We start from the raw sequence: 144179 nt of genomic DNA on the forward strand, positions 1-144179 counted from the left end.
TTTCATTTTTTATATAATTTTTCCCAAGTATTTGTAAAGATAGTTTTCAACATTCATTTTTTTTTTTTAGGTTTTTGTAAGGCAAATGGGGTTAAGTGGCTTGCCTAAGGCCACACAGCTAGGTAATTATTAAGTGTCTGAGACCGGATTTGAACCCAGGTACTCCTGACTCCAAGGCCGGTGCTTTATCCACTGTGCCACCTAGCTTCCCCCCAACATTCATTTTTTGGGAAGATTTTGAGTTCCAAATTTTTCTCCTTCCCTCTCTTCCCTTTCCCTTCAATCAATCTGATATAGGTTATCCAGGTACAATCATGTTCAACATATTTCTGTTTTCATCATGTTGTGAAGGAAGACCACAAGAAAGAAAAAAAATTTAAAAAGTGAAAATAGTATTTCTTCAATCTGCACTCAGAACTCCATAGTTTTTCCTCTGGATATGGATGGCATTTTCCAATACAAAGAATTGTCTTTGAGCACTGTATATAATTCTAATTTCAAGTGAGATTTGGTACTTAGTTTAACAGTGTCTGGTGTTAGAAGACACTTATCAAATATTTATTAACTGACTAAACCCCTACCCTGAGCAGATAATACAGGCATATACATAAAGACAAAGATTGCTAAATTGGAAGGGACTGAAGAGGTGGTCTGGCTAGTTCCCTCATTTCACACATGACCCAAGGTCTAGAAAGTGAGCAGCCCAGAGTCACCCAGCAGTGAGCATCAGAGGAGGTTGCTGACCAAGAGCCTCTAACTCCCAAATCAGCATCCTTTCTACCATATTATATTACTTCCAGATTCAAGACCTAAAGCTTGTGTTGTTATCGTCTACATTAGGATGCAGCTCTCTAGGGAGAGCGTCTCCATTTATATGCACAAATATAAATATACATATACAAAAATATATTTTACACATATATCTAAGATAAAGGAAATCCCTTTTTTAATTTTAAAAGAGTAACAAAAATGGAGATTCCAACAGATGAATTTTAAACAACAAAAGTAGGTTCTACTTAATTAAAATGCCTGAGAAATATGTCCATCATTCCTTAGTCCAATCCAGGCCTCCTTTATCTTCATTAGCAAATCAAAGATGTGGTTCAGTTCACTAAGGAGAGAAGTCTGGTGTAACCTCTTCAGCTTTCCATGTGAAAAGAAGATAATTTGGACTACAGCCATGGTCTCATTAAAGAAAAATGAGGGCAGCTAATGGCTAGTGTTCATGCCCAATGATGCTATTTTAGTTGCTTAGCAACAAAAGCACAGTCAGTGCTAATAATGAGATGTGTGAGTGGGGTAGTGATGGTGATATGTAAGTCAATGAAAATACTTAGCTCTATCTCAGGTGGGCAATGAGGGATTTAAATAGCTCCCACATTCATGTAACAAGTATATTCATTTGTTTCCTATGGATAGGGACTAGACCTTTGATTTCATTAGTGGAAGGGAGAAATGAGGAAATTGTAAACAATGCAGATCTGTATATTCTCGACAATTTATCTTAAATGGTGCCTATAGCAGAGTCAAATTCAAAGAGAGGTAGGGGGAAGCAAAATAGCACACATCAGCATCCCTGTGGGCTGCATATTGACTTAGAAAATGACATATTAATATGATCCATATTCTACTGAACTTTTATTTATTTTGCTTAATATTTCCCAATTATATTTTAATCTGTTTTGGGTACTCAAGAGTGCTGGGTGCCCTAATGTGTTCGAAACCTCTAGTCTAGAGCATTGTGGGATTTAATTCGCCCAGTCACAAAGTCAGATTTTCTTAGATTCATAACTTGAACCCAGGACTTCTTGGTTTCTGGGTAAGGTTTTTTGTCCACTGGACCATGCTATCTCTCAATTTGTTTTATGATTAGGAAAATATGTGAAATTCAATAATGAATAGATATCCACGTTAATGTTTTCTAATGAAATGGAATTGCAAGTTTCTCATTTGATACATTGATAGCAGTTGAAATTTAGAATTTGCACTATAACAGCAGCGTCGTCAACATGCTGTAGACATTGCTGCCATCGTGTGGCTAATACTGGAACCTTCGACTGGAAGGGTAGGACAGGTGTGGGGAAATGTCATCTGGGGTCTTCTATCATCCACTGAGAAACTTTTAGGGATTGGTCTTTTACTCACAGATGTCTTCTAATGATCATAAAAAATCATTTAAAAGATGAGGAAAATGGAGCCTGGACATATTTAGTCACTGGTAGAGTAAGTAGGCTGAGATAAGCGTTCAGGTCCTGCTTCCAAATCCGATGCTTTCCACTTCAAGGGGTAGGTGATAAAGCGGCTAAGAATATAGGACATGGAATCAGGAATCCTAAGGCAGAGACTTTTTTCTTCTTTTTTGTATGCCCATTGCACACACACACACACACACACATAGTGCTTATTAAATGCTAGGGGACCACGTTGAAATCCTTCCTGGGACATTTCCAAGCTGTTTGGTCTTGGGCAGGTTACTAAACTCCTAGCTTTAACTTCTTTACCTAGAGGTAAAATGGGGATAATATCACAGTCGTGAAGATGAACTAAGAAAATGTGTAAGACTCTCTGTAGACCTCAAAGTGTTCTGTAAATGTTAACTAAAACATTTTGATTTTTGTTGATGTGTTCAAAATCACACATTCAAAATGTCTTTAACACCATTCATCATCAGGACTTGAATCCAGGTCTTACTGGTTTTTGAGTGAGGGATCCTTCTTGAGTCTCTGTCACTGTCCTCTCAATTTGTTTTATGATTCAGAAAATATATGAAATTCAAAAGTGAATAGACATCTATATACAGATCTGCATATAAAATCTCATTTTATAGATGAGAAAGTTGAGGTCAACAGCCCAGGGCACACAGGTAGTATCTGAGGCCAGTTTTGAACTCAGGAAGATTAACCTTCCTGAACCTGGACCCATTGTGAGACTTAGCTGCTCTTTCTGCGTAATGGAAGACTCAAATAGGTCTAACCAATGTGATTCCCTCCACTGTTGTAGATCAAGACTCAACCATGCCAATGCAAGAAAATTTTGCCATGGGGATCCATCCAATGTATGCAAGACTGACTCTCCTCTCATCTTTTGGTCACAGCAGATCATTAAATTTTTTGGAGTGTTGGGTTGGGTGAGGAAGCATTTTGGTTCTCTAATCAGTGGTCCAGGATCCAAATTTCACCTTTATGTTCACCATGTATGACTTTGGGCAAGTCACTTTACAAAGTCTTTCTGGGTCTTAAGTTTTTCTCATACATAAAATGAAAGGATTGGACCAGATAAGCCCTAAGGTTCCTTCTAGCGCCATGTTTGTTGATGGGTCAAACTTGATTGTCTTGAACAATTGTGTTCTAACCACTCTCTTAAGGTGGGATCCTTGCTTGATGTAAAGGCAACAGCTATCTGGGAAGATTTCAAAATGCTTAATTACACTCCTTGGTTGTCTCTCCCTGCTTCTGTTTTTCCTTTTTTCTTTCCCTCTTCTATTTGCTCCCCAATCACTCAAACATTTATTGAGCAACTCTCATGGGCCTTAAATCATGCAAAGGGAAAAAAATAAACCTCCAAGAAATTCCAATATGAAAGTTAAAACTAGTTTGTGTTATTATTTCCTTTTGAGTACTGAATAAACCTTGTTGGTAGAATTCCATTCCTTTGTGGTCTTGCTTCTTTTTCTCTCGAATAGCTATACTTTAGGACAATTAGACTAAGGTGTTTTACGAACAGTTGGAAGCAATTTAATAATCTATTCTTTTTAAAAATAAACAATTTGCATTGGTCAAAAAGGTTTCTGAGTGTCCCACTATAAGGTTCTCAGCCTTTGGTAGGCTTGGGGTTCTTCCAGGACCCTTTTAGCTAACTACTGAGATGTCTTGATTCAAGAAGACTTGAACTCCAGTCTTTGATAGGGGAATCTTCTCATCTAGAGGTCACCATCCAATGAAATTACAGATCCAACCCAAATAAAAAACTCATCAGGACTCATGAGCAACAAAAGTGACTGTCAAAGTGCAGAGAGCTATGAGATCTTTTACAGCACTTAGTAAAAAAAGGTAAAGGGATCATTCAAGCTGAACTTTCCCATCATTCCCTTCTAAACCACTTTAAAATGTGTCAAATTGATTCTAAAACAGCATTCTCACTAAAAGGGTTGGGGTAAGATAGTTTTCCATCCTAGGACAACTTTGGAGATTGGAGGGAGAGGATGGTGACACTGGTCAGGGCTGGCCTGGAGTGCTGTGGGCCTAGGGTGAAGAAATGGTGGTAGCAGTTTTGACTGCTCAGTAAGTGGGGGGGGGGGGGGAAAGACTAGAAAAATGGGCAAACAAAAAAAGAACCTGATCATTAAAAGCTACTATGGTGACAGTCAAGATCAAAACCCAAACTCAGAAGACAACATGAAAATAAATACAAGCAAAATCCTGAAGAAAAATACAGATTGAATACAAGCCTATAAGAATCCCTGAAGGAGCTAAAGAAAGGATTAAAAAAAAATCAAATATGCACACTAAGAGAAAACTAGTAGTATGGCTCTTAAGAAATAACGAAATTGGGTGGCGGCTAGGTGGTGTAGTGGATAAAGCACTGGCCTTGGAGTCAGGAGTACCTGGGTTCAAATCCAGTCTCAGACACTTAATTACCTAGCTGTGTGGCCTTGGGCAAGCCACTTAATCCCATTTGACTTGCAAAAACCTAAAAAAAAAATAATGAAATCATGCAACCTCTCTCATTTTACAGATGCAGAAACAGGCTAATTAGTTGAAGTGAATTATTTAAGGTCACACTGTTTATAAGTAGGAGAGCACGGATTCTAACTTCAGGTCCTATTATTTAAAGTCTGGTTGCTACACTACATCAGGATTTGAATACATGAAAGGGAATGGTAACTAGTTTTCCATTATGTTAAAGAAAACAAAACAAAGTATCTGACAAAAATAAACACCCACTAACAAACCACTTCTTACTTCAAACTTTTTATTGCTATTTCACAAAGTTGAGTATTTTTCTAGAAGAATTAAAAAAATCAATGTGCTTGTAGTAAATAAAATTATATGCAGACAGTTATAGAGAATATAGCTAAGGAGAAAGGAAAGGGAGAAATGTATGAAGAAAGCCACAAGCAGCAATAATATTAATAACTACAGAAAACTAGCAGTGCAATAATATAAACAGCAAGCAGCTTTACATGAAAGAAAAAAATACAGTTCTTTTAAATATAGAAATAGCACCTTTTAAAAAAAGAAAGTGAGAAATGTAAACTTGGTTGGTAGATTCAAGTATATAAGTTAATGTCCCCAACATTTGTACCAGAATGGAAGGGTTTCACAAACCCTGGGCCGTGTGTGCACCTTCCTCAGTGCAAATAAAAAGACTGCATTGTCCTAGCAGCATCACTGACATTTTTCCCCCTTTTATGTTATTCAGTGATAAAGAGTCTAGATTGCCATTGCTTCTTCACTATTATAAAAAAAATCTTCAACAACTGAGTTGAGCAGCTCAGGTACTGAAAAATATTCTGTTGGAGGCACGGTCCCCAAAAGTAATGACCTTTGGTCTCTTCTATCAAGACCACAATATTTAGAAGCAGATGGATAGTTCAGGCATCATATTCTGGTCTTAGGTCACCAAGTATGGCTATCCCATCACCAGTCCTGCAGAAGTGACAGATACGGGGTAGAAGGTTCTTGGAATCCCCCAAGATCCAGTGATATTTCTTACATGTTGTAACCCTTGTAGTTAAAGGAACACCATGCAGGAAAGGGATACAAGGTGAGATAGGAAAGGAAAGGTAAAGTGGGGAGGAATAGAGAGGAGGAAATAGTTTTTAATACAAAGTATAGGCTATCTCAGTGAAAATGTTAGGGAGAAAATCTATTTAGTCTAGAATAAAAAAAATTGTACCTGTACAGATTTATAGCCTGCATATCCATTTTCTACCTAATAAAATCAAATCATTATCTCTATTAGCTCAGGTTCATATCTCCCTTCAATCATTGATAGGATAGGGACTGAATCTGTGATTTCATTGAGAGGGAGTTCCTGAAAAAGGAAATGTCTTTTACCAAGGCAGATTGTACCTCTACCCCTGTAACTTGTCTTTTTAGAGAGCGGTCTAGAGTGTGGCACAATGAAGCAACTTGTCCAGGTGTCAGACATCTGCAGCCAAGATCGCCCTTTGCCCTCTACACCACATTACTCTCTCCTTCATTCACTTGGGTGCTAACTGTTGGCCTTCAATAGTTAATCTAATTTTCCCAAATAGCAACAAAACTGCTGTTTTCTAGTTGTTTAGTTTCTAAGAGATATTCTTAGAATAAAAAAAGAATCATGTAAACTTTAATAGTGTAGTGTCTATAAAATTTTAAATTAAAAAAAACAAGTGGCATTTTTATTTAATGAAGCCGCCTACCTCCAAGGCTTTAAGATTATTATTACTTTCCTGTTTCATTCAGTAGAAGGTAAATTCTTGAAGAGGACTATTGAGGAGACTACTTATCTCTGTATCGCCAGTACCCACCATAGTGCCTGGCACAGGGCAGGCGATTAACTGGATTGGTTAATAATAAGCTTAATCAGACTCCCAGAGTCACTTATATTAATATTTTAATTCCTTTTTTTTTGGATTAACATTTTATTAGGAGCAGTTTAGGGGACTCTAAATATAAGAAAGTAGGGGGAAAAAATTCTATTCTACAGAGGGAATGAGATAAATAGGAATAAGCAACACCATTCTGAGTTTCTTTGTACTTGTTATAACTCAAAGCCATGTGGTTGATCAGAAGGGACAGTAGAAAGGCACTCTTGGCTACTGTTTGTGATGATATATTCAATACCTATAAATTAACCATTCTTACTTCTCCAGATAATCAAACAACCCTTGTTTGAGAACTCTTAGATGCTTAATGGCAACGTACCCCTTGCAAGAGTAAAGAAATAAGTCAAAGAAAAGAGTGCTGGGTTTTCCTAAACCAATTAATCCATCTTAGGTCATTTTCCTAATTCAGATACCTTGAAAAACATTCCAAGTTTCCTCCTCTCAGACCTTATCTACAAGGACAATCTCTACCTTTCTCGGTTGACCTAAGTAGAAAGTGCTAGGAAGAATTTGCACCCAATTGTTTCTTTAAATTTCACATTGTAAAAAAAGGAATGTGGAGGTGGGGATGATGGGGCATGGGAGGGATGGGATTGGGGGGAGGAGGGAAGGATACTGAACATGTGGGATTTGAAAACATAGCACCAAAAGCTAACTTTTCACTACTGCCCTCCTATCATTCATCTCATTTACCTACATAAATAATGTTAGTAGTACAATTCATTTACACTACGTACACCATAGCATGTTGTTCTTCACAGTTATTCTGGTCTTAACATTTTTTTTTTCACATGTATACATTCATCCAGAGGTGATTAGGATTTTAAAGTACAGGGCAAATTACAGAGGAAATAGTATTAACATTCAAGTAGTCATGCCCTGAGAAAATCTGTTTTTTTGTAGTTGTAAACTTTTCTTTTTCTTCCCACTAAGTCCCATTTCAGGAACAAAATAAATAAGAAAATAGAATGTGTAGATGATGCTGTCTTTGACTGACAGAGACTCAGAGAGCAGTTGTGCTTTGAACTGCAGAAAGTAATTGGTTTTACCACAGATTTACTCAGGGTAAGTCGAATCTATGGAAAGCAAGTAACGATTACCCTAGTTAAGTGCTAGACAGCTCATCTTTTCCCAAACCACAAGACTCTGGTTGCCTCTTCAATCGACTTAAGAGCAAGACGACGTGGAAACCACAACTGTGAGTCAATGCTTTCTCTGCTGCATAGTATGTGAAACCTCATGGCTGTTAAATGAGCAATTAATAAGAAATTACTTTCATGAATATAGATGACTTGAAAGGAGGGAGAGTTAACGGGACTAGTGGAGGAGAACAGGAAATGATACTCTTAAGCTCTGTAGTATAAGCAGCCCATTGGCACTAGGATGCCCCTTCTAACAAGTGATAAGATGCCCATTGGGTTTTCCCATTCCACTTGGCCAAGTTACAGTTAATCAGTGCTGCCATTGGATATCTGTAGTCTCCTCTGAGCAGAGCTTAAATTTCTTTGACTCCTTTCAATTTTTCTCCAAGTCATTGGTTCTCCAAGGCTCCCAGGAGTTTTGAAGAAGGTCTCACAGTATGGCGGCCGGATGCTTTTAGGTGTCACTGGGCCTGGTGACTATTGAGAAATGAGAAAATGGAGTTAAGTCAGATCATAACCATAATATGGCCTATGAATTAGAATGCTAAACCAGTCTCTCTCTTCTAAAACTAAGAAATTTTCTTAATATGAAGCAGCCTTCAATGTCTCTGAATGATTTGCTTGAAAGTTTGGGTCCTAATAACTTTTTTGTCTAGAAAAAAAAAGCAACCTCTCACCTGCCATTAAAATTAGAATAGATCAGGATAAAGAGATATTCAGAACATAAGCTCTGTGGCAGCTTTTCCTCTTTAATTACATTAATTTGCTTTTATACATTCCTTTGACCTGCAAGACTGAAGATCAGGGTTGGATCTTTGTTAGCATTAGGAAGAAACAATCTGAAAATACTGTATGCACTGCAAAATTATGTGCACATCAACTGTGTTTACAGTGGGTGTAGTGGGGGGGCCAAATAAGTTTTATACTATAATTCTGACAAAGTATGGCCAATTTATAGAAGCAGGGAATTTGGGGTCCTAAGACCCATGTTCAAATTTTAATCCTGCCTCTTACTAGCTGTGTCATGAGGTTAAGTGACCATAACCTCAGTTTCTCCATCTGTAAAATGAGGATAATATGAATGATCTATCTCATGGTGATTTTGTAGGTTTAGAGAAGAAATACATAAGAATTGTGTGGGTCTATGAGAAAGACTTAGGATATATAGAGGTGAGGTAATGGAAGCATAAAGGGTATATTGGACTTTTGAGTCAGAGATATGGGGTTAAATCCAGGTTTTTGTCATTTACTACTTGTATCACCTTGAACAAATCATTTCATTTCTCTGGACCCCAGTTCCCTCATCTATAAAATGATGGGAGTGGACGAGATGGTCTTTATGGTCCCCTTTGTCTCTAATGTTTTTATCCTATGAATAGCAACATATAAATATAAGCAGCTGTCCTTGGATTCAGGAAGACCTAGATTTGAATCTTATTCTCAAGAGACTCATTTACAGTATGACCACAGACAAATCTTTTAACCTCTCTAGGCCTCAGTTTATTAAAATTTTTATTTATTTATTTAAGGTAATGGGGTTAAGTGACATGCCCAAGGTCACACAGCTAGGTAATTATTAAGTGTCTGAGACTAGATTTGAACTCAGGTCCTCCTGACTCCAGGGCTGGTGCTCTATCTGTCCACTGTGCCACCTAGCTGCCCAGACCTCAGAACTTTGGAATCTGTTTCTAGGAATATTTGCTGGCATGGCTGACCCCAATCCAATTCCTCATCACCTTCCTCCAGAAGATCAACAGGCAGACAACAATGTTTCTCCTTATCTCTGAATCTCAGAAAATAATAACCTCTAGATTGTTAATTAATGAAAAAATGTTATTAGGACTCACCTGGGGTAATTTCATAATTGTTACTGGGTGACCCATGCAAACAGGGGAATCTGGTGTGATTGTATTATGGGACCTGGACACCCCAGGGCTTAGGTGAACTGGAGACTGGTTTAGATGCTGTGGGTCTATGGAAGGCGCTTTTGATGTCTTTGGATGAACCATGTTGGTGCCAATGAGAAGCTGAGCTGATGATCGGAGGCCTGGCAAGCCAAAATTCACTGAGCCAGAAGAAGGCACTGGACTGCTGATTGCCGGAGAATAGAAAAAAGGCACTGGGGTCAGAGCTGTGGATGGCACAACCATACATGGAACATGGAGAGAAGTCAACTGGCTTGGAGATGGTCCAACAGCATTGGCAGCCTGGTGGGCAGGCACCAGGAAATTAAAACCATTTAATCCTAAAACAACACAGAAGAATTAGTGCTACTTAGTATTCAGAGAGGCACAATGAGGCACTTCAAGGAGAACAGAAGGAAGGGATTCCATCAAGGAGAGAGGTCATTGGAAGGGAAGGTGGCTGATTATAGGTGAAGATTAAGGATAGACAGGCAGCCAGGACACTTAGAGAAAATTGAGGCAGGCTTCCAGCCTTTTGGGTAAACCCCTTGTGTTGAGTGGCAGAACACAGATAAGATTTACATAAGGTGGGCAGAAATCTGCATTGTTGTATAACTCCCAAGTTGGCAACATCATAGATCTATCTAGAAGCAGTTAAGTGGCACCATGGTGCATTGACTGCCATATAGGAAGACAAATTCAAATCAAACTCAAACTATTACCAGCTGTGTGGCCCTAGGCAGTCATTTAACCTTGATTTGTCTCAGTTTCCTCAAACATAAAATGTAGATAACAGCATCAGGGTTGTTGTGAATTAGACGAAATAAAACACAGTACTTGATTGGCAAATTCTTCCAATTTCAGTTTCTCTTTTACCAACTAGATCTACATCCCTCCTATTTGAGAATCCCATATCAAAACAGACTTGGATTACAATTCCTTACTAATTGACTCTTTATATTTTAATATTCAGTTTCCTTATTTCTAAACAAATAAACAAAACAAAACCCCCCCCACCAAACCCACAAAAGCTTTATGGTGGGAGGTTATGTGACTAGATGGCCTAGAAGTCCCTTCCCTAGTCTGCATCTATGATCCTAAGCTCATTTCCCCATTAGCCTTTAGAGATGGGAACTAGTGAACAATTTATAAGGAAAAAACAAAATTAGCAAATAATATAGATCTGATAGGTTAGAGAAGCACAGAGATGAGTCTCAATTTTTGGGGGGCTGTGTCAATGAAATAAAAGATCTTATGCTGGAAAGGCTTGGATAATAGGCTCAACAAGGGCCATCTGTTTATGCTTAGCAGACTAGTAAAGATAACTAAAAAAGAAAAATGGACTATTTTTGGAGGGGCTGTCAGACGACAAGCACACTAATGTTCTGTTGGGAGAGCTGGGAAGTGGTACAACCATTGTGGAAAGCAACAAGAAGAAGCATTTAAATGGCCCTTTGTTTACAAAGCAGTGCACAAACAACACTTCATAATAACCCCTGAGCAGTAGGTTTTATTATTATTATCATCATCTCTATTTTTATAGATGAGGAAACTGAATCAGACAGAGGTGAAAGTGATTTCCCCAAGGTTTCACAGCTTGTGAGGTCAAGTTTGAACTTAGGTCCAGTACTTTATCTACAGGGCCACCTAGCTGCCGCTAAGCAGAATTTGGCAAGAATGTATGTGTGATATTCAAAGGAACAGCCCAGATAAATCTGGATAGTCTTTTGCTGGGGTACAACTGGCACCGATGGACAATTCTACTGTTTATATGGGGTTCTAGGCTGCAAGGCAAAGAGAGGAGTTAGAGGTCAGTCACAAGGGACCAGAGGTCCTGCCACAGCTGGTTTTTTTTTAAAGGTTTTTGCAAGGCAAACAGGGTTAAGTGGCTTGCCCAAGGCCACACAGCTAGGTAATTATTAAGTACCTGAGGCCAGATTTGGACTCTGCTAGGACCAGTGCTCTAGCCACTGCACCACCTAGCCGTCCCTACTTGGCCACAGTTCTAAGGTGAAAAGGAGTATGAGTGTTTTCAGGACCCAGGAGCCCTTCCAGCTTGAAGTTCAGAATATGGACCACACTATCTAGGAAGCACAAAAAACTTGCAGACCCCTAGAACTTAGCTCTGAAAACAGCAACATGGAAACACCTAAAGTTTGGGACAGTGCTTGTCCACCTCCAGGTGAGCAGAGCCCCTACTTTATAATAAAGTCCAAAGTTAAGAAAAAGGCTGGACAAATGAGAAATAAAAAAAAACTAGTCCATAAAAGGCTACTACAGCTGGAGGGAAGAGCAAGACATCAACTCAAAAGTAGAGAACAAAGAAGTTTAAAAGAAAAATGCTAATTGGACCCTAATACTAATTCCTGGAAGATTAAATAAAGAACTAAGAGTGGCAGAGGAAAGTTAGGAAAAGAAATGAGAGTGATGCAAGAAAACTAGGAAGAAAGAATGAAGAATTCAGTAAAAGTGGCACCAAAGATAGTGAAGAAAACAACCTTTAATTAAAAAATGGAATTGGCTTAATGGTAAAAGAGCACAATAAGACACTGAAGAAAAGAACTTTAAAAAAACAGAATAGATCAAATGGAAAAGAAAGTACAAAATTTCATTGAAAGAAAAAAATTACTTAAAAATTAGAATTGGGCAAGTGGAAGCTTGCTAGGTGGAACAGTGGATAGAACACTGGCCCTGGAGTCAGGAGGACCTGAATTCAAATCCAGCTTCAGACATATAATACTACCTGTGTAACCTTAGACAAGTCACTTAACCCCATTGTCTTGCAAAAAAAAAAAAAAAAGAATGGGAAAAATCTTATTAAAACACAAGACCTGGAAAAAAGATCGATAAGAGACAATTAAAGAATTATTCGTCTACCAGAAAGTCAAGATAAAAGCAAACAAAAAAGTCTAGACATCATTTTCAAGAAAATATTAGGGAAAACTGCACCAATATATTAGATCCAGAGGGTAAAATAGAAACTGAAAGAACCACCAATCAACTCCTGAAAGACATCTCAAAATGAAAACTCCCAGGAATATTACGGCCAAATTCCGGAGGTATTAGGTCAAAGAGAAAATGTTTTGAGAATCCACAAAGAAATAATTCAAGTATCAAGGAACCACAGTTAGGTTAACACAAGATTGAGCAGTTTCACATTAGAGGAATAGAGGGCTTGGAATAAAATATTCTGGAAGACAAAGGAACTAGGATTACACCTAAGAATCGCACACTCAGTTCAGCAGAACTGAATAAAATTCTGCAAAGGGAAAAAAAGTGCTTTTCAGTATTCTTGATGATCTGAATAGAAAATGTGACATTCAAACCCAAGTCGAGAAGCATAAAAGCTAACAGGAAAGAATAATCATTTGGGACTTAATAAAGTGAAATTGTTTACATTCCTATATGGGAGGGTGAGACATTTAACTCCTAAGAACTTTATTCTTATTGGTATAATTAGAAATAGTATCCATAGACAGAGAACACAGATGAGTCGATTATATTGGAATGATCTCCCCAAAAGGGGAAGGGATAAGAAAAAGGGATGTCCTGGGAGAAAAGGGAAGAGAAAGGTAGAATGAAGAAAATCTGGGGGGTGGGGAAGGTGACAAGCAATACCTGAACTTCACTCTCATCTGAATCAGTTCAAGAGGGAGGAATCCATACACACACACACTCGGTTGTGAACAGCTATGTTAACTGACCGAGCAGGAAAAGAGGAGGGGAAGGGGAAAAGAGCAGAATGATAAAAGAGAGAGAGCAGATTAAGGGGAAAAAGAGATTAGAAGCAAAATGACTTCTGAGGAGGGTCAGCATGAAAATGAGAGAAACATATACAAAATAGAATGAAATGGGATGCAGAGTAAAGCACTAAACATAACTGAATCTGAGCTCATCCATAAAATGGAAGTGCATAGCAGAATGGGCTAGAAACCAAATTACAACAAGATGCCTGAGAGAGACACACAGACAGACAGACACACAGACACACACCAGCTAAAATAAAGAATCTATTATGCTTCAGTGGAAGTAGAAAGGTAGGGGCAAGTAATCATGATCTCAGATAAAACAAAAGCAAGAATGAATAGACCTAATTAAAAGGGATAAGTGAAGAAATTACGTTTTGCTAAAAGATAAACAATGAAGTTATATAAAAAATTTTTACAGCAAGTTTCTTTGATAAAAACCTAATTTCTTAACAATTGCTCAATTGATAAATGGTCAAAAGGATTTGAACAAGCAGTTTTCAGAAGAAGAGATCAAAACTATTTATAGTTATATGAAAAAATGCAATAATTAGTGATAAAGGCAACATTCTGAAGAACAAGCTGGATTTAGACCCAAAACAGTATAAAATCATGAATACTCAGCAATATACTACTAAGTCTGTATCCAAAAGGAAAAGGACCTTTAAGTACAAAAATATTTATAGCAGCAAAGAACTAGAATTGGGCAGCTAGATGCAGAGGTTAATGATCTAGACTTGGAGTCAGGAAGATCTGTTTTCAAGTCCGGCCTCAGTCATTTAATAACTCTGAAATTAAAAAAAAACCAACCAAAAACCCACCAGCTTAAGAGATTTGAACATAAAAGATAAAAAAGTTTCAAGAATGTTTTCCTGTTTCTTACCAGGTGCAGACTGCACATAAAGATATTGTGGCTGAGTTGGATCTTTGGTGTTTTCTTCAGAGAGGTTTTCTCTTTCTTTCGAAGGTTTTTCAATGTCTGCATTTCTCAAAGGATTCTTCCTCTCGGGGGTAACTAGGCACTGGATTGTAGTTTTTCTTGCTGCATCCTCAGCAAGAGACATTTCTGAGCACCCCGGAAAAGCTTCTAAGGGCATTGTATCTACACTACCAACACTCTTGGGAGAGGCAACATCAGGGTCTGTGAGTTTCTAAGTAAAACCAAATTGGAGAATATGAAAGTTAAAAAAACAAAACTAAGCAAAACAAAAAGCAGCCAGTTTAACCTCCCTGCCTAATGCTAGCCTCCCCAAAACACAGCATTAAAAGTTTAAACAATCATCCACACTCTGTGGCAATTCAACTGTGGGTCAACTAAGAAGTTTGCTAACATCATTTATCAAAAATGTAGCAAAAATGTCAGGCAGATACAGAGCTGGCTATAGATCCACAAAGACAAAGGTTCAAGTCTTCATTCCCTCTCTACTTCTAAAAAAACATAATATTCAAATTGGCCATGCCTTTTTTTTTTTAATGGAAGTGTTTTGTTTTGTTTTTTACAATAGGGATAGAAATGAACTGGTTATTTCTTTGGTATAGTGAACTTGAAGGTCAGGAATCTTCCTCTATCAACATGGGTCAGCACTTTCTCTTATGCTTATAGATTTAAGAGTTGCTTAGAAAATAAGAGAGATTGAGTCCAGGGTCACACAGCCAGGATGTTTCAGGGGAGGAATTTGAATTGAGGTCTTTCTAATTCTGAGCTCAATTCTCTATCCACTAGGCCATGGTTACTGCTATAATAAAATAATCCTAATTAGAGAGATATCCCATCTTATGCTGATCTTATGCTGTATATTACTAGCTATGGCTAAACTCCTAAATCTTGAATTTTTTCCCTAAGCAACATCCACTTGTTTATAACACACACATAAATGCATGAATATATGTCCACATAGCATGTGCATGTATCCACTTACATGTATATGTACCAAACACAACTATGTAAATATACACCCATAGGTAGATAACCCTTTAGACTGTGAGCTCCTTGAGAGCAGAGACTATTTTTTGTCTTTTTTGTTATCCCAATAACTTATTAAAACAGTCCTTGAATGCTTGGGAAACCATATATACTTAATAAATTGACTGATTGACATCTAATCCTTGGCTGTCACTTTGTAATTTCCAGAATTTTTCCTTCATTTCTTATTATTGGAAAATTTTTTAAAAAAGGTAAATTAATGTTTTCTTTTCAAACATTCATGATCCAATTTTACAGAATCACCAGACTTAGATGGGATCTCACTGGTCATGTACATTAAAACAAATCTCTCCTACATAATCTGACTGGGTAATGTGCTGCTTTTTTGAAGCCCCTTCCAAGGGGGTGCGCATCCCATATTGGGAATTTTGGAGAATCAACATTGGAAAATTGTCCTCTGATCTCAAGCCTCAATTGCCTCCTTTGCAACTTTTACTCCTTGCTACTAGCTTTGTTTCAGGGACACCCAGCAGGATAAACTGAATCCCTTTTCCAAATATTTAAAGACAACTCTCAAATTCTCCCCAGGTTTATTCTAAAGATATTTCTTAAGAAGAACACTATGGTAATCTCTTACTTAGTGGGTCATTTAAGGATCTAAATAAGTTTTTAGGAAAGGAGTTTTTTAAAAATAAATTTTTGGGAAGTGTTTTAAACTCCAAATATATCAGGGAAATGTAGTGATTTAAAGGTAGAGATTTCTGATGACTTCTTTCCTCCCCTCTATCTCCTCAAGCCCTTTCCAATGTAAGGCTATAGTATATTCTCATTTCTTTGGCTGTTAAAAAAAAACCTTCTGGGTTAATCTGATGTAGTCGGGGCCCCCCCTCTCCTTTACCTTAGGCAACACCAAGGAGAGTGGACCATCCTCCATCTCTGTGCTCTGTCTCTTAGCAGCTGGCTCAGGAGCTTTCTGAGGTCTGCGCTTGTGGGAGCTCACCAGGGACAGAGCTGACAGTTCTTCAGAGGAAGAGGAGGTCTGGACCACCTCAGGGGTATCACACCCCTTTTCTGGTTTGGGGGGGCCTTCCTGGAGGTTTCTATACAGCATGAAGAGAGAAGCAGAGGGAATGTAGACTAAAGGCTGATTGGGGAGCAATGTGGGCCTTATGTTCTCTGCTTTGGAGCCTGTGGGAGTGGCCATGAGAGCTATATGTCCATCGAGACCATTCTGCAGATGAATCGGTGACAGGTCTGCTGGGGCAACAGAAAATACTTGGTGGGACAATGGATGAAAGCAATATTCTGAGTCCTGAGGAAGAACAGGGAAAGGAGCAACAGGGTCGAGCTTGCCTGATGAGTGCATCATCTTTTCACTGCTAGATCCCTGATTCCTGAAGCAGAGAGGAAAATGACTTTTAATGTACATACTGATCAACTTGAGAGTTTTATGTTCTAGAAAAGTGTAGTGATACAGCTATGACATGCACCCAATGCATGGCAAATCCGAAAAGAAATCAGATTTTGGACTGCAAATTTTTTTTTTGGGGGGGTGATAACTGTCATTTTTTTTTTAGGATTTTGAAAGGCAAAATGGGGTTAAGTGGCTTGCCCAAGGCCACACAGCTAGGTAATTATTAATTGTCTGAGGTCTCATTTGAATTCAGGTACTCCTGACTCCAGAGCCAGTGCTCTATCCACTGCCACCTAGCCACTCCAATAATTGTCATTTTTGAAAATTAAATTTTATTTATTTTTTTTGCTTGACATCACCCACAATTCCCATTGTAGTCATCACATTCAACACATTTGAATGTGATTTTTTTTTAAAAACTGATAATTGTAATATCAATAGAATTAGTTTCCTTTGTATTTTATTTCATGCTTTTAAAAAACATGATTCTGGAAATTAAAGGAAGAGGGCCTTAAGTTTCACCAGACTAACAAAAGGGTACAAGACACACAAAAAAATCTAATGATCTCACATCATTGCAAAAAAGAGGTGTCTTCAATGATTTATCTTGAGGTTTTACTCAGGCTAATATTAAAAGTAGGCAGCTAGACAGAGCAGTGGATAGAATATCAGGCGTGGGGTCAGAAGACTCAAACTTTCTGAATTCAAATCTGGCCTCAGACACTTAATGGCTCTGTGACCCTGGTCATGTCCCTTAACCTTGTTTGACTCAATGCCCTCATCTGTAAAATGAGCCAGAGAAGGAAATGGCAACTCTGTGCCAAGAAAACCTCAAATGGGTCACAAAGTGACTGAAAAACCACAACTACATTAAAAGTAGCATAGTAGAGAGTTTGCCTGGGAATCAAGTAGATCCAAGTTGAAGTCCTGCCTGTGTAACTCTGAGAAATGTGTCATCATCTCTCTCTAAGATTATAAATTGCTCAGAATGTGCTTATGCTCATCAGAGGGAGTTCTTCACTAGGACCAGTAAAATTAAAGGTTACTAAGTAAAAAAATTAAAATCAATTTGCATTCTCTCAATAAGGGCAGGGAAAATGGTCCAGATGTGAGCTGGCATGGTGGAACTTATATTAGATTTGGAATCAGGGGATCTGGGTTTGAATTCTGGCTCTGTACTATGGGCAAATTAACTTCTCTAGGTCTGTTTCTTCCTAAGTAAAATGGAGAAATAAGAAGTAGGTAACCTCCAAATCTACATCCTTTAAGCTGGGTTCAGTAGACTCTCTCCATAAGGAAATCCCAGGTCTAGACCAATTTAACAATTGGCAGGGTGATCTGCCCCATTTTTTTTTTACTAGTCCCATTTTACACATCAGGACACCTCTGAAGAGTCAAAAGCATAAATTTTATGACCTGTTAAAGGTCAGAGAGCTATTAAGTGCCAGAGGCAGAATCTGCACTCAGATCTTCCTGAAAAAAAAAAACCAAACAAACCTAGAGTGGAAAATATATTTTCAAGACTACTCACTGTAAATCTTCATTGATTTCCTGCCTGCAGGCAGCTGCCAGATTGACTGCTTTTGAGCAATATTCATCTGAACCTGCAAAGCAAAATGGGAGGCTTATCTCAAGGACTGAAAAAGACCTCTTGTAAAATACTGATGAGACACAACAAAAATCCATATTCACCACTAAAGGATTAATCTCTAATTACATCAAGGAGCATTGTATTGTGGAGGTGGAAGGGCCAGGGGCCTCAGAGGCCATTGGGTCCAGCTCCACCTGGAGGGCAGGGAGCTGCATCTTTGTCCTCCATTGTCATAATTGTTAAGAACTTGCTCTCACTTTCAATCCACAATAAAGCACTGGAGAAAGTGATTATTATTATCTGTCAGATTTATATCATTAACATTATTAAGTGGCTCTTCCCGATGACTACCTTGGTTGCCTCGGTGAGGGCTGCTGGGTTCGGAGCTGACTTTCCTCTTGATCCTGTCTGAGGGGGGTGTGGTATTGAAGGAGCTGTGGCGGGCCAGTCTTTGCCTGACACAAGACTGAAAAGGGGAGAGTGGCTCTGTTTTCACTTCTGGTAGAGCAGATGTTGAAACATCTACAAGCTGTTCACCTACATCAAGGAATGAATTTAGAATGTTATAATGATGAGACTCTCTGCAATTAGAACAACAGGATTTGAGTCAAACAAAACCATGAATCAAACTATAGGACAAGGAGAGGACTTTGCTGAAACAAAACCATATGTGTGGGTGCTTATACATGTGTACATGTCTATATGGATATGTATACGGGTATATTTTATATGTGTGCATATACATAGACAAAAGTATATTAACCCTTATCCTAATCATTAGTCCCTTCTAAATTGTTTTTGACAAATAGTCATCCAGATTCTGCTTAATAACTTGGACTGATGGGGAACTTGCAAGCTTGGCAGTCAGCAGACTTGGTTAAGTCCCACCCCTGAGGCTCACTACCTGTGTGGGGTCAATTAATTTCTCTGGGTCTCCATTTCCTTATATGAAAAAAATGAGAGGATTTCACCTGAGTGGAAACAGAACAAGTCTAAATGTTCTTCCATAGGCGAAATTAAGTACAACTGGCTTTATTAAAATAAGATCTAATACTCTCAATTTAATCACAGTCTCATAATTCTGACTCCTGAATTTAGCTATAGATATGTAGAAAAATACAATTATCTATTGTTAAAACTATGGTGGCCCAAATTACAGTGTTTGAAAAATACTGTGCTTTGTGCAATTATAAAATGAATATAACACTTTAAGACTTCCGGATTCAAAGCATAATGAAAATATGATTTGTGCCCTTGTAAAAGGTGAATTTGTTAAAGAATGCAATTGTTCTCTTTACAGAACTTTAATTTATCCTTTTGTAGAAAACTTAAAAATTAGAGAAGACACAACGATGAGGAATTTACATAATATTGCAATGACTGATTTCCTATAGTTAGACCCTTTTTACATTTAGTTTGCTAATAACTGTCACAGCTTTAACTGAAATATACATCCATACTCCCAATATGTGCGTGCGCGCGCGCACACACACACACACTCTCTCTCTCTCTCTCTCTCGGATTAGGGACACTATTAGAGCATTAATTGGAGCTGAGAAGATCTGAGTTCAAATCCAGCCTCAGACACTGGCTAGCTTTATGATCCTGGTCAAGTAACTTAAGCTCTTAAGTCTTAGATTTCTCATCTGTAAAACGGAAAGAAGAAAAGTTCCGACTTCCTAGAGCTGTGTGGGGATCAAATGAGATATTTGTAAAGTACTTTGCTTTATTTTTATTTATTTATTTATTTTTTAGGTTTTTGTAAGGCAAATGGGGTTAAGAGGCTTACCCAAGGCCACACAGCTAGGTAATTAAGTATCTGAGACCGGATTTGAACTCAGTTACTCCTGACTCTAGGGCTGGTGCTTTATCCACTACGCCACCTAGCCGCCCCAGTACTTTGCTTTAAAGTGTTATATAAATACTATTATTAATAATAATGATAAAGTAATATATTTTTGAAACAATAAAAAAAACAAATGGGTATTCACTAAAAATAAAATCAACTACAAGTCACTCAGGTTTGTACAAACTAGATTTAAGAAAAAAAAACGGGCAGCTTGTAGTTGTATCAATGGTTCTTTCCTCCCCTTCTTTGTTGGTTCAATTCTTTTCCATTCTGTAAAGTTCAACTCAAATATCTCCTCTTCAGATTGCCTTAAAAAACACTCTTTGTGATCTCCTTCAGTTCTTCTTCCAACTTGAAAATTCCATCATTTGGACAAATTGTTCTTAAAAAAACTGGATTTTACATGTAATAATTCTACTGATGAAGCTACTATGGGGTTCCTTACTGTTTTACCACATTTATCTCAAACTCCTTGGTTGCCTTTTCAAGGCCTTCTATAACTTGGATCTATTCTACCCATTTAAAATTATTTTTCCAATTTTTCTTAACATATATAACATTTCTTTTCCCTTTCCCTTTAACTAGAGTTCCTCGAACTTGATTTGTTTTTTTAAAAAAATTAGTTTGATCCCTGTATTTCAATAATTGGCTTCCTTGGTAATCCTATATATTTTAATTTATGAATTTAAAAACATTTTTCAGAAAAAGGGTACGCAGATTTCAACAGTCTGCTAAAAGGACACAGTATACACAAAAAGTTAAGAATTCCTGCTTTAGATAGATGAGTAAATAAGCACAATTTAAAAAAAGTAAAAAAAAACCAAACACTTGATTCAGTTTACATTGTTAGCAATCAAAATTAGTTCATTACTAAAAAAAAAACCTAGCAACAACAACAACAAAAAAATCAAACCTGAAAACACCATGTATTTTTCTGAGTAGACAAGTCACTGTCTACAGTACCAATTGTTGCAATGAGAATCAGGCCCTGATCTCATACACAATATCAGCCTAAGTTCAAGATTGTGGTGTTGTTTTACAATGTGGCAAGATGATACCATGTAGTACCTTTTAAAATTGATTTTCAAAGTTAGTAGTTCCTACTATGTCAATCTTTTCCATTTTCAGTTATGATATAGCAGAGTTAATGGAATTTTTACCTTATCTGGAAGCTTCTATTTTTTTTTTTAACACAAATAAAATGCTCTACTCTGCTACTGTACAATCTGGTATCAGACTTGAAAAAATGTTTCTTTTGCAATTCTATTGGTCCTAACAGCTGACAAGAAGTTAGAACTGAAATCCAGGATTGTAATGACTGACAATGCAATTAATATAAAAATTCTGGAATCTTAAAAGTTTATTTCTTTCTTACTTGATGAGTATATTTGGGGGCAGGGGAAGACAACTGGGGTCAAGTGACTTGCCCTGAGTCACACAGCTAGCAGCTGTCTGAAGCTATTGTTGAGTTTTACTCTGTGTATTTGGAGAGAACAGTAAGACACAAACCTCATAATAATGTAAAGAAAAAACAATGCTAAAAGGCATCAGAATTTAGTTCAATACAATGACCAATTCAGACTTCAGAGGGCAGATAATGAAACAAGTCTTTTCTCTTGGTATAGAGGTGGTGGACTACTGATATAAAAATGAAGCATACACTGTTAGATCTGGTCAGTGTGACTTAATAACTTAACTTCAATGTTATAAAAGAGGGTTCACTGGAGAAGGGGATTAATGATACTGGGAAATGACAGTATGAACCAACATGAAAGACTGTTCTTGACTCCAGAGCATGCATTCTTAATTTTGGGTCTTGGACCTTAATTTTTTTTTTAACTTCACTTCAACATTTTCTTTAAGACTTATGTTTTTCACTTAATGCATATTAAAACACATTATTATAAAAAGGGGTCTGTCAAGCTTCATTTACTACACTGACAGGGGTCTGGACCAAGAAACAAACATGAATAAGAACCCCTTGATCTGAGGGTAGATGATGAAATATATTCCTTCTCCTGAATAAAATATAGACTTTCTCCAGGGATAGAATTAGGCATTTACTGCCAAAATATGGTCAATGAATCAGTTTGTTCCAAAAGAAAAAGCATCAATAAACATCATGCTTTTTAAAGAATCTAGTTCTCAAATTATCCTAAAACTTAACAGTTTTTTTGCACATGATGAGGCATGATGGGAGAAAAATTAACCTTGACAATTATAAAATACAAGAAAATGGTTTGATTTGAAATCACCAATAAAACAAGCCTTTAGCCGTGACCCAACCCTACCATTTTCTGTGCTGAAATCCACAGGACCAATCCACTTGAATGCTGGCTTCCGACCCCGCTCTTCTGTCACATGGACTTTCTTAATTAGCGCCAGGCTGGTCAGAACGTTGGCAATGTCATATAGTCTCCGAACCTTTGCTGAGAGAGAAAACCCACTGATGGTTAGTGGTCCCCAGGACTGCAGGGGTCAGGGCCTAGGGAAGGTGGTTTTTTTTTGTTTTGTTTTGTTTTGAACCATAATATCAACCTGGATGGCAAGAAGCAGGACTGAAATACAATACTTGCTGGCTTTCTTTGCATTAAATTGCATGGAATTCTTTGGACAATATCTGCAATGTCTTTTATTCTAATAGCTCCCCACTTCTTATAAGATGCATCTGGGTAGTGGGAGGGGGAAGGGACAGGAAGCAAAGACAAAACTCCCAAGTAGGAAAATTAATTCTTTAAAGAAACTACTGTATAGTGCAATTCTAATCTATGGCATTGTCAAAAGCAGGTCCTGTGGTCTCTGAACGTCATCTGTAAGATGCTGTGTTAGTTCTAAAAGGAAAGAAGGGAAATTCTGAGCAGCATCTCTGTAGAGATGGCGGGGATCTCAAAGGTCCCTGTATAACTGTGGCCAAAGGGTTCCATCTCTGGGCCTATTTCCTCACCTAATAAAAAGCTCCATCTAAATGGGCAAGTGATTATATACAGGTGGTAATTCCACTCTCCTTATGGTATATGGTCACTGGGGTACTGCTATGATTGTCAATCTAACTTGGATGGTGGCTTTCTTCATCTAAAAAGCCTAGAATCTGGAACAGCAGAGTGAGTTGGATGGAAACTTAAGAGACCATCTAATCTGAATTCCTCACTTGAGGAAGCTAAGACCCAGGTAGGAAGCAATAGAACCAGGGTTAAAACTCAGGTCACAAGATAGATCACAAGTTTGCATGTCATCCTTGAGCAGGGGCCACTGCTAATCTTCTCTGTATCACTCCAATTTTTGTATATGGGCTGCCGAAGCAAGCACCATGTAAGATAGATCCCAATGCTCCAAGTTCAGCAATACTTTTTACTACATTTCTACCTGCTGGCCACTGCCTCAGTGAGAGAAAGCATTCCCTCAAATTGCCCTTGTTTTCAGAAAGAGATTAAAAAACTCAATTGACAGAGAAAATTTCAGGAGTTATATTCAGCTCAGAGTGGAAAACACAAAAATTGGGAGGATAAATAAGGTTGTGAAAATTTCTTCTTAGGCAGTTGATGGTTTTTTAGGAAAAGCTTCAACTAAATGGGAAAGTGATTATACACAGGTAGCAAGGTAGTAATTCTACTCTCCTTCAAGAAAGAAGATAGAGTGAAAGGCATTTTTCTTTGAGTCCCAGAGATTTTCTTTTGCCTAAGGTGGTTGCAAAGAAGCCCCAGAACTAGATTATATACCGAAAGAAAGGAAGTGGATAAACCAAACTCAAGGCTTTAATGATGCTGCTATTGCTTTCACATACAATAAGGTCAAATTAAATCAACAGGATAGTGAAGTGGGAAATAGGCTAATTATAGAGTGAGGGGGACTTGGGTTCCAATGCTGACTGAGCCACTTAATACTTGTGTAACTAGGCAAGAGGTCTTATCTCTGGGCCTGTTTTCTCACCTGTTAAACAATGAGTTTGGAATAAAGGGCCTTTAAGGACCTTTCTGGTTACAAATCTGTAACTTGCAACCAATTGATAAATCAATCAACAGTATTTATTACATGCTTGCCAGGTGATAGGGCACTGGGAAAGAGAAAAAACCAAGGATGGTCCCTGCCTTCAAGGAGCTTACATTCTAACTAATGAGTACTCTGCAAATTTCACTGCCAAGGTACCATGTCCTAACCAGGTAATATGTGGCAGCAAGGTAGAATTATGTATATAAGAAATAAGAGTATTGGTCTCTAAGTTATGAAGACAAGACTTCAAATGTTTATTTAGACAAATCCTGGCAACAAGACTCTGGGCAAGTTCCTTAACCTCTCTCCCAGCCTCAGTTTCTTCATCTATAAAATATAAATTATAACATCACCCACCTTCCAGGGTTTTTGTGAGGATCAAATGAGATAACATATGTAAAGCACTACATAAATGATATTGCTATCATCATTGTCATCATTATGATTATTATAGCATGTAAAGTGTTACATAAATAATGTCATTATTATCATTATATTATTTATAATATCACATGTAAAGTTCTACATAAATGGTATCCCCATCCCCATTATCATAACTATCATATCATAAAATGCTATAAAATGATAGTACTGCCATTGTCATTATTATAACACTATTACAACATAAATTAAAATGTAACATAAATGATACTGTCATTACATTATAAGGTGCTATATAAATGAAATTGTCATCACCATTATATAATTATTATAACACATGTAAAATGCTATAGAAATGATAGTATTACTGTCATCATCCTTATCATTATAAATATGAAGATATGCAAAGAGTTACATAAACGATATCATAATCACCATAATTACAAGATAAATAAAGTGCTATATAAATATTATTGTCACCATCATCTTCACAACAATAATAACAACAGTAACAACTAATATTATCTACATAAATCCTCACCAGCCTAAGCATTATTGCCAGGGTCTTACTTCACAAATCCTCCACAAGACTATGTAGAAGGGGGGGGGGGGAGGAAGACGAGAACCCAGACTTTCCATCTCAGCTGAAATGACAGAAACATAAAGACAGGGGCTCTCCCCACTTACAGTGTGATTGCCATTTGCAGGACTAGTATAGCCTTTCCTTTCCAGTGGAACCTATGAGGAGAAACCCTTTTATCCCCAAGATGTGATTCCTTTGCTGCCTCCTTCCTTGAGAAGTTTACCAGAGGGCAGGAAGAAGTGCCCTAGTGATTAAGGGCTGCCACAGTGGGGTCAGGAAGCTTTGTGGTCCTGAACAAGGTCTCTGCACAGTGCTTTTAAGGTGCTCAGAGCACTCTGCATGCATTATCTCACTGGATTCTCAGGATACTTATGCAAGGTAGGTGGATTATCCCCATTGGATAGAAGAGGATGCTGATTCTCAGGGAAGATAGATGACTCACCCAAGGTCACATAGCTAGGACATATCTGAATTCATCCTTTATCTATGATAACACTTAACTGTCCCAGTAACTTCATCTGAACTGGTTGAGGGCAAGGGGAATGGACCTGATTTCTTTCCCTGGACCCCTTATTTCTTATCACTGTTAACTTCTTACTTTTCTGGATCTCAATTTCCTCATCTGACAAACAAGGGACTAAATGATTTCTCTACTACTATGACCCCCACCCCCAATTCAATTGTCTAAAGTTGTGATCATCTGTCATCACTCAGCAACAGATTTGGAGAAATCTGCATCGAGTTGTTTACCAGCATGACAAGTATTTATGATCAGATTCTTACTTTTAAACTTGCTATGATCAGCTGCATCCTGGCTCTCTTCTATTAGGATCTTGGCGGCAACATCCAGGGTGACTATCTTAGTCTTGGAGACAAGGAACAGCATGACGAACTTCTGGCTCATAATACGCAGAGATTTGTCCTTCCTGCTGTTTGCAGATGCTACAAAGAGAAGAGAACACACGAGTCAAGAAGCTCCCTTCATCAGGGCAACGGTGGCACCAAATTGGGGCCAATGGTCCCTCCAGAATGAGTCCATTCAAAGGTCAGTTCTGGAATTAAGCTTGGGGAACAAGGATCATGCCTTTGGAGAATCTGATTTTGGTTAAGGCCTGTAATTTTATTGGAGTAGGGAATTCTCTCTACAATATGGAAAAGAATCTGATTTGCAACTTAGTTTTAAAAGAGTTATACCCAGGAGTTTGAGAGATTTTCTTCTACCCACTATCTCCTCATGGGGCCAGATCTTTCCTGACAATTAGACAGGAATGTGATTACATTAGAAGCAGGGTCATAGATTTTGACTCCAAGATTTCCTCTCTATCCATCACACTTTGCCACTGGGGGATATAATTTGACTCATGGGATGAGGACTGACCCTAATTATAAAGTAATTATTTACTTGGGTAGCTTAAAACTGGTTTTGGGGATAACTACTTTGTTTTTAATTTTTTTTTGCAAGGCAATGGGGTTCAGTGACTTGTCCAAGTCACACAGCTAGGCAAGCAATGAAGCCTCTGAGGCTGCATTTGAACTCAGGTCCTCCTGACTAGGTGTTTTATCCACTGCACCACCCAGATGCCCCTACTTTGTCTTTTAAATTCAATTTAGGCACCTGCTTAGCACTGTGCTAAGCTCTGAAGATATAAATAAGACAGTCACTGCCCTCAAGAAGCTTATGGTCCAACATGTGTTTTAAAAAAAAACCCCACAAAACTGATATGCATTTAAAACCCCCCCAACAAAATTCACTTCCCAATAATTTTCACTTCCTTCTCTTGAAGGAAATTGTTTTTAATAACAATTAAAAGAGACCACCCCATTTTTATAGATGAGTAGTTGAGCCTCAAGGACTTGTCCAGAGCTACAGTTCTAGGTGGCTCTGCAGAGGTCATTTGAACCTCAGTTTTCATAACTGTCGGTCGGTCTAGCCTAGTCACTCAAGATGGGCTACTGAACTGGTTTTTGTCTTTCCATTTTTGCAGTGCTTGTATAGTTACAGAGTGTCCTCTTGTTTTGGCTGACTTCAGTTGAAGGTATCAAAGAGAATTTCCAAAATGTTTCAAACAATGGAAAACACTGAAGTTAACAGGTAACTTTTCGACAAAGTATTAAATACAACAAAACTCAAATGTAGCAAGGCGGCAGGTTGTTTTTAACAAAAGAATAAACCACAAATGCATGCAAGGATGCATGCAAGAGCTGAGCCCAGGGTCAGGAAGACAAGAGTTCAAATCAGTCATTGGACACACAGCAGCTGTATAACCAAGGCAAATCTCAGACACTTAGGGCCTCAGGCAACTCTCTAAGAAGAGTTACCAATTTGAATTATTTGTCCCCAAAATCATGGTTCTGGATAAACAATAAATTAATTAAATTTAATAAGAAGGGTGTACTGAAATATTGGTTTAACACCAGGAAAAAACCCATTAAATCTGGAGGAGTCACAGTCAAAGTTTAAGAGAAAATCCAATTCAACCAACATTTATCATCTAACAGTAAGGCATTATACTCAGTCACAGAATATTTTCCTTTCTGTCTTTGCATTTCCCAGCATCTAAGTCCATAGCTTGGGTATGATGGACAGAATACTGGACTTACAGTGATGAAGAACCAAGTTCAAATCCTATCTTGGAACTCAATAGATGGGTGCTCTTGGACAAGTCACTTATCCTCTGACTCAATTTCCTCATCTGTAAAAGGGGGAATAATAGCAGGATTTGTCTGCAGGATTAGTACCTGATGCTTAATAATTGTGTATTGAATCAAACTATGAGGATTGTTGTGAAGATCCAATAGGATAATAATTTAAAATTATTATATTACATATAAACCATTAATTGTACATTATTAAATAATACACATTGATTAGGTAACTTATAAAATATAATATATTAAATATTAATGACATATTATTTAAAAGAATTATAAAATTGTCATAGGGTTCACTCTATAAATCTGCCATCTTCTTGGTAAATCTCTCAACCTCTTGGGGCTCTAAGTGACTTTCTAAATTGAAGAGAAATTGCCAACCTGCATTGGTCAGAGGAATTTCCTCATCTTTTAGTCCCCTATATTAGTGAAATTACTACTCAGTCTTTTATCCTCTATTCCTATTTTTAAGTGTGTGATGAATCCTTATTGGATTAGATTGAGTCAGAAAATGGGGAATTGGAGGACATTTCTAAAAACTGAAGATTTAGCACCTTTCACTTTTGGGGGGAGCACAGCAAACTTACCAGAGGGACAATCAGGGTCAGAGAAATCCAGTAACTGTTGGTCTTGGGAATCTAAGAAACCTTCCCTTTTACGGTCTCCAAATTTATATTGCATGAGGTCAAGCTCCTTTTGGTGAAAATAGGCCATCTGTTCTTCATATTTTTGTTCCTCGCCCAATCTCTGGAGATTCTTCAAGGTTTTCTGAAGGCCATGCCGTCCGTGCCAGCCATACTGATTTTTGGCCACTCGGCTAACCATATGCAGAGATTCCAACACGTTTACAATGTCATAGATGCGTCTTCGTTCAACACCTAGTAACCGCCCCCCCCCCCAAAAAAAACAAAGGTCACTACAACATCAAATAGCTACTGGATGGCAGACTCCATTTGAAGTAGGTTTTATACAGGTTTTAATACAGAATCTAATAAACAGTGACTAAATAATTACTTGCTAGAAAGGTAATTATTTCTCTCATTTCTTGGGCTGATCCTTCCTAGGAAGATTTGGAGAAGCTATGGCTAAAATCCAGGCTTAATTCAGGGATGGCTCTAGTTTCCTTTGTTTTGTTTTTGTGGGGCAATGGGGTTAAGTGATTTGTCCAAGGTCACAGAACTAGTAAGCATCCCTGAATCCACGGTTGGTGCTTCTAGTTTTCTTCAAAGACCATGCCACCTTCTCCATGAAATCTTTTTCCTCCTCCCTCAATAATTTTGCATCTATTTTGTATGTATCATACACATGTGTATGTAGAGAAGATATTTCTATACAAACACACACACACATATATATATACACACACATGTGTATGTGTGTAAACATGTGGCATCACCCCTGGCTAGACTGTAAGCTCTTTGAGGGCAGGGTGTTTCATGCTTGTCTTGGTCACCTGACCAAGTCCTTGTTAAAGGGTAGAATGTCCATTAATTTAGGCTGGTTGATTTTCCCTGTGACGTATAAATGGTAGAAAGACTTTTGCTGAATAGGGAAAATTGCTAAAGTAGTTTGTTAAGAATGTAATAAACTGGGGCGGCTAGGTGGCATAGTGGATAAAGCACCGGCCTCGGAGTCAGGAGTACCTGGGTTCAAATCCAGTCTCAGACACTTAATAATTACCTAGCTGTGTGGCCTTGGGCAAGCCACTTAACCCCATTTGCCTTGCAAAAATCTAAAAAAAAAAAAAGAATGTAATACTCTTTGAAGATACGAGCTGTTTCATTATTTGTATCTGTGACCCCAGAACCAAGTACATGGTCAATTGAAATAGTCTCCAGATGTTTTGAAGGGCGTGAAATTTAAAAGCATTTGGTGATTTATTCAGATTTACCCAGTATATTGAATTTAATCACTAAAATGTTTATTTTTTTGAATGCAGGGCAAAAAAAGGGTGGAGAAAAAGCTTTTATTAAGAATCTATTATGTGAAAGACCGAGTTTCACAGATGTCATCTTATTTGATCTAGACATGTGATTTCATCTTTGTGAGGGAATTCCTCTTATGGAAACTCTCTCTCCATCAATGCATAATGACCACTCATTTATGATTATAATCTAATCTTAGGAAGTTGTGTGGGGTTATTGAAGGGTTAAATTATTTGCCCACATCTTTGTAGGCAGTCTTTGGCAGGAGTTGAATCCATATTAATCTTCTATTTATTATGCAACAACACCTTTTATATTAACTATCTTTAATCACATGCAAACCTTATTGTCTCTGTTCAACTATAAACTACTTGAGTAAAGACTACAAAATTTTTGTTTCTTTTTTTTTTTTGGTTACAGTATCCTATGACAATGTTCTATACCTAGAAGGTACCAAAACACCCAACAGATTTTCTAATGTATTGCTAAGAATACCAACTACAGAATAATTTATGTCTAATGATTGAGAGCTAGCTTCAGAATCAGGAGAACAAGGACTTAATTCCTATTGTATATGTCATCTCTCATTATCTCGGGAAGATAGGTCCTAAACCACATTAGAAGAAGGAGATTCCTATACTTATGAAATTAAGAAGTCTGTAATCAAAAAAATTCTAAGAATTAATTTTTCAAATATCTCCCTTTCTTGACACTTGGGTCATACAAAAACATCTCTTAAATTCTTCTGAGATCCCAATAGTTGATAAATATTTTATGTTTTTTTGACTTCTACACTGGAGGGATTCAAATTGAGAATAGAGAATGCTAAGTTTGAGCCAGGGATCTCGGTTTGAATCCTGTTTCAGATGTTTACTTGCTAGGTGACTCTGGGTAATCACTTAACTTCTCTAATCCTCAGTTTCCTCTTCTATAAAACAATTAGGGTTGGATTTGATGACCTCTAAGGTCTCTTACAATTCTAAATCCATGATTCTGTCAGTGTCTGACATGGACAGGTAGATCGTGCTCTTGCCCTTAATGATCTGAATGTAATCTGGGATACTGAGATGGGGCAAATTTGTTACAGTAAGAGATTAGGTAAATTTGGAAATCAGACCTGGGACTGTACTGGAAGGAAAAAAAGTGACTTTTGACTGTCTAATTCTAAAGTAACCCAAATTCTTTTGTCAATTAGCATTCTCAAAACTTCCTCTTCATTTAAACAAAAAAAAATAACTTTTAATCAAATGGATCAGCTGATTGAAAAAAATGCCTCACTTTAAGTACCATCTGATAAAGTCTAGGCCTAGGTCAGGCTGGCCCTGGTAGATTAGGATATTTGAATGAAATGAGATACGTGAAGGTCAGTCAACAGTTGACCTATTATACCGATTCATAACAGAGGAGACCCAACAACATTATAACATTTAGCTAAGGGACAACTGGTCTCCTTGCCTCCCTAAGGAAACAAATCTGGTCAGGAGGACAGGGCCTGGGAATTCTGAAGGCACTGGTACATCTAACAAATTTGAAGAGCCTTGAATCACTATATGGGGGCCTTTTTCTGTTTTAAATGAATAGAAGACATGTCATCATGGCATGGGCCCCTTAGGAAATTTTCCTATCTCCAGCACTTGGGGATAATCAAATCTCAGACATGGTTTCCTTGGCTTGAGAAAAAAAAAATTAACCCAACATACATGGGAGTGTGGGGAAGAAAGAGTAGAGTATTAGGGATAACCTTGCCTTGTCATCCCATCTCATAGCATCCCTTTATACAGAGGAGGTTTCATTTCAGTAAATAGTCACTGCAGCTACCTTCCTCTGACTATCATGAGAGATCAAAATAGAAACAGATCCACAAAGAAATCTTCCCCATCTATGAGTTTTTTGATTTAATAACAGGCATCCTGTCCTGATTCATTTGTCCCATTTGTACTGATAAAGTATCCCCAACAAAGAATTCTGTTATCTCCCAGAAAAATCATATCAATGACAGAGGGTCTCCTTCTGCCTTGTTGGCTTTCTGCCTAATTTGTGCAACTAAGTAAACTAAAATTAATTGAGAACTGTTCTTCAAAAATTTATCATGTGAGAAATGCTTTTAATCAAACAAATCGTGCAACAAAACCATTAGTTGCTTGCAAAGTATAGCTTCATGGTTTTGGTTGATGAACCCGAAGTGAGGTTTTTCTTTCCCAAAGTTGACACAGTCCACAATGCAATATCCCTGGCAAGAAGGTTGATCAGACCATATGTTTAGGGCAAGTCATTTCAATGTTTTCATATATCTGCTTTGAAAATAAGATTTAGATAGCTTCCACCTTAGTCATGTCTATATCTTCTCATTAGTTTAACATATTGTTAACAATTAATTATTAGTTGTATAATTAATATTAATAGGCATTAATTAATATTAACTGTAATAAAAATAGTTTAAATAGTCTCCTTCCCTCTTTGGGGGGCAGAGACTGTGTTTGATCTTTTCTTTAATCCCTAGTTCTTGGGTACACAGTAAGAGCTTAATAAATGCCCACTGATTTGGATTAGATTATATACTGTTCTCAGAGGGAAGCAGAGGACATAAATGATCTCCTCTGGCAAAATCAAAGAAAAGTGTAGTATTCAGGAAATGCAGACATTCCATTGTTACACATTTGCTGTCCAGTCAATGTAAACTCCCAAGCTTGCAGCTAGTGAATAAATATACTAAATGGGAAAATGAAGACAAGATTTTGGATTGTTATAGGTCTAGATAAAAAATTTTGAACCTGGAAGGAATCCTCAAGTTGAACCTCTATCATTTTACAAAGGAAGAAACGGAGGCAGAGAGATTAAGCAATTTGCCCAGAGTCAGAAAACTAGTAAGTGAATGAAGAAAGATCTGTACTCAGGTCTTCCTGACTCCAAATACAGTGACATGTCCATTATAGCTCTAAAGCAGCACTAGATAGTGATTTAAGAGATTTAGCTACTGGGTCCAGCTTTGTCATTAATTAGCTGCAACTTTGTTTAAGCACTTTGCCTCTGTGGGTCTCAGTTTCTTCACCTTGTAGGACAGGGGATTCAGAAATAACTTTCAAGATCACTTTTAGCTCTGACAAAGAGACTCTGGGGTCCTACCTGGAATACTATGAACTTGATTTCATAATAGTCTGATAACTTCATTTCAACAGAATTGGTTTTCTTTGTATTATATATAATTTATTTTAGGCATTTAAAAACATTATTCTGAGAAAGGCTCTCCAAAAGCTTCAGACTGTTTAAGGGTCTATGTCACAAAAAGATAAATAAATATCACAACTTGGAAAAAGTGGTAACTGCTGGATTATTGTGTGGAGGAAAACCCTGAAACATTCTGTCCACATCCAGTGACCTTTACCAAGTACTAATGATTTTAACTCTTTGCTTGCTAGTAAAAGTTCAGTTTCAAAGGTCAAATAGTGACCATTTGCCTTTTGCTTTTATCCAGTCTAGAGGAGTCTGTTGTTAGAGTGCTTTTCTCTTGGTACCGAGCTGGCATTTTCTTTTGGACCCAAGTAATCCTGGTTATGACATTAGTTCTCCCATCAAGGATTTGCACATTGTTGCCATCCTCATGTTCCTGTTAGTCACTGATTAAGCTTTTCAAGAACCTCCCTCATCCCAACAGATTGATTACCTATCTCCTTTGCTCTGGGAATGTGTGATTTTTATCATCCATCACAAAAAATCTTATTCTTGTATTTTCTTTCCCATCATATCCATCTTGAATCTGTTACAGTAAAATCTCAGGAAAGTGCTACAGTATCATGAATTTAGATTTTACAGATGAAGACATTAAATCCTAAAAGATTTGCTCAAGTTCAAACAAGTACTACATAGCCAAGCTAGGATCTGAACCCAAATCTAGTTAACAACTTGGGTTTCCATTTGTACCCTACATTGCTCATGCTTTTACTTCTAATTAATCCTAGAGACCCCCAAATGGAGATGAGCTTAGAGCAAGGAGATATGGGCTCAAAACAGACTGATACTAGCTGTGTTACTGTGGGTGGGTTAAGATATTTCACTCCTTCAATGACTTTGTCTGTAAAATGTGTGATATTTGTACTCGCTGGGTTACTGGGGCTTTTGTAAAGAGGAAAGCAACCACTGAGATGTGACTAATTCTTTGGTCCCTTGGCCAAGGGGTGATGTTGAAGTAGCTCCTAGAAGAGTCATCCTGGGCCTAGCTGGCTTCCCCATCACTAGGCCCTTCTGGAAGCTATGGCATCCTTGTCAATCCATCCTCCAGCACCTGCTTCAATTACAGCAGCAGCAGCATGGGAGTCAGGTCTAAGTGGTAATGAGTTGTTCATTGGCAGTTTTCCCCTTACCTGGAGTTCAGTTATGGCTACACTGGGATGGCAGTGACAGGAATCTGCAATGGATTCCATTGGCCCCATTGCAAGAGTGTTTCCTTGCATTTTAACCTCTGGGCTAGGTGACCTAGATGGCCAGGGTTCCTTTTAGCTTTATAAATCTAAGAATGCTCCTTTCTCAATCCCTGCCCCCAATGGATCATTATGTTTTGACTCTTCATAAACCCAAATCTGGTGCATCTTGCTTTCTCTAGATGGCTAGTTCTAGGAAATATCACCAACAAAACTGAAAATTAACTATCCCATGCAGTCCTTACTCAATAATTTCTGGAATTCACTGGCTTATAGTCATTATTGCTTCTGACCACTGCTATTCTAGTTGAACACGTCTACTATACGGTGTGTGAAGCCCCTATGACATTATGTGTCCACCAGGGGTCTCTATTTTAAAGCAGCAAAACCCATATATATACTGACCTTACATTACACATACAGGTTCCATAGAAGGCACAATGTCCCTGTTTTTCCTTTTTTGAATATGATATGTGCCCTCTCCCCATCTCTTTCTAGCTTGTTATACTTGCTCTGGGAATTATGGGAAGCATTTCAATCATAGCATCTTTACTTCCCAAACATCTGTATGAGAACTTTTTTCCCTTTCCATCCTGTTTTCAGTTCCCTTTCATGTGCCTTAAGAAAATAAACCCACTTTTCTGACCTGGGGGATAAGAAACAACAGATAAGAAAGAGCTGTTGGGCCACTTTCTCTTCAAAGTTTAAAGCAAAAATGTTCTGAAATGTGATGTTTTTTTTAAATGATAGGAAAAGCATAGGTTTCAAATCCTAGAGGCTTTGCTCTTTTACTACTTGGGTAAGTCATTTAGTTGGGGTATAGTAGAAAGGATTCTGATTCTGAAAGTCAGAGGTCCTGAGTTCATATCCTGAATATATCCTACTCTGGACATTAGATGATCTTGGGTAAGTCACTGGGTCTCAGTTTTCATCTATTAAGCAAGAGGATGGATGGACTATATGGCCTGATATTCCTTCCAGCCCTAAATAGTTTTTTTTTTAACCTCTCTGGGCCTCAGGGGGTGTGTGACCTATAAAGTGAGAAGCTTGGACTAACTAGCTGATCTCTAAGGCTCTTTTCTAGCTCTAAACCCAAATGATATTTCTAAAGGTCCTGGTAAGCAGGTAGTCCCTATTTTAAATTTGGGGAAACTAAGTCCCAGAGAGGTAAAACTAACTTTTTCATGGCCAGACATCTACTAGTTGGAGTCAGACTTTAATCTTAGGACTTTGGTTCTTAAAGGCTATCTGGTCTGACTTTAATTTTACAGATGAGGAAACTGAGGGGCATATATAATAAATGACAAGGATGGGCCTCAGCACACTTTCTAAGAAGCTCAGCCTGACCATGCTCACTTCTACCCATCTCAGCTCCCAAGGCTAGGGATTTTTACACCTTGCTCTGACACCTTACTTAGGGACAGTCTTGTCTTCCTTAAGAATCAAGCTTCTTGATGGCAGGCAAGAATTGTCTTTCTATTAAATTCAGATCTTGTGTTTTGTTAGCTGTGATTTTCATTTCTATATTATATATGATTACTATTTCTACTTGTAATACTATGATTACAAATGAAAGCATTGTCATAAAAGTTAAAATGGAAAAAACAGATCTTTGCATATGTACAAAGCACATATGTGAAAAGCATATATGTACAAAGAATTGTAATTAAAAATGGTAGCATGATGTTTGTCTCCTTCCTCAATAGTCAATAAACATTTATTAAACATCTATGGCACTAGAGGCTCTTCCAAGAGAGCATAGCCACAAAGGACTCACTCTTTCCACAATTAAAGAGATGCTACATAAAACTTGGGAGGCAGTCAAGGAAATATTCCTTGTATCTCCATGTATCACCTTCATTATTTAACATCTTTGAAGAGGTCTCTGTTTAAATGGACCCCATTTTTCTGACCAGCTTCCCAGTCCAGAGCATACATACCCAGACTGGCAGCTACTTCATCCAAGGATATCGTTGTTTTCTCAGTGGACAAGGGGTAACTTGGATAACGAGCCAGAAACTTTTGGCACAGGAGTCCTAAACTCTTCTGCTTCCTGCTTGGTCGCTGTTTTTCATATTCATCCACAGGGCCATCCCCAACAGCATCAAGCTACCAAGGTTGTGAGAAGGGTGGTAGAGGATAGAAGAGGGAGAAAAAAACAATCCATATAAGAACCACCTTAATGGGCAACAGGAATCTGCAGGGAACTAAGAAAAAAAGTTTTTCAGTTAAAATCTTTTCCTTCTCTATCTTTTTTTGACTCAAGTTCATCATCTTTTCTGGAATGGACCTATGATTTCAGCAATATGGGGAACTCCTAATGAGAAAAGCATGCCTGAAACTTAAGAGTCTTGGACACTTGAGAATTCAAGGCATTGAAAATTAAATGACTTGCCCAGGGTCACACAGCCAGCAGATTTCAGAGGGAAAGGGAATAAGCATTTATGAGGCACCTACTTTGTTCTTTTAAATTATTATTTAAATACTTATGATATGTATTATTTTGTAGCTTATATATATTTAACGTCTACTCTGAGCCAAGCACTCTGCTAAACACCTTTAAAACTAGTATCTCATTTGACCCTCACAAAAACCTTGCAAGGTAGGCACGTGCATTATCCTCATTTTACAGATGAGGAAAGTCAAGTTCAGTAGGTAAAGTGATTCATCCAGGGTAACAACACAGCCAGCAAGTGTCAGAGAAGAAGACAAGGAAATTAGCATTTATCCAATGCTACAATGCCTTGCTTAACACTTACTCACTATGTGACCTTGGGCAAGTCACTTAATCCTGAGTGCCTTGCTTCTAGGCCCATCACTGGTCGTCTTGAATCATATTTGGTCAATGGACCCAGATGGTTCTGTAGGAGAAAGTGACTTAGCACAGCTCCACTCCCCCCAATCCAATTCACGTGCCTGCTATGACATCACCTCCCTGATGTCATGGTCTTCTTTGAGAATGACAGAAAAACATCACAATGTCTGCTATGGGTCAGGCATTGTTTTAAGTATTTTTCCAAATAATATTTCATTTGATCCTCACAAAAACCCTGTGATGTTGGTGTTGTTATTAGCTCCATTTTACATATGAGGAAACTGAGGCAAACAGCAGATAAGTAGCTTGCTCAGAGTCACACATCCAGTAAATGTCTTGACCTTAAGTCTTCCTGACCAAGCCAGTTATCTATACACTAGGATACAGTACCCCTCAACCCTTATCTTAAGCAAATTAAAATGATGCTATTTTGTAAGACTGAGTGAGAGCTGACATAGCTGGTTTAAAAAAAAAGAAAGAGAACAACTTCAAATAACTAATAGGTGGCTTAACCTATGTTATGTTATGTCTGGACTAGTTTGCCTGATTCCCAAGAGCAAGTCTCTTCCCTCCTTATGACCCAAACAGCCCAACTATAATGCCCATGTCCTGAGGGTGCTCCATCACTTTCATCCTACAAGCCTCGTGGCTGGGAGATGAACTAAAACTAGTAGCTCCGTTAGTTAGTCAGCTAATACACATTTACTGACCACCCACTATGAGCTAGGAACTGTGCTAAGCAGCAAGAGAGCTCACAGAAAGAGGATGCCTGCTCTCTAGAAGCTCCGACTAATGGAAGAGACAACATGTAAACAACTATGTACAAATGAGCTAGAGCCAGGTCAAACTGTAAAAACAGAAGGCAGATTGGGAAAAGGGTAGATGGTGGGAGTTTAGCTGAAACTCAGAAGAAAGTTCTTGGAGGAACAAATCTATAGATATTGATACAATCTTTTGCCTCTACCCAAATGCACTCTGCCTCTCCTATATTTTTCTATCTATCCTAAGAAACACAAAGATGGAAGATGGGGAGAATGACAGTACCTGTCTCTTTGAGTTGTTTTGAGATTCAAATGAAAGAACACACAGGAAGCACTTTGCAAACCCTAAAAGCACTCTATATAAATGATCATTTTTATTCTTGTTCTTAGGAAGCTAATAAATTTAGAGTGCTCATAATTAAATAAGGCATTGAAAGACTCTTGTCAGGGTGGCTAGGTGGTGCAGTGGATATAGCACCATCCTTGGAGTCAGGAGTACCTGGGTTCAAATCCGACCTCAGACACTAAGTAATTACCTAGCCGTGTGGCCTTGGGCAAGCCACTTAACCCCATTGCCTTGGGAAAAAAAACCTTAAAAAAATAAGAAAGATTCTTGTCCCCAAAAGAAGTTATATAACAAGGTTTATTAAAACAAGAGGAGAGACAGTCATAGCCTTGTAGACAGAAAGGTGACCTTGGAATCTGAAAATCATGACTCTGAGATACACACACACGCACACGCGCGCGCGCGCACACACACACACACACACACACACACACACACACACACACTTATATATACTAGTTGTGTGATCCTGGAAGGTCCTTTAAACCTTTCAGAGCTCAGTGTAACTCTTTAAGATAAAGTTTTATGGACTAGACAAGGGAGAGTCAGAAGTAATGGAACTCAAGAGTTCAGTGTTTGATAAAGTGGAAAACATATTACTTATGAAAAAATCCTTTCTTTTGATAAAAACTGCAGAAAATCTGGAAAGCAGTTTGGCAGAAATCAGGCTTTTAAAAAACGTTTTATTTTTACTTATGGCAATGGGGTTAAGAGTGACTTGCCCAAGGTCACACGGCTACGTAATTATTAAATGGCTGAGGTCAGATTTGAACTCAGGTCCTCCTGACTCCAGGGCTGGTGCTTTATTCACAGTACCACCTAGCTGCCCCCAGCAATATATTCAGGCTTAAAACTGATATCTTACCCTGTATCTATAACATTCCAACTAGATATATAACATTAATATTAAAGACCATACTATAAAAATCCACAAGAGATTATATATCTCACAGTTGTAGGTTAGCAATATATTCATTTTCTTTTTTTTTTAAACAGGGCAATGGGGCTAAGTGACTTATCAAAGGTCACACAGCTAGGTCATTTCTCAATGAGTCATTTCTCAATGAATAAAAGGTCAAAGGATATAAACAGTTCCCAAAAGAACCGCAAACTATTAATAATCATATGAAAGAATGCTTCAAGCCACTAATAACTTAAGAAATGAATATCAAAATACCTCACACAGTAAAAACAGGCAAGGATAATAAAACATAATATCAGTATTGGAGAAGATGTAGGAATATAGGCCCTCTGATGTTCTGGTTCTTTTTTTTTAGTTTTTTTGCAAGACAGTGGAGGGTTAAGTGACTTGCCCAAGGTCACACAGCTAGGTAATTATTATGTGTCTGAGACCGGATTTGAAAGCCAGGTCCTCCTGACTCTAGGTCCAGTGTTCTATCCACTGCACCACCTAGCTTCCCCGGTGTTCTGTTGATGTAGCAGTGAATTTTTTGGAAAGCAATTATGCAAATAAAATGACTAAATTGTCCATATGCTTTGACCCAGAGATTCTATTATAAGGAGACCACTAATAAGAAGAAAATGTGCATGTACACCAAAATATTGATAGCAGACTTCTTTGTGATTGCAAAGATTTGGAATCAAAGTAGAGGCCCACTGATTGGGGAATAACTAAACAAATTGAGACATATGAATGTAATGGAATATTAATGTGCTATTCTGTGACTGTGATGACTACAGAAAAGTATGGAAAGATCTATATGAACTGATGTGGAGTGAAATAAGCAGAGCCAAGAAAATAATACACACAATGACTACAACAATGTAAATGGAAACACACACACACACATACAGTGTAAATATTGCCAAATTATAAGAAACCAGCACAGTTTGAAAGAAGAGTAGAAGACACTTTTGCCCCAAGCCTCTGCAGAGATAGAAGATCAACAAGTCTAACACATTGTACATATTTTCAGATTTTTATTTTAATATGTTGATCAGTTATACTTTTTTGTTTTTTATCTTAAAACAATATTTAATATATGAGATGTGCTTTCTGGGAAGGGAAAAGTAGGAATACTAGTGATATAAAACAAAAGAAATCAATAAAAGCTTCTTAAAAAAGTTCTAGAGAAGGTACAAATCTAGACTAATAGAGGGAGTTTCCCCTTCTGAGAGCTCCCTATATTAATGAAATTGCCAGTCCATTCTCCATCTTTCATCAATACTATTATAGAGCATTTTATCCTAAAGGTCGGAAGAATAATGTTTATCTCATTAAGCAGTCTCAGCTAACTTCAGTGTGGAGCAGAGGAAAACTAACTGGATTTGGACTCAGCAGAACTAGGTATGTCTCCCGTATCTCCTCCTCACTACCCCTGTGACTCCAGGCTGGTTATTTCATCTCTCTGGGTCTCAGTTTCCTCTTCTGTAAGATGAGAGGGTGGGACCCAATAGTTTAGCTCTACAACTGTGGTCATAAGAGTGTAGTTTGGTAGGATACAAGGGCTGACTCTGAAGTCAGGATGCCTTGGATTTAGGTCAGACCTTTGACATAATACTGGTTATGTGAGCCTAGGCAAGTCATTTAACTCAGCAATATCAAGTAATTTGCAATGACTATGTATCACAGAATAGCTGCCTATGGTGGAGGGATTTCCCTCATCTGATGTAGTTCTGTACATGGGTGAAGTCATAGCACTGGACCTTCCTCCTCTCCCCCCATCTCCCACTCCCCCACAGAAAGATTACTATTATTTCATTTGCCAGTGTTAGACTATGCAATATATGCAGTATCTTTAGCAATTGTCTGGAAAAATGAAGTTCTTTTGACTATGAATAGTGCTAGATGATCATAATGAGGTTTCATTAATTTTATATGTGGAAAAATGTTTCTCATATCCCTGGAGGCACACCCTTGATTTTATGTTCCATTAACACATGCAAAAACTCTGAAATTCCTTTCTGAGTATAATCTTTTATCTTTTCATTTTTCTCATGCTTCATTCCTCTTTAACCTGTTCTGTCCTCATCATGATCTCCAAATCCCCCCCCCCTCCAGTTCTTTTCCAGGCCATCATCTCTACACTGGTTATACTCTTCCCCCCTTTCCTATCTTGACCCCTTGTTGAACCAGTTCCACTTTCTTATCTTAAATTTCTTGTTTTGTTCTCCTGTGTAACACTGGGTCAAAGCCCAAACCTGGATTACTTCCCACCATTTTCTTCCATGGTTCCTAGTCAAGTGATGCTGAATGGAGAGTTACAAAACAGGGCTCAGGGGATCCCCTATAAATTTCTATGATCTAATTCCAATTGGCTCCTTTTCCTCTCACCCTTGCCCTCTTTGCTAAGGACATGGGTCTCTTATTTTTCTCAACACTGACATAATTCCCCACTATTTCCTCCTCCACTCCAGTCTCTGATGGTATGGTTTGCCAAGGCAACTTCTTGACATCTACCTTCTGATTCTATCTTTTTGAGTAATCTCAGAAAAAGGGTCTTTTTATTTTATTTCCCCCTTCTCCTTTTTCCCACTCCCTCCCCCTTTTCCCCTCTTGCTGATCTTCAATCTCTCACCAGCTGAGTCCTTCTTTGCTGTTTACAAACATATTCATGAATTCCAATTCTAAAAAGTTTCACTTAATTCTACTATCCTTATTAGCCATTTCTGCCCCACCCCGCCTACATTTCTTGGAAAAAAAAATCAATACTGAATGGCTCCACTTTTGTCCCACTCTCTAATGCAACTGGTTGCTGACCTTATTTTCAACCAAAACTATTTTCTTCAAAGTTAGCAGGAAGTTCTTAATGGACAGATTCAATGGCCTTTTCTTAATCCTCATTTTTCTCTAAAGCCTTTAACATTGTTGACTAAGCTCTCCTTGAGGATATTCTTTCTGGATTTTTGTGACAACACTCATTGGATTTTCCTCTTACCTGTCTGATTGTTCATTCTCAAGTCTCCTTTTTTGGATCTTCATCTACGACATGCTCACTAACTATAATTTTTCTCTTTTCTCCCTATACTATGTCACTTGGTAATCTTATCAGCTTCTATGGGTTTCATTATCATCTCTAGGTAAGCTGACTACCAGATCTCTACAGATCCATTCTTTATTGTTCTCCTGAATTCCAATCTTTTATCACCAACTGCCTTTTGGACATTCTGAAATGAATATCCCCTTGGTATCCCAAACTCATCATGTCTAGAAGGGTAGGATTGGGGAAAAGATAAAAAGTTCTTAGACTGAGGCTGGCAGACTTGGCATCACTTGCTCAGTCCATATATATTTGATTTTGTCATTTCTAACTTTTATAACATCTTGTATACTTATAACATATACATATAATTTTCCTTTTCCAGCTGCCACTTGGGTTGAGACCTTTTTCATCTCTGGTCCAGATTTTTGCATTAGCTTTCTAATGGGTCTCAAGTCTTTCTCCATTTCAATGACCAAAGCAATTTTTAACTCCTGTGTATGTAGTCTTTCCCCATTAGCATGGAAGCTCCTTGAGGGTGGAGGTCTTCTTCCTTTTGGTTTGTATTTGTATCCCCCAGTGTTTAGCATTCTATTTGGAATAGAGTAAGTACTTAATAAAAATATCTGTTGACTTGATATTTTGCCATCTGATCTTTCCAGCCTTCTTACACTTTCTTCCCCTCCATTCAATCTACAATTCAGCCAGACTGACTTGACTTATTCCTCACACATTCTATTCCATCTCCTGTTTCTGCTCCTTTAATTGGCTATCCCCAGCCTAGAATATTCCTCCTTCTACTTTCTTCTCTCAGGAATCATGAGTCTTTTATGACTTAGTTTGAATGTCATCTTCTCCAGCAGGCCTTTCTTGGTCCCTTCACATACTGCAGCATCCCGTTTTAAAGATACTTTCTAGTTATTATGTATGTGTGGTGCTGGTATAAACTGATGTACCTTTTGTTTCTCCAATTACGATTTAAGTTCTTTGAGGGCAGAGGTTATTTATTTATTTACTTTTTTGGCCTTTATTTGCATCCACAGCATTTAGCATTTTAATAATCATTAATTGGATAATTAATAATCATCACTTTGGAGACTGGAAATCATTTTTTCAAATTACTGATCTATTCTTTACTACCCAACTAATTTAGGCAGGTCACTTAACCTCTGAGATTATAGTTCCTTGCCTATAAAATGTTGGTAACAGTATCTATATGGAATCATCGAACAGCTGGAGAGCTGGGAGAAAATCAATTTTCCTTGTTCTAGACCTGAGATTTCATTGATTTAGGAAATTCTAATGTTGAGCAAAGGCAAGGCAAGACAGGAAACATCTATTTAGTGCCAACTACATACCAGGCTCTGTGTTAATGATGAGGGTGTAAAGAAAGACAAGACAAATAAAAGAGTACCTCCTCTTAAGGATCTCCATGTTTAATGGAAGAGATAAAATGCAAATAACTATGTATGGACAGAAAGAAGTTTTTCTTTTTTAACTGGGATGTGAAAGAAGTCGAAGGAGTAGAAAGAAATCAGAAAGAAGAGATTTCTGGGCCTGGGGGCCAGCCAGTGAAAATATTGGAAGAGGTAATGTTTTGTGTGAAAAAGAGTATTGAGGTCAATGTCATATGGGTCACAGAGTGTGTGATGGGAATAAAGTGGAAAAAGACTGGAAAGGTAGGAAGGGCCTAGATTACAGAGGATTTTTGAATACCAAAAAGAACACTTGATATTTGATCCTAGTAGTAACTGGCACTCACCTGAGTTAATGAAATAGTTTTTAAAATTTTTTAAAATTTTTATTTAAGGCAATGGAGTTAAGTGACTTGCCCAAGGTCAAGATAGGCAAGTATTAAGTATCTGAGGCCACATTTGCAGGGTCAGTGCTCTATCCACTGCCCCTTCACTCTACCCCCAATTTATGGAATAGTAGAAGGTGTCACGGTCAGACCTATATGAAGGCTGAATGCAGAATGAAGTGCAGTGAGGAGGGGTTTGAGGAAGAGCAATCAGAAAGCTATTACAGTGGTCAGTCATGAGTTGAGGGCCTGAACTAGGTAATGGTTGTATGAGAGAAGAGGAGGAATATTTGAGAGCTCTTGTAAAGGCAGAATCAATAGAATCTGGGCACAGACTGGATATGGAGGGCCGGGGGTGAGAGAGAGAGAGAGAGGAATTGAGACCATTACTCAAGTTGTGAACCTGAGTGACCAGGAGAATGGTGGTCACTTTGACAGTAACTGGAAAGTAGTAAGAAGAGAGGATCTGGAGAGAAAAATGAATTCAATATTTTGGACATGAGATTAAGATGTCTATTGCCCCATCTGAGCAATCCAATGGATAGTTGGAGATGCCAGGAGAGGTTAGAGTTGGATAAGGACATCTGAGATGACAATTGAATCCATGGGAGCCAAGGCAGATCAATACTCTTTTATGGTCTATAGACAGAGAGTTGTCAGGAGTACTGAAAGAATAATGACTCGATCAAGCTAGTATAAGGCAGGACTCAATGCAGTTATTTCCGACTCTAAATTAATACTCTAGCCACTATATCATGCTGCCTTTTGTGAAAATGTGATGCATTCTGAAAGAAGCTAATGTATATTTATAAATACCAAGGTGGAACTGAGGAGTAAACTTTGGTCAGGAATTCAAATCCTGCTTCAGATACATAGAAACTGAACCAGGGGAGATCACTTATCTTTTCTCAGTCTGCAAAATGGGACAACTAACTCTAACATCCCCTTCACAGGGTTGTGGTGAGGATCACCTGAGATTTATATCCAGAAAGGAACTTGAAAGTGCAATGTGTGTGTGTGTGTGTGTGTGTGTGTGTGTGTGTGTGTGTGTGTGTGTATATGCCAATTATTTTAAATATATTATATATGTATGTGCCAATTATTTTAATTTGAGCAAGCCATTCTTCTATCAAGTTCTGGAAGTTTGCCTCCCTGAGGCATGAGCTGATCTTTAGTTCTGAAAGAATGGGGCACAAGAGGCAGTCTGTCTTCTGACCAAAGTTGCCCTAAGTTTGGGAGAACTTTTCAGTCTAAAGTTAGATTGCAAGATGACAAATTTTTCTTTGTCATGTTAATTCTACTAAAGTACAGACAGATGGTATCAGCAGAAAGATGAGGGCAGTACTTTGCAAGGAAGGAATCAAGGATCTTTGAAGTCTGGCTGGCTCTTAGAGGAAGTAGGATGTGGGACAGTGAGAAGAATGATGACTCTTAAGTTTGAGAAACTGAGTTCAACTCTCACCTATGTTATCTGTGTGATCATGGGCATGTCGCTTCACCTCTTCTGAGGCTCAATTTCCTCAACTAGGTGGCTCAGAAGATAGAGTTCCAGGTCTGCAAAACTCATCTTCCAGAGTTCAAATCTGGTCTCAGACATTTATTTACTAGCTTCAAGACCCCGGGCAAGTCATTTGCCTGTTTCCCTCAGTTTCCTCATCTGTAAAAGGAGCTAGAGAAGGATCACCTATGTCATCTGTGTGATCATGGGCATGTCGCTTCACCTCTTCTGAGGCTCAATTTCCTCAACTAGGTGGCTCAGAAGATAGAGTTCCAGGTCTGCAAAGGTCTGCAAAACTCATCTTCCAGAGTTCAAATCTGGTCTCAGACATTTATTTACTAGCTTCAAGACCCTGGGCAAGTCATTTGCCTGTTTCCCTCAGTTTCCTCATTTGTAAAAGGAGCTAGAGAAGGAAATGGCAAACCACTACAGTATCTTTGCAAAAAAATCCCAAATGGTGTCACAAAGAATCAGATGCAACTGAAAACAACTGAAATGGATAATGGACTTTAGATCTAGGCTCTGACTAGATGACCTCTAAGTCACAGAGGCACATAATGGCTATGATCATCTCCTAAACTGATGATAAATGCTGATATCCCAATAATTTCACATACCTTTCCTTTGAATCAGCTACCTTTTGCTCTGAAAATTTCTTTCCAAAGGAAAAATGACAACAGGATAGAGACCAAACATATCAGGGGAGTTGTAAAACTTGTTTTGGCTTTCAGCAAAGAGATAATTGCTTTCAGAATTGTGTAACACTTACTTATTTTTTTATCTTTTTTGGAAATGTATTACCTGTGACACTCCCAAATTGAAAAACCAGTAATCCTAATTTGTTATATATCTATTCAATTTTTGATTATTTAATGGCAGAATAATTCAAAAATAGAACTATTTATTTGAATCTCTTTCAAAGAGCTTGGAGAAAAATGTTTTAGAAGATTATTAGAACAGTATGAAAAAAAGCAATAAAAATAATAATTCATCAGTTTATCAAGGGGACCCAGCTTTGATGCTTATGACCTTCATGACCTTGCAAGGAAATCATTTTGATTTGTAAAAATTATGGAGCTGGAAGAGAACTATCTCCTTTAACTACAAGTCAGTCAATAGCAGGAAATAACAACAAAATCTGGGTAAATTCAAATGGGGATGAAGGGAAAAAACCATATAGGAAATTTTAATTGGATCTTGTTAAAGATAATCTTTATTTTTTGCTAGGACTTTGATTTTGTTCACTAAAGAGTTTCCAGTGAGCTAACTTTTTTCACTGAAAAAGGTCTTCACTTGCCTTTCAACTATCAGTCTTAGCCTGGCCTGAGGGCTCTGATAAGGTTAGGTGATCACTCAGCCAGTATATTACAGAGGTAGAATTTGAAAGCAAGTCTTCCTGACTCTTTTTGTTATGACATTCTATCTCTTGAAATAAGGTCTTGTTCTAATTTGCAGCTCATGAAAGCACTTTGGTGAGAAGGAAAGGGAAACTGGTGACCAAGGAGATTTCTGATCATCTCCTAGTCTATTTCCTTTATCTCTGCTCTTTCTGGTACACTCATGACACAGGGAGACTGGGAGATAGCTATACTTCAAGAAATAATAAAATCAATTAACTGCAAAGCATTTCTCATGACTAAAATAAGATGTTATTAATTTGTAAGAAAGAAAAACATTTTCAGGTCAAGATCAATTGAAAGTAGAGTCTGAGTGCCTTTGTTTTTTCTTTTTAAATTTTATTTATTTAAGGCAATGGGGTTAAGTGACTTGCCCAAGGTCACACAACTAGGCAATTATTAAGTGTCTGAGGTTGGCTTTGAACTCAGATACTCCTGATTCCAGGGTCAGTGTGCCACTTAGCTGCCCCAAGTGCCTTTGTTTTTAAAAAAGCGCAAATGGATTTTACAGGATTAAAAATCTGGTTTTAAGAAGGGGTTATTCAAGGTAGCATCAGACAGTTTTTTTAAAAAAAAGAATTTATAATGAAAAATAATTTTCAGAAAGAAGACCCAATTTTTTTTCCCTCCAGACTCCATTTACCAAGTCTCTTAATGTCTCAAGAGTTGAGGCAAGACCTATGTTTCAGAGAAGGTAGTAGGTGCCTTGATAGAGAGAGGCTTCCTCATTCAAGAGTTTTCTATTCCAGGGAAATTAATGCCTATCTCCAAAAGAATATTATGCAGTTTACCTCTAGTGATGGCCTAAGAATACAGGTAATGAAAAATTCTTCATTTAAATTTCCTTATTTCTCTATTTCTTGTTTTCATTGTTGTACAGAAGCTTCTCCATCAGCTACAGCTCAATGGCGATCATGCAACTTGTAGTAGAGAGAGTAGCTCTTTATTAAGAGCTTATAATTTTTTGCTAAAAGTCTGAGAGTGTTAGCCCAGAGCACTAAAAGGTTAAGGGACTAGCCTAGGTCAAAAAGTCAGTGTACGACTCAGAGATGAGATCTGAATCCAAACCCTCTTGATGGTGAGATCAACTCTATTCATTTAAGTATGATTGCCTTTCATATTCTCTAAATGAGTCAATGTTTAAAAAGAGGATGAAAACCTTTCACTTCCATTCTAAGATGGCACACCTCTGCCTGCTTATGTAAGGCAGACAGTTGGTACAAGGGATCGATTAAGTCCTCCTAAGTTACAGTTCCCAAGCTCAACTCCCATCTATACATCACCTGTGTGACCATGGACAAGTCACTTTATCTCCTCTGGGGTTTTCTCAGCTAGGTGGAGTCAGGGCTTGGAGTCAGGAAGACTCATCTTCCTGAGTTCATATCCGGTCTTAGATGCTTACTAGTTTTGGGTAAGTCACTTAACCCTGTTTGCCTCAGTTTCCTTATTTGTAGAATGAGAAGGAAATGACAAATCACTCCAGTATCTTTACTGAGAAAACCCCAAATAGCATCATGAAAGGATCAGATACAACAGAAAATGACTTAACAACAATAATATAGGCATCAGACTAGCTCTATAAGCTTGTGACCAGGTGTCCTCTTAAATCACAGAAGCACACAGTAGGTGCTTATTGCCTATGGTCACCTTTTAAATTTATGATAAATGCTTTATCCTAATTATTTCCAATCAATTTCAAACACAGCCTTGTTCATCTACTTTCTGTGTGACAGGCCCCTCAATTGATACCTATCTCTACATAAATGGGATAATGAGATATTAATAAAGTTCTCTGCAGACCTTAAAGTACTAAATAAATCCCTGCTATTGTTATTGCTATTACCTGCAGTGAGTCTGAGAATGCATCGTCCTTGTTTTCAATGGGTCTGAACAGCTCCTTCTTCTTTTCCCGGTCTCTCATGTCAGGACTAGCAGCACTAATGAGCATCTTCAGATTAGCTGTAGGGGTCCAGGGTTCTGCCTGAGGTCTGTCGGCTAGCTTAACTGGTGTAATTGGATTTCTTTCGGGTGTGTAGGTTTTTTGCTTCGATAAATCAATTGGTTCATTTTTCATTGGAGTCTTTGGAGTCATCCTGGCTCGATCCACAAATATATTTTCCTATTTAAAAGAGAGATTGTTCAGTGATGATCTCACAGGTGAGGGGAACAGATAATCAACAGAGGTCATAAACAGGTCATTTAACATGGCCATCATTGTATAGATATGAAAATAAAAATCGGCGCGTAGGTCAAACAAATTGAAGAAAAAAATTACTGAGAGGGGTTAATAGGAACTAACCATTGGGTCAGATGAGAAATTCTGACCAATCAGGTACTATCCTAATTCTTATTTGATTTTCATGGAATTTCTGTGTACGAAGGAACCTTTTAATGTATTTGCTATCGACAGATGCTTATAATAAGGCAGGAGGTAGAAGGACATGCAGAGAGTCAGTGTGGGATGAGTCAATATGATTTCTATGGGTCAGGTGTTTTTTTTTTTTAATGTTCTTTGTCAGTATGGGGGAAGCTCTGAGGTGCATGCACCAGTGCTAATGAAACCAATGTAGGCTGAACAAAGCTTGAACCAGGGACACAACAAACTTCAAGTCTTTGGACATGTCAGTTCATGTTAATTCTTCAGAAAATTGTCTGGAAAGGGAAAAAAAGGGGGCTATAGGCTTTGATTAATAAATGTGTCAAATCCTGGTATTATTTTCATTTGCATTCTTTTTATCTGAGCATATATCTTATTTACCTTCCCTTTAGTCAGTAAACTCCAGAATGACCATGTCTTTGCATCATAATAATGTACAACAGGGCCATAAATCTGGAACTAGAAAGTATCTGAGAAGTCAAGAAAGCTAGGGATAGAGTTATGGACTCAAGAGTCAAGAGGACCTGAGTTCAAATCCTGCCTCAAACACTTATTAGCCGTGTGGCCTTGGGCAAGTCATTTAATTGTCAGTGCCTCAGTTTCCTTATTTGTAAAATGGATATAATAGTCCCCACCAAATGAGTTGCCATGAAAAGTACTCTGTAAATCTTAAAACACTAGACAAGTTAGGTATTATTACTAATTATTACAATTTTGTTCAATCCATTCCTTTCCCAGATGAGAAAAATAAATAAATTATCCAAGGGTACAGAAGAGATAAAAGGCAGTGCCAGGAACCCAGGTGCTCTGACCATGGTATAGTGGAAGACCAAGCTGCCTCTCCATCAGGTGTTGGTTTAAAGTTTTCCTTTCCTAACTTGTGAGTCAGTGAAAAATCTCATGACCCCTATTTTACAGGTTAAAGAAACTCAAGTCAATTGTGGTTGTGGCGCTAAGAGTCAAGGGCAGGATTGAAATAGTCTCTCTTGATTCCAAGGCACAAGGCTCTTGCAATGATTTCTCAGGCTCCTTCTCTCCAGCAGCATATAGCCTAGTGTCTTCAGTATTTTTTATGGGTGCTGAGTGTTTGCACCTGTGTTTTCATTGGCTTGGGGAATTCCTGGTATGGCAATTCTCTCCAACCAATAGAGACTGGCAACTCAACTCTAAATTATAACCCCCTTAGGGGTTATGTGGCTTACCCAAGCTCATACAAATGTGTCAGGCCTTCCTAACATGAAGGCCAGACCCCCCCCCCCAAACCTGAACCCATAGAATTGGAATTGGGAATGTCCAGGGAAGAAACTTCCTCTATGGAGTCTTTAGAGTTGCCAGGAATACTGAGAAGTCAAGGGACTTGCCCAGGATCTCACAGCCTATCTATCAGAGAATTCGAATCCAGATCTTTCTTACTTTATATTGACTCTTTATCCACTACTCCATGCTAGTCTTCTTACCTAACTTTAACCAGATATAGAATAATTGATCATTTTCTCTCTTCATGATATCCTGATTTAGAGTTAATTATTAACTCTTCCCATTTTTCAATTTGACCTGACATTAGTAAAGAGAGTTCTTTATCAGATTGGAATAGTGAGAAAAACACTGTTCTAATCATTTGACAAAAAAAGTCAATGACAAGAAAGGAAAGCAAAACTTCTGAGTACTGACTTAGTCTCAAGTTCTGCAAAGGAGATCCCGAGATCCTTCCCAATTTTGGGAAACGTGACTATCAACACAAATATTTATTAAGTGTCCATTATGGGCCTTGCCCAGAAGTAGGATACAAAGACGGAAAACTAAATGATCTCAAAGAGTTTACCAATTTTGTTGAGGGGGGGGCGGGGAGGGGGTAGAATGTAAACAATTATAAAAGTTAAGAAGATAGGAAAAAAATATATACAAAGTAATTTCACTGGGAAGTCAGGAGAAGAGTACTTAACAACTAGAATCAAGAAAGGTGTCAAAGAGGTTGATACACTTGAACTGATCCTTCTGATTCTGAGAAGCAGAGGTAAGGGCGGGGAAGGTAAGATTCCAGGCAAAGGAAAGAATGTATAGGACAATGGCAAAGGGGCAGGAGGTGGAATATCCTGTATGGGAACAGCAATTGGTCAGTTTGGCTGAATGCAGAATTGTGAATAAATCCATCTGGAAAACTAGGATTGGAGTTAAACTGCACTGGACCTGGGTAGATTTGGAAGACCTGAGTTCAAATCTGGTATCAGTTATTGATGTTTGTCCTTTGTTCTCAAAGCAAACCAGGACATCAGGGAGGTGATGCCATGAAAAGAACTTGAACTGGATTTGAGTGAGGGAGTGTTGTTGTTCTAAGTCATCAGCCTCACTTTTTCTTCCAGAGCCATTTGGTTCCAGTGGCCAGATGTGAATCAGGACAACTGGAGATGGTTTTGGATTCAAGGCAATCAAGGTCACACAGCTATTATGTGTCAACTGTCTGAGGTCACATTTGAAATCAGGACCTCCTGACTCCAGGGCTGCTGTTCTACCCACTGTAGCACCAAGCAGATATCACTAGCTCTGTGAACCGAGACAACTCACTTAACCTGTCTATCTCAGCTTCCCCATTTGTAAAATGGGGATATTCCCCTCCCACATTAATCTTTATTTTGACTGTACAAGAGAGGCTATTCACTACTTCATTTCTTCCTAACCTGCCTTAATCATTGAGAAACCTTAGGGGTCTTGCCCTTCCAGTTTAAAGTTTTTCTTTTTTGGACTAAGTAAAAGTAATCATTCTTGACCTCTTTGCTTCATGTCTCACCTACCTAGACTTAATCACTGAATGGACATTGTTTCAGTCAAACTGCGATCTGGGAAAGACCTTATTTTCCTTCTTTAAGAAATTTAAAATCAAAGGATTTGACTAAGTTTCAGACTTACCTCAGTAAGTCATCCCTTTTCTAAGCCTGTTTTCTGATCTCTAAAATGGGAAGAATACTTGCCCTCCTTCCCAGGGATGTTTGGAAGAGAAAATCAGATAACGTGAAAGGCATGGCCAGTTCTAAAGCTGATATAAATTTAATTACACACACACACACACACACACACACACACGTCAAGAGGTATGAAAAAATGACATGCAAAATAATGAAATTCATCACCTTATAAACTTTAAAATAAAGAAAAATATCATGTGCTATTCTTTAAAAAAAAATCCTACTTATTTGCAAGATCGATAGCTGGAAAGAACCACAACAAGAAATCTAGCTTAATTCTTTTGTTTTATAAATAGGAAAATGGAAACTTTCAAAAAGAAATGGTTTACTATGATAATTAAGTGCCAACTAGGAATGGAACTCAAATCCATCCGGTCCAAATCTAGTGGTCTTTCCATGAGTAGATTTTGAGCTGGAAGAGACTTTAGAAGCCTGTTTTTTTCCTTTCAGATGAAGAAATTGGGGGGGGGGGGCGGTAAATGCCTGGTCCATAGACAAAGAGTGTTGAGAGAAGAAAGCCCAAGCCCTGAGTTCAAGCCCAGCATTCTACCCTTATGCCATGCCTCTCTCACCAACAGATACCTTCACTTGCCAACAGGCTGTTACTGGAGGAGAAAGTGCTTAATAACCATTGCTTCTTAAAAACCTACCAAAGCAGTTTATTACAACTGGTAAATCTAAATATAAGATAAAATAAACCCTGAGAAGCAAAATGACTTAACCACAGTTAAAAAAGTACCTAAGCTTAAATTAAAATTCTGTTTTTAAAATTAGATTTAGTACAAAGAGGGGTTAGGTTAGATGACTTCTTACTATAAAAATCCTATGAAGTAAGGACTCTTTGCTTGCCTCAGCTTAAAATGCACAGTAATTTACCAAGTAACATGGAATTATAATTCATGACTTATAGCATCTTTGGTTAATCGGGGCAGTGGATAGAGCACTGGACCTGGGATCAGAAAGACTTGAGTTTGAATCCAGCCTCAGCTACTTACTATGTGACCCTGGGTAAGTCATTTAAGCCTGCCTCAATGTCCTCATCTGTAAAATGGGAATAATAAAAGCATCTACTTCCTAGGGTCATTGTGAAGGTCCAATGAGAAACAATTCCTCACAATGAGTGCAGTTACTAGCCAGAGGCTGGTGCTATTGAGATCAGGGTTATGGATTGCAATACCACAGGTGTCAATTAACTTTTATCTTACTTCATGGACACAAAGAGCACCTTGAAACATACTGCAAAATAAAAAGCAGTTTATAGTTTGCAAAGAACTTTACACATATCAGTTGGTCCTTAAAACAATTCTTGTGAGGCAGATGCTTAATACCATCTCTATTTTTATAGCCTAGGAAATGGAGGCTCTGAAAAATTAAATTACTTACCCAGCAGAACACAGCTACAGCCTGAAGTGCTATTGGAACCTGGATCTTCCTGACTATACTTTATCTACCACCACAGTATGATATAAGATTTAGCTGGCTCAGTAAAAATTCATCATCACAAGTATAAAAATTCAAGTTGCCTGCTAGAGACCATTAACTAATATTCTTCGATTGACAGTACGCATATCATTACAGGTAAATGGAAAATGTCTGTTTGAGGTAATGCTTGTGGTTGTTTTAAGAACAGTTCACATATCAACTATTCAAACACTATCAAGTCAGTTCCCTTACTATTGCTAAATCTAAATATAAGTTTAAATAAGCCACGAGAAACTAAGCAACTTAACCACAGTTTAAAAAGTGGCTAAATCTAAGTTAAAATCATAATTTTTAAAATTAAAAGTAATGAAATTTAACTTACCTAGTAGTAAACCATATCTTAAGCTCCCTAATTGAAAATCTAGTGATCTGTGTTTAATGCTCAAATCAGTCTAGCTTAGTGGATACATACATATTCTTAAACATTCAATGCTGGTGGAGAAAAGAATACCTATAGTGGGTGGTAGGCTACTTTAAAAAACCTAACTATAATTCTCTTTTCAGAGAATACTGCTTCCTCATTTGCCAGGAGTTTACTAATACTGACCTTCAAGTAAGATAGAATTGTAGGAAAAATATTAAAGCCAACTAATTAGACCATATCTTAGCTCCCTAATTAGAAATCCAGTGATCTGTATCTGATGTTCAAATCAACCTAGCTTATGGTTACATTTTCTTAAAAATTCAATGATGGTGGAGAAGAGAATACAAGGGTACATGTTCTTAAATATTCAATGATGATGGAGAAAAGATTACCGATAGTGGTTGGTAGACTTTGATTTTAAAAAGTGACTACTGCAATTTTTTAGGGAATACTGTTTCTTCATTTGCCAGGAATTTACCAACAATGACTTTCAGGTAAGATAGAATTGTAGGAAAACTAATAAAACCAACTAAACCATATTTTAGCTACTTAAATTATAAATCCAGTGATCTGTATTTGATGCTCAAATCAGCCTAGTTTATTGGGAACATGATCTTAAAAAAAAATCAATGATGGTGGAGAAAAGAATATCTATAGTGGTTAGTAGACCTTGATTTAAAAAAAAATGATTATATTATAACTTTTCAGAGAATACTTCCTCCTCTTTTGCCAGGAATTTACTTATGCTGACCTTCAAGTAAGATAAAATTGTAGGAAAAATACTAAAGTCAACTAACTAAACCATATTTTAGCTTCCTAATTAGAAATCCAGTGTTCTGTATTTGATGCTCAAATCAGCCTAGCTTATTTGGAACATGTTCTTAAAAATTCAATGAAGGTGGAGAAAAGAATACCTAGAGTGGCTGATAGCTTTAAAAAATGACTGTAATTTTAACTTTTCAGAGAATACTGCTTCCTCATTTGCTACGAATTTACTAAAGCTGACCTTCAAAAAAGATGCATTTGTAGGAAACATAAAGCCAACTAAACCATATCTGAGCTCCCTAGTTAGAAATCCATTGATCTGTATTTGATGCTCAAATCAGCCTGGTTTATTGGGAACAGTCTTAAAAATTCAATGATGGTGGAGAAAAGAATTTCTATATAGTTGGAAGACCCTGCTTTAAAGAAAAATGACTATATTGCAACTTTTCAGAGAATACTGCTTCCTCGTTTGCTAGAAATTTACTAAAGCCGACCTTCAAATAAGATATATTTGTAGGAAAAATACTAAAGTCAACTAAACCATACCTTAGTTAGAAATGCACTGATCTGTATTTGATGCTCAAATCAGCCTGGTTTATTGGGAACATAGTCTTAAAAATTCAATGATGGCGGAGAAAAGAACTGCAACTTTTCAGAGAATACTGCTTCCTCCTTTGCTAGAAATTTACTAAAGCCGACCTTCAAATAAGATATAGTTGTAGGAAAAATACTAAAGCCAACTAAACCATACCTTAGTTAGAAATGCACTGATCTGTATTTGATGCTCAAATCAGTCTGGTTTATTGGAAACATATTCTTGCAAATTCAATGAAGGTGAAGAGAAAACCTAGAGTGGCTGATAGACAGTTTTAAAAAAAAAATGACTCTAATTGTGACTTTTCAGAGAATACTGCTTCCTCCTTTGCTAGGAATTTACTAAAGCCAACCTTCAGATAAGATATATTTGTAGGAAAAATACCAAAGCCAACTAAAACATACCCTAGTTAGAAACCCATTGATCTGTATTTGATGCTCAAATCAGCCTGGTTTATTGGGAACGTGTTCTTACAAATTCAAAGAAGGCAGGGGCGGTTAGGTGGCCAAGTGGATTACAGAGCACCGGCCCTGGAGTCAGGAGTCCCTGGGTTCAAATCCGGCCTCAGACACTTAATCATGACCTAGCTGTGTGGCCTTGGGCAAGCCACTTAACTCCATTTGCCTTGCAAAAAAAACAAACAAAAACAAATTCAAAGAAGGTGGAGAAGAGAATAGCTAGAGTGGCTGATAACTTTGCAAAACGACTCTAAGGGGGACTTTTCAGAGAATACCGCTCTTCCTCCTTTGCCAGGAATTGACTAAAGCTGACTTTCAGGTTAAGACAGAACTGGAGGAAAACTACTAAAGCCGATCCGGACGGACCTGAAGCACAAGTCTACGCTGCAGGAGGCCGGCAGGTCCACCTGGCGCAGAAGCGCGCCGGCCGAGTCGCGGGCCGTGGGGGCACTCACCTTCGCGTTGTCCCCATCTTCGACCGCCAAGTCCAGCCTGGGCTGCCTGGGGCTCATCAGGTCTTGCAGCGTTAAGCAGTTGAGCTCCATCTGCAAAGTGGCCGTTTTGCAAGAAAACAGAGGTGAGGCTCGGGGTCGCCCTAGTCTCCGGGCGGCATTCCCAGCCCCCCACGCCCCGTCCCCGGCTCCGCCTCGGGGTGCCCGGCGCGCGGGCACGGACCTGTCAGCCAGCCCGGGCTCCTCCGGGCCAGGCCGGCGGTTTTGGCGCTCAGGGCCGCCTCGGGCTCCTTCCCGGGCTTCTGGGGGAGGGGCCCGCCCCCGCCCTCCGCTCCGCGCCCCCGGGGGGCGCCGGCCCCCAGCCCCCCGCGCTCCTTACCGCCGAGGAAGCTGCGTCCGGCCCGAGGGGCGCGGGAGGGCCGGGCGAGCCCCGCCCGGCTGCGGCCAGCCCCCGGGGCCGCTGGCGCCAGGCTCCGCCGCAGCGCGCGCCCGCCCAGGCCGACCGCGGCGTCGAGGCGCCGGCCCCGCTCCGGCCCCGGGCTTCTGGCGCCTCGGCTCGGCCGCGGCCAATGGGCGGCGGCCGGGGGCGGGCCCGCGGGAGAGCCCGCCAATCGCGAGCCTCCGGCCGCGCCGCCCACTCCGGGATGTTGGCGCTCGGCGCGGCGCGGCCCCGCCCCCGCCCCGGCCGGCCCGCTCCCCTCCCCCCTCCGCGTACCTGCGAGACGTCAGGCGGGGGCGGGGCCGCGGCGGGGAGGGGGCGGGGCCGGGGCCGCTTTTGTGATGCGCGGGGGGCGGCGCCGCGGCCGGCCAATCGGCGCGCGGCGGGGCAGATGGAGCCGCGAAAAACGATCCGCCGCCCGGCGGGATGCCGGGGCGGGGCGGCTCCCGGCAAACAGCCACCTGCTCGCGGGCCCGGCGTCCGGGCGTGTTCGGGCACGGCCGAGCCCGCTGCCAGGCTGGCCGGGCGCAGATGGCCGGGCGGTTGGGGGGGAAGCATGCCCGCGGGGGAGGCTGTGCCGCCCTCAGCCGCGGGAAACGTGCAGGGCCGAGCTCCGATGGCAGACCCCCCCCCCGGGGCACAAGTCCTGCGTCCTGCCCCTCGGGAGAAACTGGCGTCCTGCTGTGATTTTCTGTTGCATACATACTCTCCGCCCCGAATCCTCGGTTATAGCTTAAAACATGCCCATTGAGAGTACTTTATTGTATTTCATTTTATCTTATTTATTTTACTTTATCTTATGTTATTTTCTGACACCGAGGAGTCGGGACTCCTTGGGGCAAACCACTGCTCTCCCCTGTACCTGGGCACAAGTTTTCCTGCCACTCCAGAAAAACAGGCATCGTGCTATTATTTTCTGTTAGATAGAGACTCTCCGGCCCAAATCCTCATTTATATTTTAAGACATGAACATTGGGAGTATTTATTTTATATTTTTATTTTATTTTATCTTATTTATTTTACTTTATCTTATGTTATTTTTCTGACACTGAGGAGTGAGGACCCCTTGGGGCAAGCCACTGCTCTCCCCTGTACCTGGGCACAAGTTTTCCTGCCACTCCAGAAAAACAGGCATCGTGCTATTATTTTCTGTTAGATAGATACTCTCTGGCCCAAATCCTCATTTATATTTTAAGACATCAACATTGGGAGTATTTATTTTATATTTTTATTTTATTTTATCTTATTTATTTTACTTTATCTTATGTTACTTTTCTGACACTGAGGAGTGAGGACCCTTTGGGGCAAGCCACTGCTCTCCCCTGTACCTGGGCACAAGTTTTCCTGCCATTCCAGAAAAACAGGCATCGTGCTATTATTTTCTGTTAGATAAATAGATACTCTCCATCCTGAATCCTTGTTTATATTTTTAAGACATGAACATTGGGAGTATTTTATTTTATATCGTTTTCTTATTTATTTTACTTTATGTTATCTTATGTTATTTTCTGACACTGAGGAGTCGAGACTCCTTGGGGCAAGCCACTGCTCTCCCCTGTACCTGGGCACAAGTTTTCCTGCCACTCCAGAAAAACAGGCATCGTGCTATTATTTTCTGTTAGATAGATACTCTCCAGCCCAAATCCTCATTTATATTTTAAGACACGAACATTGGGAGTATTTATTTTATATTTTATTTTATTTTATCTCATTTATTTTGCTTTATCTTATGCTATTTTCTGACACCGAGGAGTCGGGACTCCTTGGGGCAAGCCACTGCTCTCCCCTGTACCTAGGCACAAGTTTTCCTGCCACTCCAGAATAATAGGCATCATGCTATTTTCTGTTAGATACTCTCCGGCCCAAATCCTTGTTTATATTTTAAGACATGAACATTGGGAGTATTTTATTTTATATTGTTTTTTATTTTATTTTATTTCATTTTATCTTATTTATTTTACTTTATCTTATGTTATTTTCTGACACCGAGGAGTCGGGACTCCTTGGGGCAAACCACTGCTCTCCCCTGTACCTGGGCACAAGTTTTCCTGCCACTCCAGAAAAACAGGCATCGTGCTATTATTTTCTGTTAGATAGAGACTCTCCGGCCCAAATCCTCATTTATATTTTAAGACATGAACATTGGGAGTATTTATTTTATATTTTATTTTATTTTATCTCATTTATTTTACTTTATCTTATTTTTCTGACACCGAGGAGTGAGGACCCTTTGGGGCAAGCCACTGCTCTCCCCTGTACCTGGGCACAAGTTTTCCTGCCACTCCAGAAAAACAGGCATCGTGCTATTTTCTGTTAATAAATAGATACTCTCCATCCTGAATCCTTGTTTATATTTTTAAGACATGAACATTGGGAGTATTTTATTTTATATTGTTTACTTATTTATTTTACTTTATGTTATCTCATGTTATTTTCTGACACCGAGGAGTCGAGACTCCTTGGGGCAAGCCACTGCTCTCCCCTGTACCTGGGTACAAGTTTTCCTGCCACTCCAGAAAAACAGGCATCGTGCTATTATTTTCTGTTAGATAGATACTCTCCGGCCCAAATCCTCATTTATATTTTAAGACATCAACATTGGGAGTATTTATTTTATATTTTTATTTTATTTTATCTTATTTATTTTACTTTATCTTATGTTACTTTTCTGACACTGAGGAGTGAGGACCCTTTGGGGCAAGCCACTGCTCTCCCCTGTACCTGGGCACAAGTTTTCCTGCCATTCCAGAAAAACAGGCATTGTGCTATTATTTTCTGTTAGATAAATAGATACTCTCCATCCTGAATCCTTGTTTATATTTTTAAGACATGAACATTGGGAGTATTTTATTTTATATTGTTTTCTTATTTATTTTACTTTATCTTATCTTATGTTATTTTCTGACACTGAGGAGTCGAGACTCCTTGGGGCAAGCCACTGCTCTCCCCTGTACCTGGGTACAAGTTTTCCTGCCACTCCAGAAAAATAGGCATCATGCTATTATTTTCTGTTAGATAGATACTCTCCGGCCCAAATCCTCATTTATATTTTAAGACACGAACATTGGGAGTATTTATTTTATATTTTATTTTATTTTATCTCATTTATTTTACTTTATCTTATGCTATTTTCTGACACCGAGGAGTCGGGACTCCTTGGGGCAAGCCACTGCTCTCCCCTGTACCTAGGCACAAGTTTTCCTGCCACTCCAGAATAATAGGCATCATGCTATTTTCTGTTAGATACTCTCCGGCCCAAATCCTTGTTTATATTTTAAGACATGAACATTGGGAGTATTTTATTTTATATTGTTTTTTATTTTATTTTATTTCATTTTATCTTATTTATTTTACTTTATCTTATTTTCTGACACTTGAGGAGTCAGGACCCCTTGGGGCAAGCCACTGCTCTCCTCTGTACCTGGGCACAAGTTTTCTTGCCACTCCAAGAAAAACAGGCATCATGCTATTATTTTCTGTTACATGCTCTCCCTCCCAAATCCTCATTTATATTTTAAAACATGAACATAGGAAGTATTTCATTTTATATATTGTTTTTATTTTATTTTATCTTATTTTTTAAATTTAATTTTATCTTATTTTCTGACACTGAGGAGTCAGGACCCCTTGGGACAAGCCACTGCTCTGATTTGTGATAGAGGGGCTTCTTGACTTAGTTATAAGGATTTCCATGGGGGGGGGCATGTGATCCTCCACAGAGGATATTGTTAGGTTAATGAAATCCAAAAGAAAAAGCTTAAAAAGGATACAAACCCTGATATATATGTATACACACATATATGGAGAGAGAGAGAGAGAGAGAGAGAGAGAGAGAGAGAGAGAGAGAGAGAGAGAGAGAGAGAGAGAGAGAGAAGATACTAAACTAAATAAAAGTTGAATGGAGGGAATCATCCCTTCCACCTCCTTAACTCCAGACCAACTTTGGAGCAAAATTTCAATAGTGGTAAGGAGAGGAGCCTGCTTCCCTCTCAGGACTTTCTCTTCCCTTCCCTATGCTCTTTTCCAGTTTCCACCAATGACTGGACATTGTTTATAGGCTTAACCTCCTCTCTCTTTCCCCTTCCCCTTTCTACTGTTCTACTGGAATTCTTGGCCCAGTGGTGTCGGCTTCAAGGAGAAACTGATGATCCCTGTAAGCTGTAGATTGACTTAGAAAATTGAAGTTTGTCCTTCATTTTCATTAGGGAGGTGATACCATGAGAAGAACATGAATTGGATTTGAAAGAAGGAGCACTCTGCTAAGTCACCAGCCTCACTTTCTCCTACAGAGCCATTGGGGTTCAGGGGCCAGATAGGAATCAGGATGACTGGAGAAGGCCCTGGATAACTTAGAAAAACACAAGTTAACATTATTTAATTTTATTGTATTTTTATTTATTGTGTTAGACATTTCCCAACCACAGTTTCATCTGGTTCAGACTCTACAGGATGGCTTACACAAGCATGAAATTTCCTATATATGTTTTCTCCCCTAATCAGAATATGAACTTTAGAACATGTCCTGCTCTGAAATTCATATTCTGATTAGAGAATGGAGGAAGGGGAGACTCAAGGCTGAGGGAGCTAGGAAGATATTATCATGGGAATAGTAATAAGAGTTTATTGTAGGGTGACTTTGGTAGGAGTTAAGATAAAGAGACTGATGAAAGAGATACTGTGGAAGTAGAAAAGATAAAATGGCAATAGAGTATGTAGGGATGGTGAGGGAGGGTAGAGTTGAAATTGAGAGCTAATGAACCTGGATGACTGGAAGGATACTGCTGCCCTCAATAGAAAAAGACAAGTTCAGTAGAGAGAGAGATGGATTTAGGGGTTAAAAGTGACTTCTTTATTGGACATGTTGAATTTGAGATGCTTATTGCATTTAAGTCTAGAAAGCAAGAAAACAATAAACCAAATCCTGATTTGTACTATTTGCTATTTTCTGGTGAATAGATGCTCACACTAAAAATTCAATAATTGGCTCTCCTGTATTAGCAGGAGCTGGCTCTATCACTTCACTGGCAGAAGTGTGTACAAGGAGGATGCTTCTAAGCTCCAGGGCCATTAGTAGTGTCTGAAAACGAATCTCATTCTGTACCTATACAGTCTATCCCTTCTCTTCCCATGGATGGAAAAGCATGATTCACCATCCCTCTTGAGAAGTCATGATTGCTCATAACATTGATCAGAGTTCTTAAAACTTTCAAATTTTTTTTCTTTTTCAGTGTTATAGTCATCATAGAAATTGTTTTCCCAATCCTGCTCATTAGTTTATGCAAGTCTCTTCAGGTTTTTTTCTGACTCTGTCCCTGGAGTCATTTCTTATAATACAATGATAATTCATGACCTCCATATACCATAATTTAATCAACCATTAACTAGTTGAAGGGCCCCTATTTGGGTTTCAGTTCTTTGTTAATTTAAAAGTTTCAACCTCTTTTAGAACCCTTCTAGAATCATATTGAAGTGTTCCTAAGGAGAGCTGGGCTCCTCTAAGACCTTTCTTATTGTCATTTTAGTGAGAATTATTTTGGAGCAATAAATATTTTTTGGTTTTTCTGTATAGATAGGGGGACCAAATACTTTTTCTTTTTGTTGAGTGATTATAGGCCTTATTCTGGAAGGTTCTACCTTATTTTGGGACTTAATGAGATCAGAATATTGTCATTCATAAACAGGATTATCTGGAGGATATATATATATATATATATATATATATATATATATATATATACATATACATACATATACATATATATGTATATAGGATCTTCTTCAACTTGCATTTTGAGCTGACTCTCCAATGTAGAGTTGAACCTCTTTGGCAGTACGTCTCCCTGTTTTGTTGCTGTTTTTGTTCTGCCCAACTCTTCATGACCCTGTGGACCATAACAAGCTAGGCCTTTCATTTTCTCCACTATCTCCTGAAGTCAGTCCAGGCTCATCTCCATTGCTTCCAGTATACCCATTCATCCATCTCCTGCTATAACATTCTCCTTTTGCTTTTAATCTTTCTCAATACCAAGGTCTTTTCTAATGTCCTGTCTTCTCCTTATGTGCAAAATTTATTTGATATTAATCACCAAAAGGTTATCATACAATATTATCTATTCTTGTGATTTTGACAAATGTGGGAGAAGCATTTTGATAACAGCAACTGATGACTTGGTGTATAGAGCCCTGGATCTGTCAATCAAGATGACTTTAATTAAAAATCTAAACTCAGATACTTACAAACTGTGTGATCCTGAGCAAGTCACTTAACCTCAGTTCTGCATTTGTAAGAATCATATAATGATAGCATTCAGTCTCTTAGAGTTGTGAGGATCAAATGAAATATTTGCAAAGTATTTAGCATAATTTAACACAATACAAATGTTAAATACTTTGCATACAATACAGTAAGTGATTAACAGATGTTTGGTTCCTTCCTTCCTTCCTTCCTTTATGCCCCTTAAGATGTATTAAATAATTTATATGTGAAGGGAAATAACATGTAAAGATGGGTTTAGGTCATATTGAAGGCTTTCCATGTCTAACTAATATGCTGTCCTAGAAGCAATAGGGAGCCACTGAAGATTCTTGAACAAAGGAAATGACATTAGGAAACTTGTTTTGGTAGTATGCATTCTCTTATTTCTATGAAGTTAAGTGCTCTTATTATTACCATTTCACATATGAGGGAACAGGTTCAGAAGGGTTAAATGACTTCTAGTGTTGCATATCTAATATTTCTCTGAGGCAGAGTTTGAACTCAAATTTCAATTGTTTCAAATTGAACATTTCAGTCACACAAAGATAGAGCAGTGTCACTATAGTAAGGAAAGTGGAATCAAAAAATGATGAAAACTGTTAAGGGGAGAGGAAGGTTGAGAACCTAGAAAATAATACTAGAATTAGAAATTGTGAGATCAACAGTAACCTGGAGAGAACTATTTTAGTCATGTGGTGAAATCTGAAGCCATATTACAAATGCAGACTTTTTCCAATGTCTTTACCTATATTGCAACAACCATGAACTTTTCAATGTATGGAAAAAAGCAAAGAGAGTTGTATATGAGACTTTGAACTCCTGTTACATAGTTTTAAAAAGTACATATGAAATTTAACACAATAGTAACAAAATTAACCCCTTGTCTATTTTTGCCTTCTGAACTTCTGTTCTCTACTATGTATTCAAAGTAAGTTTCTCTCTCTCTCTCTCTCTCTCTCTCTCTCTCTCTCTCTCTCTCTCTCTCTCCTTTTTTCTTCTTTTCTTTCTTTTGTATCACTAGCACTATTTAGCTTCGTCCTTTTACCTCCCTACCCTGCCCCCAAATAAAAGCTTTCTTTTTTAAAACAAATACGAATAGATAAGTAAAATGATTTTCACACTAGCCATGTCTAGATTTATATGTCTTTTGTTCATTACCTCTCTGCCAAGAATGGGGAGACAGACTGCCTTGGGTCAGATGATTTCTGAGGGCATTTCTGAAGTCAAAGTTGGCCACTGAATTAACTGGTCAAAATTCTGAAGTCTTGCTAAGTTGTTTTCCTTTAATGATTATGATCATTATAGGCAGCTAGGTATTAAGATGGCTAGAGCACTAGGAATAAGAAAGACATAAATTCAAATATGACCTAGGAAATTTACTAACTCTGGGAACCAGGGCAAGTCATTACATTTCTATATCTCAGTTTTTTAAATCAGTAAAACAGTCTAATAATATCATCTTCTCCATAGGGTTGTTGAGACGATCAACCAAGATAATGCTCATAAGTCCTTTAGAGTTGTTGTTCAGTCTTGTCCAACTCTTCATGACCCCATTTTGGGTTTTCTGAGTGATTCATCATTTCCTTCCTCTAGTTTATTTACAAATTAGGAAACCGAAGCAAACAGAGTTAAGTGCCTTGTCTAAGATCTCACTGCTAGTAAGTTTCGAACTCATGCCTTCTTGTCTCTAGACTGATACTCTTTCCACTGAGCTACCTAACTGCCTCGTAAAGTACTATCTAAATGCTAGCTTTTGTCATTATCACTTTGTAAATTTTTTCTTCTGGTTCTCACTTTACTCTGCATCAATTCATATAAATCTTTCCAGTTTTCTTTGAATCTTTACTGTCTTCCTTTCTAAAGGTGCAATAATATTCCCTTATGTTACTATGTCATAATTTGCATAGCTATTCCCCAAATCCTCAGTATCACCTTAATTTCCAAATCTTTGATACATCAAAAAGTGATACTTCAAATATTTTTATGCATTTTGGCCATTCTGTTCTGTCTTTGACCTTTTGGGGAGAAATATGGCTAGTAATATTATCCAACTGGATCCAGGGATATTTCCAGTTTAGTGACTTTTTTGGATCTAGTTTTTAGAAGCTTTTTAAAAATTTGGTGGTTATACTGTGCTTAAGAAGATATCATGGTCAAGTAATGATTTTTTTTTTGAGGATAAAGAAGACCAGAATATGTCTGTAAGAAATGGTGGAGGAACCAGCAGATAAAGAGAGTTTGAACATGAGAGAGAGAGACTATGGAAGACTTGGATTTTTTTTAAAGACATCTAGGTCATGGGACCCTCTGCTGTAAAGGAAGGGGGGAAGAGATACCAGTAGATTTGGAATAGGTGTTGTAAATATTATTAATAGTGAATCAATTATTCCTAGAGAAGATAAATGGTTTTGTAGTGTTGAAGCTAGGATTTATATCCCAGTTCAAATTCTACTGTTATCTTAACTACCCTAAATGTATAATGGTTTTAATTTAATTTAATTTTTTTTAGTGGAGGGAAGGACTGGCTAAGATGAGCCTTATATTAAATTCAATTTAATTCACCAACATATTTTACTGGGTATCAACTATGTACTCAAGCCTCTATGTGAGGTACATACACAAAACACTGTCTCTCTGCCCTTAAGAAGATGAGATTCTACTGAGATAAACATATACATCTATAAATGGCTAAACCATTTAAGAGGGGCAGCTAGATTGCACAGTGATTAAAGCATTGGATTTGGAGTCAGGAAAAACTGAGTTCAAATCTGGCCTTAGATTATAACTGTGACCCTGGGCAAAAGACTTTACTCTTTTTGCCTAAATTTCCTCATCTGTAAAATGAACTAGAGAAGGAAATGAAAACCACTTCAGTATTTTCACAAAGAAAACCCCAAATGGAGGTCACAAAGAATTGAATAAGACTGAAATTAATGAACAACAAGAACCAAGAATTGTAAATCAATAAGATGCTCGTGAATCGGGGAATGACTAAAATGAATGAACAATAGGAACAAAGAATGGGAAATCAAGAGGATGCTCATGAACTGAGGAATGAAATGACTAAACAAGAATAAATGCCATTATCTATCTGTGAAATCTTAGGAAAGCCATTAAACATCTTGAGGTCCATTCCCTCATCTGGAAAATAAGGACATTGGGCAAAATGACCTCTAAGGTCTCCCATAGTTTTAGAGCTGTGATCCTATGATCCTTTGATGTTTAAGTTTCCCTGTAGTTCTGAATTTATGTGCACATGATATAAAGACAACATAATGAGGAAAGGCGAGCATGTTAAGTCAATTGGGAAATAAGTGCTTACTATGTCCTAAACTGGTAGGAGTGAGGTACAAAAAAGACAGTGCTACTCTTAAGGAGTAATAGGGAGAGAGACAACATTCAGATCCCTAAATACAAATAAGATATACACAGGATAAAATGGCAATAGTTACAAAGGACAGGCACTATGATTAAGATGGACATGAAAGGATTCTTTTTTTTTTGCAAGGCAATGGGGTTAAGTGACTTACACAACTAGGTAATTATTAAGTATTTGAAGTTGGATTTGAACTCAGGTCCTCTTGACTCCAGGGTCAATGCTTTATCACACTGTGCTAAATTAAATAGCTGCTTCCATGAAAGGATTCTTATGGCTGGTATGTAGATTTGTTTTGCTTTAGTGTACATAATTTTTAAAAGACAGAGTTCTTTGGAAGTAGAAGGGGTTATTGGGAAGTAAGTGACAAAAAAATAAGTTTAAAAAGAAGGTTTATAGATTGAAAGATCCATTTGCAAGCCATCTTCACAGAGGATCAAATAGAAGTAGATGACATCTCTGAAGAAAAGTACAGCTTTCACAATGGAGGAGATTTGCAACATTTGCAACAATTTCTAGTCTCTCTCTCTCTCTCTCTCTCTCTCTCTCTCTCTCTGTCTCTGTGTGTGTGTGTGTGTGTGTGTGTGTATGTGTGTCTGTGTGTCTGTGTGTGTCTGTGTCTGTGTGTGTATGTGTTTATAAACCCCTTATGTTTTGGATTACTGTATCCAGGGCCATCTCCAGTCATCCTGCTACATATCTGGCCACTGGACTCAGCTGACTCCAAAGGAGAAAGTGAGGCTAACATCTTTGCATAGTATCTTCCTTCCCACAACTTGCATCACTTCCTGATGACATGGTCCTTTTTCGAGAATGAAGGACAAAGAGTAGTAACAGCAACACCAGTTGAAGATGGGACTTTAGGATTTGAAGGAAGCCAGCACAGATGGAGCTGAGGAAGGAGAAAGTCCTAGACACTGGGGACAACCAATGAAAATAATGGAGTCAGGAACTGGAGGATCTGGGGTGAGGAACAGCAAAGGAGCTGGTGTCTCTAGAAAACAAAATAGGTGGAGGGAAACTATTTGGGGGAAAAGAAATAGAGAAGAGGGAGATCTCTTTGAAGAGTCTCAGTTTTTTCAGTAAGAGAACATGAAGCAAAATTCTTAAGTAGGAGGGAAGAAAGGGAGCTATGGGAGATTTGAGGAGGAATGAAAACATTTGGAAAAACTGTGGTGAATGGGATAGTTCACTGATTAGGAAAATATAAAATGTTGCCTTGCTACAAGTGAGGGCCCAGTTCAGTTAAATACCATCAACTTATGGTGACCTCAGATAACGTGATTTTGTTACTTCTCCAGCTTTGTTCTGCAGCATAGCAGTAGGATCAAAGGCAGTGAACAGAGGGACTCTTCTGAGGCTGAGGTTTGGTGGGGTAAGCTCTCCAATAAGATAACGGGGCAAGAGACTCTAGAGCATGGTATGGTATTGAAGTGGTCAAGGTGGGAAAAGGACAGTACAAGGGTGATGGCCTGAGAAAGAATTGTGGGATTGAGAAAATGGAGGTGACAGTGAAGCCAAAGTTCATTATTCAGAATGACAACAGATTATGGTCAGATAAAGGAATTTCAGCATTCCTAAACACTTTGGGTGAAGGCTAGGTCAAGGGTGTCACCACCTCTCTGTGTAGCTCTGGGCATGGGAGGTGTGAGGAGAAGTGGATCCTGGGAAATAAATAAGTTGAGAAATTGAGAGGTTAGAGTATTTGAGTGCATATTGGTCGGTTCTTGTCCTTTATCAAAGAAGACCAAAATGACATCACCATGTTAGAGATGAGTTACTGTGTGTCTGACTGTGGCTGATCAGACCAATATGAGCTCTGAGGGCAAATAAATATGTGTTGAAGGCCTCTAGGATGAGTTCAGGCATTGAGGAAGGAAGGTGATCATGCTGGAAGTCTGTAGCTAATAGCTACCAGAATCTTGAATGGCTGATAAATAGAGGTTGAATGATTCTCAGAGTAGGGAAGGTTACTGGGAAATGGTGATTAGAGATAGAGTCTAGAAATGATAAAATGGAGTAAGGAGTAGTTTAATTCCCATTCCATGACCAGGGAGTCATGAAATACGAGTGAAAATGTAGCTAGTGATGGAAAGGGTGAGCAGGGAAGCTGTGACATCAAGAGGGATCCAGGTCTTCAGTGAGTTTAAAAAGGTAGGAGAAGTGGGGAAGGAAATGATTTAAGATGAAATCTAAGTGAACATTATAGAGAGGATAGTGGAAGAGTTTGGTGGCTTTAGAATGAGGGGTTAGGGGAGCAAGGTTCAGGGAGGTAAGAATAAAGGAACAATAAGTGGAGATCAGAAAAAGGGATTTGGGCAATGGCAACTGGGGTGAGTTTCAGAATCTCTGAGATGGAGTCATGCATTTTGTTAGGAGGTGGCCCTTGGACTGATCCTTGAAGGGAGCTGATTTCAAGAGTTGGAGGTGAGTCAAAAGAAATTTAGAAAAGACCAAAAATATACTTAGATTCCATTAGCTTCCCTCAGAAGTGAATTAAATTGGGGATGCAATCGGGCAGATATTAAGGGAGTGATCTTTTTTCATCTGATCTAGTGAAAGAAAGCAGGAGGCACACATATAGAGTTGGGTACAGAAATACATTTCACTCAAAAGGGAAATAAGGTGGAAAAGGGGAAAGGGGGAGGGAAAATTACAGGGAGGGAGAATACATTGAAGGCATGGGAATAGTCTTTATATGAGAATATGGAGGAGGGGAGAGAGTGACAGTTTTGGGGAATAATAATAGACCAGTTGTCGGGGATATAGAACCTGAGGGGGAAGCAAGTAAAATAATTATGGAAAGTTAAGTAGAAGTCAGATTGTGGAGGACTAAAATGACAAACCAAAGAGTTTGCTTTTCAGCAGTTGGCCTGGAGTGCCCTTTGCTCTAGGAATAATACCATTTTGGCAGTTATAAAGGGAACAGATCCACAGTTTAAATGGAAGAGGTGGGCATCTTCCCCATTAAAAGGATATAAATACCTGAAGGTACCAATTTTCATAATAAACCTTTCATTTTACTTTGGTTAATCATAGTCTTAAGTTTCACATTAACATTAGACTAAACTGAATTTTTTCCCCTACATATGGTTTCCAAATTTATCACCTCCCCTGAACCAATGGCCAGCTCTTCTAAGACTTGCAAATATTATCCAATCATTTATAGTCATGGGCCCAGAGAAATTATAGTCCTCTGTTCCAGTTTGTTAGAATGTTAATGATTATTTCTATTTGTGTTTAAAAGAAACAATTTTATTGGAGAATCAGGTTCTAAAAAAGTATTGATGATAGGGTGAGAGAGGGAGAGAGAGAGGAGAGACAGGGAGACAGAATCAGAGAGAGAGAGAGAGGTCTTAGAGTCAAGAGAGAATGAATTTGGGTCCTGTCTGACACATCATCTTGGGTGTTGATGACCAACCTGGGGCAAGGCATTGTAATACGTCTGTGCCCCAGGCAACTGAGATTATATAAACATGGCTGATCAGAGGATGATTAATTTTATGAGTTCTCTTAGTCAATTAACAAAAAGCTTTTGTTTGAGGGCATCTGAAGGGTACCTTCCCATGAAGAGTCAGAGGATGCTCACTGGTGACTTGTTGAGAGGACAAAGACAACTCCCATTTGATTTTTCAGTTACTGGGGTTGTTTCCAAGATCATTAACTATCTGGATCTTGGGAGGATAAACTATATTTGGAGGAGATGCCTCTCTCTGTAATCTGTTAAAAACAAACCGATGGTAAAGACTGACAATTTGCCTTCTGTGGGGGGTGGGGGAGGGAAGTAAGATTAGGGGAAAAACTGTAAAACTCAAAATAAAGAAAATCTATAATAAAGAAAATATACCTCACAAAAAAGAAAAAAAAACTGACAGGGCAACTTGCACTTTTGCACTTGCTTTTTTATTTTCTCTGTTTTGAAGATAGACTAGCACACATCAAGTCAGTTGTTGTCCTGAGGAAAGAGAATCCCAACTGACTTCTCAGGAACTAGGATTGGTTGTCTTGTAACATAAGGACATTGCACTGTCTGATCATAATGATCTTGAAAGTGTTTTTTTCCAGTTTATGAGATGACAGCAGAAGACATGGCAGAGACTGTCATGCCTATTTGGTTCAAGAGTGGGATTCTTGGATAATGTTACCTCCCCTCCTTACCTCTTTTATATAGAAGGAGAGAGTTTGGTCACTTAGGCACAATGTTTTAGAGCATTTTTTTTTAGGTTTTTGCAATGCAGTGGGGTTAAGTGGCTTGCCCAAAGCCACACAGCTCGGTAATTATTAAATGTTTGAGGCAAGACTTGAACTCGGGTACTCCTGACTCCAGGGTTGGTGCTCTATCCACTGTGCTACCTAGCCACTCCTACTTAGGCACAACGAGTCTAAAATATGGTCTTTTTGCAAGATTTGTGTTTCAAATCTAGAGACAGAAGAAACTCATACATACACAGAGTTCCTTAGTAACATCCTCCTTTAGAGAGTAAAGTGGTAACTTGGGGAAGCAAGAGATTTGAATCTTGTCATTCCTACTATTGCAGTAAATTATTCAGACATGGGAATTACTTGTTCCATGGTTATAGGAAATTTAAAATGCAAGGTGTACTATCAATCTTAGAGGGATTGTATGGGAAAGAGGGGCTCATCTTTTTTTTCTAATGTTTTATTTCTATTAAATTAGAATTCTACCTTTTCGCCTCTATGCTCCTCCAATTGAGAACACAATAAAAACAAAACCATTACAGACATGAATAGTCAATCAAAACATCTTTCCACATTGGCCATGTACCCAAAATATATTCATCTGATTCTGATTTATGAGTCCTTCACCTCTCTATCAGGAGGTGGGTAACATGTTTCATCATTTTTCTGGAATCTTGATTAATCATCATGCTAATGAAAGTTCAGCATAATTGTTTTTCATCATCCTTATATACTATAATTTAGTCATCTATTCCCCAATTTATGGGCATTCCCTCAGATTCCCATTCCTTGCCATTTCAAAAAGTTATAAATATTTTTATATATATTTAGGGTTTGTCATGCTTAGAACTAATTCCTCCCTTAACAAACCCTTCCTTTATTTCTCCCTCTCCCCTTCTCTCCTTTCCATCTTATTTCTTTATTCAGTGGAATAGTTCACTATACCCAACTCTGTATGTGTTTGTGTTTCCTTCTTTTTTTTTTTTTTTACCAGATTAGGTGAGAAAAGAAGACTCACCTTAATGTTTTGTCCTGATTGCACCTCCTCTTTAGTTCACTTCTGAGGTAAGCTAATGGAATCTAGGTATATTTTTGTTCTATTCTAAACTTTTTTTTGACTCTCCTTAAGCCTCCCATAACACCCTTATTTCTATCTTCACAGCTGAGAATAGATCCTCTTATTTTACTGTAAAAGTTGAGGCCATTTATGAAGAACTTCATCTTCTCTCCATCTGAAATGATTCAGATAATTTTTCTCTACCAGATCCTCCTTCATCCCTGTCTTTGATGAAGAGGTGACTCTTTTCTTTGCCCAGACCAAGCCCTCTGTGTATTTCATATATATACGAACTACACATGTTTAAAACCCATGATCTTATTTTCTCTGATATTTTCTGCCAGATTGTTATACTACTAAAATCCTCACTTTCTCTTTAGTCTTTAATCTCTCCCTATTGACTGCTTCATTCTCTATGGTCTACAAGCAATTTAAAAACTCTTATTTGGTCATAGCATTCCATCTGGCTATTATATATTCTGTTCCTTTTTAATGTATGTATGTATGTATGTATCTATGGAAACATATATATATATATTGATATGCAGGAATATATTTTACACATTACTGTACATTATATATATAATAAATATAAATATCTACATATCTACATGTATTTACATAGATGCACATATATCTATATGTATCTATCTCTAACCCTGGTCTCTCTCCTGAAAGCCATTTCCATTTCACAAACTGCCTTTTGTATGACTTCAACTGGATGTCCTGAAGCCATCTCAAAACTGACATATAACAACAGAACTTGAGAACTTTTCCCCTAAATTTTCTCCTCTCAACTTCCCTCCAAGGTATCTCTACCTTTCCAATAATCCAGCATTGTTGCTTTGGTGTCATCCTAAATTCTTCATTAGCTTTTATCCTACATAGATAATCTGGGCCAAGTCTTGTCATTTCTGTCTCCACAGGGTCTTTCGTCCAGATCCCCCTTCTTTCCACTCTGACTGCCACCACTCTGGTGTAGGCCCTCATCATCTCATACCTGGATTACTGAAATATTCTTCTAATTGGTTTCTTTGCCTCAAATCTCTCCCCTGTTTAATTCATCCTCCATTCAACTGTTAAGTTAATTTTCCTAAAGTGTAGTGCTACAATACAAAGAACTTTGGGCCTGGAGTTAGAAAGACTCATCTTCCTGAGTTCAAATCTGGCTTTGGATATTTACTAGCTGTGTGACCCTGGGCAAGTCACTTCATCCTGTGAGCCTCAGTTTCCTCATCTGTATAATGAGCTGGAGAAGGAAATGGCAAATCAGTTGCCTCTTTGCCAAGAAAACCTCAAGTGGAGTCCCAAAGAGTCAGACATGATTGAAACAACTGAACAGCAGCAGATCTGAACTGGTTATTTCCATACTCAAGGAGCTGCAGCCTTTTGCTATTATTTCCAGGATTAGATATATAAAGTTTGGCATTTCTGTTTGACATTTAAGGCCCTTCCCAACCTGATCCTTTCCTACCTTCTCAATTATTTGACATTTTATTTCCTCAATATATTCTAGTATTTAATTTTTTCTGTCTCATTTGCTATTCCTTTATGCATTCCACTGTCTGATTTGGTACAATTCAAATTTTAGCTCTTCTTGCCTCCTTTCTCTGTTAGCTTTGCTTCCAGTGTCTTCTCTTTGATATTATTTTTCATTTGCACTATATATCTTGTATGTACCCAGTTATTTATATGTTGTCTTATTCATTAGAATGTGAATTCCTAGAGAGGAAGGCAGGAGTTCTTAACCCTCTGTGTGTATCTTATAGACCCCATAGGCAATCTGGTAAAACCATTGACCATCTCAGATTAATGTTTTTAAATGCAAAAAATAAAAATGCATATGATTACAAATTAGATTTAGAGAATTCTGGTCCATTTAAGGAGTGCCTCTCCTTAATGGTATGTCTCCATATGGAGATACCGGGGAACCAAATTATTGCTCTTGGGAAACAAAACAGGACATGGGAATGGAAATGCTTTGAAAGGGTGACTTTTGGGAAGGAAGGAAGGAAGGTAAGAAACAAATATTTATTAAGATATCTACAGATACCAGGAACAGTGATAACCACTTTAACAAATCTCATTTCTTTGGATTCTCAGAGCAACCCTGCAAAAATGGATACTATTTTTTTTTTTAGGTTTTTGCAAGGCAAGCAGGGTTAAGTGGCTTGCCCAAGGCCACACAGCTAGGTAATTATTAAGTGTCTGAGACCGGATTTGAACCCAGGTACTCCTGACTCCAAGGGTGGTGCTTTATCCACTAAGCCACCTAGCCGCCCCTGGATACTATTTTAATCTCCATTTTACAGCTGAAGAACCAGGCAGACTGAAATTAAGTGACTTAACCAGGGTCATCCAACTAGTAAGTGTCTGAGGCTATATTTGATCTAAGGCCTACCTTAATTAGTGTCTCTTCAAGCATGGTATTCTATCCATTGCACTACCTAGCAACTTCTAAGACCCTTTGAGGACACAGCCCAGTGATAACTGAGCCAAGGATTAATTTGGCAGTAATGTCACATTCAGATGTGAACTTGGGGGTACCAATGCAATGTAAAACCTTAACTAAGTTTTCATCCTGCTTTTACCCAGAGACCAATGTACTGTAAGGGAGAGCATGAACCCAAAGTCCTGGGGAAAGTTGCTTCTTATTAAAACTTCAAAGTAAATATCCTTTTGCAAAAGCTAATTAATGTGAAGTAGTTAAATGGAATGGGACTGGTAATTATTGACACCTAACAGAAGGGAAACACAGTCAGTGGAAGCTCAGACCATTGGCAGTGGAAAAGAGAGTCCTGTTGGTGCCAAACCCTCCAGGCTCTCCTGGAACCTGAGGGGAAAGATATTACTTTCTGAGTGTGCCAGAAAGTAGTAACCAAAACTTAGTTAGTTACCAAAAATATTTAACTGGCAAATTCATGAATCCCAGGTTGGGAAACTTTTGGGTTAGAATAACATATTTTTGCTTTTCTATGTATCCCCTGCTTTGTACAGTGCCTTATTATTTAATAACAAATGTTAACTCCCTTTTATCTCTTAACCTTTTTGGACTACAGCATGTTTCTTTCACATCTGGTTGATTAGCTTCTTAAGTCCTTTGTTTGTTTTGTCTTTTTGTGTGGAGTAAAATAGACACTGACCTGGTTTTCATTATCACCTTGAATATGGAAGCCAGGGACCTTTGTGGCAACCTGGGCACGACTATACTGGCTTTATTTTGATGATTTGCTGGAATAACTCTGCTGGAATAATTCTTGGTGAAGACTGTAATCCACAGAGATATAAATGACTTTTTGGGGGGTATCCCTTGGAGCAGACCCTGTCCATGTTATTCCAGAACTTTGGGAATATATGAACCACACTTAATGTCTAGTCTGTGTTGTTTGAGGGAGATTCTTCAAGGGGGATCCCTATACTACTGACATCTCTATATAGTGACAGCTCTCCACTGTCCCTAGCCCACCAAAAAGAAAATGCAGTCCTTCCTCATTTCAGTGGGTCCTTTCCCCATCAACCGGTGGCACCTTTTCCATTGTTTTTGGCAACGTAATTTTCCTTTCCAAATTCTGGCATACGATTTTATAGCCCATTGTCCATGATATATGATTTGTTTCTTTTCCATTTAAAATAGAGTTTGAGTATTTCCCCCTTTTGTTTCAAGGTTGCTTAAATCAAACTTTTCTCAAAAACAAAAATAGACCAGGAAAATCCATAACCCCCCAAAACAAACAAACAAAAAAACAAGGGAAAAAATCAAAACTATCCCTTCTTCCTAAGTATGACAGTCTACATAGTAAAACTGACTAATGTGGTGGGAAAAAAAAGATCAATCCAACCCATCATCTCAATGGACTGGTCAGTGCAGTCACGGTTTTAGAATTAGAAGGGAACTAAGAGATGATTTAAGTCTAACTCCTTCATTTTATAGATGAGAAAAATGAGGCCCAAGGCCCACACTGGTAAGAAATAGCAGAGCTATTGTGAAGCTCTGCTTCTGACTAAAAGTACATCATTTCTCCCATCCTTCCAGTTTGCCTCCATTAAAATGATTGCTTGTGTAGTATTGTGTCCCAAATATCCTGAGAGTTTCTGCTTTGACATCATGTTATTTTTACTTGGCTGGCCTTGGCAATTTTAAACTTAGAGAAGATGTCCTTAGTATTTCTAGGAAGCTTAGGTTTGTTATTTTTTTTAAGGTGGATCAATACTGTCTGGTCTGGGAGTCAGTCAGCTAGCAATCCCTCCAAGGTAGCTGGAGCCAGACTTGGGTCATTCGAATCCAGGTCTCTTCAGGTCTGGAAACTGCAGGGCCTGGCTCCTGTCTGGGATTAAGAAGTGTCTTGTTGACCTGCCATACCATAGAGCAGACCCTCAGGAACCAACTAATGGTGGGGTGGGTTGTTATTTGGAGCTCTGAAAAATTAGCCCTCAACCAAAGGAACTTTGGTGCTATTATATGAGGAAAACTTTTCAGGCCTTGTAGCTATGCTTAGGGTCAGTGGTGTTTACCTCCAGCCAAAGCAGGACAAATAGAAACTGTGTACTGAGATATTTTTGAAATGTTGCTGCAAACAGAGGCAGCTTTATACAAGAGGTTTTTTCTTTTTCTTTTTTTTTTTAAACCAGATGACTTTGTATCAAGACTTATGGCCAGAGTACTCTTTAATCAAGATATCAGTGGTCCCTATTACCCCAATAGCCTCATGGCAAAGTCCATCTGATTTTGAGATAGGGTCACTTAGAGTGTCTGATGTTAGTGTTGTTTAGTTTAAATACGTTTAAAACAGAATCTGTAGTTAAACATTTAACTAAAAAGGTGATTTAATTTTTGTTTGTTGGTAAGACAAGCTACGTTCTCATTTCACTGTGCATTCTGGGAGGCAACAGTAGAACCCCATCACTTCCCCTCACCCCAACCCCTTTTCTTTTCTATAAGGGAGGAATTGCATTCTGTTTAGTCGGGATTTATTTTTGTTTCTTAAGCAAGGCAAATGGGGTCTATCATGAATTCCCTTGGTAATCTGTTGAAACCTACAGAAACCTCAAAGAATAATGTTTTTAATGTATATGGGACTAGCAAGACAACCAATTATACAAGGAATCAAAATCATACTATATTTCTAAACTTTAATATTGTAATACATTTATCCAAATATTGAGAAAGCATCCCTCCTTCCAAGTCCACAGACACCAGATTAAAACTCTTGGAATAATGAAGAGACTGTTGACCAGTATCCATCTTGACTCCTATACTTAAATAGCTGTGTGACCCTAGGCAAATCTCTTAACCTTTCTGAGTTCCAAGCAACTTCCTTTGGTGACAGAATACTTTTATAAGTCATAGATGGGTTGGGATCTGGTGGAGGGAATTTCCAGAAAGGGAGTTTCCCATGCTGATAAAATCAGAGATCATTCACATATAGCATTTGTACCTGTCTGGATATGAGATAGTGAAGCCAAAAGGGGGAAAAGTACTTTACCTTTTAGTCCCCCCACTTTGGAATGTGGACATTGCCATCCAGTCCACCCAGTCAGCAGTTTCTGTTACTTAGTCACTGCTCTGATTCTACTTTTGCAGAAAGATTTCTCTGTGAATGACTGGGGGGGGTGAGAGGAGGGTAGAAAAGAAAGAGGGGAAGAATGATGAATGAGTGAGGCCATGTAATTTGACAGCACAGGCTTGTCCCAGACAGCAGAAATGGTGCTCTGACTCATAGGATCATAGAATTAAAGCTGGAAGGGACCTTAGAAGTTACCACATTCTTTCCCCTCCCCCTCTTTCTGGGAGCAGACTAACATCCAGGTTATTCATTTACTTCCTCTCCTTGCTTCTACTCATCCTAGAAAGGTTGTTTTAAGGGGGGCAGCTGGGGTACTGGGATTTCAGATGTTTATTGTATTTTATTAATGTGTAGATAAAGATGAAGGGGGAGAGTAGGTATTTCCTGTTTCAGAGACAAAACAATGATTTGCTCAACAAAATGGTGGAAGTAAAGGGTGGAACTGCAAAGAAGCATTACTTAGGCCTATTCTTGCAACATTCTTTTCCAAAAATCTTGCAAAATGTTTGGAATTAAACATAGAAAAATATCCCCTATAACTGTTCCTTTGTTCAAAGAAATCATGATTTCAGAGATTTTTGCATTTCAGAAAAAATAGGGATCATTGATTTGTGAGAGTCTTAGAGCAGCTCCCTTATACATGTCTATCATCTATCTATCATTTGTTTAGCTGTTTATCATGTATCTATGTATCTGATGTAGTGGTACCTATGTAACAATGTATCTATACACATATAACAATGTATCTATCTATCTATCTATTATCTCTGTATATCTATGTATCTGTGTATCTAGCTATGTATCTATATCTATCAGTTATATTTATCATCAATCTATTCCAGATACTTTTTAGTTTATCAATGTCCTTTCTAAATTGTGGCATGGAGAAACAGATACTCTACTCCAGTCATGCTCTCAGTAAAATGAGATTATCATGGCCTTAATCCTGAACTCTCTGGTTTTCTTTATGTAATTTAAAATGCTACTAGTTTTTTTTGAGAGCCATGTATAATTAGCTGGTGACATACTGAGTTTACAAGTCATGAAAAGTTCCAGATCATTCTAGATGAACTGCCTCTTAGCTATATCTGAAATCTCTATCTCCTTTGTCCTCTTCCTTTGCTCCTCTCTTTTGCTTGTCATCTTATCTTTTTTAGTCTAAATCAAGTATCCATTTGTGTTTATCTTGCTATATAGTGTGAGATGTTGGTGTAGTGTGAGTTCTTGATCTTTGACTATTTTCTACCACACTACTTTCCGAGTAGTCTTTACCCAGGTAACTGAATACTTTATTAAGCTGATTGACTTTATATGTACATTACTTTTCCCACTGTTTGATCTCTCTATTTTTAATATCCTTCAGGCTTAGAGAATTAGGATTACTGATTTCATTTGTACATGAATTTTTTTCCCTAAATATTTGGTGCAGGATGATGCTAAAATAAAGTAAAGGTCAGCCTAGTTCCCTTTTAGATAATCAGTCTTTTAATATTTGAACTACGACTGTAGCTTAAGTTTCCAACTACTGAACTTTATTTTATAATATGCTAGATTTAATTTTGGCAATATAGTGCTCTGAGATTAGCACTCTATAGAGTGTTAAATGGATTCTTTCCACATGTTTAGTCTTCCATTTTTGTTAAGGTCACTTTGAAGTTCATTTCAGCTCTCCAAGGTGAAAGCTCCTCTACTCAACTTGAAGTGAAAACTGAATGAACCTATCTATTTTACCAATAGAAATGTTAAATGAAGAATGACCTCATTAAGAACCCACTTGATACATTCAAACTTTTTGCACCTAACATTAATATGATCTAAATGACTAATTACTTGGCTTTATTATGGGAATATCAGGCATGTCCAAATGAGAACCTTTGCTTAGTCTGATAGAGATTTGTGGATTACTTTTGGGTTTAATAGTAGCTCATGTTTCTATTGTCTTTTAAAATTTACAAAGCACTGTAATTATACTAGCCCTTTGGGGAAGATAGAGATAGGGATAGGGATCAGACCTGTGATTTTAGTGATAAAAGATATTACTTGGTGAGAAAACTTTTTCTTTCAGAGTAGATTTACAACTATCTTGCAATTTATGTTTTAGAGAGTTCCTAGGATACAGAAAATTTATATATCTTGCTAGGGTCTCATGGTCAGTATGTATCAGAGAAAGGACTTGAACCCATGTCTTCTTACTTTTGAGGACATTTTTCTATCTACTATGCAACACTTGATCTTAGGAGTAGCTGATCTAAGTATTATTATTATTATTATTATTTGTATTTTGTTTTACAGATGGGGAAATTCAACAAAGCAGGGAAGTTTTATTTATTTTTAAAAAATCATTATTTATTTTACTAAGTATTTACATATAAAAATTTTAAACAGTCATTTAAAAATATTTGAACTCTAGATTGTCTCTTTCCCTCCTACCTTCCCCCTTCTTGAGAAGGCAAGCAATCTGTTATCACTTATACATGTGAAGTCATGTAAAACACATTTCCATATTAGTCTTGTTACAAAAGAAAATAAAAATAAAATGAAACAACAAAAATGAAGGAAGTTAAAAGAAAAGTACGATTCAATCTCCATTCAGAGTTTATCAGTTTTCTCTCTGCAATTGGACAACAGTTTTCATTATGGGTCCTTTGGAATTATCTTGGATCAGTGTCTTGATCAGAGTAGCTAAGCCTTTTACAGTTGATCACTGTTACAATATTGCTTTTACATGTACAAAGTTTCCTGGTTTCTCTCATTTCATTTCGTATTAGTTCATATAAATCTCAGATTTTTCTGAAACAGAGCAGGAAGGTTTTTTTTTTTTTAGGGTTTTTTCCCCCAAGGCAATGGGAGTAAGTGGCTTGCCCAAGGCCACACAGCTAGGTAATCATTAAGTGTCTGAGGCTGGATTTGAACTCAGGTACTCCTGACTCCAGGGCCTGTGCTCTATCCACTGCATCACTTAGCTGCCCCTGAGCAGGAAGTTTTAAATGATTTTCCCCAGGTTACAAAACTAGAGTGTCATAGCTTGGGCTTCAGGCTACCTTCTACTATCGTAGTGGTTCTCAACAGTTTTTTTTTTTTGTTTTGTTCCATGAACATTTTTCAATAACAACATAAAAGGAGTTGTGAACCCCTAGGATAATTTCATGTATAATTAATATTTACAATTATTTACTGCTTAAAGTGCCACAAAATAATTTCTGGATCATCATTGATAATTCTCAAGGGGTTACTGAACCATTAAAAGGGAACCATAGCACTTTACCACATTGTCTCTAACTATACCATCTCTAAATACATTTAACATGTCCAAATTGAAACTCATCCTTATCTCCTAAACCTGACTCTCCTTCCAAGTTCCTTGGTACACTATCCTTCCAGGCTTGAAATCTTGGTGTCATCTTGAACCTTCCTCTCTTCTTCATCTTCCATCATATTCCATTAGTTGCCAAATACTGTAGTTTACCCTCTCTACTTCATTTCCTCTCTTTATTTCTACTTCAACCATATTCAGATCTTTATGATAACTTGTCTGGACGATTGTCTTAGTATTCTAATTGACTTCCCTACTTCCAGTCTTTCCTTTCTTTATCTTTCATATAAATATAGATTTGACTATTTCATTGCAACTCAAGGTCATATCGGTAGCTCCTCATTATCTTTAGGGTGAAATAAACTCCTAATTCTAACACACAAGGACTTCAATGATCTGACTCCATCTTACCTTAACCACTTTCTTCCATACCTGCTCCATGAAGTCAAACCCTACTACTTATTTGTATCTGGACTCATCTTTCTTATTTCTACCTCTGAAATCTGCTTATATCATCTTTCATTTCTGAACTAGTTTCTCCACATTTCTGCCTGTTGTTCAGTAATACAAGGAGGCAGATTTAGATAAGGTAAAGAAAGGCTTCCTAAGAATTAGCATTATCTCAAATTAGAAGGGCTGCTTTGGGTGGTAGTAGCTTTTTTCCTCACTAGGAGTCTTCAAGAAATATGATAAGACTGATTTTTAGAGAGAAAGGTAGAATTAGATGATCTCTGAGTTTCCTGCCAACTGGAAAATGCTTACCTTCTTCAGTTTTTTCTTTTTTGTTTTCTTCTTATTTATTAAAAAAATTCCCCAGATACTTGTGAAGTTTCAACATTTACTTAGCAAACTTTGAGTTCCAAATTCTATCCCTTCTTCATATTTCATCCCCTCTCATTGAGAAAGCCAAGTACATGGTGTAGGTTAAAAATGTGTAGTGGTGAAAAACATTATTATAATATTCATGTTGTAAAAGTAAACATACCCCCCCCTTCAAAAAACCCAAGGAAAAAAAAGTATGCTTCAGTCTGTATTCAGACACCATCAACTCTGTTTTTGGGGAAGAATATCATTTTTTTTTATCATTATAGCCTTCTAGAGTTCCCTTCAGTCATAGCATTGCTGAGAAGAGGTTGGTCATTCACAACTGATCATCCTGCAATATTGCTGTTACTTTGTGTAAGGTACATTTCCCATTGTATCTGTAAGTGTTTTTTGGCAAGGAAACAGGGTTAAGTGACTTTCCCAAGGTCACACAACTAGATAATTATTAAATGTCTGAGGTCAAATTGAACTGAAGTTCCCCTGACTCTAGGGCTGGTTCTCTATCCACTGTACCACCTAGCTGCCCCATTTGTCTAAGTTTTTTTTTATTGAGAATATCCTGTTCATCATTTCCCATAATAGAACAGCATTTCATCTCAATCACCTACCACCTTTTGTTTAGCTATTCCTCAACTGTTGGGTATCCCTTTAATCTCCAGCTTCCCCACTAGCAGAAGAGAACTGCTATAGCTATCTTTGTACATATAGATTCGTTTCTTCCCATATTTCATCTCTTCTGGAATCTAGATCTAGTAGTAGCACTAATAGGCCAAAGGGTAGACATAGTTTTGTAGAACTTTGGGTATAGCTCCAAATTAGCTCTACGGAACTGTTGAATCATTTCCCTACATCCCTTCCTACATTTTTCATTTTTTTTCCTTCTGTTCTATTAGCCAATCCAATAGGTATCAGGAAGTGCCTCAGAATTGCTCCAACCTGCATTTCTCCCCTCATTTAGTGAGGTAGGACATTAAAAAATATTTAAATAGATTTCATTGATAATTTCATCTGAAAACTGTTCATGTCTTTTGGTTCTTATATTTTATAAATTGGACTCAACTCTCTATGTTTGAGAAATAAGGTCTTTATCAAAGAAATTTGTCTCAATATTCTTTTCCCACAGTCACCATGGCTAGCTGTATTTTCATCCATTCTATTCCTCCTCATCCTCAATTATTCTATTCTCTCTCCTTTTATCCTGTCACACCTCAAAAGTGTATTATATTGGACCACCCTCTCCCACAATCTTTCCTTTCTTATATCACCTATTCCCCCACTCTTCTTCCTCAATTCCCTTTCTCCCATTCCTTCCCTCTTGTATTTTCTTCTATGGTAAATTCAATTTCAATACTCAATTGAGTGTGTTTAATTTAATATTTAATATTTAATAAAAGGCTCACTCTCCCCATATTCCTCCTCTTGCACTTCACTACAAAAGGTTGTTCTTGCCTCTTTTATGTGAATTAACCCCATTTTCCTTTTCCTTTCCCTTTCTCACAGGACATTCCTTTCTCTTTTAACTTTATCTTTTATAAAAAATATATTATACCTTCATATTCAGCTCCCTCCAGTGCCCTGTCTATATATGTTCCTTCCAACTACCCTAATACATGAGAAGGTTTATATGAGTTATCAGTATCATCTTCCCATGCAGGAATACAAACAGTTAAAAATCATTAAATTCCTCATGATTTGCCCTTCCTATCCACTCTCTCTGTGCTTCACCTGAGTCATGTATTTGAAGATCAAACTTTCTGTTCAGCTCTGGTCATTCCATCAGGACAATTTGAAAGCCCCATATCTTACTGAATATCTATACTTTCCCTTGAAAGAATAAGTTAGTTTTGCTGGGCAAATGATTCTCAGTTATAGTCAATGCTCTTGCCTTCTGAATGTCATATTCCAAGCCCTACCCCTTAATGTAGAAGCTACTAGATCTTGTGCTATCCTGACTGTAGTGCTATGGTTTCTAAATTCTTTCTTTCTGGCTGCTTTAGTATTGTCTTCTTGACTTCGGAGTTCTGAAATTTGGCTATAATATTCCTGGCAGCTTTCATTTTTGAAATCTCTTTCAGGAAGTGATTGGTGGATTCTTTCAATTCCTATTTTACCCTCTGCTTCTAGAATATCAGAGCAGTTTTACTGGATAATTTCTTAAGAAATGATGTCTTTTTTTTTATCATGACTTTCAGATAGCCCAGTAATTTTTGAATTATCTCTCTTGTATCTGTTTTCCAGGTTTGTTTTTCCAAAGAGATATTTCACATTTTCTTCTAGTTTTCATCCTTTTGGTTTTGTTTTATTATTTCTTGATTATTTACAAAATCATCAGCTTTCCTTAGCTCCATTATACATTTTAAGGAATTAGTTTCTTCAGGGAGCTTTTGTATCTTCTTTTCCAATTGGTCAATTCTACTTTTTAAGGTATTCTCCTCATTGTTCTTTTGGACCACTTTTTCCATTTGGCCCAGTCTGGTGTTCAAGGTATTATTTTCTTAAGTAATTTTTTTGTATCTCCTTCACCAAATTGCTGACTTGGTTTTGATGATTTTTTCCCACATTGTTCTCATTTCTCTTCTCAATTTTTCCACTGCCTCCCTCACTTGATTTTCAAAATCTTTTTGAGCTCTTCCATAACCTGTTACCAATTCATATTTTTCTTGGAGGCTTTGGATGCAGAAACTTTGACTTTGTTATCTTCTGAGAGTGTATTTTGATCCTCCATAGGACCAAAATAGTTGTTTATTGTCATATATTTTTCTTCTGTTGTTACTCATTCCTACAGTCTATGACCTGATTTTAACTCTTTGTTAAGGTGGAAGGGGGTTCTGCCCCCCTCCCCAGGGACCTGCAAATTCTCAATTACTCCAAGGTCTTATGAGAGGCTATGACTACTTTCCTGGCCTATGTTCTGGTCTGGTGGATGACCACAAGCACTCCTTTCTGCCCTGGACTGTGAGGAGAGTCATTGCCCCACCGTAGAGTAAGTTCTGTTTTGCTTCTGCTTCTCTTCCTGAGACTGGGACCCCAGATTATGACCTGGATCTGAGTGTGATGAAGTAACAGAGACCTGTCTGAGGGATAGCAGAGACCTCTGCAATATCCCCTGATTCCCTTACTGTCCATGGGCTAAGTGTTCTGGAAGTAGCTTTGGGGTGGCTTGTGAGGTCTGCTCCTGGTCCCCTGGGACCAGCGCTGCACTGGGTTCCACTCTTTCTCTGATGTGGCAATTTTCCTATTGACCTTCCAAGTTGTCATTGGCAATCTCTGGGCTGAAAGGTCTGGAAACCACTACCACTGCCACTGACCCAGGCACCCTTTGGTCTGTTCCCAGATGACTGAAGTTGATTTACTCGGGTGCTTCCCCAGCTATGCTTCAGTCCCTTTCTAATCCCAGTGCACCAGATCCTTTCCTTGAATCTTCAAAATTGTCTTGGACTGGAAAATTGTTTCACTCAGTCTTTTTGTGGGTTCTACCACTCTAGAATTTGATTAGAATCTTTATTTAAAGGTATTTGTAGTAGTCTGAGCTCACTTGGAGTGCCTACCTTTACTCTGCCATCTTGGTTCTGCCCCCACCTTCTTCAGTTTTGATACCACTTGGATCTTCTGCCTCTGTGAAACCTTCCTTGGAGCCTTCAGCTATTTATCTTTTTTCTCCCTCTCTTCAATTATTCCAGAAATGGTTTGATCCAGATTTTGCCATATCTCTTATGTGCTTTGTGTTATACTTTTCTCTATACATGTTATATTTTATCCGAAGGTAAAGATGATTATTTTCTTTTTTTAAAACCACTGTAAGCCCAATATTTATCATAAAGCCTTATTTATCTATATGTAGCCATATAAGTTTATTGTGGGGATATCTTTATCCCAATTTCCACTGTCCCTGAAAAGCTATTTCCCAGAGGGTGGTTGGCTCCATCTTCTCAGGACCAGGGGCACCCCTGAGACATTGAGGATGTCTTTCCAAGGCTATTGACTTGATCTATAATTCTAGAGTGCTCTACCAACATCGATTACCAGATACTCATGCAAAAGCTGATTGAAAATTTCCATGTTATATGGCATGAGGTTATCCCCAAGGAGTTCAAGGATGCTGTTATTATAGTTCATCTTTTTTTTTAAGAAAGATTTTATTTATTATGAGTTTTAGAATTTTTCCCCCATTCTTGCTCCCCCCGCCACAGAAGGCATTCTGTTAGTGTTTATATTGGTTCCATGTTATACATTGATCTCAGTTGAATGCGATGACAGAGAAATCACATCCTTAAGGAAGAAACATAAAGTATGAGATTATAACTCCAATTTTTAAAAAAAATGATTGTTGAAATTTTTTACATGTAAATTGGAAAACATTTAATAAAATCAATAAAAATTAAAAAATAATCTAGGTGATAATTCAGGAGCAAGTGCGAGTGGAGAGAGTGTAAAGACAAGGTGAAGGGTGAGACGACAGGACTGGGTCCCTAGGCTGCATGAATGAATAACCCTGGGGTGAATGTCCACAAATAATCCACAAATAATAATAATGGAGAGACAAGCATCACCAAAAAGATATCAACAAGAGTCTTACAGATGGAACCATTTTCTATCTTTTCTGAAAATGTGTTTCTCACATACAAAACCTTCTGAAACCCATATCATAAAAGTGATTTAACTCTCCTGCTTGTATTTTCCTAGCATAAGAAGTTCTGGATTCAGAGGAAATGAATTCAAATTCTGCCTTTGACATTTATTAACTGTGTGACTTGGGTAAGTCATTAAACTTCCCTAATCTGAGTTTCCTTATCTGTAAAATGAGAGGGTTAAACTTGATTTCTTTCTCTAAATATTGGAGTCTGTGAATATTGGAGTGGTCTGAACAGGACAGAAGACAGTGAGACTATGGTTATGCCCTGTCCTCACCCTAGCCCTGGACAGCCCTATTCTTGCCTCTTCCTGTACCAACCAGTGTTCTGGTAACCATCTCCCCCCAGCCTCCCTGACTCACACTAGAGTATGTCTAGATGTCCCTATCTGCATCCATACAATCATTCTATCCACAAGAATTTATTGAGCACCAGCTAAGGGTCAGGTACCAAGTAAACAACTAGGGACACAAAGAAACAGCCAATGCTCTTAAAGAGCTTCCATCCTATCAAGGGAGACAACATTTCTCTGCATGTATCGCACTATGCTCCAAGCCAGCCCACTTAGGACAAATCCCCTATGGGGGCAGGTGTCCTGCCTCTATTTTTTTGACAAGGAGGCAAGAAACACCTGATAGAAGGTGACAAAGCCAAGATGGCAGGTAATGAGGTAAAGAGGGAGAAGCACAGGTTATAATGGACACAGAAGACCTAGGTTCAAATACTAGCTGTGTTGTGAGGGCTTGAAGCAAAGACTTTCCAAGATCCCATCTATTTCCAGAGGCTAAGCTCGACTACCACTCACTCACTAGAGAAAGTTCCAGAAGCTCAAGATTCCTTTTCTAAAAGAATGAGAGAACAGAGCCCACCCTGCCCCTACCCCATCCCATGAGGTCTGAATACATGTCAACCCATGGTAAAATCATGAAATGAGCAGGGTTTGTTTTCCCCTTCCTCCTCCCTAACTCATGTCCCTCATCCTTGTGCCCCTACCTATGACTTAAAAGAAAGGATCATTTGACCTGAGGCCAGGACACATTGTTTTAGCCATCAGAGCTGGCTGACACTGGAATGGGTTCCCTGGAAAGATAGTGAGCTCTCCATCACTAGAAATATCACACAGCAGGATGATGACCACTTGTCAAGGGGTGGTTCCTGTTCAGGTAGCAGCAGCCCAGAGGTTCTGTGACTCCGAGCTTGACCCTGAAGGCAGAATGACAGGCAATGGGCAGGGACCATGCCATATGTAAAGATGACTGAAGGACCCCTAGAAGCATAGCCTAGAGATGAGAAACTTCAGCAGGCAGAGGAAAACCCATCTTTAAGGACTTGAAGCTGGATCAATGGATAGATGGACAGAGACAGACTTCAGTTTACTGTCAGGAAAAATCTTCTAAAACTTGAAAACTGACCTGCCATAAATTAATCTACTTTATCAGGTAGTGAGTTCCCTATCAATATGGGTGTACAAGTTGAAGTTGGGTCACCCCTTTTCAGGAGTGATATGGAGGATGTAAATTCAAGTATCTGTCTTTGGCTCTAGGGTCCTTTCTTCCATCATAGGCTTTGTTTTCTCTAAACTTCTCTTGACCCAAAGCCCCAACTTTCCTTCCTTCATCTATAAAATATGGGGGATCTGAGGGATCAGCTATGACATCCTCTCTCTTCTCTCCTCCTTCCATTGCCAGCCAGGACTAAAACAGAAAGTAGGACTCCTCAGTCAGCCCGGCCCCCTGGAGACACAAGGCCATGTCTTGAATGAATCCTGGTGGGCCACAGACCAGGGCAAAGGGCTTCCTCCAGCAGGAGCTGACCAGCTCCTGGACCAAGGCCAGACTGAGATGGCCCAAGTGGGTCTTTTCTTGATAACTCCAAGGCAGTTGGTCCAGGGAAGCTTCCTGACTGAGGACAAAGAAAGTACGAACATTCCAGTAGCAAGCCTGGTCCTGAAGAAAGGACTTCAAGTAGATGCCCTCCAAAGTCTTGAAGCAGCTGACCAAGGTGATAAATGTTTCATCCTCTTCATTATCCATGATCTCCTTCAGGATGGGCAGCATGGGTGCCAGGCTAGTGCCTGCAGCCAGCATGAGGAGCTCACCATACTGGTTTGGTCTGTAGGGAAAACCCCCAAAAGGTCCTCGCCAAGATGCCATATCACCAACTTTCCAGGATTTGACATGCTGGGACATGAGCCCTGCCTCATAGCACTTAATTAAAACTTCAAAATACCCCTCAGAATTCCTGGGGCTAATCGGTATAGGCTCTCTGAATTTCCAAGCCATCCACGTCCCCCGTAAGATGAGATGCTGACCAGGGCCCAGCCCCAGTCATCCGCTCCTGGGCAGCATGAAGCGGACTCGGCAGGTGTCATTTGTCAACTGCTCCACTGCGCTAATGCAGAAATCCTGAAAGGTGTCCAGGCTGAGCTCTGAGAGAGGGTGCTCTTCCTTCTTTCTCCACAGGAGACTTTTGTCTTTCTTGGCCCAGGCTTTTTCCCACCATGCGAGCTCATGGTAATAGATGTCAAATACACAGGGTTTGCAGCCACTGCCACAGCATTGAGCAGGTTCAGTGGGTCGGAGCTGTAACCAGGCTTCCTCATCATCTTCCTCCTCTTCCTCCATCATCTTCATCCCACAGACCAGGGCAAAGGGCTTCCTCCAGCAGGAGCTGACCAGCTCCTGGACCAAGGCCAGACTGAGACGGCCCAAGTGGGTCTTTTCTTGATAACTCCAAGGCAGTTGGTCCAAGGAAGCTTCCTGACTGAGGACAAAGAAAGTACGAACATTCCAGTAGTGAGCCTGGGGCACAGCGCAGAAGGCTCCACCCCCTCTGTTCATCTTTTTGTAAAGAGAATAGATTGCTCTGTGACAATCACAGGGGTGTCTTGTTTTTGGTCATTTGTCCTTCTTAATAGACTGATCCTTCACCTGGAAGTTGGTCACCTCCTTGACAGCCAGTGTGACTGCATAAAGGGTTGAGGAACAGTTGATTTGGTGTTTACTACCTGACAACTCCAGGAAAAATGCCAGGAGAAGAACAAAGGTCTACATACAACATTTGTAGGTCAGATCAAGAGCTTTGATATTGTTAGTTTTGAGGGTTTATGGAAAATTATGTCAAAATTTGGTTACCCAGAGAAGTTCATCAGTATTGAACATCAATCTCATGACAGTATGCTTGTCTGGGTTCTGGATGGTGGACAATACTTTCAAGATTTCCCAGACACCAATGGAGTGAAACAAGGCTGTGTTCTTGCTTCCAGACTTTTTTTTTAGCATGATATTTTCAGTTTTGTTATCAAATGCTTTTAAGGTAGGATGAATACAGCAACAAGCTGATGAATACAGCTACTGCACTGATAGTAAATTCTTCAACTGCAAAAGGCTATAAGCCAAGATCAAAATGGAGAGAGTGTTGGTGCATGATCTTCTCTTTGCAGATGATTTTGCACTCAATGTAGCTTCTGAAGTTGAGATGCAGCAAAAGTATGAAATGAATTCTCTGCTGCTTGTGATAATTTTGACCTAACAGTTAACACCAAGAAAACACAAGTATTCTATCAACTAGCACCACACTACCCAGATGTGGATCCATTGACTACAACAAATACAGAAGTTTTGAATATTGTGGTTAAGTTCACTTATTCTAGCAATGTATGTTCCAGAGAGATTCACATTGATAATGATATACTCATTGCCAGAGCTAGCTCAGTATTTGGGAGATTCCAAAAGCAAGTGTGGGAGAGAAGAAGTAATATTAGGTTGACTACCAAACTGAAGGTCTACCTACAGATGACCTCATTGTTGTATGCCTGTGAGACCTGGAAAATCAAACAGCACTATGCCAGGAAACTAAATCACTTCCATTTAAATGGTCTTAGGAAGATTCTGAAGATTATTTGTTAGAAGATACCATTGAGGTCCTTTCATGAACTAAACTACCAAGCAATCAAACATTATAGATAATACAACTATGATGGGCTGACCATATTGTTTGAATACCAAAAATGCACTTGCCAAAAAGACTGTTTTATGGAAAATTCACACAGAGCAAGCACTCACAGGAGGATTAGAAAAAAAGCAATATAAGAACTCTGAAGATCTCTCTTACAAACTTTAGAATTCATTGTCCACCATGGGAGACACTGGCATAAGACTGCTTAGCATGGCATTCCCTCACCAGAGAGGGTGCTGTGTTCTATAAGCAGAAGACACACAGTTAAGAGTACCCTTCCCATATGTTCATATGAACTATTTGTGTCTGCCCTGTGGTAGAACATTCAGAACTCATATAGGTCTGATCATCCATAACTGGACACACTGTAACTCATCTCTAATATAATGATGTCAATTTGGTCTTCTTTGGTAACAGGCAAGAATCAAGCAACTAACCAACCAACCACCAGTCACTCCTTCATTATCAACTAATCAGTACCAGTTAATATTTCCTCATCGTCATTCATTAATCCAATGATTCAACAGTATTTAAGCAATGAACTTGAATTAGTTTTTGGATATTTACTGAGAAGTCATAGAGAGAACAGAAGCACAATACATACATCTTTTTAGCACCAGGGACATTTTCTCCTTTGGTTCTTAGGAGAAAGGGTTCAATTTAGAGCAATTGTCCCATTAAATTTTCTTTTAAATATGCCATAATTAATAGATGAATTGCTTCTTTGCTGCAATAGGATATAATACCTTAAAACTGATCCACTGCTATACTGGTACCTTATTTGGATCGATTGTTGGCAAACTCTTGCAGTCTGACTTTTTCAAAGCTCAGGAGACTAGCCATCTACCATACTATTTCTGTTAAGAGCAGGAAGGTCACACACAACAGAGACAAAAAACAAAAACAAAACCCTCCTCAAAATAGGTATGTCATGTGATCATGGTTCCTTGGCCAGGGAAAAGGGGACAGAGATTCAGCTCCCATTCTAAGTTTCATTGCAGTTGGTCTTCTTGCTCATCACTGGGGAAGGAAAAGAGAAGGAGTTTTTCCATGTATTCTCAGTTCTAACTTAGCAGCCACACAAAAAGGTCCCTCTTCACTATACAGTAAGCAAAAGGGAAATAGTTATGAATACTTTTGCATACTACAACGTCCATGGGGGTGATTGCATCTGATAGAGCATAGTAAGTATGCTCATAAGGATTGAACTTTTATTATCCAGTTCCCCATTAACTATGGTTTTTTTAGGTTTTTGCAAGGCAATGGGGTTAAGTGGCTTGCCCAAGACCACACAGCTAGGTAATTATGAAGTGTCTGGGGCCGGATTTGAACTCAGATACTCCTGACTCCAGGGCCAGTGCTCTATTCACTGTGCCACCTAGCAGCCCTCCCCCCCCCCAATTAACTATGTTAATCACTTTACAAATATTTTCTCATTTGAAAAGTGAAAAATGAAACTCAGATATTTGTTCATCTTTTTTGTAACCCTCTTGATGTTCCTCCTGTTTTTATGTCCCTAATACTGAGACCCTGGGTCTCTTCTCTTATTTCCAAGAAACTGGTATTGCTCAATAATTCCCCCTTTTCTCTTTAGAAGTCTAGATCCTAGACTCAAACCTAGAGTTGTTAGTGGGGCAATGACTTTTCCACTAGAAAAAAATAGAACTATACCATATGAATAATAAGTAGAAGGTAGCAAAGTCCAAAGGCTGAATGCCTTGATGCTCCTCCAATTCCAAGCATCTTATTCACCAAATATGTGTTACAGTTCTCTTTGCTACACAACAAAGGGCAAGAACTCAGAAAGAAAATAGCAGATTTGACACAGAATCTGGACATTGACTGGAATACTCTGTCAATAGATGTATAGATAGTAATTTATTGGTTTATCTTGATAGTAATTGCATCTTTCAAAAGTTAGGAGATCCATAGAGAACATTCTTCTATACCAGATTTTCACCAAGGAGGAACTAGATACTAAGGTATAAATGATGAGAATTTTGCAGGGGGTGCCCCTTTGATATTATAATTTGCAATAAATGTGAGAAAAAATAGACAGAAGTTGATCTAAATCCTATATAATGAGAGAGAATATTTCTAAAGTTTTGAAGAAAGTATAGGTAAGATCCCATAGTTTAAAATTCTGTGGAACTCTAGGAAAGATGGGAAAATCTTGAAAGTTAAATTCTGAGTGCACAAGGGAAAACCATTCTGTAAGAATGAAAAATGGAAAGTTGCATGAAGAAATTGATGTGGATATATGGAACACTAATAATAAACCATTTAAAGTTTAAGAAAGATGTGTAGGGGGACGACTAGGTAGCACAGTGGATAGAACACTGGCCCTGGAGTCAGGAGGACCTGAGTTCAAATCCAGCCTCGGACACTTAATAATTACCTAGCTGTATGGTGTGTGGCCTTGGGCAAACCACTTAACCCCATTTGCCTTGTCAAAAAACCCTAAAAAAAGATGTGTCTAAATAATGGAAGCAAATGTAGGTAAAGAATGATTACAAAATTTTGTCATGGAACTGAAAGAACAGTGTTTGGGTGAAAATTTTCTCAATAATCTGAGCCTTAAAGAAAAGTTTTGAACATCAAAAAAGATATTTTTTTCTTTTATTTGGATTGGGGATAGGGAAGAAGGTGAAATAAGGGATAAGACTGCTGTTTGAAATTGATAGGATAATTATCACCATTGATGGAGAAAAAATAGCTAATAAACAAACCCATGGAAAGGATTATAAAAATGGAAGGAAGAATGATCAAAAGGGCAAGAGATCAAGGTAAAGATATTTTGCCTTTTTTTGCCAAGGAAGTACACTCAGCTTGAAGTTGGGAAGAACTGGGTCAAATCCTACTAACTGTGACCCTAGGAGAATTACTTAGCCCTTCTGGTTCTCAGTTTTGTCGACTGTAAAATGAAGGAGTTAGACGCCTGATCTCCAAGGTTCCTTCTAGGTCTAAATTTATGATCCTGTGGTCTTTGCAACGGAAAGGAGAGAACAAAAATATCAACAGTTGAAATCTGTGAGTGATATTAAGGAATTAGTAAGGGATCATGTAACTTTGGATGAGTTCAAACCAAAACACATCCAGATGAATAACATCCCAAAGTGCTGGTCCATGTGATTTCTGAGCCATTATCAATGATCTCTGAAAGATCATAGAGAGACTGGCAGTGAATCATGTGACTAGCTAGATGCCAGAGTAGTTACTTCCAACAAACTATTAGCAGTCTTCAGATTTCAGAAAAATGAATTATGTGCCAGATAGAGAGTAACCAAAGTTGAATTCACAAGATAAGAAAGTAAACACTTCACATAATGATAAAAACCTCATGACATAACATCAAAGACCTTAAATACTTAGAGCTTCCACTCAGCTTCCCCTCCCTCCCCTTCCAGATACAGCCAGTAGTAGGAAGCTGTGGGGAGCTCTGTCTACTCCCCTTTTTGTGGTGAGTCAGCCTAAACTCCCCTCCTCAACTCATCAGAGGAAGTAGATACTGATTCTGCCCAGCCACATGAAAGAAAAAGAGACGAGTGGAGGATGGGAAGTGATAGTTGAGTACTATACCCTGAACCCCAGACTACAGAAAGAAAATTATCAGTGTTTGATGTATGGGAACTCAGTTTTCTCAGAACTTGACATTTCCCCACCCCAAAGAGGCTAAGGATGCTCAGTGGAATGGCTTTTGAGTTCTGTGCAACAAAGGAAGGGGGGGAACCCAAGAATGAGAAAGGAAGCTAGAGGCAAAATGTCTGGGAATGCAAGAACAAGACTGAAAGACAAAGTTAGAAGGAGAGAACTGATATACAAATCTAGCTCACAAGCAAATAAAATACTGGGGAGAATTATGAAAACAAAAAGAAGATTGAGTTAAAAAAAGGGAAAAAAGAAGAGACAATAGTCAAAATATTAACTAATATTTATATAGTCCTTAAAGATTTGCAAAATGCTTTACAAAATATTGTCTGATTTTATTCTCACAACAACATTGGAAGGAAGATTCTGTCACCCCCATTTTACAGTTGAGGGAATTGATACAGACAATTTAAGTAACTTGCCCAAGGTCATACAGGTACAAAGTGTCAGAGACTGTACTTGAACTCAGTCCTTTCTGAGTCTAGGTCCAACACTCTATCCCACACTATACTTTCTAAGTGTATCGCACTGTATTAGAAATTGAACTAAAATAATTTGATAAAAAAGAGAATTCTATAGGTCTTAAGGGAGCATGAAACAAAACTGAAATGCCAGAATGGTTCAAAAGAGAAATGAAGCTTTAAAAAGAAATCATGAAGATCCTACATATTTCAAAATACCCTGATGAATCAAGAAAGATTTTGGAGAAGTACCACGGAACAAGAGAAGAGCAAATATCCTAATATTCCCCCAATGGAAAAGAATAGAATTGTCATATTATTGACTAGTGAGCTTGACATCAGTGGGGTAAGTGGACATTTAGAAAATGAAGTAGTAGCCACAGAAAAAGAGGCTGAATTATTTAATCAAGAATGAGAGCTGCTGAGTTAATTTTATTTCTATTTTTCACAGGGTGACTAGAATGATCAAGGGAATGATTTTAGAAAGAGAAGAGTTAGATTTTAACAAGGCATTTGACAAAGTCCATTATACCATTATTTTTTTTTTTGAATTTAACAAATGTGAAGATTCCCATGCACCCAGAACAGAAAAAGAGGAAATATGAAAGAAACTATGAATTCAATTACATACTAATTATTTTAAAAGTTAATGTTAAATTTAGTACTGTAGTACACACACTGTTCTGCTATTCTGAGTCTTCTGTGTTCCTTTTTCTGTACTTTGGGTTTTAAAACTATTTCTTTCATCCTCTTTTCTTTTAAAAAAATCTTTTTAAAATCTTTCTTTCCCACTATTTGTTTTCTACCAAATGGAAGACATTCTTTGTAAAAAATACACATATTTAAGGAAGATGAATTTGGACATGACTCACCTCATTCTTTTCTTGAGTATAGGATGGAGAGAAAAGGGTTAGACAATAGAATATTTAGGTGGATTTAAAGCTATTGGAGTTTGCTGAATCTCAAAATCATCTTTAAGAAATTGATGTAAACTTGGATGGAGATCTATGGTGGAGAACTCCAGGGGTCTTTTCTTGATCCTCTGTGGCATTGGGGCTGTTATACCATTGACTGATATTTTGAACTTCCAGTCTTGATGACCCCTTTAAATTTCCTTTTTTCTTTTCTTCCTTCTTTCTTCTCCTTTTCTTTTTCCTTTTCCTCCTTCTCCTTCTGTTCTAATTCTTCCTTCTCCTCCTCCTCCTTGTCCTCCTTATTTTCTAATTCTTTTTCTTTCTCCTTCTCCTCGTCCTTCAAAAAGCATCATTTGGCCAAGTTTCTTTTTTATTTGCAAAATGGATTCATTGAACCCAAGTGTTAGATGTTAATTTTATTAGTTTTTTCTTGACATTAAATCTCCTGAAATTTCTTTAGATCTTTAGATCCTTATTGTGCCATACAGTGTTAGCTATCTTTTTCTCTACATCGATTTATTTTCAGATTTTATATACATTTTTCTGCCTTCACTCAACTTATTTTTTAAAAAAAATATTATAAATGTCAGGGATAGACCACTGGTTCTCTCCACTGAAGAGCTCCTTTCAAGGTAATATCAAATCATATTTTACTTTTCACCATTTTATCAATTGCTTACGAGATCAGTCTATAGAATAGGGACTGAATGTTGGAAAAACATCTATCCTTCTCTGGTTCTGTGATGTATCTCCCATCCTCAATGGTTTTTCTGAAATACCTGAAAGTGTCCCAATGATCTTATCTGTCAGTTCTTCTGGGACCTTGGTATATAGTTTGAAAAACTCAATCAAGGTAAGTTAGAATTCTATTATCACCTCACTTGGTCATCTCCTTTTAGCCATTATGTCCTATCCTTTCTAGTATGATCTTTGGAAGATAAAACATAAGTAAACAAAATGTTGGGTAGTTCTGCCTTCTCTTTGTAATTATGGTATCTCCATCTTTTAAGGACATATATGATCTAGAGAGTGACGCATAGCTAGTTAGAGTGGAAGTTTGACTAGGCAGTCTATTACAATTCACTGAAGTAACAGAGATGATGAACCTTAGCTATATTTTTACTCTTAGCCTGGAGAGTAAACATCTTGGAGAGAAGTGGAAAAACTCAGAAGATTGGTTAGAGTTTCTCTATGCTGCAGCAGCTTAAGTAACATTAGGTTTTCAGTTTTGCTTTGCTTGGAAAGGAGATACAGGGGAACACTCATTACAGGAATGGCTTTTGTCATTATTGTGGTAGAGGTGTGTATACTAAACCATACTGCTAAACCAGTCCTTTGGGAATGAGAGGAGAGAAAGACTGGTTGCCTGGGTACTCCAAGAAGGACAATGGTGACCCATTGTCCCCTTAGTCCCTTCTCTTTCATTCCAGAGACAGTAGGCTTTCATTTCGAAGTTTAGCTCTGTTCCTTAGTTACATTTATAATTTCTGTTTAATTAATACTAAAGCCAACTTACTATAGTTAAGAATTTGATTGATCATAATTGCTCTGGTTCCGGTGCTTTGTTATTTGTTAATGGGGAGTTGCACAAGAGAAGAATAACTGACACATTATGTATAAAGAAAGAGAATTTCAGAACAAAGAGACCTTTTCTACCTGAATTAGGAGTACTAGATCTTCTTTCCCCCATTCCCACCAATATATATATATATATATATATATATATATATATATATATATATATATATGAGGGAGAATCTTACTGATTTTTAAATATTTTATATAAAATTTTTTTATGTTTTTGCAAGGGGCAAACAGGGTTAAGTGGCTTGCCCAAGGCCACACAGCTAGGTAATTAAGAGTCTGAGACCAGATTTGAACCCCGGTACTCCTGACTCCAGGGCCGGTGCTTTATCCAATACGCACCTAGCCGCCCTAAACATTTCAAAATGGGGTACAAGCTGAATCCATTTCCTTTAGGTGAAAGTGTGATAATGGTATGTGTGATGGGATACCTGTTTGAGTCATGGTTGAAGCTGCAGTGCCAGTTATTTCTCCCCTGAAACATGCTCAGAAGAACCTCTCTTCAGAAGTGGAGATAGGGTGATAACTAAAAAATAGGTCTTGCCAGTTGGGAAAATAAGGGGAATAGCTGGAAAAAATTGTTGATGCCCAAATTCCAAAGATGGTAGCTATAAGAAAGGGAATGAGAATTTTTTTTAAATCTAGAGCCAAACAAATCATGAGTATGCCATCTGGGGTGGGGGAAACTTTCACAGATAACTGGATATAGCTTTAGCATTCATTATAATTGTTCTACCCATGCCACATCATGATGCTTTCTCTTCATTTGATCCTCTTTTTTCCACCTTAGCCTCTTTATTCTCCCACAAAGGCCCTCCCCACTATTATTTTGATGAATATTGCAATGACCAGAGTTGGAAGAGACCTGAAAGGCCATCTCATCCAACTATATCTGACTTAGATCCCATTCTACATGGGATGATATATCAAGAATTGGAAGGAACCTCAGAGGCCATTACTAATTTTACAGATGAAGAAACATGCCATTTCTTAGAAGGGCCATTCAGTCACTACAAATAGACCTACTTTGTTGGGGAATCCTATTACTTCCTGATACTATCCATGACATTTTTAGATAACTTTAATTTTGGGAAGTTTTTATGTATATCAGGTCTAAATATGCCTCTCTGAAACTTCTACCCATTGTTTCTATATGAACCCTCTGTAGTCAGGGAGAATAAGTCTAATTTGATGGGATAGCCTTTGAAACACTCAAACATATATTCTTTCAACCCTTCTTATCTCTAGGTTAGAAATATCTGATGTCTTTATTTCTATATGGAATGATATTAATATCACATTTCAATTTCAATTTATCTACTCTGATCAAATGAATTAGATAGATGAAATAGTGATCTGGAAAAAATCTACAATAAATAAACAGGCTTTTCATGAAAAGTCATTTATAGTATGACAGCCTTCCTCCTTTGACCAACTTTTTTTTGCTTACCATCTGATTTGTTTTGTCTCTACAGGTGCAGATATGATAACCTTCTTCGATTGTATTCTGATCAAATAATATCTTTCAATGGAAAGCATTAGACAGTGAAAAGTTATGTTATATCCCTAATGTCACATGTAAATTGGTGGTGGTACTAGAATCAATCCAGGATTATCAATTTTTTTTTGAGAATAAAAATCTATTTTAAGTGGAACAATTTTCTGGAACCCTCAATACTAGTCTTAGAACATTTAAGATGGTAAGCAAGTCCCTTAACTCAGTTTCCCAATCAGTAAAAGGAAATAATATTTGTGATACCTACCTTCTAGGATTATGATGAAACTTAAATGAGATGGTATATATAAAACTCTTTGCAAATTTTAAATACATTTACCCTTATATAAGTATAGTCTTGGGGTGGCTAGGTGGCATAGTGGATAAAGCACTGGCCCTGGAATCAGGAGTGCCTGGGTTCAAATCTGGTCTCAGACACTTAATGATTTCCTAGCTGTGTGGCCTTGGGCAAGCCACTTAACCTGTTTGCCTTGCAAAAACCTAAAAAAAATAAGTATAGCCTTAAACCTAATGAAAAAACACCAAATGTTTTCTAATGTAAATACTCCAACCTATAAGATTAAATTCAGAAAGGAAAAAGGAAAAGGCATCAGATAGAATTCTTGGAAGTGACTGGGTAACCACTATAGGGAACATGGAATAAGTGGAAAGGATATAAAGTTTGAGTCAGAAGATCTTGATAGTAGCCCTGGTCCTTCTAGGTGGTAGGAAGGCTCATCCTTTAACTTCTCTGAATTTCCTCTGTAACATGAGAGTTTTAATATATACACTATCTAGTCCACCAGTTTAGAACCTATCCTCTACTGATAAAATATAAAAAGAATGATTGAAAATCACAAATGGTTTTGCTCCAAAAGCAGAGAAAACCTTGAAGGGTAAAAGCAAATTAAAGTTTGCAAGAGACCCAATAAAGCACAATTACCCTGAGAAGATTTGAGTATCCAGACAGGATGACAACAAATGGAATATTTCTTCAGTTTTTATAACAAACTTTTGTGGAGAATAGAGTCCCCATACTTGGGATCCAAGATGAAAATCTCATATGGGCAAGTAAGGGAAGCAGAAAGAGCATCATTGTGAACAAAGACAGGAAAGATATTAAGACCAAGTTTTCAGGGAAGATATTTGTGCCAGGAGCAGGATATTCAGGATCAATTCACCATATGTGTGTGTAGCATCCCTTTGGGGGTGACAAGAAGATATGGATGCTTGCCAGTCAGGACAGAAATCGCCCAGTCTGTCTTGATCTTCTGGGGAGCTTTTCTGATGATGAGATTAGAACCAGACTTTGACTGACAAACTAGTTCCTCCCATTCTGAGAGGGTAAGATTGGGGGAGAAAATGAAACTTATGTTAGAGAAAGTCTTTGGGATCAACTCAAATAAGCTATAAAGTGGGAGACTGGGAGAGTAGAATATATGGAGATTGAAAGTAGAAACAGAGCTTTAAGGTCACCAGCAACAGACTCCAGGGCTTAAAGGCATGTCTGGGCAAATCTGTTTTTTTTTTTTTTTTTTGCCTTTTTGGCTGAGCTCTTTCCAAAGGCCAGACTCAAAGATGGTGACTCATCACTTTCCTCCTCCTCCTCCTCCTCCTCCTCCTCCTCATTGTCACCATCCCCTTTTTCTCCTTTTCTGGAAGAAAAATTTCCCTGAAATTCTGTTTCTTAAATGTTTGTTTGCTTACTGTTTCTTTTGACATTTATCTTTAATAAACAAATAACCACTACCATGTTATATACTTTTTTATCAGCATGATTCCTTGGTGAATCAGTTCATCCCATTAGTGACACATTGTTCATTACACAACTACAATAAAGAGGGACAAAAGGAAAATATATCAAAGTGGGTATTGAGAAAGAAATAGACTTAATAAATGTATATATTTCATCAAATAAATTCTCTGGGTAGGGGAATAAAAGAAAGAAAATTATTGAATCATAATTTTATGACCTCCAAAAAGACAGAAAGAGAGGAAGAGAAACTTAGTTTTCTTGGCTTATGAATCTGCATCCTTGATTTTAGGTTGAATTTAACAGACTGGGACTTGGCCCTTGGACACTCCCCATTCCCATAGTTTCCCATTGCTTCATGGCTTTTTTGATAGGAAAACTATTCCTACAAAGGAGAAGAGCTGAGAAGGTAGCTGGAAAATAGTATTCTAATCCACACAAGAAGGGGGAAAGTGAAAGGGGGTGATAGTCTTATAGAAACCTCTGATTACCAGTTCAGGATTATATCATCACGTTGCTATGTCTCTAAAAAAATCTTGTACCTTATTAATAATAGCAATAGTTATTGTACAAGAGAATTTAAGAGATATGGAAGAATAGTTGTGAGGAATGTAGGGTGTTGGTCTTCATGGGGTGTGGAGGGGGGCCCCCTAGGGAATCCATTACAAAGGGGGGAATGGCCCAGCCAATTACAAAACTGGAAGAGTTTTCCTAATCCCATTCCAGAGACAGCAAACCCAAGACCAGTTCTCAACAGGTCAAGAGTGACCTAGAGATCTTGACCTAATGCAACTGAGTTTGCACATTTAGGTAATTGAATAATATCTCACACACCCCTTGTGATGATTTGAGTTCATTAGCATATCATGTGTCATATGACCTGGGGGGGGGATCATATTAGGGGCATGCCATGGGATGGGCAGACCTCTTAGATTGTAACTCAAATTCTAAGAGCCTATGAAAATTCATGAGGGAGGGAAAAGAGTTTCTGAAGACCATAAATTATCTGATGTTTGAATGCTGCCTTGTACCTCTCACCAGGTGAGGTACCCATATCCTGCAGGATTCGTGAATAAAAATCTACAATTTTCTCTCACTCTAGTAGGTTTTTCTTTCATTCATTTATAACAATTGATACAAAAATAGATTGCCTAGAATAACAGAAAAGGAACTAGAATATCCAAATAAGCCTATTTTAGAAAAAAGATATTGAATAAGTCATAAATGAGTTCCTTAAGGAAAAATAAACATCAGGATCAGATGGAATTACAAGTCAATTCTATCAAACATTTAAATATCATCTAATATCAGTGTTAAATAAGTCATTTGGAGTAATAGGCAAAGAAGTCTTACGAAACACTTTTTATGAAGCAAATATGGTACTGATACCAAATCAGGAAGAAAAAACAGAGTAAGAAAATTATAAACCAATTTCACTAATGCACATTGATGCAAAAAATACTAAATAAAATACTAGCTAGGAGACTACAATAATATAGCACAGAATATCATACATTGTGACCCAATGGGATTTATTACAGAAATTACAGACCAGTTTGATTCAAGGAAATTTACTAATATATTTGTTTATAACAATAACAAAAGCAACACAAATCATATGATTATATCAATAGATGCAGAATTTTTGTTTTACAAAATTTATTTATTCTTATTAAATTATATTATTATATTATATATTATATAATATATTATATATTAAATTAAATATTCTTATTAAAAAATACTTGAAAGTATAGGTATCAATAGATTTTCCTTAAAATGATAAGAAGCACTCACAAAATAACCGGTAACCATTATTTGTAATTAGACAAACCAGAAGCCTTCCCAATAAGATCAGGAGAGAAACAATGAAACCCATCATCATTAATACTATTTAGTATAGTACTAGAGATGCTAGCAATAGCAATAAGAGAAGAAAAAGAAATGGAAGGAATCTGAATGAACAAAAAGGAAATAAATTAGCTCTTTTTTGCTGATGATGTGATGATATACTTGGAAAAACATAGGAATTCAGCTAAAATTAGCTAAAACAATAATTTTGGCAAAGTAGGATATAAAATAACCCCACATCAATCATCGGTGTTTGTCTATATTGCCAATAAAACCTGCAAGAAATAGCAGTGGTAGGAGATATCCTATTTAAAATAACAACACAGCATAAAATACCTTGAAGCATACTTTCCAAGATAAATAAAATAAAACTCTTATTATACAAAACCATCAGATTTAAATAAAATGGAGAATTATTAATTATTCATGCATGGGCTGAGTAAATATATAACAAAACAGCAGTTCTATTTAGTCTATTTATTCATTGCCATCCCAATTAAACTACCAAAAATTATGTTATCTAGTTAGAAAAAATAATAATAATAATTCACTTGAAAGAACAAAAAGTTAAGAATAGCAAAGAAGTTAAGTTTAATTGTCAATGAATTCAATTTATAAGAATATGTATCATTCCCCAGTTAATAAATGGTCAAAGGAGATGAACTGGCAGGTTTTTGAAGAAGAAATCAAAGCAATATTTAGTCATATAAAATACTCTAAATCATTTAGAGAAATTTCCAAATTGAGAGAAATGCAAATTTAAAGAAAAATTTGAGATGGCATCTCACCTTTTTTGACTAAAATGATTGAAAAGAAAAAAGTGACATGTTGGAGTAGATGGGGAAAGACTGGGAAACTAATACACTGTTAGTGGAACTGATCCAATCATTTTGTACAACAATCTGGAATTCTGCCCAAAGAGTTGTAAAACTATATAAAACCTTTGACCTAGCAATACCACTATTAGATCTGTTTTTCATGGTGAGAAGGGAAAAAAAGGAAAAAGAAGCTAAATGATCTAAAATATTATAGCAGCTCTCTTTTTGCCGGCAAAAATCTAGAAACTGAGGGGATGTCCATCAATTGAGAAGTGACTGAATAAGCTGTGCTATGTGATTATGATGCAGTACTATTGTATTATAAAAAATGAAGAGCAGATTGATTTTTTAGAAAAAAATGGAAAATCTTACATGAAATTATGAAGAGTGAAATGATTAGAGCTAAGAGAACACTGCATACACTAAAAGAGCAATATTGTTCAAAGAGTAACTGAACAACTAACCTATTATGAGTAATATGAATATTCAAATGAATTAAAAAGACTTATGAAGGAAGATGGTCACCACTCCCAAAGGAAAGAGAGATATATGGAAGTATGTAGTCTATGGTTTCACATGTACACACATACACATATATATTACATACCTTTATATATTAAATGTTGGTCTTTTCTAATGTGGTTTGGACAGGGAAGCAGGGTAATAGCTTGGAACTCAAAATGTGACAAAAACTAAATATTAAAAAAGTAATATCTTGCATTTGTATAGAAATATAAAGTTTGAAAAGCATTTTACATATAGTTTCATTGATCCTCACAGCAATATAGTGAGATAGATGAGGAAATTGAGGTTGAGAGAGGTCATGTAAACTAGTTCAAATAAAGAAGACCAAATCAAGCTAACCTAAATACATTCTTTCCTAGAAACAGAAAACTTTTTATGAGAATTATCTCCATATCTATCAAGAGCATTTTAACAGATTTCTGCTGCGTATGATTCCCTTATCATTGTACAATTGCCTGAAAAAATGTTGGACCTAGAAGATCACACTGTAATTACTTCTTATTTATTAAAAAGCATTTGCTTTGGTAGGGCAAAGTATTATTGCCCTAAAGGATCACTTACAAAATTCATATCCTATACAAGTCCAATTCATTCATTATACAAGTCCAAGTCTTTTGAAATTCCTTTCAATATGTACCAACAGAGGTATCTGTGATCAATAATCATCTTATCATGGACAGCAAGTAAGAGGTTATATATAACTCTCCAGTCCAAAGGTGTTTACCCCTGACATGGAGGAAGTAACACAGAGTTGTCCTTGAAGAAAGAATTTTCTATGAATGGTAACATCTTTAAAATGTTCCTGTTTTGCTGATGACATTTTGCCATTTACTTTAATCTCTGTAGTGTTGCAGTTTTCTTAAAGACATGGGTGTCAACCAGATGGAATTAGTCTCTATCATGTGCAGTGGCCAAAGTCAAACAGAGAAGGTTAGAGACAGGAGAGTCAGGAATCAAATATATTTAACTTCAAAGTGAAGGAAATGACTTACAAGCAAGGACAATCCCTTGCTTGTGGGGATAACTTGATATTTATATCAATGCCTACACAGTGAACTGTAGTGCTGGCAATTAGAAGTAGCAATTATAATGAGACAGGTTTGATTCATAGCAGGGCTTCATGACCAGAACATGGGAGCTTGTCTCTTTGTCCAAGCTCAGAGAACACCTGGTACAGGTCAAAGAAATATAATAATTATTTGATTTTGCCAGAGAGTGAGATCATCCAGAGAATGAACTCAAAAGATTGTTGTTATGCCAATCTCAGGGTATAGTGTGCTTGCTGGGCCTTATCTCTCCAAAACTGTATCTCCTAACATCTTGACATAGGTAATCACTCAGAAGAGTTTGACTTGATGATTGCCACAGAAAAAAATCAACTGGATAAAGAATATCCACTGCCCAGATTATGAAATGCCATTAGATGGATCATAGACTAAATCTTTTTTTGGTGTTATGGACTCCTTTGGCAATCTGATGAAATCTATGATCCCTTTTCAGAATAATGCTTTTAATTAATAAAATAAAATATACAAAATTCATAAAATAAAATATATAAAAATAATTCATAAAATATTCCAAAAGAAACTCGTTATATTGAAATGCCATTATCAAAATATTAACAAATTAAAAACAAGTTCACAGACCTGAGGTTAAGGACTTTTACTGGAAAACTTGTTCATCAATTTTATTTTAGAAAGATAGAACCAATAGAGAATAAGTTAGGTCCAGAATTAAAAAGGAGGAGAAGAATACATTGGATTTCCCTCAGAAAACTAAAAAACTCCCAGAACTGAGGACCTGCCTTTTTAATGTCAATTTCTTTCTATGCAATTGTGAGACCTAGAATATTTTCATCTCTGTTGAACTGAAAGTATATCTTACAGAGTACAATGAAGAGGCTCATATGGGTGTGAACAAGGCTGCAGCATGCTACAAATAAGAAACTTTGAAGAATAGGAGTGAACATTTCATGAGGGAAATGTATGATTGAAAGAGAAGAACTTGGTTACATGGCTAGGGTGAGGGATAATTGGTGAACATCTTTACATTCCGCTGGTATCCTCTGAAATCTGAAAGATAGCAAAGAAATCATCTACTAGGTTGCACTGACTTTCTCTAGAGAAGAAGGGGTAGAAGTTCCATAGGATGGGTCATGGATAGGTGGAAATGCATATCATCTGAAAGAACATTCACATTGTGACAATCACAGACCCATTTGAATATGGGACTTCTCCCTCACAGGGTTATTATAAAACTTAAAGGAGCTGTTGTTTATGGAAATGCTTTGTAATTTGTAAAAGCTACATAAATATGAGCTATTATGAATGATGCTCTTGCTGCATGTGTGATCTGTGTAACAGAAAAACCTCACAGATGCTACTGAGTAGTGTGAAAACAATGAGATCAAAATCTGAGTTTCAGCGGTTAAGAATATAAAATTTAAACTATTTTAGAGTTGCAAGGGATCTCTGCTCTAGCATGTTATTCAGACCTTTGTTCAAATGAATTTCCCCCTCTCTTACCCCATTATAAAACATCTATTTTTTCTTCTTCCCTCACTCAACTGAAAAAAGAAAGGAACATAGAACCCCTAGATCATTTTAGCATCATTAAGCAAAATGAATTCACATATTGATCATATAAAAAAATGTGAATTAGTCTACCTCTCTGTCATGTGATAAGATTGCTTTCCTCTTCAATAGTCCTCTGGCATCCTGGTTGATCAGAACTGCTGTTATCATTTATTTATTAATTTTTTGGTTTTTGATTTTTGCAGGGCAGTGGGGTTAAGTGGTTTGCCAAAGGTCATGCAGCTAGGTCTGAGGTTGGATTTGAACTCAGGTCCTCCTGACTCCAAGGCTGGTACTCTGTCCCCTATGCTACCAAGCTGCCAATATTGATATAGTATAAATTGCTTTTTTGGTTCTGCTCATTTTACTTTGCATTAATTCAAACAAGTCTTTCCAAATTTCTCTGCAATCATCTCTTTCTTAATTTCTTTCAATTTAGATGTATTATATCTATGTACTTAAACCTTATAGAAGAAAAGAGACTTTCCAAGTTTACACAGACAGAATCAAATTTCATCTTATTGGTTCCCCTTTTTATATAGAAGCAGCTTAGGTTTTAAACAATTACATTTAGCCTTTGGAAAGGCACCATACCTTTTTTTTAATTCTTTGGCCAGGGACCAACTTATCCAGGATATTAAAGATGACACTGATCATAAATAAATTTTAAGAACATTATATCTCAATGAAAAACATTTATGGGGCAGGCAGTTCAGTGATAGGTTTCATTTACTTTTTTGGAAATTAATTATTAAAACCTATAATGAAGCTATAGTGCTGTTTTGTATTTATAGAGCACTTTCCATCTTGGAGAACACAGAGCACTCTATATAAGCTTCTCTGAGACAATTTCTTCCCTTAGATATATGTGTTAGGCTCTGCCTGGAGCCAGCCAGAGGCACATAGATCATATACTTCAGACAAAGTAGAATGATTGCTAGCCTAGCAACACAGAAATAAATGAGGCCAAAATTCAGGGTCTTTGGAAGACTAAGTTCAGGAACCATTATTACTACATTATAGATTTTGAAAAAGCAAACCCATAACAACAAAAAACACCCAACAAATCAATGCTGATGTCAAAGAATATTAAGATTTTCTTCATGTTATTAGCTAGTGGGTCATATATTATAGTAATTTCCACTTAGGCAGATCTAATTCTTCCTAGTAGCTGACAATGCTACAAAAACCCCTGAGCCCTGGAAAGCTGTCTGTTTTGTATACACACATTTTTGTATGCTTACTAGTCACAGCATCACTGAATTTGATTTGGATGTGAAATGAGGCAGAAAACATTATCCAATTGAAAGCATAGAGGGAATTTTAATAGGAAGAATACAGTTAATCACATTGAAGATCAGCAAGGGTGTGGAAATTAACTTTTTTCTTCATTTCAAAATTGTTCAAAAGTCTTTTGGGAGGGATGGTTTAGAATCAGGAGTGGAGAACCTTTTTTGCTACCAAGGCCCATTTGGATATTTATAGGATCATTCACAGGTCATACAAAACTATCAACTTAAAAATTAGCCTGCTATATTTGGTCAAACATTTAATTAATTCACTCCTAAAAAAACTCCTAGATTTATTGAATTTCAAGTCTGACCTGTGGTTGTCTTGGCAGAGCTAGACCAAATAATTTCACTGGTCTTATACAGCCCTTGGACTGGATGGTTCCTGCCCCTGGCTAGGATACTGACCCAGTGGCTAATAAATTAGTGTAAGTACAGTATGAGACTGGGAATCAATAAATATATTCTAGTGATTATTTTGCTGTTCACTTCCTGGATGAGCTTGGGGAAATTGCCTCATTTTCCTTGTTTTCTTTTTTACGGCACAAAGAAGAGGTTATTTTTTTTAAAAAAAAGTTTTAATGCTTCTTTATTTTTTTCTAAAAGTGCAAGCACTTCCCTATATCTATTTCCTTCTTTCTTCACACTTCAGAAAAAAAAATTCTCTTTTAAGCAAAGTCTGCACAGCTAGTTGGCACAGTGGATAGAATATTGAGGCTGGAGTCAAACCTTCTTTAGGGCAAATCTGGCCTTAAACAGTTTCCAGCTTGTGTGACCTTGGACAACTCACTTAAACTTTTTTTTAAGGTTTTTTCAAGGCAAATGGGGTTAAGTGGCTTGCCCAAGGCCACACAGCTTGGTAATTATTATGTGTCTGAGTTCAGATTTGAACTCAGGTAATCCTGACTCCAGGACCGGTGCTCTATCCACTGTGCCACCTAGCCACCCCTCACTTAAACTTTTTACCTCAGTTTTCTCATCTGGTAAAATTGAGAATTTTACAATTTACAATTTTATAACGTACAATTAGAAAAGGAACTGGCAAACTTCTCTAGTATCTCTGGCAAGATAATCCATAATGGGATCTCAAAGAGTGGGACATGTCTAGAAATGACTGAACAAAGGGAGATCTTTAACAAAATAAAAATACAATAAAATATAGATAACAATACATTTTAAGTCAGTTAACATAGGGTTACATGTATTCTTTTCTATGAATGAATGGGCCTGCTTCTATTTGAGTTTGGCATCACTGTTCTAGGTAACTCATTAATATTCTAAGTATCAGTGAAAATGCCACCTTAAAGAAAGTTTCCTTAATGGGTGATACCTGTACCAGTGAAATCACAGGTCCAGACCCTTTGTGACTTTGGGCAAAGCAATTGAATCTTCTCGAGTGTCTATTTTCTCATTTGTAAAATGAGTGGATAGGGAAGTCAGAATTATGTTGGATTTGATATCAGAGGACTTAGATTCAAACTTTGGTTCTGTTATTTACCTGTGTGACATTAAGCAAGTCATTTAATTTCTGGGCCTCATCTATTAAAAGAAAGGGAAGAATTAGAATACCTTTTAAGGTTTCTGTATTCTCAAAATTGATGATTCTATGCCTAGATTATCTCTGAGATATCTTCTGGGTAGAAATCTATGATTCAACAATCTGTAATACAGATGTTTAATGCAGCAACTTGTACAATAACAATGTTGTGCCTGCAGAATGTGAAGTGGAAGTATTTGGAGACAAGAAGGCTGCAATTGATTTGGTTATTTAATAAGGGCCCTTATAACAATGCAGAATGTTGTCTGGTAGGAACAGTCGCTATCCAAATGTCCCCTTTAATGTCTTTAATGGATAACTATACATTTGGAAAATGGCATAAATGTAAAAAAATCAGCAATAGAGAACAGAAACTTAATGTTTCATTGAATACACACTCTTCATTAAGAGGAAGAGAACTATAAGATTATTATTCTGGTTCAATTCTTTATGCGGAAATGATTGTTGTACATAGGAAGTTCTGTTGGCAAACTGCAGCTGACTTTTTAATTTAGAGACATTAAAATTTATTGTATCAATCTGGCTGCTTCCCAGACTGTGCCATATGCAAGAATCTGAGTTAAAATTCTTTAGGACATTTCTGTAACACCAAAACTCCTTAGGATATTTTAGCAACATCATACAGCATGAAATGTTTCTTGCTTTTTTAATTTAGGTTTTTGCAAGGCAAATGGGGTTAAGTGGCTTGCCCAAGGCCACATAGCTAGGTAATTATTAGGAGTTTGAGGTCACATTTGAACTCAGCTACTCCTGACTCCAGGGCTGGTGCTCTATCTACTGTGCCACCTAGCCACCCCATGAAATGATTCTTAACAGAAACATCTGATCATTTTAGACTTTTCCTTCCTTCCTTCCTTCCTTCCTTCCTTCCTTCCTTCCTTCCTTCCTTCCTTCCTTCCTTCCTTCCTTCCTTCCTTCCTTCCTTCCTCCCTCCCTCCCTTCTTTTCATTTCATTTTGTTTCTAATATCCAAGTCCATGCATTCTGTGTCAAAGATTAATGGACTCCTGTATTTCATGCCCAAAATGCCATCCCAGAATTATTGAGATATCAGAATGACTGAAGCTTCTAATAGCTATTTTCCTTAACCTCACAACTCACAAGAAGCTAGGGTTTTTTAAAAATAAAAAATGAACAATGAGACAGTTATGTATATTTGATTAGTTTTGATATATGAAAGGAAACAAAATCCATCTCTTATTGTTTTGTATGAAGTCACCTCTACTTTCTTCTCAGTCCTTTCTTTGTGTACTCTTTTTTTTTTTTAGTTTTTGCAAGGCAATGGGGTTAAGTGGCTTGCCCAAGGCCACACAGCTAGGTAATTATTAAGTGTCTGAGGCCGGATTTGAACTCAGGTACTCCTGACTCCAAGGCCAGTGCTCTATCCACTACGCCACCTAGCCACCCTCTTTGTGTACACTTAATGGGGAATGAATTAGTAACTCTCTGTCTATGATTAGAACTGTTGGTTTGTTAATGCCTGTCTGAGAAGTGCTGAATAGCTTTTCTTCAATAAGACAGTAACTGGTGATGTGATTGTGTGTGTGTGTGTTTTTTCCCCTTTCCAAATGAATGGAGCACTTCATAGCATACATGGTCTTGTGGTCAAAAATGGTTTTGAAACCATTATTACTCTTGTTCAAGAAACATCCTTCAGTTTCTAAAAAGTTTTAAGAAGCTCTTTGTCAGAAGGAGCTGGACTAACATAAAAGACACCTAGGTTGTTGGAAAGACAAAAATAGTCATGACTCCTTGTAGACCTGAAGATTAGCTCAGACTTTTCCAGGGAAGGGGAGACTTGAATTTTCAGATGGGAATTATAGAATTGCAGAATATATATGTATATATATATATATATATATATATATATATATATATATGTGTGTGTGTGTGTGTGTATTTAGAGTATATGCAGTCTCTCAAGTGACTTTACCAACACCACTTAGTCATCAAGTGCTGATCAGTATTCAACTCAGGTTCCATGACTCAAAGATGATGAAATCTCTTACCCATGGCATTGTGCTGAATTTTCCTCTACATACCTTTACTTTTTTTTTTTTTTTTTGATGCATGCCTGTGACTTCTCTGAAACATCGCTTCCTAGCTACCATTTCACTTGTATGGAAATGTTATCTTTATCTATTAGAATAAGAAAATCAAATCTGAAATTTATGGCATCCAAACCCAGGAAATAATTTTCTTAGAAGCTTTATTTCTAGAACCTCAGAAGTAATATTCTGTAAGCATGCATTTATCTTGAGCTTTAAGATATACAAAACAGTATTATCTTGTTTAATCCTCATGAAAAATTCTGTAATGGAAAATGCTAGTATTATTTCCATTTTACATATAGAGGTACAGATGAGATTTCATAGATGAGAAAAGTAAAGTGATATATCCCAGGTAACCCAGCTAGTAACTGTCTGAAACAGAATTTGATCTCATTTCTTTTTCACTTCCAGCATTTTTTTTTGTATTTGAAGTATTGTCCTGGTTCACAGCTACTATGTGTCTGAGCTGAAAGTTATACTGATTCCAAGTCTACTGTCCTATTCATTATACCAGAGATTTCCAACCCTTTTCAGACCACTATGTCCTTTGATTTTTAGTAAACCTTTCCATGTCTCTTATTTAGAAGTGGAAAAATGTTGCATACATGCATAAAAGAAAACCGTTTCCATATTCCCATTAAATATGAAAAGAAACAAATTATTGAGTGTGGCATGGATACATAAAAAGAAAGAAAATAAAGAGGTCCATTAATTTTAATAGAATAATGTGATAATTTACAAAAATTTTTCCATAACTCTTGTACCCCATAGTGTCTCCATGAAGATGAATTGTTCACTTAACTCCACAATAACCTGGGAAAACTTCTAAGATTATAAATTACAGACCAGTTGTTGAGTTGTGTTGGTAGATGGACTTTCCATAATGGGAGCTCCCTATTCTGTTAAATAAATGAACAAATAAGTAAATGAATGAATGAAGAAAAGGATTGATTTAACTCCAGGTTGGGAATACTCAAGGTGTACTACTGTTTCCAAAGATATATGTGAGTGTCCTTACAGAAATGCCTATCTAAGTAAATGAATGATTGAACAAGGATTGATTGGGGTGGCTAGGTGACATAATGAATAGAGCACCTGCCCTGGAGTCAGGAGTACCCGAGTTCAAATGTGGCCTCAGACACTTAATAATTACCTAGCTGTGTGGTCTTGGTCAAGCCACTTAACCCCACTGTCTTACAAGAAAAAAACAAACTAAAAAAACCCAGATTGATTAAACTCTAGGTTGGGAACCCTCAAAGTGTGTCACTGTTACCAAAAGGTTTATAGCTCAGTGTGACTGTCATTACAGAAATGCCCATCTAGTTGAGGAAATGAAAGGCCATAAAGAAAGATTATGGGATGGGTGAAAAATGAGAGAGAAAATGTTTATTAACTGAAAAATAAAATAAAATATAACTAAACTAAACCCAGAAAGAACTGAAATTCGGTATGAACTCAACCAATGAGTTGACAGTTACAGCATAGTAGGTGATTATAATGAAGAATTCCATGTGGATTTTTAGCAAAATTAGATAGCTGCTAGGCATTTTGACCATTTCTATAACTCAAACAATCAACATCATAGTGGGTCACTGACTGACTGTAGGCTTGATGCCTTTTGCTCTTATTGAAGTGCACATTTCTAATGGAATTAGGAAATGTATCTTCAAGTCCCTTCAGTTATACAATACTCCATGTCTGTGATTGCAGGGTCAAAATGTTACTGACATAGACATGGAGGAATGTGGCCGGAAATTATATGGTGACAGGAAGACGCAGTGGTACTATGAGTGTTAACCTTTAACAAGCAATGTTGTCATACTGAATTATAGAATCATAGGCTTTCTCAGTTGGAAAGGACTTTCAGGATTCTACCATTTCTTTATTCTGTGCATGAGAAAGCTAAGGTCTGGAGAACAAAAATGACTTTCCAGGGCTCCCACAGGTAGTTAGCAGGAGAGTTGGGGCTCAGAGTTGGGTTCCTAGACCTGGGCCATTTTCATTGTTCCATTATATCTTGACTACATGAATCATGCTAATTCTCAAAATGATCTAGTCAGGGATTTTTCTTTGCTTGTTGATATCTTGTGAGGCTAAGCAAGGAAGTCATGGTCATGATTATCCAGAGTCCTTTGGGGACATGGTTTCATTTTGGGACAATTAGGAAAGGAGAGGAATAAGCATTTACACAATGCCTACTCCATTGCCAGGCACTTTACTAATTTTATTAAATTTGATTATCACCACAACCCTGCAGGTTGTTGCTATTATTATCATCATCCACTTTATAGTTGAGGCAATTGAGGCAAACAGAAGCTAAATGACTTGCTCAGGGTATGACTGCAGTTAGTGTTTGAGGCCAGATCTGAATGCAGATTTTCCTGACTTCAGTACTGTACTATTTCACTGCCTCATAATAAGATATTACCTTAGCTCAGGGACTTATTTCAGCCTTAAAATTTTTTGCTTCAGTTTTCAATTAGCAAGCATTATTCTTTGTGATTCTATTTATTATTTATTCTATATAATATAGAATTTATTTCATTCTTTTTACTATTTATAATATTATTCTGTTTATTCTCTCTATTCTCACATCCCCATTGGATTAAAAAAAATTGTTTCCAATTCCAAATTCTCTTTTTTTCCCCCTCCAGGTCTTCCCCACACATTGAGAAGGCAAGAAATAAGATACATATATATATATATATATATATATATATATATATATATATATATGTATGAAATCATACAAAATTTATGTTCACATTAACTATATTACAAAAAAGAAAGAAAAAATAGAAAGTGAAAGAAAATATGCTTCAATCTGCAATCAGAATTAATCTCTTCTCTCCGTGTAAATGGGAAGCATTTTCATGATAAGTTCTTTGGGATTACAAGGATCATTGTTTGATTAGAATTGTTAAGTCTTTCACAGTGGATCATAGTTACAATATTGCTCTTATTGTATACAATGTTCTCTTGGCTCTGTTCACTTCACTTACATCAGTTCATATAAGTCTTCCCAGGTTTTTCTGAAACCATTCTCTTCATTATTTCTTTTATCAAAATTATATTCCATCACAATCATAAACCACAATTTGTTCAAATATTCCCCAATTGATGGGAATCCCCTCATTTTGTTATTCTTTGCCACCACAAAAAAAGATCTGCTATACATATTTGTCCTTATCTTTTTCCTTTGATCACTTTGGGATACAGACATAGTTGTGGTTTTCTTGGATCAAAGAGTATGTATAATTTTTCAGGCTCCATATTTAGAGTGATGCATCATTAGTCCTTTGAAATTGTGATTGATCACATAATTAGAATTTTTAAATCTTTTGAAGTTGCTTGTCTCTACAATGTTTTTTTGAGGTGGGGTGGGGGCAATGGGATTAAATGACTTGCCCAAGGCCACACAGCTAGTAAGTATTAAATGTCTGAGATGGGATTTGAATTGAGGTCCTCCTGACTTCAGGGCTGGTCCTCTATCCACTGTGCCACCTAGCTGCCCCAACAATGTTGGTTATATTGTTTAAATTGTTCCCCTGGTTCTGTTCACTTAATTCTGCAGCAGTTAATGTAAGTCTTCCCAGTTTTCTCTGAAGTTATCTCTTTCAACTTTACTTGTGGATATGCATACCATAATTTGTCTAGTCATTCCCCAACAGATGGAAACACTTCTTAGTTTCTTTTTATTTCCCATTATAAAAGAGCTGCTTTTAATTATTTGTGTACATGTGGGTCCTTTTCTTCTTCTTTTGATTATTTTGGGGAAGCGACATATTGGTATTGCTGAATTAAAGGATGTACACAGTTCAATAATTCTGAGGGGCAGGGGAACTTTTTATGAACTCCATAACCATTTTACAAAGCTCTTAATTCATTACTTCATGAATCTGTAATTTTTTCATAGGGGGTATTGAGGTCAAATTTGAACTCAGATTTTCCTGATTCTGGGCATAATGCTTTATCCATGGCATCACCAATTACTAAAGAAAGAGTGTGCTAGACTTAAAATGAAGAATACCAAGGTTTGGTTGTTGCCTTAGATATGTACTAACTGGATTACACTGGATAAATCACAACCTCTCTCAATCTCAGTTTCCTTATTTTAGAATGAAATTATTGTGATATGATAAAGATAATTTTAAAAGGCTTAGGAACTCTGAACCACACAATGACTATGATAATTCCAGATGACTCATGATGAAACCTTCTGATAGAGTACTGATGGATTCAAAGTGAAGTATGAGACTTTTTTTTAAAGAAATGATCAATGTGGGAATCTTTCTTTCTTGATGGAGTATATATACATGCTTGTAAATTTTTTGGGGGGGAGGTATAGTAAGTTGGTAGAAAGAGAAATGGTGGGTCTTCATTTACAAATTAAGAATGGGATTGTGACTATCAAATAGGATAACATTTATAAAATACTTTTCAGATCTCTAAAAATGATATAAATATTAGCGATTGTTATTATTATTATTATTATTATTATTATTATTATTAAGGAGAGGGAGCCAAGATAAGATAACTTGTAGTTCTTCACTACTGCATCTCCTTTAATTCAACTATTCATCTGCATAGGTAGGGTACAGGGACCTGCCTATCAGATGAATAACCCTTTTCCTCTGCATAAGAGATGATAATAATACAGCACTTGAGTTCCTTCAGAAATGTATTTAGAAATATGTATTAACAGAAATAGTGATGGAACTCATAAAAATGTAACATGGGGGCAGGAGCAACATTATTGAGCTCTTAAACCTAGGTCAGCACAAGTTTCTTTCTTCCCTTTCTCCCAACATCAGATCAGTTGCAAAATAAAAGTAATATAAACATGGGAATTCTAGGTTACACATTCTTTCAAACTAAACTCAAAGAAGAGTGATGATTGCTTTAAAAAGGCAAAAGATAATCAATAGAGGATTTGGGGAGGGGGTAATCAGGGTTTGAGAAAAATAAAAAATGAAGGCAAAGACATATGAGAGCATACCTTGTTGGGGGAAAATGGTCCCTGGATGGGGGAAAACCAAAACCAAAGCAAAACCTTGACAAACATTCCAAGAATTCATCAGTGGTATACTACAAGGCCTGTACTATTCTTCAGAGGATCTGCATTTAACTAACTTTTTCACTTTATTTTATTTTATTTTATTTCTTAATTACTTCCAAAGATAATTTTCAACATTCATTCATTTGCAAGTTTATGAGTTCCATATTTTCTATCACCCTCCCTTCTCTCCTTCCTCCCTAAGGCAGTGAGCAATTTGATAATAAGTTGTGCATGTACAATTGTGAGTTAACTAACATTTTTTTTTTTTGACAGGTCTAAGCAGTTTATTCATTAGGAAAAGGATACAGCAAAAGAGTACATGCTCCTTAGCTATCCAGTCATCTGGAACCCTGAATCTTTTAACTCTGGGATACATATTTACACAGAAGTCAGAAACCTGTTCATCCTTGAGGACATAGCAGGGAGAGTTCCAAGACTCATAAACTGCCAGGCACACATGTCTCACATGGCATTGTGGGGATGAGTTTTTAAATACATATTAAAATCAGGGGAAATCCTGCTTATAAAAGAATGTCCAGCAGGGATCAAACTTTGACAGGGTACTCAAGGTACTGGTTAAGAAGGCTGAATGGGGAACAGCACAAGCACAAAGAACATTTCAGAGACATGATACAGAAACAATCAGTAAAGAGCAAATCACAATCTTCTACAACCTGTGCTAATTATATCACATTACTTTTGAGAACATGATAGAAGTAGCTCTAGAATTTTCTTTAGTAACATCTCTGCCCAGAATCTCTGATCTCTTTCCCTTAAGATACAATTTTTTATTTTCTGCTTTCAATTATAAAGAAAATGTCAATCTGTATTTGACTTGATTCTTCTACCACTTTGCCAGCTCATTGGTCTTTGGACAAAGATGGCATATTGAAAGTATAAATAATTTACCATGATTTATCAAGCACCATCTATGTGCTAGAAGGGAACAACTAGGTGGTATAGTGACTCCTCTTTTCTGAGTTCAAATTTAACCTCAGATACTTAGTGGCTGGGTGACCCTGGACAAGTCACTTAAACCTTTTTGCCTCAATTTCCTCATTTGTCAAATGAAGTAGAGAAGAAAATGGCAAATTTCTCCATATCTTTCCCCCTCCCCCCCAAAAAACCAAACCCAACCTTAAATGGGGTTGTGAAGAGATGGAGACAAATGAACAACAGCAAAATGTGGTAGAAAAATTAGCTAGGTGGGTGGCTAGGTGGCGCAGTGGATAAAGTACCGGCCCTGGAGTCAGGAGTACCTGGGTTCAAATCAGGTCTCAAACACTTAATAATTACCTAGCTGTATGGCCTTGGGCAAGCCACTGAACCCCATTTGCCTTGCAAAAAAAAAGAAAATTAGCTAGGTGACTTGGTGGATAGACCATGGGCTTGGAATCAGGAAGATCTGAATTCAAATTTGACCTCAGACACTTAGTAGCTTTGTGATCCTGTGCAATCACTTAACCTCTTATTTATTTGAAGAAGAAAATGATAAACTGGTCCTGTATCTTTGCCATGAAAACCTGTAGGGAGTCCATGGGGTCATGAAAAGTTAGATAAAATAGGAACAATCTCAACAATTTACTAAAACTCAGAGATATAAAACAATAGAAAAAAACGTACCTGATTTCTTTTTGTTTAGTTTTTGTTTAAATTTTATTTATTTAAGGCAATGGGGTTATTGCCTAAGATCACACAGCCAGGCAATTATTTTTTTTTATTTTATTAAAGATTTTATTTATTTTGAGTTTTACAATTTTTCCCCTAATCTTACTCCCCCCCCCCCAACAGAAGGCTGTTTGTCAGTCTTTACATTGTTTCCATGGTAAACACTGATCCAAATTGAGTGTGATGAGAGAGAAATGATATCCTTAAGGAAGAAATATTAAAGTATAAGAGATAGCAAGATCAGACAATAAGATATCGGTTTTTTTCTTCTTCTAGATTTAAGGTAATAGTCCTTGGTCTTTGTTCAAACTCCACAGTTCTTTCTCTGTATACAGATGGTATTCTCCATTGCAGACAGCCCCAAATTGTCCCTGATTGTTGCACTGATGGAATGAGCAAGTCCATCAAGGTTGATCATTGCCCACATGTTGCTGTTAGGGTATACAGTGTTTTTCTGGTTCTGCTCATCTCACTCAGCATCAGTTCATCCCTCCAGGCTTCCCTGAATTTCCATCCCTCCTGGTTTCTAATAGAACAATAGTGTTGCATACCACAGTTTGCTAAGCCATTCCCCAGTTGAAGGACATTTACTTGATTTCCAATTCTTTGCCACCACAAACAGGGCTGCTATGAATATTTTTGTAAAAGTGATGTTTTTACCCTTTTTCATCATCTCTTTAGGGTATAGACCGAGGAGTGGTATGCTGGATCAAAGGCTATGCACATTTTTTTTTACAAATAATGTTTTTTATACATTAATAAAATATTCTTGTTTAAGAGTAAACAAAATACCCCCTCCCCCCAAAATATAGACTCACTTGAGCGATAAAGTAAAGGGGAGAGAAAAAAATTAAAATAAAAAAAATAATAGAAATAATTGTAGGTATGGCTAGGTGGCGCAATGGTTGGAGAATCAGCCCTGGAGCCAGGAGCACCTGAGCTCATATCCAGCCCCATACACCCAACAATCACCCAGCTGTGTGACATACAAGCCACCCGAACCCCACTGCCCTGCAAAAACCAAAAGAAAGAAAAAAAGACCCAAAATAAAATAAAATAGTAATAATAGTAGGGGTGGCTGGGTGGTGGACAGAGCATTGGCTCTTGAGCCAGGAGCACCTGGGTTCAAATCCAGCCTCAGATACCCAATGATCACCCTGCTATGCGGCCCCAGGCAGGCCACCCAGCCCCACTTGCCCTGCACCCCCCCCAAAATAATAATAATAAAAATGTGCTTCAGTCTTTGTTCCGACACCAACAACTCTGTTGGGGGTGGATCACATTCTTTATGGTAAGTCCATCTCAAAAGTTACTTCCATATTTTTCCACCATTGCCATTGCTGATTGCAACTCCCTCCTTTTGTATTTCTCCACTACCATGTACTATATTTTCTCTCTCCTTTCACTCTGACTCTGATGTAGGGTAGCTAAGTGGCGTAGCAGACAGATCTCTGGTCCTGGGGCCAAGATGCCCCGAGCCCCCCTATCACCCCTTAGGCCCAGCATCCACCTGGCCCTATGGTCCCGGACAGGCCATCCAATCCCAGCCCCTTGCAAGAAGTAAAAAAGAAAATGTTTTATATCTGACCACTCTCCTCCCATGGTCCATCCTCTCCTCCATCACTCACATTCCCCCGTCCCCCCTTCTTACTCCAGATGTCTATACCCCATTGAGAATATATGCTATTTCCTCTCCTAGCCACCTTTGATTGAGAGCAAAGATTCCGTCCTTCCCCCTTGTCTTCCCCCTTCCATATCATTGCAATAGCTCATTGTAATAAAGAAAAATTCTTATTATATGAAATATCTTGGCCTATTCCCCCTCTCCTTTTTCTTTCTCCCATTACATTTCCCTTTTTTCTATTGACTCCATTTTTACACCATATTTTGTCTTCAAATTCAGCTTTCTCCTGTGCTTCAACTATAAAAGTTCCTTCTACCTGCTCTATTTACTGAGAAGGTTCATATCAGAATTAACAGTGTCATTTTTCTATGCCAGAATACATGCAGTTCATCATTAAGTCCCTCATGTTTTCCCCTTTTCCTCCAATCTCTGTGCTTCACTTGAGTCCCGTATTTGAAGATCCAACCTTTTGTTCAGCTCTGGCCATTCCAACAGGAACATTTGAAATTCCCCTGGTTCATTGAAAGTCCATCTTTTTCCCTGGAAAAGGACATTCACTTTGCTGGGTAGTTGATTCTCAGTTGCATTCCAAGCTCTTTTGACTTCCAGTATATTATATTCCAAGCCCTATGAGCTTTTAATGTAGTTGCTGCTAAGTTCTGTGTGATCTTGACTGCAGCTCCATGATATTTCAATTGTGTCCTTCTGGCTGCTTGTAATATTTTCTCTTTGACTTGGGAGTTCTGGAACTTGGCTATAATATTCCTAGGGGTTGGTTTTTTGGGATCTCTTTCTTGGGGGATCGGTGGATTCTCTGCATTTCTATTTTGCCCTCTGCTTCTAGGATATCAGGGCAATTTTCCTGTAGTAATTCTTTGAAAATGATGTCAAGGCTCTTTTCCTGATCATGACTTTCAGGTATTCCAATAATTTTTAAATTATCTTTCCTAAGTCTGTTTTCCATATCAGTTGTTTATTCAATGAGATGTTTCAAATTTTCTTCTAATTTTTCATTTTTTTTGGTTTTGAAGTAATGAGTCCCGATTTCTCGTAAATTCATCAATCTCCCTGAGTTCTATTCTTTGTCTAAAGGATTTGTTTTTGTCAGAGTTTTCTTATCAATTTTTCCATCTGGCCAATTTTGCTTTTTAAAGCCTTCTTCTCCTCAATAACTTTTTGAACTGTTTTATCCATTTGACCTAAGCTAGTTTTTAGCATGTTATTTTTTTCAGCATTTTTTTGGATTTCCTTGACTAGGCTGCTGACTTCATTTTCATGCTTTTCCTGCATCTCTATTATTTCTTTTCCCAGTTTTTCTTCTACTTCCCTCATTTGATTTTCAAAGTCTTTTTCGAGCTCTGTCATAGCCTGATCCCAATTTCTGTTTTTCTTGGAGTCTTTAGATGCAGGAGCTTGTATTTCCTCATCTTCAGACTGAGTATATTGATCCTTCTTGGGATTATAGATAATGTATTTCTCAATGGTGTTCCTCTTTTTTCTCTGCTTGCTCATTTTCCCAGCCTAAGCCTATTTTGGGGGTGCTTCTTGAGCTTTTAGGACACTCCCACAAGGGTCTCAGTGTGTGAGGCTCTTTTCTTCCCTCCTGGTCTGTGAATGATCATATGTGCCTGCTACAGGGCTGAGGTGGCGGGGGGCCCCTGCTGTTCTATGGGGGAGCCTAGACTGTAAGCAGGATCTGAATGTGTTCAGAGTCCCAGAGTCCTATTTCAGGGGCAGAGGACAGAGCTCTACAGTCTCTCTCTCTTCATTCCCCTCCCTCAGCTCAATGAGCTCATGCCCTGGGGGCTCTTGCTTACTGGCTCTGCCTGCTTATGTTTCCTGGATCTGGAATGCACTGTCCATGGCTGCTTGCTGTGTGACCTGAGGGCTGGGCTTCATGTGCTGGCTCTGGCAGAGGTCCCCGGGCTGTTCCCCCAATTTGTGCCTAATGCTCCTTGGGGTGTAGCTCAGGAAACTCCCCTGCTGCTGTGAGCTGCAGCCCCTACGGGGCTGCCTCCAGGAGGCTGAAGTTCTTTTGCTTTGGTGGGTCACCCCTCTGGTGGCTGCCCCTCCAACCCCAGGGAGCAGAGCCTTTCTGCTCTTTTCCAGGTTACCTTGAGTAGAAGAATTGCATCACTGGGTCCCTCTGTGGGTTCTGTCTCTTGAAAATTTAGTTAAAGTCCTTAGTTTTGAAGATTTATGAGAGAGTGCCTAAGACAAGATCCGCTCTTGTCGCCATCTTGGCTCCGCCCCTAGTTAACTAACTTTTAAGAAGGTTTGATTTTGCTTGCTCTTTGCAATCTCTCATTACTTTGGTTTTCTTTTCCTGTTCTTTCCGGCACTTCCTTTGTTTTCAAGGTAACATGTTTAATGTTCCTTGCTTAATATTCTCAGTAGAGTATCTGAGTTGGAGAAAATGCATTATAAAAATTTAATGTCATATCATTAGCAAAAAGGCCTAGACACTGATAACCAGACTTTTACCTGTTACCTCATTTCATAAAGAAGAGAGTTCACAATTTGATTCAAATAAATTTTAACAACACAAATCTCCTACTTTGTACTTAATATTCTATGCTAGATTTTAAGGGCAAAGAAATAAAAAACAATGTAGTTTCTGCCCTCTAGGAGATTTCAATCTAGAAGGAAAATGGAATGTATATACAAATAGCTATAATACAAGTTAGAATGATAAATGTGCAAGAGAAGCTAAATAGAAAAACATGGGAGACTCAGGGTGGCATGAGATGAGGGGGTAGGAAGAGGGAACAGGAAGACATCATGGAGCAGGTGACACCTGAATTTTGAAAGAAGGGAAAGTTTTCCATAGGTACATGGAAAAAAAGGACATTCTGTGCACAGGAAGTTGTCAGGTAGAAGCAGGAAGAATGGTGTCATAGAATGTCACATGGAATAGTTTGGTAGAAATTTAGAGTATCTAAAGGGCAGTATCATGAAACAAATCTGGAAAGGTAGGTAGAACCAGATCATTTGTATTCTTGCCTGCCAAAGAAATTTATCTATAAGCAATAGGGAGCCATGTAAGAATTGTTTGGTTTTCAGTTGGATAGTTTCCTTAGGCAGGAGTAGGATGGGTAGACTGGAGAGGAGAGATACTTGAGACAGAGGTGCTGGTTAGAAGGATCTTGCAATAATCTGGTTAAAAGTATTAGAGAGTCTTAACTGAGTTGTTGTATCACATTAGTATAAAGAAAGGGAGAAGTGTGAAAGGTATTTGTCCAACTTATGCGCTGACCCTTCTCTGGACTTGAATGATGTTGAATTGATGGTTTTGGATCTCTGACTGTTGGGTGAACTTTGGATGACTTCAATAATTGATTGAACCTGGAAATTAACCAAATATATGGAATGTAAGGAAGAAAAGATTCAAAGATGACAAGTATTGATCCTGCATTATTGGGACTATGGTCATGCTATTAAGATAAAAGCAAAGTTATGGATTAAGTTTTGGATGAATTGAGTTTGAAGTGTTGGCAATACATGATTATAGCATAGATTTAGAGTTTGAAGGAAACTTAGAGGGTATCTTGTCCAACTTCCTCATTTTACATATGTGGAAATTGAAGACCACAGAGGCTATGTAATGCCCAAGGTTAAAGAATTAAAAAGTGATAGAGGCAGGATTTGATCCCAAGTACCATTATTCCAAAGTCTATACTTTATTCATTATATCACACTGCTTTTACAGGTGGTGATACCTCATATCTAGCTTAAGTACAGAAGGCAGTTGGAGATTCAAGACTGGTATTTAAGAAAAGGGATCTTATTTAGGAAAGAGATAATTGAAGCCATGGCAAGAGATGATTTTACTTATGAAAATGATCCAGAAAAGCCTACTTAATAGCTATACTATAAAAATTCATAGGTATCAATTGCTATGCTATTAGATTATTGTCTACAATAAAAAAGGGATTCCATTTATTAGAGAGGCTGCCAGATGCAAGTTAGGAGTAAGTTTTAAAAGATATAGATCAAAGAATCCCTATTCTATCACAGGAGGTCTATTTCAAAGGTCTTTGCTTATGATTCACAAAATGTTTAAGTTGTTTTGAGTGATTATCCTATTTTGAAAAATCAAACCTTTTGGGTGGCTAGGTAGCACAGTGGAGGTCGGCTAGGTGGCACAGTGGATAAAGCACAGACCCTGGAGTCAGGAGTACCTGAGTTCAAATCTGGTCTCAGACACTTAATAATTACCTAGCTGTGTGGCCTTGGGCAAGCCACTTAACCCCATTTGCCTTACAAAAAACCTAAAAAAAATCAAACCTTTTAATTACATTTCAGTGAACAAATATCCCCCAAAGTATTACTTCAAACCCTTCTATTGTATTTTGTACATTTATTCACTCAGCTTGTGATTTAGAAGAGACAATCATATGCCAATGCACATTTCAATAATGTGTGACAACTGTCTTCATCTTCTTTCACATGTAGCTCCCGCTTTGGGATCACTTTCCCTACCCCCTTTGGCATTACTAGATTGGGTCCCCAAAGGTGCTATTATTCTTCTCAAGATGTTAGGGAAAACATTGAGAGGTTCTGATATTATCCTTCTTAAGTCTCCATCCAGGATGTTTCCTCTAATAATTAACCAAAAATTAGCTTTTACAAAGAGATATATGTTGAGTGGGTATTGAATAAGAATAGAGGTTAGGGAAAAAATTCTCCCCAAATAGAGAATGTTCTTGGGTGGGGAAGAGTGAGATCATACTTAAAACACAAAGTTACAGAAACACATATGTAGACCCAATAGGCACTTTGAGAATCTCAAAGTTCTGGAGTTCTTTTCTCTCTTTGAGGATTTACCACTAAGTTCATATTATGATGCTGTACTACTCCCTTGCTCATTTGGGCTGGTAACCTTCCAAGATAGAATATCTCAGCTTCTGGGTTACTCTGTTTCTAGGCTGGGTCCAACTTATGAGTTGATCCTTCTCTGGACTTGAATGATGTTGAATTGATGGTTTTGGATCTCTGACTGTTGGGTGAATTTTGGATGACTTCAATAAATTCTGTGGTCTCACTTGTCAGTAGGGCTCTCCTATCTCAGGTAATCATCTAACTAGGTAGAAAGAGAACAAAATAGAGGCCTACATTCAGGAACACATGTCAGGTAGGTGTGAGATAGGCAGTCTGCCTCTCTCCCATCTGGCAATTCATTTCAATTTAATTCAAAGTTTAATTTCTGTGGTCTGTAAAGGAAGACTCTCCTTTATAGAGAGAAGAAGAGCTTGGTATCCAAACTTGAGTCAGCAGCATGGTGATGAGATAGGCAATATGACCTTCTCCACCTGGCAACTTACTTCACTTCAATAAATATTTTTTAACCAATTCCTTTGAGCTTGGTACTTCACTACATCCTATAAATCCAAATAAGAAAAAGTACAATCTGTGCCCTCAAGAGCTTGGTTGGTTAGTTGGTTCTTGTCCTTCCTTATGAAGAAGACCAAAATGATATCACTATATTTGAGACAAATTACAGTGTGTTTGACTGTGGCTGATCAGACCAATAAAAGCTCAGAATGCTCTCCCACAGGTTGGGCATAAATGGTCCATGTGAACACCTGGGGTGGATACTCTAAACTTGTGTATGTCACTTTTCTTTTGAGTTGCTTCAATTTTGTCTTTCTCATAGAGCACAGCACCCTCTCTGATGAGGGAATACTATGCTGGGTGGTCCTGTGCCAGTGTCTCCCATGCTGTACAGTTAATTCTAAAGTTCTTCAATGAGACCTTCAGGGTGTCTCAGTATCACTTCTTCTGACTCCCTTGTGAGTGCTTGTTCTGTGTGAGTTCTCCATAATATAGTTTTTGTTTTGTTTTGTTTTGTTTTTGGCAAGCATATGTCTGACATTCTAACAACATATCCAGTCCATCGTAGTTACACTGTTTGTGGTAATGCTGGGCAGTTTTGCTTGAGAAAGGGCCTTGGTGTCTGCTATCTTCTCCTGCCAGGTGATCTCCAGAATCTTCTTAAGACAGTTTAAATGGAACCTATTCAGTTTCCTGACATGGCACTCGTAGACTACCCAGTTTCACAGGCATATAGCAATGAGGTCAGCACAACAGCTCTGTAAGACCTTCAGTTTGGTAGTCAGCCTCACTTTCTTTCAGAGCCTCCAAACACTGAACTAGCTCTGGCAATGCGAGTGTCAACCTCATTGTTAATGTGTACCACTCTGGAAAGGACACTGCCAAGGGAGGTGAACATGTCCACAGCACTTCAAACTTCTCCATTTGCTGTAATTGATGGTTCCACATATGGATGGTGAGGTCCTGGCTGATGGAACACCTGGATTTTCTTGGTGTCAATTGTTTGACCAAAATTAGCATAAGCAGCAGAGAAATGATCCATATGTTGCATCCCAGCTTCAGAGGCTGCGATGAGAGCACAGTCTTCTGCAAACAGAAGATAATGCACCAACTCTCCCTCCACTTTGATCCTGGCTTGTAGTCTTTTCCAGTTAAAGAATTTGGTATCAGTGTAGCTGACCTTGAGGCCATGTTCATCCTCACTGAAGGCATTTGATCATATGCCTGAAAACATCATGCTAAAAGTATGGGAGCAAGGACACATCTTTGTTTTTCTCCATTGGTGACTGGGAAATCTCAAGAGCATCATCCACTATCCAGAACCCAGGCAAGCACGCCATCATGAATTTGATGTACAATACTGATGAACTTCTCTGGGCAACCAAATTTTGAAAATGATTTTCCATAAACCTTCATTACTGATGTCATGAGGTAAGAGCTACAGATGTTGCATATAGACCTCTAGTCTGTTCCTGGCATTTTTACTGGAGCTGTCAGGCAGCAAATGCCATATGGACTGTTCCTCTACCCTTTCTGAAGCCATACTGACTCTCAGGAAGGTGACTGACTGACTTCCAGGTGAAGGATCAGCCTATTGAGGACTCTGGCAAAAATCTTAGCAGAAATGACTAAAAGAGACTGTAGCTAGATGGAACAATGGATAGAACACTGGACTTGGAGTCAGGAGGATGGGAGTTCAAATCCAGTCTCAGACACTTGATACTCACTAGTTGTATGACCTTGGGTAAATCACTTAACCCTGATTACCTTGCATCCAGGGCCATCTCCAGTCATACTGATTCATATCTGATGACTGGATCCAGATGGCTCTGGAGGAGAAAGTGAGGCTGGTGACTTAGCACAGCACTCCTTCAATCAAATCCAATTCATTTGCTTGTCAAGGAATTTACAATCTAATGGGAGAAGACAATTCATAAAAAGAGACTACAAATTAATATGGGCAGAGATTAGTAAGGGTGGTCCAGTGCCAGGGCACCTTATTTCCTGAAGTTAAAACCAGACAGAGCTTCAGATATAAAGTATAATGAGCTGAGGGGAAGGCTTTGGGAAGAGTTCGATATTTCAGCCTTCAGTCCTCCAATTAGAGGAGAGAGGAGGTTGAGGAAGGTGGTATCCAGGTTTGAGGCTGTAGTATAGTAATGGAATTGGAAGTGATGAGCTTGTCTTGGGAAGGGCATCTTGTTCTATGGAGTTGAAATCAGGCACAGTTATAGATGTAACCAACTCTGGGAAAGAATGGTAGACACTAAATGCTCAAATCTTTGGTATAGCTCAATTCCAGCTCAGCATTCAATTAAGACCTTTCTTATTTTCATTTTCATTTTCTTTTTTCTGTTTATGTTCCTTATATATACTTGAAAGCATGCTCACCAAGTCTCCATATTAGGCAGGGTATGTTTTCCATGTCCTAAGTCATGAGCCCTTAACTTTTCAGTAATCTATAGCAGTGAAATGGTGCCACTAAACCATAATAAGGGACTCTTGCAGACCAAATATTGACCTAGAAAAACCCACATATTATTATTATCTATGTTTTATTATCAGGGAAAGTAGGTGGCAGCATGGAAAGGGTGCTGGGCTTGAAGTCAGGAAGGCTAATCTTCACAAGTTCAAATCTGACCTCAGACATTTACTAGCTGTGTGACCCTGGGCAATCACTAACCTCTGTTTACCTCAGTTTCCTCATCTGTAAAATGAACTAGAAAAGGAAATGGAAAATTATAACAATAGTTTTACCCCCCAAACCCAAATTGGGTCATGAAGAGTTGGACACAACTGAAACACAACTGAAATCCAAAAGAGTTGGACACATGTTCCATATTTTATTACATTTTTGTTTTGTTAAATATTTTCCCAACTAAATTTTAATCTGGTTCTATTACCCTCAGAAATATTGAGGACTGTGTGTTTGATATCTCTGTTTTAGACAGCTGTGTAACAAAGTTGTATATATTTGAGAGATGGTATCCACTGCATTGGTAGGAATTTTCTCACTTGGAAGTTTCCAATACCCATTCACAGGTCCAGTTCCTATACTTATCCTTAGTAATATGTTTTTTCCTCCCTTTTACCTTTTGAAATTTAACCCTACATCTCATTCCAAACTTGGATGAAGAAATTCAAGACTCCAAAATGTTTTACTCTGATGATCTGCCTTTTAGTAAGACTTGTGATTATAATTACAAGATATTAATTTTAAAAGAAAAATTATTAAATTTTTTGCTAAAATTAATTCATATGTAGTGTATTTCAGCAATAACTATTCTGTAATATTATCTGGTTGGTACTTTTGTACCACTCCTGCTCTTTGGGATGTTTATGGGAAGAGTAAACCCAATTTCTGCCTCACAAAGCCTCAGCAAAAAGTCACAATATGTTTGCACAATGGTTACCTTGGTTTTTTTGGGTGCCTTTTGAATTTGTGTCAGGGAGTCTTTGAAGTGACTTTTCACCATGGTACTTAGGTGAAAAAATTTGATTCAAATTCATAAAAATAAGAGCCATTCCCCAATTGTTAAATGGTTAAAGGATATAAATAGGCAGTTTTCAGAAGAAGAAATTAAAGCTATCCATAGCCATATAAAAAATGTTTTAAATTTATATTGATTAGAGAAATGAAAATTTTAAGAATTTTGAAGTACTACATTACAATGATCTGAAATAACAAATACTAGAGATAATGAGGGGAAAATTAGGTAAACCGATAGATTGTTGGAGTTCTGAACTGGTCCAACCATTCTGGAGAACAATTTGAAACTTCATAAAGGACAATAAAATTGTGCCTAATCTTAGACACAGTAATATCACTAGTTGGTCTGAATCCCAAAGAGATAAAAAGAAAAGTACTTTTATGTAAAAAAAATTCATAAGAGCACTTTTTGTGAGGACAAAGAATTGTAAGGGAGGGAATGCTGATCATTTGTGGAATATTATTGTAATGGAGTACTATTGAGTTATAAGAAATGTTGAGGAAGGTGGTTTCAGAAAAAAAATAGCAAAACCTATATGAACTGATACAAAGAGAGAAGATCTAGATCATTGTGCATAGTTATAGCAAAATTATAATGATGATAAACTGAAGGACTTACCTCTGATCAATACAAAGATGCAAGACAATTTCAAAGGACTAATGATGTTTTGTGGCAAGGCAATGAAATTAAGTGATTTGCAATGTCACACAGCTAGATAATTATTAAATGTCTGAGGCCATAATTAAACTCAGGCCCTCCTGACTCCAGGATCTATCCACTGCACCATCTAGCTGATCCTTAGAGGGCTCATAAAAAAAATATCATTCACTTCCGGAGAAAGAATTGATGAATTTTGAGTGCAAATTGAAATATAATTTTATTTTATTTTTTTGTTTTTATTCAATATGGCTAATATGTAAATACTTTTTTTCATTACTTCACATGTAGAATTGATATTTTTCTTTTCTTTACAAGGGATGAGCGGAAGGGAGAGAATTTGGAAGGAAAATTTAAAAGGAAAATAATACAATAATAAATAATAAATGAGAAAAAAATTTAAAAAAAAGTTTATAGATCTCAAATTAAGAATTAACTCTTAGCTAGTACTGTCCCTTGTTTTGTAATTAGAGAAGGCAAGTGAATTATCCAAAGTTGCTTAGGTTGATAAAGAGCAGGATTGGGATTTCAAACCTAGTCTTTAGACTAGAAGTCCAATGCTATTTCTAATATTTCAAGAGTCATCTTGTTCTTTAGAAACAAAAAAAAGAAAAAAGAAATAATTTGGAGGAACTGGTTGGGGAAAATAATGCAGTTAAATTTATTTCCCGATTTTCATCTGAAAATATGTTTGTATGTGGAAGTAGTATGTTAGAAAGGAACATAGTGCAATAAATACAATAAATGTAATACAATTAGCTCTAAAATTGCTATGGAGAAGTGTTTAGGCTCTTAAATCCCCTATAGGCAATAGGGTTGCCATCCCCCTCATCCCCCTTAGTTCAGATTTGTGTTAGCAACTGCTAGGCTTTTTACCTTTTATAGACTGTATTTTCAATCCTGTGAGAATTAGATGAACTATAATCCTCTCAAGTGTGAGCAAGGGTACCAAGAAATATCCCACCTGTCACGTTGCCTTAATCTCATCTCAGACAAATAAAAAAGAGTCAATCTTGCACTTAGGTTTCACACTGAAAATTCACTTCAAAGACTTCATTGACACAAATTCAAAAGGCACCAGAAAAACTAACAGAGCAACAGTCCTCCAAGCTAATGGTTGTGCAAACACATTGTCACTATTTGCTGAGGCTTTGTGAGACAGAAATTGAGTTTACTCTTCTCATCAACATCCCGAAGAGCAGGAATAGTACAAAAGCACCATCCAGATAATATCACAGGGTAATTACTGCTGTAATACACAACACATGATGCTAAAAAATAACATCTTAAGATTTTCCCTTGGGTGGCTAGGTGGCGTAGTGGATAAAGCACCGGCCCTGGAGTCAGGAGTACCTGGGTTCAAATCTGGTCTCAAAACACTTAATAATTACCTAGTTGTGTGGCCTTGGGCAAGCCGCTTAACCTCGTTTGCCTTGAAAAAACCTAAAAAAAAGATTTTCCCTCCTAAAAAGAAGTCTATTTTTCTTTTTATCCCTGCTACCCTTAATCTGTCCTCCCTTTTTATCATCCATCCACTCCTGAACCACATCCCCATCCTCTTTGTTCTCTGTTTTTCTATTGGGTAAGATAGATGTTTATACTTTAATTGAACATGTATCTACATTTCCCCCCACCTCTTTAAATCAAGTTTGATCAGAGTGAAATTCAAATATAGCAGGCCACATCCCCCCCCCCCTTTCTCCCTGTATCATAGAAGCTCTTCCTTGTCTTATATGAGGAGAATTTCCCCATTTTGTCTCTCCCTTCCCTTTTTTTCTAGAGCATCCCTCTTTCTCACCTATTTACTTTTTTTAGAGATCATCCCAAAATAATTGACTCACATTCATTCCTCTGTCAATATAGACTATTAGATGCATTCATGATGATAAAGTTCTTAGAAGTTACATGTATCATCTTCCCATGTAAGATTGTAGATAGTTTAATCATAATGTTATCATGTGATAACTTTCATTGCTATTTGTTTATGCTATTTCTTGAGTTTTGTGTTCGAATGTTACATTTTCTATTCAACTTTAATTCAAATACATTGGCTTATAACCTACAGCATAACATTATAGATAGTGTGTGTATATAGGAACATACACTTTCCATCAGGAATGCCTGGAAGGTCTTTATTTCATTAAATTTCCATTCCCTCCCTGAAGTATTATACTCAGTTTTGTGGTATAAGTTATTTTTGGTTGAAATTGTAACTCCTTTGTCTTTCATAATATCATATTCTCAGTCCTCTGATTCTTTAACTTGAAAGTAGCTAAATCTATCTTTTTGTGACTCATTTGGTTTTTTGTGGCTAAGATCTTGGAGTAGTATGACATTTCCTTTTTTCAACTCATTTTATGGATTAGGAATTGAAGCAAACAGAGTTAAGTGATCTGCCCAGGGTCACCCAACTAGTAATTGTTGGAGGCCTAATTAATATATGAAGATGTATCTTCCTGATTTCAAGCCTAGTCCTCTAACCACTGTGCCACTTAGCTGCCCTACCAACTGTTAATTCTTTTATTATTTTCTTGTATCACTCTCATTTGCTTCCTTAATTTTCTTCTATCACTCTTCTTTCTTTTTTTTATTATTTCTGATTTTAATGCTTCCAGGAATTCTTGTTGGGCTTGGGTCCAATTAGCATTTTTCCTTCAGATTTTGCATGTTGATTTTTTTCATTATTTTCTTTTGAGTTTATTATGTATTGGTCTTCCTTGTCTACACAGAATTTTTTATGAACAATTTTTTGTTTTATTTGTGTGGTCATTTTTCAGCCTACATCTTGACTTTGAACTTTATATTATAGTTGGGCTCTGCTCACCTCTGGGTGGGGATATACTTACTGTCCCAAACCAGACTTTTTTGGTGCTGTTGATTTCAATGCCAGTTCTGGAGATCCTCAACTTTTTGGCATTTACAAGGTGTTTTGATCCAGGGAGATGTGTGGTCTCTGCTCTCCTGCTCTATGTTCTTGTCTTTTCCCAATAAGGACATCTGTTCCCTTGTACCAAAAGTATCCCAAGAACTATATCCTTGTTCTCTTGCAAACACAAGTGCTAGTGATGATCTTTGTTTTAGAACTGTTACCAAGGCCCCTGCTTCCCTGTGAAAATGCTCTTCTCTACCTGGAATAAAGTCTCAGAACTTCCTATAGGCAATAGGGTTGCCATCCCCCTCAGCTATGCCTAAGTGCCAGAAAAGGTTGCATGTAACCTTTCTGACTGGTTATCTGACCTGAAAGTTCCCAAAGTTGCTGTTGTTGCTGTGAAGGTCATTTCCAAGGTCCACAGCTTGTGCTCCCACCCTTACTCAGGTGTCATTGATCTCTCTTATTAACTTCCTAAGTTGCCTTAGTCTGGAAAATTCTTTCACTCTAATCTTTTATTGACTCTGTCCTCCAAAATTTGATTTCAGGAATTATTTTAAAGATGTTTGAAGGGGAATATTGGGAAACTTTAGCTGGGTTGTTGCCTTTACTCTGCCATCTTGATTTTCCATGAAATTGTTTTTTAAAAAAATTAGATAATTGTATTCATAGATATATAATTAGGATAACAGAGAAAAATATTTAAAAAGTAATAAAATAAAATCCATTTAATTTCTCTTGTAATTCTCTATATTTACTTTATTCATTTAAAAACACTGTCCTGGAATATTTTGTAGGTTTCCAGGCTGTGCAAGGGGTACAGACAAAGTTAAGAAGGGCTGATTAGAGGCCCTCCAAGGTCAACTCCAGTTCTTACATTCTCTGATTCTAGAACAGACTTTATTGTTTTCAGGTCAAAACATTATGTGAAAGGAACCTAAAGAATGAAGGAATGACTGAAGGAAGGAGAAACTTTTACAATCCCACATTACCACTGATTTCTGGGGGTATACATCTATCTATTTATCTATACACATATATACAAATATATTACATATATATATGTATGTATATATACATATATATATATATATATATGTATATATGTATGTATCTAGGCACACATATTGGCCCTTGTACATATACAAAGAAAAGTAGAAGACACAGAGGATAGAGCACTGGCCTTGAAGTAAGAAGGACCTGAATTCAAATCCAGATTCAGACACAGACTTGGGCATGTCACTTAACTCTGATTGCCTAACATACTTGGCTATCTCCAGTCATCGTGATCCATATCTGACCACTGGACCCAGAGGGCTCTGGAAGAGAAAGTGAGGCTGGTAATTTGGCACAACATCCCCCTCACTCAAATCCAATGCATGGCATGATTTTACCTCCCTGCTGTCATGTCTTCTTCTTCCAGAAAGAAGGACAAACATCATCAACCAACATACACACACTATATATTTCTGTTATACTCTAGGCTATATAAGTAAGCTAATGTATTTGAATAAGCAGAAAGAAAATTTTCCTCATTTTCCCCAAATTAAGCATTTATTATAGGTCATACCCAGATGTTATCATTTTCCTAGCCAAAGGGGTTGGTCAGAAAGCTTTTCATCATTTCAACAATTCCCTTAGCTGGAGTGATAGCTATATCCTCTAAATTCTTCACTACATTGCTCCTCTTTTAGGATAATGATCATATTTTGCTTTTAATATTGCTGAGGGTCCATAGATTTGAGTTGGAAGGTATTTCATTTGGTTCAATATCCTTTCCATTTTTATAAATGAGGAAACTGAGGTTGAAGGAGTTTAAGAAAGGAAGGGAACAGGTATTTATTAAGTGCCAGTAGTTGCTAGGTAGTGAAGTGGATAGAGTTATGGGACTAGAGTCAGGTAGACCTGAATTCAAATCCAGTCTCAGACACATACTAGCTGTGTGACCTTGGGCACATTACTTAATCCTGTTTGATTCAGTTTTCTTATCACCAAAATGAGCTGGAGAAGGAAATGGCAAAGCCCTCTATTACCTTTGCAAAGAAAATACCAATGCTGGTGTGAAGAGTCAGATGTGACTGAAAGGATTCAACAATAACAAGTGCCATTTATTGTGTTAATCACTTTACAATTCCTACCTCATTTGATCTTTAAAACATCCCTATGAAGTAATTGATTTTTTAATTTCCATTTTATAGTTGAGGAAACTGAAGTTTAAACTAAGTTTAAGTGACTTACCCAGGGTCACACAGCTAATAATGGTCTGGAGTTGAATTTGAACTCATGTCTTTCTGATGCCACCTAGCTACCTCAAATGAGTTGTCCAAGATTGTACAAAGAGTGGGTGTGAGAAATGGAATTTGAGGCTACATCCCCTGATGTTAGCACCAGTGCTCCTTCCATTTTTATTATGGTACAGTAGTACCATACTGATTTATGTGCCTATCTCATCTCTTATATCATAAACTCTTCGAGTCCAGGAAGAATCTTTTATTCATCTCTGTATCACTCCAAAGGAACAACTTTTATGGTGAATGGATAGAAAGCCATACCTGGAGTCAGGAAGGCTCATCTTTCTGAGTTAAAATCTGCCCTCAGACATATATTAGCTGTATGATACTAGGCAATTCACTTGACCCTGGTTATCTCAGATTCTTCATCTGTCTAATGAGCTGGAGAAGGATATGGTAAACAATTCTAGTTTCTTTACTAAGAACATTTTTTTTTAGGATTTTTGCAAGGCAAGTGGGGTTAAGTGGCTTGCCCAAGGCCACACAGCTAGGTAATTATTAAGTGTCTGAGACCGGATTTGAACCCAGGTACTCCTGACTCCAGGGCCTGTGCTTTATCCACTACGCCACCTAGCTGCCCCATACTAAGAACATTTGTAAATGGAGTTTGAAAGTGTCAGGCACGTCTGAAAATGACTGGACAGCAGTATCACCCCAATCTAATGTAGTGTCTGCCATAAAGGAGGGACTCACTAAATGTTATTGAGTCACTTGAATTTATTATTGACAATTAATATTTTCTTGGGGGATATTTATATGATTAGCCAGTAGTAAATCAATATTTAATACAAATGACCTATTTTGTATTTTGGTCTATATTTTAAGCACCTTTTTTGAGATGACTTCTATTAAATTAATCAGTCATGAATGTTACTGACACTTTATACTTTTTAATATCTTTGATCTCCAGACGAAGGCTCATGTAAGATTAGAAAATGTTGCAATTCATCACTGCTCAGAGGAACATAAAAATTAAATTGATATTTTTTTTTGCACCGTGTTTCATTCTTCCTGATTTTATCAACCATTTTCTCTTGACAAAATTGACCTTTATTAATTATCTAAAGTGTGTAAGGTACTTTTCTAGGTTTTGTTGAAGGTCACAAAGGAAACAAAAAACTTAATCCTTTTCTCTTGAGGAACTTATAATATAATGCTGAAAAAACACACATGAAATATATATTTAATTGAATTTATATCCCTACACAATCTTGTTGTTTTTATTGAGAGACATTAGAAGTTAAGTGACTTGCCCAAGGTCACACAGCTAGTAAGTATCTAAAGGTTAATATAAACTCAGGTCCTCCTGTCTCTAGGGTCAGTGTTTTATCCACTATTCTATCTAGTTACCCCAATACACATTCCTTAAGTGGATATTTGGAGACAGCTACATGGCACAAGTGGATAGATTTCTAGACTTAGAATAAGAAAGATAAGTTCAAACCCAGCCTCAGAGACTTAGTAGCTTTGCGATTGTAGGTTACTTAACTTCTGCCTGCTCCAATTTCCTCATTTTTTAAAATGGGGATAACTATAGAGTCTATCTCATATGTGTGTAAGGATCAATTGAAATAATATTTGTAAAATACTTTGCAAACCTAAAGTGCTATAAAATGTGATTTATTACGACTATTATTATTATTATTATTATTGACTGATGGGTGCCATTTGCTGTCCTGGGTGCCAGAGTTTCAAAGGCAATCAGTCAGCATCCTTAAGGAACTTATTCTTCTGGGAGAAATACAACATGTGGACAGATAAGTAATATAATGTATAAAAAAATAATTTCAGGATGGAGAGAATAATAACACTGAGTGGGAAATTCAGAAAAAGTTTTTTGTAGAAGGCAGTACTTGTGCTGAGCTTTGAAGGTAGCTAGAGATTTTTAATCAAATCAACAAGAATAGAGCACCTACTATATGTGCCTAAACATTGGAGGACACAAAGAAAGGCAAGAATTAGTCACTGCTTTCAAGGAGTTCACAGTGTAATTGGGGAGTCAACAGCAAATAGCCACGTACAAAGATGCTTATTTTTATTGAGTCCTTTTAATTGTTCCCCATTCTTCATGACTTTATTTGGAAACACAAAGTAGAAAAGCTAGTTGAGTGGTTTGCTGTTTCCTTCTCAAGCTCATTTACCAGATGAGGAAACTGAGGTAGAGTTAATTGACTTGCTTAGGGTCAACCAGTGCCCCTTGCCCAATGTCACAAACAAGCCATATATAGAATAAATAAGAGGTAATCAATAGGGGAATGAACTATGATTTAAGGGGTTCAGGAAGACTTTCGACAGAAGGCAGGATTTTAGTTGGAACTTGAAGGCTAGGGAAACAAAAAGGTGGAGATGAGGAAGGAGAGTGTTTCAAACATGGTAGATAGTCAATGAAAAAAGCCCAGAATTAGGAGATATTTCTTGTGTATGGAACAAAGAATAAGATGGAGGACAATGCTATTGAATCACAGAGTACATGAAGTAAGGGGAGCAAGGTGTAAGAATAGAAAGGTATATGAGAGCCTGATTACTAAGGGGTATGAATGCCAAAGAGACAGTCAGATAGAACAGAGAATTGGGAAGACTCATCTTCTTGAGTTCAAATCTGACCTCAAATATTTATTAGCTATATGACCTGACCAAGTCACAACATCTGCTGCATTAGCTTATTGGGTTTAAAATGGGAAGAATAATGGCATTTACTTCAAAGTATTGTTTTGAGGAGCAAATGAGATATTTTTAAAGTTCTGAGCACTTACGTTGTGAGCACTTAATATATTTTATATTCTAACCATTCAAATGGAAGATCTTATGATATATAGAGATGTGGTATTTCATATTCTTACTATGCCTTACAGGACCAGAGTATTTAGGGCTAATAGACTTTAGACTCTAACCATTTCATTTTACTGATGAAAGAACTGAATGACTCATAAGATTTTATATTGTGAAATACCTTCAAAAATCATCTTGTCCAACTCTTAAATAAAACAGAGAACCAGGGAGGGATGTGACTTACCCAAGGCCACTTGGACAGTGAGCAACAGAACCAAGATTTGCTTTTCTACCTCTAATTCCACTGTACTTTCTATGATATTAAACTACCTTTCACTCCTCATAACTCAAATAACCTATAGCTTTTTCCTAATAGTACAACCTGTGACTAATAAAAATATGAAGACAGAATAATTTTTAATTTATTCCAATTTATCAGAACTATTTTTGATGTTCCTTTGTATATATTGTTAAATATCAATTTTAAATCAAGTATACAATATTTTTTTTTAGGTTTTTGCAAGGCAAATGGGGTTAAGTGGCTTGCTCAAGGCCACACAGCTAGGTAATTATTAAGTGTCTGAGGTCTGATTTGAACTCAGGTCCTCCTGACTCCAGGGCTGGTGCTCTATCCACTGTACCACATAGCTGCCCCAATGATTCAAATTTTTGAAGATCTCTTATTTTCAGTGTTTCATTCCGTTTAGTTCTGAAAGAAATGTAATTCATTTAGACCCTGTAAATTTACTATAAAATGAATTAAGTATGACACAATGGATCAAACCATAGACAGAAACCCATTGGAGTTGGGCTGTTTGCAGTATATGTGCTAGCCTCCTGCTTGGCAGTTTTGAACCTTGAAGACTCCATGACAGGACATGAAATAAGGCCGACTTTGTTCATACTTTACTGTGCTATTTATAAAATAATTAGATGCTTCAGGAAAGGGCTTTGAAGATCTTTGCATGAGTTATTATGCCAGCATAAGTTGATGTGCTTGTTTCTTTCACATTCAACATTTTTTTATATGTCATACATACCAGTACTTGGAAGGGAAATAGTTGTGTTCTTCATTTATCTAATGATTTTAGTTATTTTCTCTTGATTTCCTTGGTACTACTACCATCTGGCTTTTCTCTTATCTGCTGACTACTTCTTGGTCTCCTTTGCTGGATTATCATATGTTAACACTCCCTAAATTTGCATGTCCCTCAAATGTTGGTCCTGTCCTCTCTCTTTTCTTCTCCATTTGTACTCTCCTTTGGTGATCTCATTGACTTCGGTGAATTTGCTTCATGGTTTTATGTAGATGATTTATAATATCAAGGTCTTATTTCTTTCCTAAGGTCAAGTCCTACATTCCCAGATGTGTGATAGTTATTTATACTTGGATGCACCTTAAACTCCACAACTTCAAAGCTGAACTCATAATTTTCTCTCCTAAATCTATCTTCCAAATTTTTCTTTTTTAAACTGGATATAGAGATCTTAAAGTCAACACATCCAAAACTGAATTCATCACCTTACTCACCCGCTCAATATTTCCATTATTCAAAATCTCTTATTCCTGTTCTGGGCATCTTTGTCCTCATAATCACCCAGATTCATGATATCAGTGTCATCTTTGATCCATCTATCAGTTGCTCAGTCCTGTCAGTTCTACATTTACAACATCTCTTATTTTTCCTTACTGCTACCACTCTGGTGGAGACCTATCATTATAATATTATGGTGGATTATTATATTATAAAAATATAATATAAAACCTATTATAACAGTTTGGTTTGTTGGTCTCCCTGCCTCAAAATTCTTCAATCCAGCTATCAAAAATGACTTTCCTGAAGAGCAAGCTTGACCATATGCCTGCCTATTCAACATCTCTAATGACTCCCTTTTATTTCCAGGAACAAATATAAAATCCTCTAGTTGGCTTTTAAAATCCTTTATCACCTGCCACTTTCCTTTTTTTCCCAGTCTCCTTAAACTTTCCTCCCAGAATCCTCTCCAAGTTTTCTGTAATCTATTGACTGTAACCTCTTTACCATACTTTGCACAGGACTTTGGGCATTTTATTGGTTGCCACCTATGACTGGAATGTTCCCTCTTTTCATCTCCACCGCTTGGCTTCCCTGTCCTGCTTTAAGTCCCACGTAAAATTCCATCATCTACAGAAAGCCTTTCCCAATCCATATTCATTCTAGAGTCTTCATTCTGTTGGTGATCTCAAATTTGTCTTATGTATCTCTTGTCTGTGCATTGTTGGGAGTATTCTCTCCCTCATTAACTTCTTGAGAATAGGAGCTGATTTTTTTCTTTTTTCGTATCACCATTGTTTAATACATTGTGTGGTACCTAGGAGTAGATTTTTTTTTTTGCAAGGCAATGGGGTTAAATGACTTGCCCAAGGCCACATAGCTAGGTAATTATTAAGTGTCTGAGGTTGGATTTCAACTCAGGTACTCCTGACTCCAGGACCGGTGCTCTATCCACTGTACCACCTAGCTGCCCCTGGAGTAGATTCTTTTTTTAAAATTTAATATTTATTCTCATTTTGTACAAATTAATGTTTTTTTTATACATTAATAAAATATTTTTGTTTAAGAATAAACAAAACAGCCCCTCCCCCCATAATATAGACTTGCTTGAGCAATAAAGGGGAGAGAAAAAAATTAAAATAAAAAAATAATAGTAATAATTGTAGGTATGGCCAGGTGGCACAGTGGATGGAGAACCAGCCCTGGAGCCAGGAGCACCTGAGCCCATATCTGGCCCCATACACCCAACAATCACCCAGCCACGTGACATGTAAGCCACCCTAACCCCACTGCCCTGCAAAAACCAAAAAAATGAAAAAAAAAGACCCAAATTAAATAAAATAGTAATAATAGTAGGGATGGCTGGGTGGTGGACAGAGCATTGGCTCTTGAGCCAGGAGCACCTGGGTCCAAATCAGGCCTCAGACACCCAATGATCACCCTGCTATGCGGCCCCAGGCAGGCCACCCAGCCCCATTTGCCCTGTACCCACCCCCCAAATAATAATAATAATAAAATGTGCTTGAGTCTTTGTTTCAACACCAACAATTCTGTCGTGGGTAGATCACATTCTTTATGATAAGTCCATCACAAAAGTTATTTCCATATTTTTCCACCATTGCCATTGCTGATCGCAACTCCCTCCTTTTTTATTTCTCCATTACCATGTACTCTATTTTCTCTCTCCTTTCACTCTGACTCTGCTGTAGGGTCGCTGAGTGGTGCAGCAGACAGATCCCTGGTCCTGGGGCCAAGAAGCCCTGAGCCTTCATACCACCACTTAGGCCTAGAATCCACCTGGCCCTATGGTCCCAGAGAGGCCACCCAATCCCAGCCCCTTGCAAGAAGTAAAAAATAAAATGTGTTATATCTGACCATTCACCCACCATGGTCCATCCTCTACTCCATCACTCACATCCCCCCCCTTCCCCCTGTCCCCCCCCCACCTTCTTACTCCAAATGCCTATACCCCATTGAGTATATATTCTGTTTCCTCTCCTAGCCACTTCTGATGAGAGTGAAGATTCCCTCATTCCTCCTTACCTTTCCCCCTTCCATATCATTGCAATAGCTCATTGTAATAAAGGAAAATCTTATTATATGAAATATCTTGGCCTATTCCCCCTCTCCTTTTTCTTTCTCCCATTACATTTCCCTTTTTTCTATTGACTCCATTTTTACACCATATTTTATCTTCAAATTCAGCTTTCTCCTGTGCTTCAACTATAAAAGCTCCCTTTACCTGCTCTATTAACTGAGAAGGTTCATATGAGTATTATCAATGTCATTTTTCTATGCAGGAATACATGCAGTTCATCATCATTAAGTCCCTCATATTTTCCCCTTTTCCTCCAATCTCTATGCTTCACCTGAGTCCTGTATCTGAAGATCAAACCTTCTGTTCAGCTCTGGCCATTCCAACAGGAACATTTGAAATTCCCCTGGTTCATTAAAAGTACATCTTTTTCCCTGGAAGAGGACATTCAGCCTTGCTGGGTAGTTGATTCTTGGCTGCATTCTAAGCTCTTTTGCCTTCCGGTATACTGTATTCCAAGCCCTACGAGCTTCCAATGCAGTTGCTGCTAAGTCCTGTGTGATCCTGACTGTAGCTCCAATATTTGAACTGTGTCCTTCTGGCTGCTTGTAATATTTTCTCTTTGACTTGGGAGTTCTGGAATTTGGCTATAATATTCCTAAGGGTTGGTTTTTTGGGATCTCTTTCTCGGGGGGATCGGTGGGTTCTCTCCATTTCTATTTTGCCCTCTGCTTCTAGGATATCAGGGCAATTTTCCTGTAGTAATTCTTTGAAAATGATGTCAAGGCTCTTTTCCTGATCATGACTTTCAGGTATTCCAATAATTTTTAAATTATCTTTCCTAAGTCTGTTTTCCATATCAGTTGTTTTTTCAATGAGATGTTTCAAATTTTCTTCTAATTTTTCATTTTTTTTGGTTTTGAAGTAATGAGTCCTGATTTGTCGTAAATTCATCAATCTCCCTGAGTTCTATTCTTTGTCTAAAGGATTTGTTTTTGTCAGAATTTTCTTATCTCTTTTTCCATCTGGCCAATTTTGCTTTTTAAAGCATTCTTCTCCTCAACTTTTTGAACTGTTTTATCCATTTGACCTAAGCTGGTTTTTAGCATGCTATTTTCTTCAGCATTTTTTTGGATTTCCTTGACTAGGCTGCTGACTTCATTTTCATGTTTTTCCTGCATCTCTCTCCTTTCTTTTCCCAGTTTTTCTTCTAACTCCCTCATTTGATTTTCAAAGTCTTTTTTGAGCTCTGTCATAGCCTGAGCCTAATTTTTGTTTTTCTTGGAGTCTTTAGATGCAGGAGCTTGTGCTTCCTCTTCTTCAGACTGAGTATTTTGATCCTTCTTGGGCTCATATGCAAAATATTTCTCATTGGTGTTCCTCTTTTTTCTCTGCTTGCTCATTTTCCCAGACTGAGCCTGATTTTGGGGTGCTTCCTGAGCTTTTGGGACACTCCCACAAGGGTCTCAGTGTGTGAGGCTATGTCCTTCCTCCTGGTCTGTGAATGACCATGAGTGCCCCCCTCAGCCATGGGGCTGAGGTAGAGGGAGGTCCCTGCTGTTCTATGGGGGGCCTAGACTATGATCAGGATCTGAATGTGGTCAGAGCCCCAGAGTCCTGTTCCAGGGGCAGAGGACAGAGCTCTGCAGTCTCTTTCTCTTCACTCCCCTCCCTAGGTTCAATGGGCTCATGCCCTGGGGGCTCCTGCTTACTGGCTCCACCTGCTTCTGTTTCCTGGAACTTGGCTGCCATGCTGCTCTCTGTGTGCCCTGAGGCCTGGGCTTCACGTGGTTTCTCTGGCAGAGGTCTCCCCACTGTTCCCCCAATTTGTGCCCAGTGCTCCAGGGCGTAGCTCAGGAAACTCCCATGCTGCTGTGAGCCCCAGCTCCCAGTACCCTTGGGGCTGCTCCGGGAGGCTGAAGTTCTTCTGCTCTGGCTGGCCACCCCTCCAACCCTGGGGAGCAGAGCCTTTCTGCTCTTTTCCAGGTTACCTTGAGTAGGAGAACTGCCTCACTGGGTTCCTCTGTGGGTTCTGTCTCTCGAAAATTTAGTTAGAGTCCTTAGTTTATGAGTTTTATGAGAGAGTGCCCAAGACAGGATCCATTCTTCTGGCCATCTTGGCTCTGCCCCTGGTTTCCCTCCTGGAGTAGATTCTTATTAAATGTTTGTTGACTTGACTTTTTGAGGGTACTTGCACTATTCTTTGCCCCTTACTTAATCACTAGCATTTATATATACCATTTTAAGGTTTGCCAAGTATTCATTTGTCATTTACAGAAGCTCTGTGAGTTAATTGCTGTTGTTTTTATTATTCGCATTTTACAGATAAAGAAAATGAGGCTGAAAGATGTTAATTGACTTGCCCAGGATTATAGAACTTTGTGACTTTAAATTCAGCACTCTATCCGCTATGCTATCTAGCTATCATCCTTGATGAAGGGAATTCTTATACCAATAGTCTTCTTTATGAGTGGTCCCCATTTTTATTTTGAGTACTCCTTTCAACAGGATACACAGATACAAATGTGTTTTGATCCCCCAGGATAATTTAATATACCACTCATAATATATTTTAAAAATTTATTTATTTTTTACAACTACATGCAAAGATAACAAAACATTCCTTTTTTGTTCCACAATTTGTTCCAAATTTTGAGTTCCACTTTTTCTTTCCCTCTGTTCTCTCCCCCCTCCTTGACAGCAAACAATCTGATATAGATTATACATGTATAACTATATTCATAATATTTTACAATTATTTACTGTTCAAGATACAATTACAGAATTTTTTAGCAGAAACTTTAAAAAAATTAATTAATTAATTTATTTTGAATTTTACAATTTTCCCCCAATCTTGCTTCCCTCCCTCCCCCACTCCCCACAGAAGGCAGTTTGTTAGTCTTTACATTGTTTCCGTGATATACACGATCTAAGTTGAATGTGATGAGAGAGAATTCATATCCTTAAGGAAAAAAATAATGTATAAGAAGTAGCAATATTATATTATAGGTTTTTTAAGTTAAAGGTAATAGTCTTGGTCTTTATTCAAACTCCACAATTTTTTCTTTGGATACAAATGGTATTCTCCATTGCAGATACCCCTAAATTGTGCCTGATTGTTGCACTGATGGAATGAGCAAGTCTATTAAGGTGATCATCACCTCTATGTTGCTATTAGGGTGTACAATGTTCTACTGGTTCCAGCAGAAATTTTTTAGACTTTCTTGAGAACCCTGAAGTGGTTCATGAACCACTAAATGAGAACCAGTGCTCTTCATCAATATAATCATAACTCTGGCTTCAAAGATTATCTCTTCTGCTAAGTACTAGCACTTCAATTTAGTAGTTGCTCAATGAAAGTTTATGGAATTGAGATAATCAAGGTTAAGTGACTTGTCTAGGGTCACACAATGTCTTTGGCTGAATTCAAACTCAAATCCTCCTGACTCCAGTACTGTATCCACCCAGCTGCCCTTACTGAACTATTTTGAATAGAATTCATGATATGCAAAAACAACAGCTCAGAAAACAAATGTCTGTCTCTGTAGCACTACGTCCTAATGAATAGGGAAGTAAACTCTGAAAGAAATAAGGAAAAACCTCCTAAATCCAAAGTACAATAGTATGTTTTGTGTTAATTATAATTCTGGATTCAGAGGAGAGAGAATGAAGGAAGGGTGTTTGCAGGAGAAATGATTTGACCTAAATGTCCTTATTGAAATTCATCAATATTGCATCATCATCAGAAGGAAATTTATTCAGTGAGAAACACTGAAATAAAAGAATCAAAGAGAGATTCTGATGTTCTGATCATACATTGAGAATGAGCACTGACACACATGAGATCTTTGTAAGGAAAATTACAAAGCTTTAGTGGCAGAAATAAAGCAAGACTGGAATAAATGGATAGATATTTTTTATTCATGACTAGAGAGATTAAATATGGTAAAAATGACAATACTCTAAAATTAATTTATAGGTTTAATTTAATACCAATAAAAATTCCAGTGGGGTATTTGAAAAAAACTAAAAAAGAAAATGATAGTTAAATTTAAATGGAATATCAGAATATGATTTTTTAAAATGTCAGTGATGGGAGACCTGCTATTTTAGACTGTAAAGCTTATTGTAAAAGCAATAATTACCCAAACTATCTGCTTTAGACAGACAGGAAAAGAAGAGAATTACCAGAAACAAATACAAATAAGTATTTAAAAGTTCTGTTTTTTGTAAAAAAAAGTTAATATTAGGCAAACTTCATTTTAATAACAATGAAAGGCATAATTCAAGAAATTATTAGGAAAAGGAGATAAAAGTTTCATTCATTTAAATTCAATAATTTAAAAACTCTACCATGTATAATGTGCTTAATCTAAGTGTTGGGGTTACCAAAAAAAGGTCATGACCTCTGACTTCAAGGTATTTCTACTAGAAGTGACAAATTTATAGATTATGACAACATGCAAAAGAATAAATTTAGCTTCATATATCACATTATATTTCAAAATTAATTTCAGATGTTTAGAATTCTTTTCAGTTGTTATATAGAAGTCATTCTTTTTGTTTGTTTTTGCAAGGCAATGGGATTAGGTG

The 144179-nt window shown here is 37.7% G+C and overlaps 1 protein-coding gene, 1 long non-coding RNA gene and 2 pseudogenes across 5 annotated transcripts; 1 reads left to right on the forward strand and 3 right to left on the reverse strand.

The window, feature by feature from the left end:
* Positions 1 to 6583: 6583 nt before the first annotated feature.
* Positions 6584 to 56789, reverse strand: E2F7 (E2F transcription factor 7). Of its 2 annotated transcripts, none has more exons than XM_074226475.1 (13): positions 56497 to 56789; positions 56121 to 56210; positions 48508 to 48783; positions 36046 to 36214; positions 28353 to 28643; positions 25897 to 26055; positions 22454 to 22591; positions 18665 to 18850; positions 18254 to 18326; positions 16207 to 16408; positions 14268 to 14535; positions 9582 to 9979; positions 6584 to 8211 (listed from the first exon to the last, which is right to left on the reverse strand). In XM_074226475.1, the coding sequence occupies exons 2-13, from the start codon at positions 56208 to 56210 to the stop codon at positions 8041 to 8043; spliced, it is 2421 nt and encodes an 806-aa protein (XP_074082576.1). In that variant the 5' UTR covers positions 56497 to 56789; the 3' UTR covers positions 6584 to 8040. The 2 variants fall into 2 exon arrangements, with proteins under 2 accessions (XP_074082576.1, XP_074082575.1); XM_074226474.1 differs by having other exon boundaries at positions 16207 to 16702.
* LOC141515702 (U6 spliceosomal RNA) lies at positions 23355 to 23468 on the reverse strand (annotated as a pseudogene).
* A 10219-nt stretch (positions 56790 to 67008) lies between the features above and the next one.
* Positions 67009 to 97992, forward strand: LOC141515147 (uncharacterized). 3 transcript variants are annotated; one of them, XR_012476228.1, is made up of 5 exons: positions 67009 to 67154; positions 67490 to 67563; positions 68565 to 68615; positions 85831 to 85902; positions 97818 to 97992. It is a non-coding gene; the product is annotated as an uncharacterized LOC141515147 (long non-coding RNA). The 3 variants fall into 3 exon arrangements; XR_012476226.1 differs by lacking the exon at positions 67490 to 67563; XR_012476227.1 differs by lacking the exon at positions 67009 to 67154 and having other exon boundaries at positions 67364 to 67563.
* On the reverse strand, positions 86906 to 88669 carry LOC141515146 (NADH-cytochrome b5 reductase-like pseudogene; annotated as a pseudogene).
* Positions 97993 to 144179: the final 46187 nt, after the last annotated feature.

The sequence above is a fragment of the Macrotis lagotis genome, chromosome 2 (genome assembly GCF_037893015.1).
Source record: "Macrotis lagotis isolate mMagLag1 chromosome 2, bilby.v1.9.chrom.fasta, whole genome shotgun sequence".
Lineage (NCBI taxonomy): Eukaryota > Metazoa > Chordata > Mammalia > Peramelemorphia > Peramelidae > Macrotis > Macrotis lagotis.

Excerpts from the sequence above, each read along its gene's own strand:
- E2F7 (XM_074226474.1), bottom strand. The coding sequence starts at position 56,210 with ATGGAGCTCAACTGCTTAACGCTGCAAGACCTGATGAGCCCCAGGCAG. Across the intron at positions 18,851-22,453 it reads GGATTTCAGCACAGAAAATG|GTGAACAGCTTGTAGATGTT; the intron begins GTAGGGTTGGGT and ends TCCTTGATGTAG. Across the intron at positions 14,536-16,206 it reads TCTCCTTGGTGTTGCCTAAG|AAACTCACAGACCCTGATGT; the intron begins GTAAAGGAGAGG and ends GGTTTTACTTAG.